At 50.0% G+C, this 142668-nt stretch overlaps 1 protein-coding gene and 1 pseudogene across 4 annotated transcripts; both read left to right on the forward strand.

The window, feature by feature from the left end:
- The first annotated feature begins 21806 nt into the window (after positions 1-21806).
- SYT6 (synaptotagmin 6) lies at positions 21807-81928 on the forward strand. 4 transcript variants are annotated; one of them, XM_046026798.1, is made up of 8 exons: positions 21807-22023; positions 32629-32977; positions 34441-34999; positions 64479-64599; positions 68797-68968; positions 70142-70292; positions 74109-74175; positions 75798-75885. In XM_046026798.1, the coding sequence occupies exons 1-7, from the start codon at positions 21861-21863 to the stop codon at positions 74124-74126; spliced, it is 1533 nt and encodes a 510-aa protein (XP_045882754.1). In that variant the 5' UTR covers positions 21807-21860; the 3' UTR covers positions 74127-74175; positions 75798-75885. The 4 variants fall into 4 exon arrangements, with proteins under 4 accessions (XP_045882754.1, XP_045882763.1, XP_045882732.1 ...); XM_046026807.1 differs by having other exon boundaries at positions 70142-70271; XM_046026776.1 differs by lacking the exon at positions 74109-74175 and having other exon boundaries at positions 75798-81928.
- A 21259-nt stretch (positions 81929-103187) lies between these two features.
- On the forward strand, positions 103188-103687 carry LOC123951550 (annotated as a pseudogene).
- Positions 103688-142668: the final 38981 nt, after the last annotated feature.

Raw genomic sequence — 142668 nt, forward strand, 5'->3', positions numbered from 1 at the left:
ACCCTTGGGACATTAGTATTAGTATTAGTTATTATGGGAGCACTTGCATGTAATTCACATGCACACATAGGGAGAGCAGCTCTGCTCACTGCAGATACCCAGGGACCCTGGCTGAGAGAGCTTCTACCGGCTTGAGCATTCTGGGGGTGCTCACACCAGCAATGAAACGTCCTTGTCTGAAAGAGGTACATTTTCTTTTGTTTACAATTCACTGGGCCAAACCAACCATACGGGCCCAGACACAAGGAGACCCAGAAGGGCCACCTGGCCAACAGGGCCAATGACTGCCACGACTCCTCAGTATTCTTTCTTCACCAGTTGCGTGTCTCCCGCCCATTTGGGGTCATGATCATGGCAAGATACAGACAGCTCTTGACCCTCTGTGTTAGAAGAAGCTGCCCACATGAGCCTGTCTAGGCTGGAAAAATCTTGCCTGGGCTTTGAAATGCATTTGAATGCGATGTCTAATATTTGGAGAAATGGCAAAGTTTATGAGCAGGTGATAAAGCCAAGTGATGAAGAAGTCACCTCGAAAACCTGTCTCACTCCTCCAAGTCAGCCGTATTCTGTGCTGGCAAATGACAACATCCCCTCCTAGTCTCCTGCCAAGAACTGAGGTAAGGAGATCTCTCTTCCTGACTGTGGTGGGCAAAAAGAATAGATAAGTTCGGGGCCCCCCCGTGTGGCTCAGCGGGTGGAGCCCCTGCCTTTGACTCAGGTCATGGTCTCAGGGTCTTGGGATCGAGCCCTGCATCGGGCTCTCTGCTTGGTGGGGAGCCTGCTTCCCCCCGGCCTGCCTTTCTGCCTACTTGTGATCTCTCTCTCTCTGTGTCAAATAAATAAATAAAATCTTTTTTTAAAAAGTATATGAAGTTGGATATTATTGCCTTGAAGAATAGATTTAATCAGTGAGGAGGATCACGCCAAGAAGGATCTGGAAGCAAGGCTCATTGAGAAAAAAATCCCAGTGCAGATCCTCTGTCGGAAGGGAATCCAGTTACAAGGGATGTTTTCCACCTGCAAAGGTTATATATCCATCCCGATTTTTAGAAAGCGTTCCAAGCAGTATCATAAGCCCCAGAGGAGAGATACTTTGGGGTGACTCCATAGGAATGTGTCAGAGCTGAGTCTTGCATGAAGCGAACTTTATTCACATCTAATATTGAGTAAATGGGTGGGAAGCCAAAGGCAATGCTGAACTAGGATGGAAGGATTCATCTGTAGTGGGCTCCCAGCCCGTGTCCTGTTTCCATTAGAGAAGCATCATCTCTCCACCGGCAACTGGATTCCTGTCCCAGTTTGACTTGCCCAGGAGCTGATGATGTTTGGAAAGAGCACTAGTTGTAGGAAGTCACCCTCTGTGTGCCCCAGGAAGGAGACAGCATGATCGGCAAGGAGAAGTCGTTCTCGGAGTGTTTCCTGTGAGGCTGGAGGGGGCAGCCCCGGGAGCAGACAAACGAGGGAGTCTGTGTTATCTTGAGAGTGTGGCCAGTTTGGCCTCTTGAATTTGTATCCAAGCGGAGATTTTTGTTTTAAGTGCCTCTGTTGATGTAATTTTTAAGATTTTATTTATTTATTTAAGAGAGAGGAATTGGGAGCACAGAGAGAAAGGGAGAAGCAGACTCCCCCTGAGCAGAGAGCATGATGTGGAACTCGATCCCAGGACCCCAAGATCATGACCTAAGTTGAAGGCAGACGCTTAACTGACTGAGCCACCCAGGCGTCCCTAAGCTGGGATTTTAAAGAATTATCTAAATATGAAAGTTTTAAAGGGCTTTGCAATTTCTTCTGAGAAGTCTTTCCGGAAACCCTCAGGCTAGGCCAGGTTGGGTGTCTGACCTCTGCGCACGCCCCAGGCCTGTATCTATCATAGTGCTGTCCTCACCCTAGAATAACTGTGCACATGTAATTGCTTGTTTGCTCTCTGCCTGCTGGACTGTGCTTCCGGGGAATGGAGACCGCATCTCGTTCAGTGCCATCCCCCTGGTGTGGGACACATTGGCTTATTTGATTGAAAGGATGTGTGGATGGGGTGACTCATTTAACTGAAAACACGTTGGAAATCCCATGGAGGACCTATCACAATACAGGCTTTGTTTACGGGAGGGCTCCGTAGCCTCAAGTCTACACTATGCATCCCGTGGGAGGGGATTCTGTTCATGCATGGGATTCAGGGTGGGGTGGGTACGTTCGATGAACTTGAATGCAATATTTTATGTGCGTGTTTATTTTTCTGGAGAGAGTGTCCACCGCAGCTTTTTATCAGCTTTCCAAAATGACTCATGACCTCAAAAAAAAAAAGCATAAGAAATTCATATGCTTGTGTAATGCCTGGCCTTGGCCCTGGTGCAGGAGGAGGGCTGGGAATGAGTTCTGGGTTTGCAGGGCAGCACCTGCCATCTGCTGGAGATATGGAGGGACAGACAGTCGCTTCTGGGCTCTTAGCCGTGGCAGGTCACGTGTCACCCTGCCCCATGTTCCCTACACTCAACGAGATAAACACTTGTGTGAATTTGAATCTTGGAGTTTCACCGTTTTGGATTTTAGAAAGCAATGAGCAATGGAAGGGACCTTGGAAAGTGGCAAACCCAAAGAGAAGCAATCAGAGATGTTAAAGCAAAGGAGAGAGGGAGGCTGCCTCATAACACGAGAGGAATTGCTGTGTGGGTTCTGGAAGTCAGAACTGGGATCAGCAGGTGAATGCTACAGGAAGTCCATTTCCGCTCTTCCAGAGAAAGAACTTTCTCCTGGTTAAAACTGATTAAAAATAGATTGGTCTTGTCTTCAAAGGTAGTGAGTTCCTTGTCACTAGAGAAATTCAAGCAAAGGCTGAATGAACAAATATCAGAATACAGTGCGGCAGTAATTCTAAGGTTCTTTTCAGTACTTCCTTCTCACCTAATCCCATGCAATTTGAAAGGCATTTCACTTTATTGTAATTTGGTTCCTCCAAGAAACTCTCTTTCCCCAACCTCACCCACAGTGTCTAAGCTTTTGTCTACAGGTTGAAGTCAAGGGCTTGTGCCGACAAGCTGACTCTAAATAAATGGAGGAGGTTGGGAGCAAAAGCTCTCCGAATAATGTACTGAAATATATTCTTCTAAAATGTGAAACAGATAAGCAAAATAGCTTTTGTTCTGATGTACTCTGTTTTCTTGAACATCCTAGAAGCAACCGCTCTTGAAGATTGAGCTGTCGGAGCCAAAGGCTCTGAAATTAATGGAATGCAATTTTCTGCCATTTGTGATAAATTTCTGGCCTTTTTATGCACATGAAAGTCTTCTGGAGGAGCAGAAGCAAAGCTACCAACCAAGAGGTTATTTCGACAAGCTTCCTTCAGCCATCCCTCTATTGTCTTTTCCTGATCACAGCTTTTTGTTTTGCGCTGAATAACAACAAAATAAAAAATGAGAACAAGTGAGAGAGAAGACCAATGATGCAATGTTCAGCCAACAATGCAAACAGAATAAAAATGTTCTTCGATTTTAGACAAAAGGAGAAGAATTTGGTTAAGGGCAAAAAAAAAAAAAAAATCATGCAACTTTAAAAAAGCAGCATTGGGAATACCATAACTTTCCTGAGCCACATAGAGGTTCATCTAGAATGTTATTTTCAGTTCTAATACATCCTTGGGCATTATGGACAAACAATTCCTGTTTCAATCCTTGTTTCTTCAGGGCTTTGATCCTCTAAGTTCCCCTTTCAGATTTGGAGCCCAGTCCCCTAAGTCTGGAGGAATCCTGACCTTTTCTGGTCTTGCTTTAAGCCTACTGTGCTTTTGAACCTGTCTTCGTGCTTCCTTTCCCTCTACTGTGACCTTGAGAACTAAAACACCCCACCCCCACCCCACAGCCAGACACGATCAATGACATGACCCTTTCCATTGCCGTCATGACACGTCTTGTGATGTCGTATGCTTATTTATTCACTTGCATATCATCTGCCTTCCTCAACTGAGATACAATCTCCTTCCCCATAGAGTTCCTTCGCTGCCTTAAAGCAGAGGCTGTCAGACTGTACCACCCAGCCTCCTTCCTCTTGTGCAATTATCTGGTGTTCTCCTAAACACTCCTGCATTCACCAACTCCTTCTCCTGCTTTACGGTTTCATGTTCTACCTGTCAGGATTCTTGATGACTTCAACAGCCTTATAAATATCTCTGGTCTTCCAGTTCCTTGACTTGCTCATTGCCCCCAGTCCCCCTCCCCCTCCTTAGCCACCCATGCCCATCCATTCATCTTTACTTATCATGTCATTCCGTACATAACCAGGGCCTCCAAACCATTGACCCGCTCACCCCTCACCAATCCTTCCCCTGCCTGTGCCTGCCCCCTCCTTACCCAGATCAGATTCCCACTACCTGCAGAATCATTGCCTTGCTTCATCATAATAAGCCATGTCGCCCCTGTCTTGTTCTTGGTATTTGCCTGGCAAAATTCCAACCCTGATTAAATCCAACTCTTTGCCTGCTCCTCACCTGCAATCATGGCTGGAAAAAATACACATCCGGATTGATTTGTCTCATTTTAAATTCATGACCACAAACCTCCAGTGAGCCCTCAGTGCTGCCGGGCAGGGCTCCCACATTCACCTAGTTAATTCCCTCTCCTACTCTCCAAGAGGACTATTTCCTACGTTCTCCTCAACACATGAAACCCACAGAGTCCACCTCCTGCTGTTTCAAGGAATGATGTGTCCATGCCACCTTCGAAGACCAAACCCTCCACAGCAGCCCTGGATCTCCTCCCCCTCCCCTACTCAAGTACATCGTTCCTGTTCTCCCGCATCGTCATTCTCTCATTCTCGGCTCTGCACATGATCGTCCTTATCGGCATAGACTGTTGTAAATCTCTCATCTTAAAAAGAAAGGGATCCCTTAGCCCTGTAATCTTCTCCAGCAGCTGCCTCACTTCTCTGTGCCCCTTTCTAGCAAAACTTGAAAACATGACCATACCCGTCATCTTCATACACTCACCTGCTGCTCTCTCGTGCACACTCTCCCATCATGCTTTTCCCCCAGCCCCACCCCCTCTTCCCATAGAGCCATAATCAAGGTGCCCAGTTGCCTTAGTCAGCTCAGTCTACTGTAACAGAATGCCATGGACTGGGTGGCTGAAACTACAAACATTAGTTTCTCATAGGTCTAGAAACTGGGGAGTCCAAGATTAAGGTGCTGGCCAGCTCACTTCCTGGTAAGATCTCTGTTCTTGGCCTGTGGCCAGCCACCCTCTGTATCCTTGCATGGCAGACAGAGCCCTCTTGCCTTCTCTTCTTATAAGGGCACTAATCCCACTGTGCAGGCCTCAGCCCCATGACCTCAACTTAACCTAATCACCTTTTGTGGGCCCTACCAAAAAAATACCATCACACTAGGGTTTAGCATATCAATATATGAATTTGGGGGAGACACCAACATTCCATCCATAACACCGGTGATCTCTATGTGCCCAATCCCACTGCTCACTCTCAGTTCTCATTTACTGGACCTCTTAGCTGCATTTGGCATGGCGGATCCTTCTGAAAACAATTTTTCTCCTTGGCTCCCAGAGTCCCACCCTCTCCTGTTCTCCCACTTCACTGGCTGCTCCTTCCCCGTTGTCTTTATGGAGGCTCCTCTGCGCAGCATCCTAGTGGGGCAGGTCGCCCACTGCGCTCAGTACTTGGACCTCTTCCCTCTACTCCACTCTCTCCTTCCATGACCTCACCCAGCCTCCCAGCTTTCAAGACTGTTTTCCAGATTTTGATCTCCAGCCCTAACCTCTCCGCTGTAATCCAGGCTTGAATATTAATGCGGATGTCACTTTTGTCCCCGCTTGGATGTCCAGTGGGTATGTCGCCCTTGACCCGTGCAAACTGATGCATGGTTTCTGTACCAGCCTCAGCCCCCACCTAAACCTCTCTTTCCCAGGAATCTCTAGCTCAGTCAGTGATTCCACAATCTATCCAGTGTTTCAGATCAAAAACGTGAGAGTCATCTTTGACTCCTCTCTCGCACACACCCTACATCTAACCAATCAGCAAATTCTTTTGATTCTATCTTTAAACTGTGTCCCAAATCCAACTAAGTCTCCCCACCTCCACCACCACCATCCTGGTCCACACCACCATTAGCTGTCTCTTGGATTACCACAGCAGTCTGCTAACCTTCTCTCTACTTCCGCCTTGCCCCCCTACACTGCATTTTCCACAGAGCCAGGGAGATCCTTTAAAATGCAAATCAGATCATGAACACCTGCCTTAAACCTCCCAGGGCTTTGCAACACTCTTAGAATAAAATCCCAAATCCTCACCGATGTCTACCAGACTTCACATCCCCTGTCCAACCTGCTTTCTGCCATGATGGCAATGTTCCGCACGTATGTCATCCAGTACGGCAGCCGTGAGCCACATGTGGCTATCGAGCACTTGACATGTGGCCAGTGCAACTGAGGGACTGAATGTTGAATTTTATTCCATTTTAGTTGGTTAAGACCAAGTCGCCATGTGTGGGTCGTGCCTGCCATATTGGATAGCACAACCTCCCCAGCGTTTCCGGCTTTGCCTGCTACCTTCTTCCCTTCTCTCACTTGGCTCCAGCCACACTGGCCTTCTTGAGGCTCCCTGGAACATTTTAAGCACATCCTCACCTCATGGCCTTTGTACTTGCTCTTCTCTCTGTGTGGAATTTACTTCCCCTGGGTGACCAAATGTCTTACATCCTCACTTGATTCTGGTCAAATATCATCTTCTGAGAGAAATTTTTCTGAGTACCTGATACCAATAAAGGCATCACCTATTACCCTCTGTCTTTTCCCTCACTTGATTTTCCTTCTTGGCACCTCTTCTCACCTGACATGATATTACAGAATTGTTTATTCACTTATCATCCGTCTCCTCCATTATGTTACAAGCTTCATAAGGTGGAGAGTTTGTTTTGCCCACTATTGTGTCTCCTGTGCTTAGCTGGTGGCTTGATCCTTTGTTGAATGAACTAGTGAATGAAACAGGCTCCTGCCAAGCGAAGAGTAAGTTACCTGTGCTGAGAATTGTAAGCCCACAGGAGAAACCGGAGGCAGGGACCCTACCCAGAAGTCCACAGGAGATGACTTAGCATTGGCAGCAGGTGTTTGACTAAGGTGGAAGGGCCTATGCGGGGTGCTGGGGCTTTCTGGGGTGGTATGGGGGGGTCTGCAGAGGTTGATGCAGAGAACAGAAGGGATGCAAGAGATTGTTGAAGAAGAGTGCACCAAGGCCATGCTGTGGCTGAAAGGATGTGGGCGGGGCTCCCAGGCCAGGGAACACCTTGAACAAGGATGTGGAGGCCACAGACCAACAGGAAGCCTTCCTCTCTCTTGAGGGAGCCCCAAACCCCGGAACCGATTCACAGCTTCTGCTGGCCCGTGCTGTCTAAGGCAAGCTTCTCCACCTCCCGCTGTGGGGTCTACTCTCACAGAGCTCTGACCTGTTCATTGTAACATTTTATGAGCTGTCTGTTATTTCTTCAGGGTTGCAGTCAGTTCTCTGTGTTTCCTCATCGCATTTAATTTAAAATCACTCAGGATGAGGAGCAGCGAGCCCCTTCAGGTCTTGAATTTAAGCTGTTTTCCCCAATTTGGCTTTACCTGTAATAAAGCAGATATTTGAACTCCCTCTGATCTCCGTGTCTGTCTCTGGCTTAACATCTGGAGTTGTGATGCCTTGGCTTTCTCATAAAGCCCAGCCATCTCCAAAATCAGTTGAAAATGTGGCCTCTTCTGGAAGCCTCGCCGCTTCCTAGCAGACTCAGAGGCTGCTCTGAGGCCTGCAAAAATTTGCACCCACGCTTGACAAGGGGCTTAAGATACTGTCTTCCAGCAAGCCCCAGTAGCCTGTAGCCTGTAGTCTGTAGCCTGCGTCGGCTCCGTGTGTGTTCCCTCAGCTCTGAGCTCAGAACAGAAGCCCCCTCACCTTCCCTTAAATCCAGGAATGGAAGAGATAGTCACAGCTCCTGAGACAAGGGTAGCACAAAGGCTCTTGCAAACAAAGCCCCAGGCCCAGTTTTGGAGTCTTCATGGGAGGCCGATCCCAGAGAATGGCAATAACACTACACCCAAGGCCTATCTCTGTCCCCAAGGCTCCATTCCCCCAAGAGCCTAAGCCTGAAATGACTTTCTGGTGTTTAGGCCTTGTCTTTAGAAAATGTAAGCTTTTCCCATGTCCCCCTCCCCACCTTATATTAATACTGCCCATGCCTGGCTGCTTGCTAGGCCACTGCATTGGGTCACTGACTTCGGATAGAGAAAGCCAGATGCTACTCTTAAAAACCAGCCAATCGGGATCCTAACTGAGATAGGCCAAATGTAAAGACATGCTTTTCAGACAACTGAGTCATTTGAACATGGACTGAATAGTGATAGAGGATTTTGTGAGTTTTACTGGGTGATAAATATTTGTATAGGTATTTGAAGTTTTTATCAGAAGGACATGTGGAAGAACTAACAAATAAAATGGAATTTGCCTCAGAATACTTTAGGAAAGTAAAAGGGAGAGATGAAAGAGGGTTGGGAGAATGTTAATAATTTTTGAAGCCAGGTGATGGGTACACGGCATTTCATTTTACTGTCTCTAATTTTGTATATGTTTGAAAATTTTGATTAAAAAAAAAAAAGCCGGGGCGCCTGGGTGGCTAAGTGCATTGAGCCTCTGCCTTCAGCTCAGGTCATGATCTCATGATCTCAGGGTCCTGGAATCAAGGCCCGCATGGGGCTCTCTGCTCAGCGGGGAGCCTGCTTCCTCCTCTCTCTCTCTGCCTGACTCTCTGCCTACTTGTGATCTCTCTGTCAAATAAATAAGTAAAATCTTAAAAAAAAAAAAAAGCCAACCTCTTGATTTCTCCTCTCTCAAAGCTGCAAGCTAACAGATTCCCCTTGGGGACCTTGACCGTCACCCCTTCATGGCATGCCCTACGCACTTTTTGTCTGAACATATTTCTTTCTACTTATCAGTTTAAGAACCCGCAGATCTGTTATGATGGCTTTGTTAATAATCCTTGGGTTTAAAACTTTTTAAATGAATTGGCAAGGATATCAAGCGGAAGAGAAGGATAAGGTGATTCTGCAAAGGTCAAAGGGATTAGGACAGCCCAAAGGGGTCCAGCCCCTGGTCCAGGGCATGACCTTCATCACACTGAGCGAACTTTCTTGCCTCAGAAATAACCACACAAAACAGGGTGGATAAAAGCAGAAGCTCCAGGCCCCGGGCTTTGCTGACTGTGAGCAGAATTTGCCCTCCCGGGGCCTAGCTCCAGAGCCAGACCACCCAGCAGTGGGAGTAATTAAGCTAGGAAAGGTCACCGATTCATAATTTATGTGTAAACGTCTCAATTTAACCAGCGGCCCCCTCCCCCACTAGTGCTCACCTCAGTGGAGAGGGAAAAGGGGCCATCGAAAGTGTTCCGGGCCAGCAAAGACACCTGCCTGCCTTACCTGAGGGCAGATTCCTCCTGCTGGAGTTGAGGACACTTACAGCTGTGGGGGCGTGACTGCTGTCCCATAGCGAAAGTGTTCACTTGGAGCCTGTGACAGGGTCCTTAGCAGGGCCATCCCCTTGTATCTGAGGCCACTCAATAATCTTTTACAGAGGCTAAATAATAACCATTGAGCCACCATTTATTTATTACTGTAAGCTAAGTCTTTTTCAGGCATTACCACATTTAAACTTCCTGACTCCTCTAACAGTTGGTCGAATGAGCCTCTTTTGTAGATGAAAAAAAATGGAAGCTGGGGAGGAGGGCGGGTGTTATATTCATTGAATTAGTCAGACTTCCAGGATTAAGATCCATCTCTGCCCTAACTCCCAAGCCCAAACCTTTAACTTCCCCTGGGTCTTGCCCATTGCCAGTTGTCTTGGGCTGAAACAGAGAGCTGTCCGACTCTGGGTGACAGTTTACTGGGGTCTGACTTCATGTTTTTATCACAGAGTTTGGTGTGGTTTGACCAGCTTATCTGAGAATGCGCAGAAACAAGGGGAAAAAAGGGAAGTTTTCTGTTCTGCCCTGAGTTCTTTAATCTCACTCAAGCTGCTCAACCACGTAGCACACCAACAACCCGGAAGGGCAAGTTTGACACATTCACAAGTGTAGGTGGCATCTGCCCCAGGGGTCTGGCCTGCTTTGGGTGGACCCTATCCCTCCTGGCCTCTGAAATTCTGGGTCTGCAGCTGGGACCTCAGTGCCTGGTAGCCTTTGGCTTTGGCTACTTGGCGGCCAATTCTGAGGTTAAGGTGAAGGTCAGGACCCCCTCGTTCCTGCCATTTAGTTGGGGACCTCTGGGAATCCAGCTCCAGGCCTGCCCCACTGGCCCCGCCTTCCCTGGCACCTGCCCCTTCTGGCTAGAGGCTGGCATACAGTGTCTCTACAACCAGAGGGTGACCTTGGGAATCTGACCCCCACCCAAACCATTCACATGATCTAGAATTTCTTCCTCAGTAGTTCCTGAACTTTTTCTCTTTTTATTTCTTTATTATTTTTATTTTAAAGATTTTATTTCTTTATTTGAGAGAGAGAGAGAACACGAGCAGGGCAAGAAGGAGAAGCAGGCTCCCTGCTGAACAAGAAGCCTGAAGCAGTGCTCGATCCCAGGACTCTGGGATCATGACCTGAGTTGAAGGCAGACGCTTAACCAACTGAGCCACCCAGGTGCCCCTTGAGGTTGTTTTTAAAAATTGGTGGTCTGGCATTGCACACTGAGGAGAACCAAAGAAGAGGTTTTTGTTTTCACTTGGGCAGGAGCAGTAAGGATGGACCAACTCGCCTGAAAGCAGAACATGGAGGTGGCAGCGGCGGCTCCCGGGGAAACTGAGGCAAAGAAATGAGGCCCCTGGTTCCAGGAAGAGGATTCCCAGGGGTATGGAGCCAATCAGGCAGCGCCCGCCCGAGCTTCTCTAGAGGCACCTAGTATCAGTGCCAGGGAGATCAGAGAAGGAACACTGGGGCTTCCATGGAGGGTTGTCCCATGGCCCCTGTCCAGATGATCCAGCCCTCTGGGAAGATGTCAGGCCTTTCCCTGGAAGACCTTCAAAGCAGATGATCTGACCACATGGCCATTCTTAGGAATTTCAGTCTGCAGACAGGCCCATCTCCCTTTCTGTGGCCCTCCAACTTTCCGTTTGCCTTTAGACACTTCGTGGTTAGTTGTTCCCTCCCTGCCAAGGGGAAATTGATCAAGTTAAAAACAGCGTCCTTCCCCTCCTCAACACCAAATTTTGAAACTCTCATCTCAGTTAATTCATTCAATTAGAATTGATTGAGCACCTACTATGTAATGGGCATGAGAGCAGGGGCTGAGAATACCAGAGTGAACAGAACAGATATGGTTCTTGCCCTCACACTGCCGACGGCCTAGCCCCTATCTGGTCTGGGAGACAGACTGTCTGAGAAGTAATTACCACGAGCCAGAGGGCAGTGAAAACAGCAGAATTAGAGGGCTCTAGGAGGGTCTGAGGGAAAGGTCCATGTCTGCATCCTGAGCCTTGTGGGGGAATGAGAGGGTAGACTTTGATGCAGACTTATGCAGGTGCTTTCTTGGACAGCAAATGGCCTTAGCAAGGTCGAGGGTAGCCAGAGGGGGCTGAGGAAAACATTGCCTGAGTTCCACTTACAGCCCTGAAGGCAGCACAAAGCCACGGAAGCCACCAGAATGACATCTTACTAGCTCAGATGACAATCAGAATGACTTTCAGAGAAAGCACAATTTCCCTTTGTTGTTGTGTGGTTTGGCTCTACCAAGTTAATCCAATGAATAATGAAAGCCCCCTCCCCATCCGCCACCCTCCCCACCAGCCCCCACTCCAGGTGAGCACAGCTGTGTGGAAGGTGATTGGTCTTCGGCAATTTTCATGCAGAAGAATCAAAGAATTGGCTATGAGGCAAGCCAGGTTACCCAATCCACCTCCTGCTAGGGCTGGAGGCACTCATTCCTCTGTGAGCCTTCTTCCAAGCTGTGGAGCTGTGGCCTCGTTGCCCCCCGCACGCTCCCCCATGTCTGCTCTATCTAGAAGTTTATCTGCATCCAGGCCCCTTCACTTCAGCAACCTCCTGCCCCTGATTCCTCTTCCTTAAGTCACAGGCTTCAGCAGCTTCCTCCTTCTTCCCTGTTCTCTTTTCCTCTTCTGCCCACCCTCTTTCCCTGGGCAGTGGGTGAGGCTGGGCTCCTCCCCCCCCCCCGCCCCCACAGTGGGCTCTGGGCATCTCCCCGCCAGGATTTCTTCAGTGGTTTCAAAACTTGCTCTCTGTCCTACAGAGATTGTTGAGAGTTCCTAACATCTCAATGGCCTCCCAGAGGGAGAGCATGTCAGAGAATCTGCCAGGTGCTTTTAGGAGTATGCCTGAAAAATCCCCCTGGGGGTTTGTGTCTGAATGTGGTCTATGCATGTGTCTAACTGCTTGAGTGTGTGCATGTGCACACAGTGTGTGCGTGCGCGCGCGCGCACGTGTGTGTGTGTGTGTGTGTGTGTAGGGGAAATAATTACCCAGAATGAAACAAAATATGTTTCCATCAAACTTAGCTGCAGTTCCTACCAGCGGTCTAAACAAACACAGTATCACCCTCCCACAGCCCCATTACCTGGCTTGGCACTGGGCGAGCGCCCCACAGCTGGGGCAAATCAAATCCCTCTATTCCCAGGGCATTAGACAGGGTCCCTGGGGGGCAGACCACTTTTACCTACCCCAGAGGACAAGCTGCCCCAAGGGCTACCGGGTGCCTCCCTTTTTAACCTTAGTGATGTTCTCCTCTGAGGCCAAGCTCTCCTTCTCGTTCATCCTCACGCTTTGGTTCTCTGACCCCTCCCCAGCCCCATGTGCAGCTTGCTAATCTGGGAGGCCTGGGGGTCCAAATCCAATCTCTGACAGAGCCACCCTAGGCCCTCTTCTCCCACAGCCAGCTGGGAGGCTGGGAGGGAGCGGTCAGGGAAGAAACGTGCGCACAGGGGCGAGACAGAGCAGAGAGAGGCAAAAAGGGAGGGAGGGAGTGGGAAGGAAACTCTGCATTCCCCATTAGCGGTGCTAATTGCACAGTAATGACTTTGTGTTATTATCAGAAATTTATCCTGGAAAACAGTCAGCTGCCCCAGCAGACACACACTTCCTCCACAGCGAAGACTTGACACTTGAGAAAAATGAGCAGTTTCTTCACATAAAGAAACTTTTCCCGACCCCAACTCTGGTGTGTTCACAGAGGCAAAGGAGCTGGTTCCTCCCAGCTTCCTGTAGTGACACCACGATCTCCTTGAGGGCAGAGACAGTATCTTCCTCTGCTTCCCTTCCGACTGGCTGGAATGACCAGGCTGGCCTGTAGGAATCCAGCGGAGACCAAGCGATGCAGTGGTGAATATTGGAGACATATGTGGGCTAAGTCTCCTCTCTCTCTCCTTGGCCCAGCCAAGAAAAATCTCCAGCCAAGAAAAATCTGCTCACTCTTCTTTTATATAAATTGCAGATTTTTGCCCCAAAGCCTTGCCACAGGCTGTTCCTGTGTTCTCCAATTCCTTCCAGTCTCACCTGACTAAAATCGCAAAACTCTCCTCCCCCAGGAAGCCTTCCCTGATTTGACCCATTTAACTCAGCTCCGATTCTTCCAGCACTCACATACTGACTTTGCACTGTTACATTCAGGCAATTCACCCTTCTTTGAAACCATGGATACTCGCTGATGTGCATGAGATGGCAAGTGCTGAGGACGTAAAGGTGGATAAGACACAGATCCCAGCTAGAAGAGCTCGCAGTCCAGTTATAGTCAACAATGTGGTGTTGCAAAACTCTACAACAAAGGTAAGCATTGTGCACAATGAGTTAATAAGAAAGGGGACATCTGAGACAGCTTTGAAGTCCCAGAAGGAACTGTTCTAAGTGCTTGTATAATCAACTCATTTAAACCTCTCGGGAACCTGGTGAGAGCAGTATTTCTATTCTCATCTCTGTGAACAAGAAGACTGAGGCACAGAGAGGTCTAGTAGCTTGCCCACCATCACACAGCTGCTACATGGCAGATCTAAGATTTGAACCCAGGCAACCTGGCTCCAAAGTCCACACTCTGAACCTCTGTGCTTGACTGCATCCTATAGGAACCAGCTGGGTGATGAGAAAAAGAGGAAAGATGCGCAGGGTGCAGAGACAAGCAATTGCAAATTTCCACAATCTAGAGAGGGCACTGGTGGAGAAGAAGAGGAATTGCAGGAATAAAGAGCAAAAGCATGGAAGTTTGGGTGGGATAAGAGGATGAGAGACAGGAATTATCACGCTGAGAGCACAGTACAGGCAACCTAAGGGATTCCAGGAGTGTGTGGAGAGAGGAGGCTAGATAGATAGACAGAGGCCAGGTCTGGAAGGGCCTTGAATGCCATGTGTGAAACAGTAAACCTCAATCTGAAAGCCCCTACAAGGGATTTTAAATGAGAGGGTGACATAATCACGTTACCCCGTTAGGAAACGGTCATGATCCAGAAAAGGAATGCTGAGTGCCTGAGCTAGGTCAGTGACAGGGATGGGAAGGACAGGGGTTCAAACATTTTATTTCAGTTTTTAAAAGATTTTATTTATTTATTGGCAAAGAGAGAGAGAGAGCAAAAGCAGGGAGAGCAGCAGGCAGAGAGAGGGAGAAGCAGGCTCCCTGCTAAGCAAGGATCCTGATGTCGGGCTTGATCCCAGGACTCTGGGATCATGGCCCAAGCTGAAGGCAGCCACTTAACTGGCTGAGGCACCCAAGTGTCCGCAAACATTTTAGAGATAAAATCAGGAGGATTTGGTGCCAGGCTAAATGCGGTGGATAATGGAGAGGGAAGAATCAAGGAGGGCTCTGAGATTTTTAGTTTAGTTTGTTTAGTTTTGTCCTCCTTTAAGGAGGTGGAGTAGATTTGTGAGGGAAAATATAAATTCTGTGTTGGCTGTAGGGGATTCGGGAGGTCTGGGGTAAGGGTATTCGAATGGGAATTTGGAAATGCACACGTAGAACCACAGAAGGACAGAATCAGGAGTGCTGAGGGTCTGGGCTCTGGACTGTCTGGATTCACATTTTGGCTCTGTCACAGGTTCCTGTAACCTGCAGATAATTACAGGCTCACTGTGAGGATTTAATGCTATTGTCCCCAAGAAGCAAGCAGGGGAGGTCCTGAAACAGAGTCTGTGCTTGGTAAAGGTGCAGCGGTACTGCTAGTAACATTAGTATTATTTAGGCTTTGAAGCCTCCGGAGTGGATGAGGTCACTCAGAGAGAATATGCAGAGACAGAAGAAAGAAAGGACAAGAGCTGAGCCTGGGAAGATGGAAAGGCAGGGAGGAGACAGAGGAAGAGTGAAAGCATCAGGAAGGGAAGGAAATCCAGAGAGAATCATGTCACAGGAGAGAATTTCACAGTCAGATGTGGGCCATGGCAGCAAAGAGGTCAAAGAACCAATTTCAAATGTGGCCTCTCTCCATTATGCGCCCTCCCTCAGGACAGGGTCTGTGTACTCAGGGTTCCGCTGGCCGCGTGTGACTGAAGGCAGGGGCGGAAGGGCCATCACACAGGGCCGCCTCTCCTGGGACTGGCGCGGCCCTGGGTCCGTCCAGGACCTCTGTAAATGCTCAGAGAGTGAATGAATGATGTGCAAGGACAGGCTCGGATTCTGGCTCTGCTGCTTGCCAGCTGTAACCCCAAGTCCATTCTTTTTAGCCTCTCTGCCACCTCACCACCAAAGTATGGATAAGATGAGAAGTATCTGTCCACTGCCCAGGGGTGTCGTCTGAAGCGAGATAATAAATGGGAGAGTGTTGTGTCAACTGTCACACTTCACAAATGTGTGGGAGTCTTAAAACCACTTCCTGTACCTCTAACAAACAGCAGAGATGTGGATAAGTCTTGGGGGCTGGGATGGAGAAGGGGTTTTGTTCTGCAGACGGGATAGGGGTTAACATTGGAGGAACCGATTTATTCTTTCTAGAGCCTTCAGTCCCTGAATTCCACAGAGGGTGGCAGGTCACCGACCCAAACATCTTCTGCTGATTCTTCTTGCTTGCATTCCAGTGAAATTATGGATTAAGACCTCCTCGCTTAGATAGAGGCCTTTTGGATTTGTCATTTTAATTAGTTTTGGCATTTTATCTGGTTTCTTTTCATTAGTGCAGCACTCAGAGCCTTGAGATGGCAAACTATCTCCAGGCTCCTTGGGGAGAATTCTGGTCTTTGGGGTTCTGGTCTTATTGGAATCTTGGCTTGGCCCTTTCCTGGAAGCTGGGCTCTGGACCATGGAATGCAACCCAGATGCTGCAGAGACTCCCTGAGCTGCCCGCTGAGGAGTCCTGTCTCTGTCAAGAGATAAGCATGTCCTGAGCCATGAAGCTGCCTGGCCCCAGCCCTGGGTTTTATCAATGACACTATGTGTTCCCTAGAGCAGTGACTGGGCCCAAGATGCAACTGGGGTGGCTAAGGTCAGAGGGCCAAGGGCTTTGCGAAGAGACACAGGAGTAAATCTTTCACTGCTCTGTAATTTATTTCCAAATATTTTTTATTATAAAGTCAACTTAAAGTATTATAAATGTTTTTGTAAAAGAAGAAAAATTATTCATACCCTCATTAGCCTTCCCGTACAAGGAAGGCGTACTAACCAGGTAATAGTAGGTCTAGATTCTATCCCTCTGCTGCCTCCTAGATTGGGTGGCCAGGACCAGTCACTTCATTTCCCCATTTGCCAAATGGACTTTTACCATCCACCCATTCTGTCTTTCAGGGTTGTAAGAAGATTAAATGAGATAAATTCCTGGGATGCCTGTGTGGCTCAGTTGGTTAGGCACCTGACTCTTGATTTTTGCCATGATCTCAGGGTTGTGAGATGGAGCCCACATTAGGCTTCGCACTGGCAGTGGTCTGCTTGAGATTATCTCTTTCCCTCTCCCTCTCCCCCTCCCACCACCCTAAAAGGAAAAGAGAGAGATAAATTCCCCTTAGCAATGTTCAGGGACTTGCCTAATGGAAGAATATGGATTGAGCTCTGGACAGTGTTCCTCATGGATGTCCCTCTAGGATCTGAGAGACAGAGAGGACAAGAACCATCATTTGTTTTAACACCTACTATGAATAAGTCACAATATATTAGATGCTTAACCTTACTCATATAACCTTGTACACTATAAAATAGGCCTTATATGTCCCATTTTACAGATGAGGAAGTTGAGGTTCAGATTGCTAAAGTATGGCACCTAAAGTGATAGAGCTGGTAAGTGATAGAGCCAGGATTTGAACACAGGTCTGTCTGACTCCCAAACGTGTGCTTTTTATTCTTCATGAGGTCAGTGTGAAGAGGAACACACTTGGCTTCCTTCCTAGCTCTTCTCCTCCAATCATTCTCATTTCTCAAGTAGTACAGAGAAAGCCCTCACATACCACAGGTACTTAGGTACAGCTCTAAAACTTTCAGGGATGATGTTGCCTTCTGACCTTGCACTCGTCTCTGTTTCCCCAGTCCCCGACCTGCTGGATGCAAAAAAGCCGGTCCAGTCTTCCCAAGTCTGATCTGGAGCACTGTGCCTGAGCAGCAAGCACAGCTCAGAGATAAGACCTCTGAAATGAGAAAGGAATAAGACAGAGGCAAATGTACCCTGGCTCAGGAAGTTTGAACTGTTAAAGACCTTTCTTAGATAAAAGCAAGACTGGACTCTCAGAAATACCTGGGCATTGATGCAGGGCTTTGCGATGTCCTTTGCATCTTTTCAAGCAAAGAGGAATTCCTGAAAACTCTTCTGATGGCTTGAATGGCGTGGTTTGCAGAAGTCACCCAGCTTTGGCCAGAGTTGCTATGTTGGCAAGGGGACGGGAGTTAGGGGGTGACTGCTGGAAATGCTGATAAAGCTGTTCTGGCAGAAACCTCACAGGGATTCCATAGCAGTGTTTGTTTTAAATAATGATGTAAAATATTCCCAGGCCCAATATAGAACATCAACTTAATTCTCCACCAGCAGTGGAACAGGTTCAACTGATATCTGCTTTCCTAGAATAAATTAAAAACCCAGCCCAAAGCATCCACAATGCCTCACTAAGCAGGAGATGGGGGAGGTGGGGACAGGAGATCCGGGGCCCTCGAGGTTGGGTCAGAGTCCTCTTGGCTCCAATCCACCTGACAAAGCCATGAGCACGCTTGTATCTTTTTCTCTCTGTCTCTCCATGTACGTCAGACAATCTGGCTGTGAACGTCAGACTGCTCCCTTTACATCTCTGCTGGGGGCTTGGAGGGGAGGAGGGAATGGGGAAAGGGCTCCCTATTTAGAAATTGCATTGAGATGGAAAGACAATATGACACATCGACTCATGTCAAAGGAGCTCATTCTTCTCGCCTACAGCATTAGCAATTTCCTACCGAGGTTTAATTTTTTTTTAGAAATTATTATTTTGTTTTAATTTATTTTATTTGTAGCATAACTCAACAGGCCATTGCTTCTCAGAGCAGAGTAGAGGACCTGTCCAAGGGCAGTCGGGCCACTGCCTGGAAGACTTGGGGTGGGGGCAGGGGATGTGCGCTTTGGCTGTTTCCGAGGAAAGGAGGGCAGAGAAGTGGGATGCTCTGGTTTCTGCTTAAAATCTCCTCTCCTTCTGCATCCCCCCCCCCCCCACCTTCAGTTCCCCTCCCTGCTTCTGAGCAGTCTGGCCTGGGGACTAGGGGCCCAGACTCAGGAAGCTCTAGCCATAGTTGAAGATAAGAGGAGAGCAATGGGGGAGGGGAAGCCCAAAGTGAGTCTGGACACCCTCTTCTCTAGAGCCACGAAAACTGTTCTTCTGCCCCTCTCTCCTTTCCCCACTCAGCCCCCTCCGTTCTCTTCATGTAAAATCCTAAAATGTTGTTGCTGGAAGGAGCCTTAAAGAGCTCCTCATCTGGCTTCATCATCTTACAAATAAGGACACTGACACCCAGATAAGGGAAGAGACTGCCCCATGGCTGATTTGATGCACCAGTCCTGGAACCCAGCCTCCTGGGGCCCAGCCTAGCGCCCTTGTTTGCCACTATGCAGTGCTGTTTCTGCTCCTCCTTCTCTCCACTCCACCCCTCAATTGAACTCAGATGGTCTTTCTCCGGAAGACAGCCTTCAGGGGCAACAATTCTAATGCTTTCTACCTTCTTCCCTCTTCAGGTCTGGGTGGGACCTTGGGAGTCTGAATTTGGTCTCTTCATATGGGAGTGGGCTTGTCAGGGCAAGGGGTTTTAGAGAGGAAGAGTTCCCACCTTTATATGTTTTTTTGGTTTGGTTGGTCGTTTTGTTTGTGGCTGGTTACGTGAGCACAAGTATCAGCAGGTATCAGCATTAACCTGGGGGGCAGGGAGAGAAGGCAAATAAGACAACTAAGGTGGGTTTTTTCCCTCAATATAAGGAAAAAATGTTTCTCTTTTATCTCTCTGAATGAGTGCCCCTTTATACGTGTATGGGTCCCTCTGTCCCTCTTTCCCTGTCCTCTGTATCTCTTCTCTATCTCCTACATTTGTCTCTATATGTCTCAACACTCTGCCTCTTTCTCTTGTCTCTGTGTCTCTGTTTAGCTCTGTCTCTTTCATTTGTCTCTTTCATACACATTCATTCACACACTTGAAATTCAATAGTTATTGACTGACCTGGGAGCCCCAGCCCCTTCCCGCAGCCCTGTCAGAGCAGAAACTCCTCCCTGTTCTGTTGAGAAATGCCAGGTCCAGAGCTGCTGGGGCACCAGAGAAGCCGCAGAACCGTTCGCCTACTGTGGAGGCTGAATCCGGGAACAATGAGAAATTATCTGTTAATTCTCAGCTCCTGCCACCTGCTCTGCTCCAAACAGGCTCCTTTGCCTTCAGTTTAGATGCAAATTCCCCCATTCATTGTAAAGCAAAATATTGATTTCCCTGCATCACAGGCCTGGGCCCTTGGAAGGTCCTGTGCTTTTTCATTCTCTGCAAAGGCAAAACAAGGCTCTTTGTTCTGCGAATTTCCCCAGGAACTCGGGAGGGGGAGGGAGAAATCGCCGCGGAGTGACAGAGTTGCCATAAACATAGGCAGAGAGCAGTTCTCCATTTGTATTTTACATAAACACAAACCTGCTCCCTCAGAAACTGCTAATGAGCATGTAACAAGGGGGCCCCCCCGGTGCTGAGTTCTGTATTGGGTGGGGGAGCAGGAGGTGACAGGGCTTCTGGGCTCCTCAGGTGGGTTCTTGAAGCACTGGGGGGGGGGGGGGCGGCGAATGGGGACTCCACAGCCTCCCCTGTTCTTGGAACAGCAACTGAGCACCTCCCTCAGGAAGGCGTCCTGGATTGCATAGTGTCCCCGGGACCACGCTTGCTCGGCCCTCCCGCCTGAGTTTCTAGACTTCTCCCATCGCAGGCTCCGGAGGTCAGGGTGGAAGCTGTGAACCCGCCACAACTGCCCATCCCCCCACCTTCCCTAACCCTCCGCCCACGCTACGACTGTACCAACTGGGCTTTCAGCACCGTGGACAGAGCCATGGAGCCCTTCCCGAGAGCAAAAACCTGGTTAAGCCTGGGTCCTCTGAGGCCTCAGCTTGACCCTCTGTACTCCGGGCACTAGCTGCCGGGGGCTCTCCAGTCCAAGGGCCAGCTAGCGCGGGTGGCGCAGATGGCGTATGTGGAGACCGCTAGGAGCTGGGGCTCCTAATCTCCTCCCTCTGGAACGTGAGTCACCGCCCCAGCCACTTCCAATTAGCGTGATAATTAGGAGGAAAGACCCTCCTCCTCCACCCGCCACCCGGGTACACACCAGCCCCGCGGCTTCCGGAGGCTCCTGCTAAAGTTTCCTTCCCAGCTCGGGGGAGGCAAAGGGACCTGAGCCTGGACCTTCGGGTGAGCCGAAAACGGGAAGGGGCCCCCACCGGCCGACAAGCCGAGGACGCGCGACTTCCGCGATAGGGCCCCCTGCAGGGCCGCGCCGGTGGCGGCCCATAGACCACCAGGGCTGAGTGAGGTGCCTCTGAGCCCCTCCGCCAACCTGTTCCTAGACCGCAAGCCCCAGTTTCTGGAGGGGAAGTCTGCCTTGAGTCTAGCCTCAACCCTCCCATTTAGTTTTCAGGCTTTCCGGCCCTGGCTATGCTTAATAGCAAGACGCATTATCTCTGGTGGCGCTGCACCGCTGTGGGGAGATGGGTCTGGCGGGAACGGAGCTCCCTCTTGAAATGCCCCCCATTCCTATTTGCGAGAAACTTTCCCCTCCCGTTGCCATGGAGAGAGACGGCCGCTGCCTCCCGTTGCCATAGCAACGTGCGGGTACCATGGACCGCAGGATTGCGGGGCTCAGAAAGTCTTTCTGCAGTTCATATAGCCCCGCAGTTTTAGGGTCTTCTGCCTCCGAAGCTGGGACTTGGGGCTAGTCTGACTAACTTCTCCCGTTAGGAACCTTGGCCGAGGTTCTCCTACTCCCAGCCGGGTCATTCTTGCTATTTCGTTGCCACTTGTGTGGAATGTGGCAATTTACCCAGTGTTTTCACGAACACTGTCTTTATATTCCCAGGCAGTCCGTGAAGCCCTCCTAATCATTATACCCCTTTTACAGAGTGGGCAATTGAGGCTCAGAGAGGCCACGCAGTGGATGTGAAGTCAGATGCCAGGCCCTTTCCCGGGGCTTGCACACGCCGTGGTGCTGGACAACCGGGCTCCCTGCCTCGAACCGCGCCGGGACTCAGACCTGTCCCTGGGTGTAGAGGGGGCGGCGGTGAGGCGCCAGACTTGCCAGCTGCCGCGGGATGCCACGTGAGGGGCGGAGACCCTGCGGGGAAGCGATTAAAAGCTGAACGGAGCCGCAGGGGGCCGCTGCGGGGAGGGTCTTCTTGGGGCCGCCTCGCCCCGCCCCAGTCCGGCGGCGGCACCGGTTCCGGCGGCTGCTTGAAGCGCCGGGGCGTCCCGGGCATGAGTGGGGTTTGGGGGACCGGGGGGCCTCGGTGCCAGGCGGCGCTCGCGCTCCTGGCCTCGCTGTGCCGGGCCCGGCCGCCCCCTCTCGGGCTGGACGTGGAGACTTGTCGGAGCTTCGAGCTACAGCCCCCAGAGAGGAGTCCGAGCGCGGCCGACTCAGGTAACGGGAAATCCGAGGACCCCTCTCTTCTTGGATTCTCCCCCTGGCGGTCCTGCCTCCCAGAGCCCCGGCCCCGGGAGCCGCAGAACCTAGCAGAGAACTCCAGCTCAGGATCCTGGAATCGAAACCAGCCCCAGCCAGTGCCCTGTTCCATCGCCCTCAGAGCAAGCGGAGAGATTTGAAAGGGGACCTGGGAGGCAGAGACTCCCCGAGCCCCCTCCCCTGTGACTCTTCGGGGATGTCGCGCAAAGCGGCGCTCCCGGGGTGCGGCGCCCCACGGCTCCCTAGCGTCTCTCCGCTCACCCAGCGGGCAATCTGCCAGGGAAGGGGTCTGTGGAGCGACTAGAAGACCAGGGACACCCCGGCGGACGAAGTAACTCCTTTCTTGGGAGTGTCGAGGTCCCAAGGTCCGTCTGTCGGTCTGCGCGTCCCTTTGTTCTCTCAGCGAACGCGGTCTGAGCCCCCTGGTGTCAGGGAGAAACTTGGGTCTGCGGGCGGCACGAGGTCTTGGTGTCCGTACCTCTCTCCGGCTGCGAGTGGCTGTCTGCGTCTCCGCCGGGGGGTGGGGGGCGGGGGGCGGCGCGGGGGAGGGTGTCTCAGCATCCTCCCCCCGCTCCCGCCCCTATAACTCGCTCCCTCGGTCCCTCTCTGACTCACTCGGACTCACGGCCGGTGCGCGACTGAGCCGGTGCCTCTCGCCGACTTTGCCAAGCCGGCGCCTCCTGCCGGAACCGCACGGACTGCGCGCCGGCAGCCCCGGCGGCCGCCGAGCCCAGGCGGGAGCCCGAGCCGAGGCGAGCTCGCCGGAGCCGGTGAGTCGGGAGCCCGAGCCCCGCAGGGCCCGGGCCCGGCGCGCAGCGTCGGCGTCTCTCGGGAGTCGCGACAGCGGCAATGGCGTGTCGCGCCCTCGCGGCAGGAGCCGCGGGAGGGTAGGCGGCCCGCCGGCCCGCGTATTTACTTGCCGCACCAGCGCCGTTCCGCCACTCTCGCCCGCTGCGGCCGGGCTTTTTTGTCGGAATGCAGACGTCTGGAGGGTCCTGGGCAGGAGGGAGCGTCGGATCGCCTTCCCTTCAGGGGGAGGGGCGGGGGGGCAGTGCGAAGCCTCGAGAGGGTGAGGAGTGGGGGTGGGAGATCCTGCAGGGATCAAGGCGCCGGGCTTCCTTTGGCTCAGCAGACTCAGCCCCTCCTCGTCCCCGGACCCTGACCCCGGTGACGCTGGGCCTCGGGGTAGGCGAGGGTCGCCCCTGTGGTTCCGCACCAACAGCGCGGGGAAGGGAGGAAGGGGCAGCGAGAGGCGGGAATTTCGTCTGAACGCGCGTCTCCAGGGACCAGAAGCCAGAGACTGGAGCGGCGGTTCCTGGAGCAGGTACAGGTGGGGTAAGCTCCCCAGAGACCGCAGGTTCCAGGGCTCTGTTTTCACTTGAGGTTAAAGGTCAGAACTGTTGGCAAGCTCCTGGGTTAGTAACCTGGCCGCTGGGCGGGGTGGGGGGTGGGGGGTAGAGGAATAAAAGGGAGATAGTGAGTGGGCCGAGGGGAGGATTGTGTGTGTGAGGGGATTGTGTGCAGCCTTGGAGAAGTGGAGCGCACCTCAGCCCTGCGAGGCTTGTAGGGGGCGCTACTCTCTCGCGTGCACTCTCCCTGGCCCTGGCAATGTTGGATCAATGGGTTGATTACTGCAGCAGAAGGACTGAGATTAGATCTAAAGAAGAACTTTCAGAGGAAGGTACAGTGATGGATGTTGGAGACGTTGATTCTCCCTCTCGAAGAATCTCTGAATAGAGGAGGCCCAGCAAGTGTTATTAGATTTTGGTTCTCAGGTGCCATCATCTGCTATCCCATCCCTCTTCCCGTATCTCCCAGACACACAATTTTCCCTAAGTTAGAGAGTCCTTCCTGGCTGCCTACCCAGCTCCCTTCCATTCTTTCCTCCAACAATTCATCGCTTGTGGGGGGCCTTAATGCCGGTCCTGACTTCTCAAACCCTAAAGGGGGTAATTCAGGGTGAGAACACACCTGTCGAGTTCCCCCTGGGATGGAGGCTGCTGCCCTCCTCCCCTGTCTGTCCAGAGCAGAAATGCTGCGTACTGGAAAGGGTGTGTGTGTGTGTGTGTGTGTGTGTAACTTTCAGATACAGGGAGGCCTTGGTGTTCTGACTCCAGAGGGACACCCTGCAGTCTGGAACGATAGGAACCTGGTGACCAGGCTGAGAGTGAGAGGTTGAGGAGCGAGAGCAAGCAGCCTCTGATGAATCAGCTTGCCTTCCCTGTAGGCTGCTTGAGCTTGACTTGTCAGCCCTGGGGGACTTGAACTTTGACTGCTGAGTCACAAGCCTCAGGAAGAACCCCTGCACCCTGGGGTCAAGCAAGAGGGCTGAAACGGAGGAGGAGGAGGCAGAAAGAGACCCTTGATCATAGCAAAAAAAAGTGGTTGAGAGTGGCTTTGCCATCTTGGGGTTTAAGTGAGCCCAAGTCTGGGGAGATATATAGTTTGGGACCTGCATCCCAGAGCCACTGTCAGATTCTCCAGTCAGAGAAATGCTGGATCTCTTCATTTGTATTTTCATGAAAAATGCAAGTGACTAGAGCATGCCCCGTTCTCTTTAGCTCTCTGTATGTTTCCCCCTGCCTTCCTCCTACTGAAAGTCTCTAGCACATGAGATTTGTAGTAACACCCTGAGATTCAACAACTGAGATTCAGACTCCACTATCATTTCCTGGGACCCTCCTCTATGTCATGGTCTGTGCTAGGAATTGCACAGGAAACCTTACTCAGATCTCCTTCACTTTCCTGACTTGAAACACCTTCAACAAACTGTCCCAGATAGAAGCAAGTTCTGTTTTACTTTAAACATTCTGAAGGTGAAGGGTCTACTAAACTCTTTAATATACAAACCCCCTCACCCCCCGCTCACCCCTGCAAGTGGACACTGGTAAGCGGTTCTCTTTCTTCTTCATGCTGTTTGCCTTGTGGAGATGAATGAATTTGCTCCTAGGCCAAAGTGAAGACTGTTGGGTGTGGGTAGGAGGGTTCTGGATTTGAGGTAGCAAGCAAAGGTTCAGAGGTGTTTAAAAAAAATTCTGGAACTGTTGGGGGACCCTGAGCTCCCCTGCCCCCACAAAGCTGAAGGCCAGGAATGGTATTCTTGGCCTTACCTGTGGTCATGAGATGTATGTACTGTGGGTCCACTTCTCTACTGACTCTGAAGATGTTCTGTGATTCATTCACCTGGTTTGAAGTTGGCCTTCCACAACACAGATGAGATTTTTTTCCTGCCTGTGATGGCAAGTTAAACGCATAGCATTTCATCAAAAGACAAATATCCTATTTCTATAACTAATCGTTACTCCCTCACTCCTTGCTGGCAGGAAGACATTCCGCAGATGTTGCCATCTTTGAGGAAAGGTGAAGTGTAGGATCCTTTAGAACGTACATCCCTTAGACGATGTTCTGACTTTATAGTGTGTCTTCAGCTTTAAGATTCTAGAACTAGGGTAAAGTATCTAGGAGCTATAGAGCACTTAGGTTTAAAGTTCTAGAAGTTTTCTTCTACTTCTGTCTGTGGGAACCTTACGAGTGGAATGGTAAATCCATCCCCTCCATGTTCCAATATGGAAGATGTGTTCTAACCGTTCTGTTCCTCTGTCCACAGAGTTGAGGGTATAACACAGGGCTGCAGAAAACTAGGACTAAGACTGGAGCATCTGCACCCAGCAAGGTTTCTTTGGGGACTGGGTAAGGCTGTCTGGCGTGGGAAAAAAGCAGGGTAAGGGAAGGTTTTGCCCAAGCTCCGTGGTACCCCTGCTGGTCCTGCTTAGGAAAAGAGGTCTCTGAGCACCAAAGGACTGAGTCACATTTAGGTATTTTCATCCAAGGGGATGTTGAAAGTGGAGGTGAATAGGATATCCAGCTGTGGATGCTCTAGGTACACAACACTGTCTCATCTCCCTTCTCTCTCTCTTGCTGATCTGTTTTTCTTGCTCCATGTTTGGGCCTGAACAGACCAAACAGACTGCTCCTCTCAGCGCTTGCATGTGTAAACAGGAAGGGGGGTGTAGAGGGAAAGAACATTTCTGGGTCTCTGTCTGCCCCTCCCCCCATCACCCCAGCCTTGATGTCCACAACTCAGAGGGGCCCCAAGCCCTGACTAATCAGGCAGAAAGTTACAGTTACCATCTGCCAAAATAGTAATACTAATAAATGCTAAATTAATTCCAATGCTCTGTTAGCTACAGCACTCCGCATTTGTCTCCGATTGATCTCTGAATCCCCTAATGATGGTGGAAGCCGGTGCCCAGTCATAAAGCCCAGTCATAAAGCTGGTGCGGCCATAATTAGCCCGGCATTGTCTCTCCTCATCACAGCTTTTCAGCGGCATTAATTCCTTCTCTGTTTGGACTCTGCTAATTATCCCCATCGGTAGTTCAGTTCAGCCTGGATCTCTGAAAGAAGGAATGGAAGCAAAGTCTCCCTGCAACCCCCCCCCCCCGAATTTTAATCACACCAGCTTCTAATAAATTTACAAGCCATGGCAGAGTTTATTATTAATGGACCACGTCTGTAAGGCTGGGAACAGAATAGCCTCTGTTCTCCCAACACAAGCACGTGCACGCACACGCACGCACACATGCACGCACTCTTGGATATTTCTCAGGGACATCTATCTCTGGACAAGGCCTTTCCAGGGGCCGCTGGTTATGGGCCCAGCACCTGGTGCGTAACCTGCAGTGTCTACACTTTTTAGGGAAGAATAAAGAGGTGTGGGATGAGGTTGGTCAGAATCCTAGTCTCCAGATTTCTACCCGCAGGCACAGAGGATCAGGCCAAATAGTAGGGGACATGTCCCGCACTCTCCTGATTATAACACAAAATGCCTCCCCAGCTTCCTCCAGCTTTCCCCGCAGCCCCCAGTCCCCTCAGGGGCTCTGCTCAGAAGCTCCGACTTTGGCATCAGAAGTCTCAGGTTTAAGTCCCAGCTCCTCCATGTAACGCAATGTATCCTTGAAGAAGTTACTTAGTTAACACCTTTAAGCTGAGTTAATTTATCTTTGAGAGGTGCGTACTAATTTCTTAGGGAGGCGGTAAAGATCGAAAGAGATAATGTAAGGCGCACAGTGCTGACCATGTAGAAAGAAATAAAAAATAATATTACTGGTATTAATATGAATGATTCTGCCCAGAGTCTTTACCCTTCCTAGACTTGGTGCTGTTTCCTCCAGGCTCTCAGGCCTCTGCATTTCTTGCCATGTGATCTCTGGGTCGTGCTTGTCTGTGTCTGGTTCTGCGTCTGAATGCAGGCTCCTGAGTCAGGTTGGTCCCTGCCCCACACAGGGCGGACGGTAACCCATTTCCCAGGGTCTACTAGAAGCCCTGAAGTCAGCTTTCTCCAGTTTTGGGGGAAGCAGAGAAAATGGTCCTTTTCTTTTCACTTCCTCTCCCCAGTTTATCTTTTCAGGTACAATCTGTTAGCAAAAATGCCTGTTACTGTTATAAAATGGATTTTCCTGACATGGAAACCGATTAGAAAAATGGGAACAATAGCAGGTGATAAGAGCTGCTGATGAATTCTAACATTCTGGGTGGGGAGAAGGGGAGGGGGCACCAGGCCTCGGTCTTTGGAGAAAGGAGAGATAAGAAAGCCCAGGGTTACTAACTAATAACCCAGCATTTTCCGGGAAAGGAAGGAGGCCACGAGCCATTACCCCTGGCAAACAGTCTCACTGAAGGTGACAAACAAATTCCTGCCCTCGTGGGCTTCAGGGTGCTCTTCACTTCCCTGAGAAGAGGGGCCTGAGGTCTTTTGGATGCCTTGCTCTGTGGTCTGGTGTCCCCCTTCTCCGTCTTAGAGGGCCCAGCTTTGGGTCCATTCTGTATTATTTGCCACCAGAAAAAGAAACACATGAAGAAAAATAGCAGCTGACCTTTGGGGAGCCCTTCTCATGGACCAGGAACAAAGCCCAAAGTCTTAGTTCATTTAATATTCATAATGACTCTATAAAGTAGAAATCTTTAGAATTCCCATGAAATCGAACAGGAAAACGAAAGTTGGAAGAACGTTAAGTAACTTGCTCAGGTTCACACAATTAGAAATGTGGATGGATGCGCTCTGTGGTCATTCTGGGGCTGTGCTCGCCTCAGCTACCTGCCCAGGGTCTGAGCACTCAGCCAAGTCTACGTCCCCTGCCAGGGCTAGAAGCCACATGCCCCTTCCCAATGCCAGGTCACGGGGGGTGTTTCCAAAGCCTGGCTGTGCAGCTCTTTGCACTCCCGGAGGCTGCTGGGTAATTGTCTAATATGATTTCCCAAACTGGGTGCCCATGGAATACTGGATTCTTCTGACACCTGAATAAAGATGTTTCACACCTAATATTGAGTAATGGACTGGACTTGCTTTTTCCAAATTTCCAAGAGAACGTTGCAAAACCATAGCATGTCCTCTCAATTGTTGATTTTTCTTCCGTGATTTTCTTTTTACTCCTTTGGCGCTCCCTCCTGCTCACCAGATGGCTGGTGACGGTCCCAACGAAACTGGACAAGTAGCAAGCAAATGAGTACTGACAGAAAAACTCGGAGATGTGAGATCTGTAATGTAGTACATATTATGTCTTGGCATGTAGCTATATACGAAATACTTGTATACTTTCTGCTAGTAAGGTAGTTCCTTGTTTGCAATGACAAAATTAAAGCTCTGTCTATTAGTGTTCATGGCTTGCAGGTGTTCTGCCAATGAAACTTTTCCAGACGTGGGGATATTCAAGACTAGACTGGGCAGAGCTAAGTGATTCTAATAGGAACAGAGAGTATTTATTTTATTTTTTACTACATTCCAGGCACTGTTCTGGCACTTTTGATCTCACTGAAACCTCACAATGACCCTAGAAGGTAGATACTCTTATTATACCCATATCACAGATGAGGAAACTGAAGCTTAAGAGGTTAAGTACTTGCTAAAGTCAAACAGTTTAAAGCCAGTGGAGATGAACATTGAAGAGCCCCAGTGTGACCCTAGGGCAGTGATTCTTACTCTCCAGGCTGAAGAGGAAATAAAGAAGGAAGAAGAAAGGGAGGAAAGGGAGGAAGAATATAGAGATTTGGTGGGGGAGGGAGGAGCTTTCTCCCTTACTGGAGGGTTGCCTCGCTTTCTCTTGTCGTGAAGCTAGTGCACGATAGCCATATGGAATATGAAGAGAACTGGATCAGGACTCAAAAGCTGAGTTGCCCATCAAAATTCTATCTGCCTCACAGTGTTGAGGTTTAAACAAGATGAGTGGGGAAAAGGCTTTGAAGGTGACTCGTGCACCTGTGATTTGCTAGAGGGCAACATGTCCTGGTGGGTTGGTCCCAGCAGGCCTGGGGTAGGAAGGCACACTTCGGAGCTGATCTGGCCCTTGGCAGAGCCCTTAGCCCATACAGGAACCTATCCTTCCCAACCTCAGGCTATGTGGGTTGGCTGAGTTCAAGGCCGCATGTAGGGATTTTACAAGGGCAAATCCTGTACAGTCACCTTTGCCCTGGCCTAATTCTGCTCTTTACCAGCTTGCTCACTGCCTTCCATCTCTGGCGGGGGAGAATCCATGCAGGAACAGGACCCCAATCTCCGTGTAATGCCTGTGGGCAAGGTGTCCTGGAAAGAGATTGTCCAGGCAGAAGAAGGGCCTCTTGGTCTTATATAACCAGTATTGAATGCTGGGTGCTGATTCCTAATAATCCATACCTCTGCCTGCTTAATCACAGCTCCCGGGGAACAACAGCAGGGGGGTGGTGTGGGGGGGCACGTGCACAAGCATTCACAATAGCAGCCACACCGAGGAAAACGGATTCCCTCCGCCCACCCCCTTCCCCCACCTCTCTTTTCATTTATGAATTCAGTTTTTTGTCAAGCTGAACATTCAAATGCACTCAATGCTCCGGATTCCCCCATTTCTCCCCCTTTCTCATTAAAATTCTAATTATTACCAGAGCAAGTAAGATGTATGATCAAAGGAAAGCAAAGTCTAGAAATACCTTTTTGTTTTAAGGTGACTCACATTGTAGATAATGCCTGCAGAACAGCTGTAAGTGAGAGCAGATGTGAGGGGCCTTGAGATGCCCGGATACTTAGAATAAGGACCCGTATATCTGTGGAAGCTGTCCTCAAGAGCCCCAGGGGCATTAGGGCCTACAGAAACAGTCTCCAAACCATTTAGATAATGAACTCGTAACAGCACAAATTATTCGATTTAATGCCTCTGATATACATTTGTTCCCATGTTACATACACAGGTGGGTCGTATCGCTGTTCCACGGCTTACCAACCATAGGACCCCGGGACAATCTCATCCTCTGTGCCTCACCTTCCTCATCTGTGAAATGGAAATAACAATCACGCCTCTTTCACTGGAGAGTATTAAACGAGCGAATGCATAAAAAGCACTCTACCTTGGACCTCATAATGTTCAAAACTTAACTAAGTCCAAAAATAAAATGCTCTCAATTACAATTCTCATTTATTGTTTTTAAGATAATAGATGAATAAGAAAGCAATCTGATATTTTTCTTCTTGTGCCCCCAGGATGCGGACACCACACCAGAGACCTTTAGTTTAGAAGTGAGCTTAGGGTCGGCTTTCCAGATCCCTGGCAGTCTCTGGGTCAGGTGCTAATCCCACCCAGCTCCTTTGGCCAGGGAGAGGCTCTGATGTCTCTGTGCAGGGGCCTGGGGTTGCGGTGGGTGGCTGTGATAGTTCATCCAGGCCAGTACCCTACAGTCAGGGAGTCAGAAGGCGGTGCTAGCTCCCCAGAGAGGGTAGCTGACATTCTCACTGCCTTCCCAGGTTCCTCTGGACGGGGGACTGCTTTCCCTGGTGACTGTGTGCTATGAGAGTACTCTGGATTCCCCCCGGGGGGAATTGGCATCTCGGTACTGCAAGCCTAGCTTAGCACCTGGTACCTGCAGGTTCTCAGTAAATGCGGTTAAGAGATAATTATAGCTCTTTTATGTGCCATTCATTCATTCATTCACTCATTCATTCTCATGGGCCAGTTTCTGTGCTAGGCCCTAAGTCAGACAAATATAAAAAACACAGGGTTACAATAGCCTACAGTTGAATCAGAAACAAACAGGGTTGAATAGTGGAAGGACCCCCAGCCTGGACGGTGGACATCCAGACCCTGGTCCAGGCTCCTAGTCTGACCTGTGACCCCAGGCAAGTCCCTTCTCTGGACCACTTCTCCCGTCTGCAAAAGCACAGCCTGACCTCAGTACTTGTAGGGTCATTTCTCACCTTAAATCCTAAGATTCCTGGGAGCACTAGGCCAGGATAATCCAGGCCCTGCAAACCCACAGGCCTCCAGGGGCCACGCAGGTCACAGGGAGACTGGTAAGAACACACCCCTCCAAAGGGAGCCCAGGAGCCCAGGTCCAGTGACCAAGGCATCTAGCCTCTTCCAGAGTTTCCAGAAATTTGTTGTGATGGTGATGATGGTGGTGGAATTTCTCAAATTTTCTATTGTCACCCTAGCCATGCAAGACTCCTCTGCGGGCTTGACCCTGTGCAAACCCTGGCATGTGTGCCACTGGTTTGGAGTCTTCTGACCTCTCAGAGGGAGAAGCAGCTTTGGGCTCTAAGGGTCATTCCAGAAGGGGGATGTGGGGAGTTCTTTGCTTAATGACTTAGTCATTAAGCAGACCTCTGCTTAATCATTTCTTCCAGAGGGAGGCATCCCCCATGGCTCTCCTGGGATCCCGGGATTCCTGCTCGGGGGCAGGGGTGGGCTGGGGGCAAGGCAGTGAGCGTCCACCTCTGCACCAACCACAACACTCAAAAGTATCAGCTTTACAGCAAAGCTCTCAACTGGCCATGGAAATGGGAAAAGCTGGCTACAAGAATCACTTGTATGTAGCTTGGAAATAAGCTGTGTGGCTCCAGTTCCAACTTCATCCAAGTATTTACTGAGCCTACTGTGTGCAGAGTTGAGAGTCCCAAAGAAGCCTGAGACCTAACACCTGACTTCCAGTCAGCTGGTGTTCCTTGAGCTCCACCTCTGGGCTCCACGGTGGGGTGGGGGTACCGTTAGAGATGGAGTTGGCAGAGCCTCTGGTGCCCAAGGCCACACAGCCTGTTGAGGAAGAGAGCTGTATACAAAAAATGACTCTGCTCTCAGTCTGGCCCTAGTAACAGCTCTAATAGAAATTCAAACAGCATCCGCCTGTGAACGCTTCACGAATTTGGACATTTGCTTAGGCTGCTATTTAAATTACTTTCCCTTCCCGGTGCACATGCCACATGCCACGACAGGCAGTAGGGGCGGCAAGGGAGGCAGTCCAGGTGCTCCCGGGGCTGGCACTGGGGGAGGAGGGAGGGGGGAGGGTCAGGGGAAGGGGGAGAAGAGGGTGCGGGTGGGGGGATCAGCGGAGGCCCGTGCCAGGCTGCAGACATCTCACAAAGTGGACGGCAGAGCACCACCCCGAAAACCACCTCTCCTCTGGCGGGCAGCTTTCTCATGAGTGTTCTTTTCTCTTCTCCCGTCTTTGTCCCTTCTGTGTGCTCCCCTCTGCCGACACCCTCTCTTGCTTCTGCCCACCTCTGTCTGTCTCCGTCCCTCCCTGCCTGGCTCACGCCGAGGGCAGGCACCTCTGTCAGCCTCCTCGCAGTGGTAGTGATTGTGTGTGGCGTGGCCCTGGTGGCAGTTTTTCTCTTTCTCTTTTGGAAGCTGTGCTGGACGCGCTGGAGGGGCAAGGAGGCCTCCAGTCCCACTTCTGCTAACCCTCCCCCGGAGGTCCTCCAGGGCCCCAGCTCCAGAGGCAACATGGCAGACAAGCTGAAGGACAGCAGCACCCTGGGCTTCCTGGAGGCGGCCGTGAAGATCAGCCACACGTCCCCAGATATCCCGGCCGAGGTGCAGATGTCAGTCAAGGAGCACATCATGCGTCATGCACGGCTGCAGCGACAGACCACGGAGCCAGCGTCATCTACCAGGTGAGGGCGGACCTCTCCCCTCCCTCGCCCCCCACGCCTCCACATTCTCTGACTCAAGACGTTAATGAGATTCCAGCCCGTGAGGAGCAGAGGCCAGAAATAATAACACATGTACTCTGATTGGAGACTGTAACAGGTGATGGACAATGCAGTGGGTAACCAACTGGGAGGGGGGCACCAGGAAAGGCTGCAGAAGAGGGGAACCTTGGAGGTGGGGCGCTGTGCTCCGGGGCATGCGCAGGGATGTGTATGGGTGGGAGGTGGGGGCTGAGGTTGGAGGTAAGGAGAGATTGCAGGCAGAGGGCAGAGAATATGCAAAGGCCCAGGGGCATAAAAGTTCATGGTGTGTCTAGGGATATTCCAGTAAAGCCTTGTTGATGGAATATAAGACAAGATGTTCCTAACATTTTGAGAATGAGGATGACTTTATAACCTTTGACACAGTTCCCTGCCGGACAGCAGCTGTATCCATGGCATTCTTTAACCGAGAAAACCAAAAACAACTCCCACCGCATAATAACAAACAACCTACTCTACATTCAGAAACAGAAGTGGTGCGTATTTATTCAAACCTAGGGCTCTGGCCGGCTCCTGGGTCCCTGTAACGTCTCCCCAGGCTCCCGGAGGACCAGCTAAAGGGAAGGAGACCAGGTCTTCAGCTGTGAGTTCAGGAACGAATGTGCTAGGGGTCACATTTTCAGAATTTATCGTATGACCTCGGGCAAGTTGCTCACCTTTCCTAGGCCTCACTTTTCCCAAGAATAAAATAGGGCTCATGACTCGTAAGGTTGCCATGAGGAGCCAAGGAAGGAATCCATCAGAGCTGGATTCTTTGACAATCCGGAGCCGACGCTATTTCACTTACTACACATCTGCCCTAAGTGCTTTTTATGTGTATCAATCTGGTTCCTCCTCACAGCAATCCTGTGCGATTGCTACTTTTACTAACCTCATTTTGTAGTGCAGGGAAGTTAAATAACTTGACCAAGGTCCCATAGCCAGACAGTGGCAGAGCCAATATTAACCTATGCAGTCTGACTCCCAAGCCCAATCACTGTTAACTGTGGTCCGTGGTAGAGCTGGTGAGGATGGCGGAGGGACAGCCACAGCCAGGGTAAGAAAGGATGGTCCTTCTCCTAAGGAATCTCATGGTTTCATGGGGGGAACCAGAGTCACATCTACTAGGAAGAAACCCAGAAAGTAAGAAAAAAAATGACAGCAAAGACTACCATTGAATTGAGCTTAATACGTACCAGGCCCCATTCCACCTCCCTTCCGTGGACTTGAAATGCTCACAACCACCTGCGCACAAAGTGTGTGCAGACAGAGGGTCGGCGAGCAGGAGGAAAAGAGCCTGCAAAGGGTAGGATGAACCAGGGCAGCCGGCAGGTGTCAGCCTGCACGCCCCTCCCCCAGAGCCCTGACCACCCTCTCCCTGCCCTCTCCTCCCAACCCCCTGCCAGGCACACGTCCTTCAAGCGCCACCTGCCACGGCAGATGCATGTCTCCAGCGTGGACTACGGCAACGAGCTGCCGCCGGCGGCAGAGCAGCCCACCAGCATTGGCCGAATCAAGCCTGAACTCTACAAGCAGAAGTCGGTGGACGGGGATGATGCCAAGTCTGAGGCCACCAAGAGCTGCGGGAAAATCAACTTCAGCCTGCGCTACGACTACGAGAGCGAGACCTTGATCGTGCGCATCCTGAAGGCCTTCGACCTCCCTGCCAAGGACTTCTGTGGCAGCTCTGACCCTTACGTCAAGATCTACCTCCTGCCTGATCGCAAGTGCAAGCTGCAGACCCGGGTGCACCGCAAGACCCTGAACCCCACGTTCGATGAGAACTTCCACTTCCCGGTGCCCTATGAGGAGCTGGCCGACCGCAAGCTACATCTCAGTGTCTTCGACTTCGATCGCTTCTCCCGCCATGACATGATCGGAGAGGTCATCCTGGACAACCTCTTTGAGGTCTCCGACCTGTCCCGGGAAACCTCCATCTGGAAGGACATCCAGTACGCCACAAGTGTGAGTACAGCCTTGCTTCCTGGGCTTCTGGACGGTTCCTAGGGTTGGGGTGAGTGGGCTGTGTCCCTATCATCCTCCATCCTAGAGACAAGTGGGCCTTTGCCCTTCAGAATGTGAAGGGGGACTCTGGGAACGACCAGTGGCTCTGCCCGCCCTGGGAAGGTCCTTGCACACTGCCCCAGATTGGGGTGTGGGTTGGCAACGAAGAGAATTTTTGTCCATTGCTTCTGATTACACGTTCTGGGTGGTTCCTCCACCTGCTCAGCCTCGGGTCTACCGCCTATAAAATAAAGCTATCTAGCTCTTTGATCATTGGAGAGGATTGGGCAGGTCTCTAGACTGAATCAGACAGCAGCATCTGCCAAGTGCACTGATGTGTACTAGAAGCCTGGAAAAGGCAACTGAGAACAGGGCATGTTAATCAGGATGAATGGGGTTATGTTGCAGCAACAAATAATCCTAGGATTTGGTAGCTTAGAGCAACGAAGATTTAGTTCTTGTTCACACTGTCCATGCTTTGCAGCTCAGCTGGGGATTCTACGTTCCCTGTGACCCAGGGGTCTGAGCAGATAGAGGTTCCGTTTGGACATGTGCCCCCATAGTTACCACGTCGGGAGAAAGGGGATGTGGGGAATCACGTACTATTTCTCAAAGCTTCCACAACGAAGGGATATATATGTTAACTTCTACCCGCGTTTCGTTAGCCACAGCAAGACACATGGCAACTCAGGAGGGCAGGGCAAAGAAATCCTACCATGTGCCCGTAAGGGGAACTGGAAGCACTCAACGACCAACACTAGTGACTACCACACAGCCATTCCCTGCCCAAGCCAGCCCAGAGGACACCTGGCTGATGCACACGCGGGACGGAGGTGCTGGGCCGCTTACGATCCACTGCAGTTCACCAGGGAAGGTTTCAAGGAGCTGAGGCTCAGGCTGGCTTTTCGGAGGGAGGACAGGTTTGGCACAGCGAATTAAGAGGGCATATCCGGAGCCCTTTAGTCCACTGTAGATCCCACAGGTGTGGGGGAGCCTCTCTCTACGCCCATCCAGGCAGTGAGAGCACAGCATGGGTGTTCCCATCAGACACCAATGGCCTTGTGTCTGGGGTCTTGAGTGCTAACTGGTTGAGCCCCCTCGGATACTTCTTGCACTGTTTCTCTGGGATGGGGCTCACCCCACTCAGTCTGCAGGCCCTCCTTCTGAACAGCCCATTCTCAAGGTCTCCGTGTTGGATCTGTGAGGATAGAGACCGGGAAAATCATCCCCCCTGCTCTGATGGGAAAGCTGTAAGAAACTTGATTTGTTCAAAGCTTGGTGGGCTCTGTTTTGCCCCAGGGGCAGCCCATTCTCCGAGCTGGGGTTGACTTTGACCAATTCAGTCCCAGTGCCTCCCCTGCCTTTGCTTCCGGGAAACCCCTAAGAACAGGACCAGCCGCAGGGCCAGGCGGACGGGGCGGGTGGACGGGGCAGGCTGGCGCAGCAGCTGTGCGCCGGCCCAAGCCCAAGAGCTCTGCTCTATAAATCCCTGTGAAGCTTACATCTGGTGCAGCTCTTCCCTTGTGGTCTCCTTGGGCAGCAGCTTCGTTATGGTGGCTGCACAGGTAGAGAAAAGCAGCTCGGTCCTCCCCACATGCAGGTCGAGCGCCAGGGCCTCCGAGACTGGGAAGGGGTGAGGCCGGGGGCTATTGAAGCAGAGCTTGCCTCAGACTCTGAGGATTCCCCTCCCTCTCCTGTGACCTTAGCTGCGGGCGTGATGGAAGACCCAGGCCTGGACTGGACAGTCTGTGCCTAAGCGCGCTTAGGAGGCCAGCTTCCTGGGTCCCAAAAGGCTGTGGCTGGCCCTGTCCTCGTCCCATCCCCTTTCCCCAGCCCGGCAGGTCATCCAAAAGGTGTTGGACACTTTGTCACCACTCTCATCCTCAGTGAGTTCTGTTCTAGTCCTCCTCCCTGTCCTCCGAGCAGAACGCTATGCCCCGCAGTGAGGAGTGAGCGGGACTGGGATAAAAGACAGCCTCTTTGATCCACAGAAAATTAGAATTGAATTCCAGAGACAAGAGACATCCATGCAGGAGCTGGTAATGCTAAGTAGTGAACAGTGTGTACTGTGTGAGGTTGCTTTCGGAGTTAGGACAGTGCTGGAATTTTCCCTGGATGGGGAGGGGCGGGATATATGGCATGACAGAGGGAGGGCTAGCATCCTAGCCTGGAGCACAGGGAGGCTGGGCCCGGGAGTTTCTGAAGCGGAAGAGCAGATGACTGCTCACACACTCTGTCCCGCTCGCAGTGTGCCTGAGCTGATGTCCCGCCAGCGGAGGCCCCTGGGGCCCTCCGGTCCGCAGCTCTTCCGGCGGGCTGGCTTATCCTCCTGGTGGAAGAGGAATCGGGCAGAGGAGGGGAAGGGGAAGTAAGAAAGTGGGGGCTTTTACCTGTTTTTTGGTGCTGACTCTGAAATTATAGTTCTTTGGGGCTCAGAGAGGCCCAAGTCATAACCCCTGAGAATGATAAGCAGCGGGTGCGTGTGAAATCCTGCGGTCAGCGTGGTGGGGGTGGTACGGATGAGCACAGGGGCTCCCATCTGTCCTCGGGCTAGATTCCACTTCTAGGGCTGCATTTGGGCCTCACTTAGCTCGGAACTCAGGCAGCTCCTCTGTCCTGCAGCCTGGTCCCCCAAGCGTCCCCAACATTCCTGCCCCCTGCCTGTGCTCGCAGGCTTCCCTCTGTCACGCAGGCCTTTCCCCACTGCCCTGCCTGACTCAAACTCATCCCCCTTTCAAAGTTCCCTGAGCCCTCCTGCTCTTAGAGGAATCGCTCCTCTGGATTTATTCCTGGGTCCCTCAGTTATACCCCGAATCATCTTCAGACTTGCAAAGTCCTCCCAATGGGTCAGGAATGCCTTTGGTCCCACATTGGACTTTCTCTTGTATTTTTCCTCTGGGCTGAGTGTGTCATTTTAAGCAAATGTAAAAACTCAGCACAATTTTGTAGAATGGCCCACAGCTTTGTTAATTCAATTAAAACTATATATAGGTACACGAAGGATGATTAAAGAAGAGGGGGGAATCGGGTGTGGTTATAACCTGGGAAGGCTTCCCGGAGGAGAAGGTCAAACAGTATTTTGAAAATGGGTAGAGTCAGGCTTGGCGGGGAGAGACGCAGCCTGTGCGTTCCTTCCGAGATATGGTTCAGGTGGACGGTTTGTGTCTGGAGTGGTAAGTAGATTCACCCCTTGGATCAGACAGTCTGGACAGAAGCGGAGGGTCAGTGATGCACAGGCTAAGGAGAAGGAGAGGAATTGTGAGAAACAGGGGCTTAGCAGGCTGCTTGGAGGTCACACAAGTCCATGAATGCTGTCCCCTTGGTCCTTCTGCTTGTCTTGGAGCATCACCCTCAGCCCCGGTGGGGGGCGGAAACTGGGTTTGTGCCTCATTTTGGCTCCAGCACCATGGCTCAAGTTGGTTTCAAGTAGCAAAGGCTGGAGCGTACCTGCTGAACGAATTAGGGGCTTCCAGGCTAGTGAAGGAGAGGTGAGCATCCGGGGAGTCTAGCTCTTGGTTAATTGCAAATTTTAAACCACAAGGGACATTGGCCTCATTCTCCGCCCCCCCACCCCGGTTGTTCTGGAGGGAGCAGTGGAGGTAGTATACACCACCCCCAAACCAGGCTGAGGGTGAGGAGCAGGCAACGTGGGCGTGCTAGAGACATTGGAAGCCTCTTCTGATCCACGGGGTCCAGGAGCTCCGAGTGGGAAGGGAATCATGCCAGTTCATTAAATCCATTCCAGCCCCCGGCCGGGGCTGCCCCTCATGCTCTTGCTGCCCCTAAGCCGCCTGGCTTGACTGAGAACTGCTGATAGTCTCCTGTGCATTCCCAGCGGCTTGCCGGTTTCCCTCCCCCTAGAACTTTGATTGGCTGAAAGCCCCCTGCTCTTCCCTCCCCCGTCTTCTGCCCCCAGTCTCATTATTTCTATATAAAGCTGTAGATTTATCATTATAATAGAGCCGCTGTCCCCGGGGTTTGCTAACGTCTCTGTAATCTTGTGGTTATTGCTACAGGGGCCTCAGACCCCACTGCACACAACTATTCCTGTTGCTGTTCCTGCTTCTTGGCGGCGGGGGGTGGGGGCGTGATGGCTGTAATTGGGGCCATAAATATATGTTGTGCTTGGTGGTGTTAATGGACTCGGCCGTCTTCCTGCCTTAGCAGGTCCCCGCCAGGTCGGAGTGAGCAAGATCTGGTGTGTGTGTGTGCGTGCATTGTTTTGGGTGCTGGTGGGCTTTGTGCACTTCCAGGGGGCCTGGATACAGAGTCTGCAGGAAGGAAGAGAGGCCTAATAGAGTGGTAATTCCAGCCTGGGAATGAGCAGGGCTGGACAGAAGGGCTCTGGCTTTGGTGCCCCCATGACTTGTGTTGTATTCTAGCTTCTCCTCTTTCTAGCTCTTAGACCTTGGCGACGTTATCTACACAGTGCCTCAGTTTCCCTATCAGCACAACAGGGATCATAATGGGTACCATAGCTCGTGGGAATAGTAAATGTAGAAAACTAAAGTAACACACATGAGATACCCAAGTGGGCACTGTCACAGAGCAGCCTCCCAGGCCCCGTTCTCACAGTGACGCTCCTTCTGGCCCAGCCTGTGGGGCTGCTGTGTGTGCCGCTCTCAGACCTGACCCTGCTTTGGTCCCAACCACCCGTTCTGGCACACTGTTGGGTGTTCTTATTAGTTTAGTTCTTGTCCTAGCCATGCCCTGTGCTCTCTGTGTGACCTTGGGAAAGTGGCTTGTCCTCTCTGAGCTGCGGTTTACTGAGTGTTAAACCAGCTTCAAAGTTCTAAGATTATAAGACTCCCGACTTCTTTTGGAGAGAAGTGCTTGGTTCCCTTGCATTCAGGGCAGAGCTACCCAGGCCTTGGGAGTGTGGTCCATAAGTTAGTAGGACACTTGGCAGAATTTCCAGACATGTCCTCCTCCTGCAAATGTCAGTAACAATCAGTCCTCTCTTTCAGCCCCTGGGAAATGTCCTCTAGGGGGTCCTGCCATGAGGAAGCCCCTGCTCCCCACCAACAAGCTGTCTTCCTCCTTTTCCCACGAGGCCCAGTCCTGTGGGAGGGAAGGGGGTGCTTAGCTCCTGCCTCACCTGCCTCCTTTTGAATCCCTGTTTACTGGGGTTATGGGGCTTATTACCTGAGCTTCAACCAGGAGCCTAGAGCACAACCAACCTGATCACTTTATCCTCACCACAAGCCTCATTATCATTCCCTTTATGTGAACAAAGAAATGAAGGATCAGGTTAAGTGATTCACCCAGTGTCACCCAGAGAGAAGGTGTTGGAGCCAAGACTCAAACCCAGGTCCTCAAGTCCTTGCATGGTGGGAGCATGGCGGGATAACATTGCTCCCTGGGGCAGAAGGCAGTTCCGAAATTGTGCAGCTAGTTCAAGGTATCCAGAAGAGTGTTCTTGTTTTCTCTTGTGACCTGGTGGGGTTCTCTCTTTCCTCTTGTTTCAGACGGCAGCTTTGGCCCTGATACTGGGATTCCTTTCCGATCTCCCCAGGATTCTTCCTGTGGACAGTAGGCTGACGTTCACTGCTCTTTCATTCAACAAACATTCAAGTGTCGAGGATGTGTGGTCAGTTATATCGCTGAGGTAGAAGCTTGTTGAATGTAGGAGCTTGAGCTGGCTCTGGGGAGCATGGCAGAGAAAGAGCCCTTCACCTCAGAGTGCCCAGGCTGACGGGTGCCTTAGAGTAGACCCGGAGGCCCTGCCCCCCTTGCACACACGGCACATGCTTGGGGGATGGGCCGCTGGTTCAGGATGCTTGCAGCAAAACCAGGCCTACAGCAAGCCAGGTGCAGAAGTGCTGGGGACAAATGGAGAAAAGAAATCAGGGTCAGAAAAGGAAAGTTACAGGCTAGACTTGGATGGCAGCAAAGGTAGAGAGTGCTAAAAGGCCGGGATGGCAGGTGTAGTGGAGTGTTTTCCTTTATTTTCTCCGGATTGGGGGAAGTATCTAGAAAGAACTGTCACGTCAGATTGGGTTTTTTTCTTTGTGCAAGACTGGCTGCGGTGTAATGAACTCTAGACCAGGCGGCTAGCATGGAGAATACAAGGGCTTAAACTCCAGTCCCATCCTTCGAGGCTCACAGTCTGACGGGGGAGGTAGGAAGGTAGCTCTGCTGTCCCGAGGGCTATGCAAGTCCTCACTAGCCCGGCACGTTGAGGAAGGCTGGGCTCCTGGAGTGAAATTGCCTGTCCTTGCCAGGAAAGAGTTCAGCTGAATCCTCTTCTCACGCCCACGTACTCATGTCAAATGAGATCCAAGGGTAGCCACAAAAGACCTCTTCAAATAGAGCCAAAGAATCAGCTAAATTGATCCGCTGTGACTCATTTAATCACTGTGGGATGAAGCCTCCCCAAGGCTCATTGACCAGCAGCTTGAGGCAACGCGCACCTAGGATCTCAGGCTCTCGGTTCCCTCCTGGCTGGAAGGCGAACGGCAGCAAGAGGGAAGCGTGAGGACTCTTCATCCCCTCAACACGTCTTCAGTGATTGGTCAGAGAACTTATTTAGGTCCAGAAACAGCTGAAGGGACTAATAGAGTCCTGGCTTTCCAGGAGCTTCTCGTTGAGTGAGGGTTTCAGAGCGAGGGAATGCGGTCAGCGGAATACAATGGTTGGAGGTGATTATGGAAGCCAGGAAGGCGGGTGAGTGGGTTGAGGGTACAGATGGTGGAAGGAGAAGTTGGGAGCAAGAATCGAGCTTTGTGGAGGACTCACCGTCACGGAAGAGGAGGCGAGGGGCCAGCAAAGGACAGCACGCAGGAGGAGACCCGAGAGAAAAAAGAACTGAGGAAGTGAGAGGAGGGGTTGTTTGAGAATGGCGCCTTCGATGGTGATCTCTTTGACCAGCTGTGAGGCCTCGAGCACAGTCCTGAGCTCTGGGGTGTGATGCTAAACCAAATCCTTGCTCCCAGGGCGCTCACACTCGGATTGAGGGACACAAATGAGTTGGTGAGGTAAATGGTACCGTCAGAGAGATACTGTGGAGAAAGCAAAGCAGGAGAGTGTGGTGGGGAGGGGTGGTTTGACGAGAGGATGGCGTAAAGAGAGGAGGTGCGGGAAACAGGCTGGTCAAGAGAGGCCTCCTTGAGAAGGGCCTTTTGAGTAGCCCCGAAGGATGACAAGGAGAGAGCCACACAGATATCTGGAAGAAGGGAGATCTGGGTGGGAGAAAGTCGAATGCAAGGAACGTGGCATGGGTTGGTTAGAGAACATCCAAGGGCCAGTATAGCAGATGCAGAAGTTGGTTGGGGAGGGGACAGAGCAAAAGTCGAGGTGAGAGGGGTAAAGGGGCAGGAAAGCTTAATGGGGTTCTACAGTCAGAAGCCCTTAAATATCACTGTAGCTGGAAGGTTGGGAGCAGACTATACAACCAGAGCAGAGACAGAATCAGTTGGGAGACCGTTGCCGGAAGAGACCACGGTGGTTTGGACAAGGATGGTGGGGGTGTAAGACCTGGCTTGATTCTGCATATATTTTGAAAGCCGAACTAGCGGAATTTGCTGACAGGTTGAGGGTAGGGTTGGGGGTATGGAGAAAGAGAAGAATCAGGGTTTTCAGCTTGAGCAGCTTGGGAGGGAATCGCTATTCACTGAATTGGGGAATCCTGGAGGAAGAATCCATCTGGGGAGGAAGACCAGGCACTCAGACTTGCTCACATTATATCGGAGATGACTTTGGGATATCCCAATGGAGTTGTTGGAGAGGGACTTGGATATAGAGTCTGGGGTCCCAGAGAGAGGCCTTGGCTAAAGAAATAAATAGAGGAGTCAGCATAGAAATGGTGTGAAAAGCCATGAGACTAGTTGAGACCCCCTGCTCGGAGACCCATGTTCAGCCTGAGCCTCAGGATGGGGACTGTCTTGTTCAGTCGTAGGGACTGGGAGGGAAAATCAGCCAAGAGGACTGACAGCTGAGAGCCAGTGAGGGAGGAGGAAACCTGGGGAAGCGCAGAGCCCTGGGAAGCAAAGTGAGCATTTCCAGAATGAGAGGCAAAGACCAACCGTATCAGGTGGACTCCGGAAGAGACAGACTGAGGTCTCCCCATTTTGCTCAGCATCATGTGACAAGAGCCCACCTGGAGAAGAGATCACGCGTGGAAGACTAGGACTTGGATTGAATCGTTTGGGGGAAATTTTACTGGGTGGCTGACCCTTGCAATGTGATTTAAAGGACTAAGAAGGCAGGTTTTGCAGCGAGCTAGTAGGCTGACTCCAGGGATGTGTCCTAACTCCAGCAAGGCTGGGCTGGGCTGCGCAGGGGGGCAGGTGAGTGGCTCCAGCCCAGTCAGAGCAACTCAGGCCAAGATAACATATTCCATCAGGAGTTTGCAACAAGGGCTCAGTATCTCTAGAATTCTGCCTTAAATTCCCAGGTGTCTGGACTCCTGCAGGCAGGATCACGCCAGGATAGAAGCAGAGAGGGAGAGGTTCCCAAAAGAGGCCCACAGGGCAGAGCAGGGTCACACAGTAGCCACAGGAGAAGTGAGGGATCAAGGCCAGGCTTGGGCTGCTTGCCCAAACCATGAAGACGGCTCCCCAAGCCTTTCTACCAGCGAGGCTCTGAATAATGTATGAAGCCTGCCAGCCCTGCCCGCTGTTCCGGCGGCCTGGCCCCAAGTGAGTGCTCCAGGCTGCTTGACTCTACGCTGGAGTCAGAAGCTGCCTGGGTTCAGAGGGGCAGCAAGGTTCCCTTGTTTGCACGCTGCTCAGTGGGACTGCCTCCCCGCCTGCTCCTGTTCATTTACCCCCATGCTCCCTCAGGTCTGGCCTCGTGGTGCTCTTTCTTCTCTGGAATGCCAAGCCCTGAGCTCTCCTCCTGTACCCTCAGGTGGTGGGCGGAAACGTCCAGACCACGCTCCTGCGAGGGCACAGGACAGCTGGGGGGGACCCTTCCTTTGGTCTCCTCCCTGCAGAAGGGAATAGAGGGAGGGCCTCGTTGCCACCCTGTGAGGAAGTCTTGGTCAGACGGGAACGCCAAAACCTGGAGCTGCTTTTCCCGCCCAGAACAAGAACTGCAGCCCTACCCTCAGAGCTCCTGTCTTATAATGACCGAGAGCCAACAGGAAGGATGGGCACCCAGGGGTCCCTCCAGGCTCAAAGCTCAGGTCCTTAGAATGCGGCTTACCCTGCCAGGCTCCAGGTTCTGAAGCCAATAGGGCCAAGGCTTGTCTAGAAAAACATTGCTGAAAATCCGCCAAGAACCCAGCAAGAGGAGGTGGCAGGGGGTGGGGCCCGAGCTCCACCCCAGAGGCAGCATGTTGGGGAGACGAGGCACACACTCCCAGAGTGACAGCAGGGCTCTGCGCAGCCCCACGAAGCCTCCATCCAGGTCCGAGCGTTCTTTCGGCGGAGGCAGTGGACGTGCACCTGCCCTTTCACTCCCTTCCCTTGGGCCCACTGGGACCAGGAGCCGTTCTCGGCTCCAGAGGGTTCAAGGTTTTCCATGTGGTGCTGGAAAACAAAGCTAACTGGTCCAGACAGGGCCCTGACCTGGCTGTGGGCAGAGTTGTTCAGTAACCGCTCGGCTGGCCTTGGGTGCTCCCCGCTTCATGAGAGGTCTTTCCCCGTGGCTGCAGAGGAAACTGCCCTAAGAGGCCACCAGCCAGAGGCTCACTCCAGGAGAGACAGTTCCAGTCTCACCCCTGATAAATTCCTAGCATCCAGACAGCACCCCTGCCTGCTCTGGCTGTCTTCTGGCAGAGCCTAGCTCCCCCCTGGCAACTGCACAGGAGCCCGTCCTGCCTCCCTCCCCTGCTTGCTGCTCGCTGCAGCCCCGAGCAGGCTGGGCCAGCCCCACCCCCCAATCCCGGCCCACGTGCCCTTCATTGGTATGCTGTGCCTCATGATCGTATAAATATCTGATCTTTGCCTTACACGAGAATGAATGGGAAATCGTTAGGCAGCAAGCTCATGCATCAACAAAAATCTGTTCCTCAAACAGTGGGGCGCTGCCTGGGCTTCCCCCACCTTGCTGTGTGGAGCATATGCACTTGTCTTGTCGCTTCTATCACCTGATAACCCACAGTGACATTTTCTTCCAGAGAGAGATTAGTTGGTCACAAGGTAAGCAACCGCCAAACCTTCCCTCTAGACACTGTCAAGGGCGTTCAGACTCCAGGATTCATTCAGGAGGAAGAGCTTGTAACTGGGTCTCCTAGATCAACATGAATTCAGAGACTGGGGTCAGTGGGTGTTACTCTGACCAGAATAGCAACCACTTTGGGAGAATTGGCACGGTCCCCGAGGGGTTTCTAATGTCCTGTGGACCACACAGTGTTAGGACTCCATGTTCTCATGGACGTGGGGAAGGTCAGAGCTGGAAAGGTTCTCAAAGATGGTCTGGCCCAGTGTCCTTCTGCTACAGGTGAGCAAGTCAGGACCAGAGAGGTCACACTCAACTGGGTGCTCGGGGGGTCCATGCAAATCTGGACCCCAAACTCCAGTCTCATGAGACCTAGTCCTGGGCTCTGCCCACTGCCTTGGATGTCTCTAGGTTTTTGGGGAGGAATTCTCTTGCCCTGGTTTTTGTTACTCACTCCCCATCTTTCTCCTTCCCTTCCAAAGCCGCTGCCCACTTGCCATCTTCACTCCATGCCCATGAGTCTCTCTATCCTGCAAGGAAGAGGCCCAAGGGAAGACCGGAAGCCCAAGGCAAGAAGTGTCAAGGGCCATAGAGCAAAGACCACATTCTCATTGCCAACAGATAACCTCTCTCTGGAAGAGACTTCCGGTCTCCACTGAGACTGGAAATAGGGCAAACCAACAAGCAAGGTCAGCGTGAAAACCAAGGAGGGAAGAGAGACCATTTCCCAAAGCGCCTCAGACCCTAAGCCAAGTAATCCTGACTTCAGAACCTCCTCACTGCACATAGATATTTATACTTTGGAACAAGACGGAGACAAGGCTAGCAGTAGGGTCTAGGTCAACCTTGTCCTGTTGCTAGCGTATTTTTAGGATGCTTTCATGTCAGCAACTATGTGGAAATAGTGGCCTCTCGAGCAGAGAGCCTCCCCTATGCCACTCTCACATCAAGCCCATGCCCCCCATCACCCCCATCCATTGTCCCTAACCACATTTTCCTCTCAGGTCTGAGTTGCCACGTACTCATTCTCCATGAATATCAATGTCTTCCTCTCCGGACGAAGTCTCTAGGGCTGAGGCAAAACTCAGGACAGAGCATTTTCTGTGGAGTCCACTTGGCATAGGGATGAGGAATTAGAGCAGGGAGAGTGCCCCGGGACAGGAGGAGGTTGAAGGTTCACCTTTCTCTGGCCACCACTGCTCTCAGACTTGATGGCCCAAGACACACTGGTGATGGCTTCCGTTCTCTCCCTCTGATGGGCTGGCCTTGGCACAGCCTGGCGTTCAGGGAGGCTCCAGCGTCCTCAACTATGACACTGGTTTCTCCCGGAACTAATTTATGTTGTTATCGGAAAGCGTGTGTTGGAGTCTGCGCAGGGCGGGCAGGGTCGAGGTGCAAGGGGAAGGGGCTGGAGACTGGGGCTCAGATGACTGTCTGGGCCCAGTCCTGTGGCAGATGGAAGCCAACATCAGCTGGGGCTTCTCTGCCTTCTCAAAGGGACGCAGCTTACTCTTCATCCTCACCACACCCCTGCAGGGTGGACACTGTTGTCATCCCCAGTTTCTAGATGAGGAGACTGGGACAGCATGCTCAACGTACAAGGCCAAGGAGATGGGGAGCCAGGAGTCAAACCGAGAGGCTTGGCACCGCTGTACATGCTGCGGGTCCTCCTCTCGGCTGCCTCTTAAAAGCTGGCTAGGGAGGGCTCTCCCCAAGGTCCTGCCTCTCCTGGGGATGGGCCAGCAGATGCTCTCCCTTAATTTTCTTCCTCTTCTGAAATGTCCTCTCTGCCTCTGGTGGCTCTTTCGTCAGGGACCAGTCATGGGACATGAGCCCAGCTCCACCCCACCCCGGGGACACAAAGTGGGTTGCTGTGCCTCAGTTGGAGGTTTGCTGTCATGGGGACTGGGTATTTCTCCTCTCACTGCCCAGTGGACCCCCGTGGGTGCCTGCCCTGAGGGGCTCTCCTGCCAAACCTCCCCGAGGGCACTGGCTCCCATCCTCCTCTGGGCTCTTCTCCGCCTTGCCTTCTTCTAAGCCTCAAAGCACAAACAAACAAACAGAAGGCCCTCTTTAAATTGCCCTGGGCAAGTCATTCTCTCCAGCTCCATCTCTGAACACCGAAAACCCCACAAGGTATTTGGTTGGGGTGGCATGACCGGCCATCACCAGGAGCAGTGGGATCCCGAGATCGGTTTCCGGCCTGTACCAGGCTCCACCCTCCAGAGAAGGCAACCGTGGCTTTAAGTAACATTTGTTTTCTCTCCTCACCTAAGAATTTCTCTGGCCATTGGCGTTCTGTGAGCCCACTAAAGGGCATGCGGGGCCATCCCTACAGACCTTGGGGGGCTAGGCGGAGCTACGACCGAGATGGGAGAGAGGAGGCCGCCCTCCATCTCCACCCTCCCAGTTCTGCCTGTGGGCTGAGAAGGAAACAGCTCTTCCCACAAGGATAAGGCCTGAAAGGGAGGACCTAGACTGACAGAGTCTTTGGGCAGGGCCTCAGCCGGGAAGAATATGGGCTGTTAGGAGACCACAGATGAATGCTGAGAAAAGCAAGGATGCTGCTCTCCAGAAACAGGCAGAAGCTGCCAGGGACAAACCGAGGGAGGGGCCTGTGAAGCTGTCCCAGCCCTTTGGGGCTAGAGCCCGACGGTCCACCTGTGTTGCCCGTGGTTATTTCCTTTTGTTAGCTCTCAGTGTTTAGAGAAGTTGCTTTGTGTATTGCCAAGCGACGTCAGGGATGCTGGGAGCCAGGAGTAGAGCATATTTGGGTCTGTACTTGGGTTGGAGCTTTAAAGGGAATGTGCGGACAGAACCTGATGGGAGCGGCTAGGACCAGAGAGAAAGCCCAGAAGGAAAGAAGGGGACGCTCAGGGGGCAAGAAGGGAGCTACTGTTTCAGCCCCTACTCACCTGGCAAGTCCTCTCCGGAGCCCGTCCCTCTGAATAAGGGAGCCCCGTCTTTGAGGGGCAGGATGGGGAGAGTTGTTCTCCCACCCCCTAGAAGAGCACTGGTGGAGGGCTCCTTGTCTAGGGACTTCTTGGTGGAGTCCACGCCTTCCTGGAGTCTTTGACTGACTCACATCTTTAGTGACACATTGGGACCATGTGCTAAGAACAGCCCAACTTCCAGGGACAAAAACAGCTCTGGTGGCGTGTCATGATGCAAACGTGAGAGGCACTGCCCTTCTCCATGAGCTGGGGATAGGCCGGCTTTGTGACTTGAGGCACCTGCTGGAAAATACTTCCCTTACATCCCAGAAACCGTCTCTATCCAAGTCAAACCCCCAAGGCCCCTGCTGGAGTGACACTCTGAGCAACCCTCCCCCACCACTTCAGCTGCAAGTAGCCGAAGGTAGGGACGCAGGAGGGAAGGCCCTAGAACAGCTAAGTTTGAGAGGCTCAGGGCAGCAAGGAAGAGGGCTGGGACAGGGAGAATCCTGGAGCCGGCCAGCTGCCCTCCCCAGGCATTTTGAAGGTGGCGGTTAGGGCTTGGAGGTGGATTTTCAGCAGGAGACTGAACTTCCTTCTTGGGTCTGGGCCTTTCTGGTAGTTCTAGGGTAAAAAAGAGGCCAGGGGGAAAGGCAGGCGGCAAGCGTCTTTATAATTCCAATTCCTGCTGACAGAGCATTTTTTTAAAAAAAAATATATTAGTAAATCCTATCCAAGACTGGGCAGCCACCCAGCTCTCTTTGGGAGTGAGTGTTCCCTAAGAGAAAATAATCCCCCAACCCTATTCCTATTTGGACACTGTTTACAGAGAAACTCTGGCTGAGCAGTTGTCCCTTCTTGCAGGAGATAAGAAGGGCCATGTGCAGCAGAGTCCTGCCACCTCCCGTGTGGCCAGCTGGAGTCAGCCTGGCTCCCTGGGCCAGACCCCAGCAGCCTGTCCTGTGTGTGTGTGTGTGTGCGCACACACACACACACACACACACACACCCTGGACACAAGCTTGCTTGATTAGCTTTTCATCCCTTCCCCTCCTCCCAGGGCTCTGGCTGTCCTGAGTGGGACACTCTTGGTGGCCCTAAGAAATCACATTTGGAAAAGGATAATCTGGGGGACACCTTGTGTCCTAAAAATTATGTAGCTTATTATATACCCGGACGGGTGGTTATCAAAGCCCATGGCAGCTTCTGCTCTAGGTTGTGTCTCCCATGAATTGATAAAGGAGGATAAAGATTATCTCTTGGTTTCACTGGTGAGGAAGCCTAGGATCAGGGAGGGCATCTGTAAGGGCCGCGCAGGCCCGTCAGGCAGAACCCACAGATGGGCCCACTGGGCAGACATGGTGCCCGCCCTCAGGGACTCGCAGATCAGTGGGGCCTGGGCATGAATCCTGCCTCTGCTGTGTGGCCTCGGATGGATCACATCCCCTCTCTGTTTCCTCACTGGTAAAACTGAGACATTACCTGTATTTCACAAGGTTGTGGTGAGGAGGTATTAAATATCAACGAGAAAGGGCCTTCCTGGGTTCTTGCCATAGATTATAGCCCCTGATGCTAACAGCAGTAATACCTGACATGTTTCCAAAGCATCATCTGAGTTTATTACCTCATTTAACCTCCTGAAACAGTAAGAAATCCCTATTTCGATTTTATGGATGAGGCAAGCTGAGGAAAGTTTTGGAGTCATGTGGCTTTGAGATGCTTGAACAGAGAACCCAAACAGATCACTGTCTTTAAAGGCTGGATGGCTGTAAGATATTTCCTCCTTCCTTGCCTCAAGGCAAATTATTACAATGTTGTTTCAGACATTTTGGAAAATACGGAAAGCCACACAAAAAAGAAATGCTCCTCACCATAAGCCCATTGTCCCAAGGTAACCACCATTACTGTTTTCACGGACTCCAGAGTCTTATTTCTTAGAAAGATCACATGGGTGCAGGGAGAGGCAGGAATGTGCTGGAGACTCAGGAAGTGTAGCTGCATTGGCTCGGTGAGGGATTTCTGGAAGTTTCTGGGATTAAGTGATTCTGGAAGAATTCTGGGGAAAAGGGCAGGATGTGTGTGTGGGAACAGAAGGAAGGAGATGGTTAGGCCTACAGGTCTGAGGCTCAGAGGTGGAGTAGTCCAGATGGGCTCACGGGTCTGCTGGGCCCTAGGCCTACTTCTCACCATAGACTGTGGCCCCTCCTTGTCTATTATTAATGAACCCCTTCATTTCCTGAGGTATGAGCAGTAGGAGTGGCTGTGCTGGTCTCCTCTTCCCTTTGACGAGGCTGACACAAGCCTGGAGGATTCTGGGGAACCTTACAATGTCACGGTGAACTGCTGGCCTTCCCCGGGGGACCCCAGTCAGCTCCTCAGTGGGCAGAGCAGCAGGGACAGCTCTAACCCCTTGGCGACATCCATCACAGCTGTGGGAGCCTTCCCACTACGTGGGACTGGGTCCCAGCCAGCAAGCCCCTCTTCACCAGTCCCCTGGGTCTAGACCATAAATGGTGCAGGTGCCCAGGGGCAGGGACCCATCTTGTTATTAATAACAATGTTACTGACAGGTCTAGCTTATTACCTTTATATGGCACTATGGAATTGGCCAAGCTTTTCACACGTTGTCGCATTTAATCCTCAACAAGTCTTTAATTCTGCAGATAGAGAAAATAAGCTAAGAGAGACAAAGAGAACCATCTGAAGTCTTGCACAGCAAGTACTAGAAACTGTCATTTATTTTTGTCTGTGACTTTGTGCTGCTCCAAAAAGGATTTAGCTGGCCCACGAGACCTATAACGCGATTAAAGCTAAGTTTAAAACGGCATGCAAATGTTAGGGAAGGGATCCACGCAAGACAGTCCCATGAAGTTCAGAGAGGCCACCATACAGCACGCGTGCCCTGCCGTCTGGCACACAGCTCCCTTTAAGCACTCTAGCAGCGAATGCAAAGAGTCCCGGAATTCTGTGTCCGTGAAGTAAATACAGACCGGGTGCTTGGGGAAAACAAAGCTAGTCCTGGTCTTAGCACAGGAGAGAATAATGAACATCACAGGGGCTGTCCAGGGCATGGTCATTGAATTCCAAAATCTTGTTAGCTCCCCCCGCCTCCCCGAGGCCTCAGTTTCTTCATCTGCAATGTGGCGGTAATTGTAAGACCTAGTTCCTAAATTTGTTGTGACAAATGAGAGTCTCTTGGAAAGGTTTATGAAAATGAGGAGCTGGGGTAGTGTACGAAAGCACTGTCATGCCTTCCTCAATCAGGACTCCAGAAGCATTAGGGGAAACCCAAACACTGGGTAATGAGTGTTATGAATTTGATCCCTGTGACAGCCTTGCACAAATTCAAGCTGGCTTGGCCTGGTGATTAACAGGGGGTGTGTGGGTTCGAGCCACATGACCCTCCTTTTCAGTTAAAATCTCTGGTTGCTAGTTGCTATCTCTGCGCTTGCTTCCCTATCTGTACAATGTGGGTAAGAATATTTCCTACTCATAAACATGCAGCGTTCTCACACAGGTGCCCAGTGAGTGTCAGCTGTGAGTATTTTCTCGAAGGTTTCTCCCTATAATCCTCCTTAACTGTGGTAGAGGTGGGCTGTCCCTGGAATCTGGGGGGGTTCTCGTCCCTCTGCCACCCTTCGGTCTCATTTGTTTGTATGTCCCCTGCAGCCGTTAACCCTTAGACCTTGACCTTCATCTAGTAGGTGCTCAATTTATACATGTGGGGTGAAATTGGAAAGTGAGAGGAAGAGGTTCCAAAGTGGTCAATATCAGGAAACCCCATCTAGCGTCACCTGGGCCACACAGCCCTTCAAAGCCTGGTTTCCCTGGTCGGTGAAATGAGAAGGGATCTCTATCATCTGAGGCCGCTTGAGCTCTTCCCCTGATTATCACAGAGAGGGGTTTACTCAGAAACTGCTAACTGCAGAAGGTTCAGGAACCCTGTAGAGACCCAGGTCCCACCCTCGTCTTTTGGAAGGCACTGGGCTAGAAAAGGGTTGTCGGGCGCTCTGCAGGTCTGTGAGCCATGTGGATGGCAGTGAACACAGGTTCTGTCATTTCCCACTGCCTGGCCTGGCCTGACCTGGCGGGATGGGGCCTGGGTCTGCCTGTGAACCCAGTGTTTCCATTCCCATGTGGGTCCTCCCCACCTGAGGAAGAGTGACCTCAGCTGACAGGACGGGAGATGCTCTGTCTGGTGTAGGAGGAGAGGCAGGTGGAGGCGGGAAGGGAGGCAGGGGTAAGAAGGAAGCACTGGCTGCTGTTTGGGAGGGCAGGAAGCTCTGGGCAGCGAGGGCCTGAGGCCTGGGGAAGGAGCCTGAGACACGGGGTCATCCACGGGGCAGCTGCCCTCCTTAGCGGCAGCCCCAGCAGCCATAGGAACCCGGGGATGCCCAGCCTAGAAGCCGAGGCCAGCCCTGCCAGGGGGTACAGCCTTGCCTCCGTGCCGGGCTGTGCTCTTCCCGGCTCATTCAGTGCCAAGAGGAAGTCCCTCTCGGCGAGGGAAGGAAAGACCTGGAAGAACTTCTGCTGGGGCTCAGGGACCCACTAGCTGTCGCTCTGTGCTGGGGGCAGGCAGGAGCCCGGGCTCCCTGGATCCCCACACCCTCAAAGCTGCCTCCTTGTCCGACCCTCATGTTGCTTTTGCCCCTCTCCACTTGGTGCCTGGAAGGGAGGGGAGAACCATTAGTTCACCTGTGCACCAGTGGGAGACATTAGCTGCTCCGGCAGGACACATGACCTATAATTTTTGGAGGAGTTACAATAATGGAGCTAATTTGGTGTTTCATCATTGTGCTCTCGGGTGAGCAGAGGGGGAAGAGAGAGAGGCCTGGGGTCTGGTTTCAAATAAGCCGTCAGTGCAGAGCGCTGCGGGCATCTTCTGGGGCCGGGGAGCCGGACCTCCCCTTCCCTTGGCCTCCTCCCCCACTACTGGCTTCTCCCTCCTGTGATGTGTTGTCAGAATGCTGCTCGAAGAGGGTGGAAGTCAGCTGCCAGAAGCAGCTCTGTGGCAGGACAAAGGAGGAGGGGGGTTGAAAGTTTGCAGAAATGCTCCAAGAGTCTGCCCTGCGGGGGGAAAGTGAACACATCATTCAGCCGTTAACCCGCTTGTATGACAAGACGGTGAGCCGCCTCTACAATGCTTTCATTTCACAGCCAAGGAAATCGCAGCTCAGGGAGGCACAGTGACTTGCCCGAGATCATTCTGCAGGTTAGTGGCGGGGTTGGGATTAGAACCCAAGCCTCCTGGCTCTAAGTTTATCCTAGTGCCGAGGACATGTGAGTGGAACGTGGAGCCTGAGAGGACACACAAGATGTCTTCCTTCACCCTGCTTGATGAAGGTGATGATGAGTGGGGAAGCCCAGGCTGGGAGAGAGGGACGAGGCCTCCTACAAACTGACATGGCTTCATGTGGGCCCCGAAGTCAGAAGCTGGCTTCTGAGAGCCAGGCTAGAAGGTTTCATGGCCGCCCTCCAACCAGGGACATGCCCAAGGTGGCTTTCCCGCCTTCTCTTGCTGACCCAGATGTCCTGGGGCACACATGACCCTTCAGCCTCCCAGGGGGGCTTTGGTTAGCCTGTCCCTAGACTGCGGGGCCACCATCTGCCCCAATGGGGCTGAAGAGTAAGAGGTTTATACCATGCCTGCCTCCTGCGTATGCATCTCAGTAGTTCTCCTGGCCACTGGCAAAGTTTACCTTGTGGTCTCCTTTCTGTCTCCAGATCCTGGGTTTACAGCAGCTTCCCGGGGGGAAACCCCTGAGAATGGCTGATACTCAGGGTCAGATGAAGTCAAAGAAGTTCAATGACTTTCACAGTCATGCAGTCGGGAAACAGAAGAGCCAGGACTTGAACCCCAGGTTGTGCCCCAAACCCTACGCATTCCCCACTGGGGTTGTTTATACTAATTCCCTTGAAGCAGACTAGTGATTCCCTCCCCCTCTGGTTGGATGACAAACCAAGACCCCAGTTTCCCACCAGACCCCCAGTCAAGAGTTCTTTGTTGAATATTCTGGGTCTACATGAGGACCACTAAAATGCCTGGAAACTGTAGAAGGCCAAGGACACTGAGTTTCTGGGCTTTGGAGAAGAGAAGACAGTGAAAACTGACACAGCCTTCCAGACCCTAAGGGCGTAATGTCTGGGTCATAATGTAGTCGTAGGCGGGGACTGGGAGGGAAGGGCATACCTGCCTTGGGAGTCAGTGTGTTGGACATCAAGGAGAATTTCCTGAGTTCAAAGATAGTGGAATGGCTGAGAAAAGTGTGAGATGTTTTTAAGAGGGGGCTTCATTGTTGAGTTTAGAAGTCCTGCTTAGAAGCTGGGACTGGAAGAGTTGACTGATCACTTGTGGTCTCTCACTATCTAGAAACATGTGATTGGAGTGGTCTTGCTCCAATCAGCAAAGATCCCACATCAAGGGCATGAATCTCCAGATATGGCACCTGCACTCCTCTTGGGAAACCCACAGGGATCACAAACCAGCCCCTCACCCAAAACCTAGGGGAGCAAGAAGATGAAAGTGAGGGAAAATAGCTCCCGTTCTGCAGGAGACAAACTTCTCCACCTAAGCGTTTCCCCCTGCCAGTCCCGGTGTCTGCACCCTAGCTCAGGGGGTAGGGACATGTAGAGAAAGCCTCGGGTCCTTGCATGGAGACAAGAACTTCTGCCTGCCGCCAGTCCAGCTTTCTCCAGGCAGGGTGGAGGGGAGTGAGTGGCGCGTGCACAGTTCCAGAGGATTCTGAGTGACATGGTGGAGAAGAGCAAAGTCTTCAGTGTCAGCAGACAGGAGTCCAAATCAAGACTTGGCCAATTACTCCGAGAGCTTAGCAAGTTACTTAACCTCTCTGAACCTCAAGATGGCAATGATCATGGGCTCTTCCGAGGAATGTGATATGAATGCGATGAAGAAAATATTCGTCAAGTATCCAAATGCTCTGTATCTGTTAGTCTCCTTCTCTCTTGACTTTGACTTTGGTCACCAAGATAAGTAGGTTAAAAGAAGTAGAAGAAAGTTCAAAATTCTGGCCAGAGCGTGCATGCTCTATTGGTTCTGCTAACTGGAAAAGGCAGTGGTTCTCACGTGGGGGGCGGAGAGGGACAATACTTTGCATTTCTGGCAAGTTCCAAGTGTTACCAATGCTGCTGGCCAGGGAAACACCCTTGGAAAACTACTGCAATAGGGCTATTTACAGACTAGTGTCAGACATCTTTAAAGCCCTACCCAGGTTTCTTAAACCCTCTAAATTTGGGGCAGGTGCCTTCTTGCTAAAACTTAGCTATCCAGGGGATGCATGGTGCATTGAGGAAAGGCAAAGTGTGAGAGTGAGCATGCTGCTCCAGGAAGACCTCGCATGGCTTTGATCCATCAGAACCCTTGTCTGCACCCAACAGAGGGGAAGGGGCCCTTCCATCCTCCTAACTTTTGCTTGGTGCCATTGATACCGAATGACTGGTTATGTTCCATCTCTCAGGGATTCTGCTAGGGTCTGATCTACGGTGGCTTCAGAATCCCCTCATTCTCCTTGTGCTGCAAACTGAGGATGTCCAAGAATGACCTGGGGAGCTTCTCAGTCATCCGCACCCCACTTTCACAGGTTCTGACTTGCCTTGGGCACAGCTCAAGAATCAAGCCTCCTCTTCCCCGGAGGGAGGTCTGGTGTACCTTATGAGGCTCAACCCTGAAGCCATCTCGTTACCCAGGGGGCATCCCCCCTGGACAGACCAGAGACTGAGGTTAACCAAGGTCCACTCCTGTCACCCACCCTCTTCACCACCTTCTTAACCGGGTGCATCCCACAAAGCTAAGATGTTCATTCATTCAACGGTTATTTGCTGAGCATGTGTTATGTACCAGGCACTGTGCTCAGTCCTGAGAATACAGTGGGGAGTGAAATATGGAGCCAGGACTAGGGTCAGGGAAACAAGGTGCCTAGGGGGGACAAGACTGAAGGAGGCCCTCACTCTTGGAGGCATGCATGAGCCTGACAGGGAGGGCCTCCTTCCCTTTTTGCTTCACCCTAATCCTGCTCCTGATGAAGCAAAACCCAATCCCTGTCCTTCGGGAACACACCGTCCAGAGCAGGGGTGAGGCTTGGGAGGAAGCGGCCTGAAGGGTGAGCAGACACCTGCCATGTGAAGAGCTGGGAAAGAATGGTCAGACAGAGAGAGCAGAATGTGCGGAGTCCCAGGAGTGGGGAGACCCCGGAACACTTCATTTGCTGAGGGAGGGCGAGGGTGAGGACTTGGACACTAATCAGGTAGGGCCCTCCCTGTGGGTCTTGATAAGTGTTTTGGATTCTATTCCAAGTGCAAGGGGAAGACACTGGAGGGTTTTAAACAGAGGAGTGATGATGTGTTCCATCTTATAAAAATTTTGCAAGAACGCTCTGGCTGCTGTATGGAAAGTGGGACGTGCAAACACGGGAAGAAGAGAGGTCCATTAGGAGGCTGTTGTAAGTGGGCAGGTGAGAGATGTGTTTGCCCTCTGTGTGGTACTGGAGATGGAGAGAAGTGGGCAGGCTTGAGACTGAATTTGGAGCTGGAATTGACAGGGCTTGGTGATGGACTACTTGCAAAGGAAAGAAGAAGGCAGGCATCGACGAGACTATCTCATTTCTGGCCCGAGCAACTGGGAGGATGCTGGGAGGAGCAACTGGGAGGAGGAGGGGAAAAGGGGTTTTCCCCGTTGGGCAAAACAAGGGGAGGATGTACATGGCAGATCAAAGTTCACCTTTGAACATCTGAGAGATCTGATATTTCTGTCAGACGTCCACACTGAGACGTCGTGTTAGATATATGAGTCTGGAGTCTAGAGGAGAGGTCTGAGAAGGGCCATAAATTTGGGAGTCCTGAGAATGCAAATGGGCATTAACATTATGGATGAGCAGGGAGAGAGAATAGGGGTTTAGAATTCCACTGTTTAGAGGCAGGAGTGGGAGGAGGATGGAGCAGGAGCTGGGATGGAGAAGCCAGAGAGGTGGGAGGAGACCCCAGGGCAGGAGAGTCAAGGGCAGGAGCGGCTGCCAAGAGCCTCTTCACACAGCAGCCACACCACGGTGAGACCGAGAGATTCTCGCGTGTTGGAGCAGGAGTGGGGTGAAGACCTGAACCCTCAGGTCAGCAAAGAAACAAGGAAGCTAAAGTCCCTGTCACCGGCCGTGCGAGCATGTGCCCGTGACCGAGACCAAAGCCCTGCCCACAGGCATCCCCAGGGCACCTGTTTGCAGAAATGCCCCTCAGCTACCCCAGGAGACCATGGCCCTGGGACCAGGGCATCTTCCCTCCCCCTGAGAGCCCCTGCTGCCACCACCCTGCTTGGGGCAGAGATGAGATCACTCGCTGCTGAGATGCCTACCCTCTCCGGGGGGCGGGGGGGGAGGGGACTGACAGCGGTTTGATAACCACACAGCAGGACAACTGGAGGCTAGAAAGGAAGACCCATTCTCATTGTTAACTTCATTAATGTGCCATTTATTCCTGTCAATAATGTGATGCCAGTGGAAGACCAGAGCAGAGTCCCTGACCTCCCATGGACAAGCCCCCATGGGGCAGACTTTCCAGCTTGACCAGACATTGCCTCCATCTCTTCTAGAACTTCCCCAAACTCTACTCTCCTCAAGTTCCTTCCACCCCCTCACAGCCCCTCTCCCTTTCCGCCCACCTTTTAAAAAGTCATTAGGAAGAGATCTGTACCTCCCAGTGTGATTCTGACTCACGGATATTTGCCCAAAAGCAATGGTGCATGTGAAACACTAAACCTCTTTTTGAGGGCAGGTTCATGGAAGAGAGGCTGAGAAAAAGTTTCCTAAATAAAACCATCTGTTTCCCTTAAGATGCTCAGATACGGCAACATTTGCCTCCCCCTCCCCTGCCATGTGCTTTAATCTCTCAGGTCCCAGGGACCCAGGCCAGCCTGAGCATCTCACTGACTTCCTCCTGCACGCCCTGCCCCCCAAAAGCTGGAGGGTCTTCCTCTTTCCCAAGGGCCATCCCGGGCTTTCAGGGTCCACACCACAGGCTGCAGCTGGAGTCCATTGAGTTCATATAAGGCATCTCTCTCCTGCCAGATCATTTATTCACATTGCTGCAAAGTCCTTGGGGCAGAAAGCACTTGAGAGAACAAGCAGGCAGAGATGGAACGCAGAACAAATGGAACCTGCCCTAGCCCCGCGCAGGGAACCTGAGCATCACAGCAGCCACGTCTGCCTGCCACCTTGGCCACCAGCAGCATTCTCCCCAAAGCTCTAGAAGCTTGGGCCTGAGGAAGGGCAGGGAGGGAGCCAACCCAGCCTCAGTCCCAGCACACACACCCCTCTCACAGCGGGAGTCCTGGAAGCTGCTGAGGAAGGAGCACGCCCACCCCCTGGGATCCAGGGGCGCTGGGCGGGCTGGGTGTCAGTCTCTGCTCTCCGCTCCTGCCGCCCCATCATCCAGCGGGTCACTAGAACCTGCTGATCGTTGTCTCAGAAACGTGCTGCCTTTGCTTCAAGGCATTTGTAACACTTGATCTTTCAACCCAGAGGCCTTGGGAACCCCAAGTCAGACCAGGGGGGGTGAGAGTAGGCAACCCAAGAGGAGGGAACGGAGCAGCTGGCCTGGAAAGACGAGTGTCATGCAGGGACATCAGATGTAGGGACAGATGATTTCAGGCAGTGGCAAGAGCAGGGCAGAAGCATGGATGTGCAGAAGTCCCCACCCTGCATCTCACTTAATACAGTATCTCTCACGTCCCCTCCCTCAGCCTAGAATGGCCTCGCTCCTTTTCCTCTGCTCATTTGCCTTGGGCTCACCTTGCCGAAGACCCTGTTGGAAGCCTACCCTGTAACCTCAGGGCACTTCATTACTCCGTCTTCCGCCCCTTCCCCCTACATCTCGCCCAAGCCTGTCTTAAAGCACGGATCACACCAACAGATTATTACTTCTATGCTTTCTCTTCCCTGTCCCTGCCCCAGGACTGTGAGATCTTATAATATTCGCAAAGATGGAACTAATAATTATAATAGCAGCTAACAGTCACTGAGAGCCTGCTCTGAGCCTGGCGCTGCGCCAAGCACTCCACACAGATGACGTCATTGAATCCTAACAACAACCTTAAGAGGTAGATGCTGTGTTACTAGCCCCATTTTACAGATTAAGAAACCAATACTGCTCATTATCATCACAGCTGGAGCTTGGATCGCCCCCCCCCCCCCGTCCCCCTTGCCCCCCCCACCCCCGCGAGCTGACTGAGCCCCAATCCATACTCTCAGCCTTTCTCTCATCAACCAGTACTTACTTACTGAGCTTTGACTGTGGATCAGGCCCTGGACTCGGTGTGACAGAGACCCCGTCTCTGCCCTCAAAGAGCCCACGATCTAAGGCAAACAAAGCATTTGTCACAGAATCCGCATGAGCGAAAGGAAAGTTAGGGTGGTGGCCTGGGCTATGGAAGAGGAGGTCTGGGGTACTTTGGGGGCAGAGGAAAGGGCCCAGCCCCAAGAGCCAGCGGGCCTCCACCTCCGACTCAGCTCTACCCTGATTCCAAGCCACAGGCCTTCACAGAGGGATTGCTCCCTGGATGTTTTTCTACCCACTGGAGGCAAGTGGCTTCCACCCCGTCTCTCTTGCAGGCCGCCCTGCCCTGGGGTAGCTTAGCCACACTTCCTACCCTGTGCTTCAGAGATCCTTTTTGATCTCCTGTGGCCTTCCTAAAAGTGTAGCAGATGCTTCTCTGCTGATGATGAGAGATTCTGACAAGCCACTTAATGATTAAGAGCCAAGTGTTCTCTAAGAGATGGGGAAGCATGGTTCTTGCTTCGCTTAGCCTGGATTCCCAAGACAGACCCAAAGCGTGGATGCCACTCATTGCCTCTTTGGGAAGAAGAGAAGGTGCCCAGCGCTGGAGAAGACTAAAACATTTGGGGGTAGTGGGGACCGAAGGAATGAGAGCGTTTGGATTTCAAGGTGAAGTTGCTAGATTCCTTGAGGCGGGCTATAGACAACAGTCAGGCATCCTTGGGTCGTCTCCACTGGTGATGTTGATGGTAGGATTTCCAGTGTGAATCCTTGGTTTTTATGGCTGGCAGGGAGGGACTAGAATGTTTAGGACGATCCTCTCATGTTACAGAGATGTGAAAGGATGAGCCCAAGTTCTCGTGGCTGATTGGTGGCTGAAGGATTCATGGCTGATTGGTGGCTCCTGACTTGTGGTTCACTGTTTTTTCCTGGGCAGCTCCCAGACAGGAATTCTCTTCTGTGCTTAGGGCTCCGTGAGTGCATCAAAGAGGAGGAGACTCTGTTGCAGACAGCCTACCGGGCAACCCCCAAGAGCAGCGGTGTGCCATGGAGGAGACTTTTGGAATCTTGGGGCCCTCTGCCCTCTCCAAACTCTAGCCAGGACTGAGAGCTAGTGCTCCTGGACCCCCCCACCCCCATCCGCCCCCTAGCCTGCAGGTTAACAGCTGAGAGGGACAAGTTGGTTTCTGCCAAGTTCTGGACAGCAGGGACCTCTCCATCACTGGGGAGCTCATTACCAATCAGGGGCCCTAGGGCGGCCTCCCCTGACAGCCAGTGAAGATGAAAGCAATAATGTGTGGGCTGTTCTGCAGCCCCTGGTCACCCTGGTTTTATTAAAGCCAAAGTCTCAGGCATCACTAATGAGCATAAAGGACTGGCAAGGAATATAGGATCTGGGGCTGAAACCTCCTAAGAGAGGGGGTGGGGCAGAGCAAGGATCTGGCAAGGCCACCCAAGGGTCCGAGCTGGGGCCCAGCTTCCCAGAGAGGGAGGTGACTGCCAGGAGATGCTGACTCTGTGTTTGCTTAGCCCCCCATCCTTCTATTTACTCAAAAGGGACCTCTTTATTTTCCTTTATCAAACAGGCCAGTCCTCTGCTGCCTGCGTGGGCAGGGGAACAACACCCCCTCTGTCCATTGAGCCAAGGGCAGCCAACTTGCAGTCAGGCCCCGTGAGGCCCAGTCACCCACAGCAGAAGGTCCTGGACCCAGATGCAGGCCCCTTGGCTCCTGTTGTCTCTCTGCCTACAAGTCATGGGGGCGGATCTTGCCTTGTTTTCTTTACTGTGCATGAAGAAAGGAGTTCACAGTCAGAAGCAGGGACCACAGTGGGGGTAGGGAGCCCCACACCATGCTGTAGACTCAGCACCCGTGTGCTGCCCAGCTGCCACAGTCCTGTCAAGAAAGGGCACCCCTGCAGAAAAGAGGAGGCCCTGCTGGGTTGGTGCTCCCCTGGAGGGAGCCATCCTTGAGAGCAGTGCAGAGAGCTGCACGAGATTCCCCCACACCCCAAGCCAGTCTCCCGAGTCCATAAACAAATCATCTCGGACTCCCCCAAATAAGACAGCCCTTGAAAGGGCCACTCTGCATTGTAGGGTGACAGTGGCAGGGAAACCAGCCCCTTCAGAGGGGCCACTGACATTGAGAAGCACTCCTTCCAGGGCTCTCCTGGCTAAGATAGGGCCTTTTGTTTCAGTCTGCGTTCATGGAGCTCCTCTCACACGTGGCCGCTTCTGAAGCAGGGGTAGGTGTAAAGCAAAGCTAGACCCAAAGGGGCCTCTGGTCACCAGAGGCTAGTGGGAGGGCACGGGGGCAGCAGAGGGAGGACTTGGTAACACTGTGGCTCAGGGGCAGAAGTGTGGCCAGGGTAGAGGGGAGAGGTGCTCTCCGTGGGCTGGACCCTGGGTGAGGACCCCTGCAAGCTGCATAGGATTGTCCATGCCAGGACAAGAGGAGAAACATGCTGGCAAAAGGGACCGAAGCTCCACCAGCCCTGTGGAGCAGAGGGTTGGCGTAGAGGAGTAGAGAGGAAGTGAGGTGAGGAAGTAAGATGGGACCCCATTGTTGAGGGGCCTCAGTGCAAGCTAAGAAGATACAAGCTTCTTGATTCCAGAAGCCGAACAGGGGGAGCCTCTGGGGGTGTTTGAGCAGCAGCCTGGATCCGTAAGAACCGGCACCAGAGCACTCACTAGTCACGCAAGTGGCTTAACTTGGGCAAGCTACTTAACTTCACCAAACAGTCCTTTTCTCCTGTTTGCGGTGGGGATACGAGCACCTACCTTGGGGGGCTGTGGTAGGGCTCACTGAGATGATTTGGCAAAAGACTTGGCATATGGCAGGCACATGCCTGAGTCTGAAAGGTTTCTCTAGCTTCGGGTAGGAATGAACCTACGAGGCTTATGAGGGAAATAAAGGGAGCTATGGGGGCCCCCTCATGCCTCAGTGCCTTGGTCAGAGGTAGAACTTCCAGCCAGGTGCTCTAGGGACCTGCTACATGAGGGGAAGGTTGCAATCCCACAACACCATGTCACAGGGCCATTTCCTTTGTCTCCCTCCTTGGACTAGGGGACTAGGGGGACAGGAGACACACCCAAGGGAGATGGGGACCCTGGCACCTTCTTCGAACTGTACACCCCCCAAGACCGTGTGCGTGCTGAGGGGGGACTCTATCTCCACAGAGCATGGAGCCAAGTTCCAGAGGAGCCAGGGTCACCTTGAGGTGCTCCTTGGGTGAGCCTGACGGTGCTCCAAGATAAAGTGAGTGGGAGGAGCGCTCTCCTAAGAGTCGGGAGTCCAGCTGCGTCTCCCACCAGCGGTGTGAGCCTGGGCAGAGCTTTGAGACCTGCGTTTGAACACTGAGCTCTTCAGCCTGTGAAGTGGAAGGAATAAGGACACTTCCTGCCTCACAGAGTTGCCGTGCGCAAGAGAGCTCGTGGCTGTGGGTCTCAGCTCACTGGCTTTGCACCGCTGTGGGGTTCTGTGTGCTGGAGGGGGTCCCACATCTATGGAGTGTACAGCTCTGCCCCCCCAGACCCCTTCCTGAGGGGCTGGGGGGGTTCCCCTTCTGCTGCTCTGGGATTCGACGGTGGGGGCAAATAAAAAGACCAAGACTGAATCTTGCGCTAGGGCGAGGATGGGCACCCATCCCACCTAGAGGAGAGCCCTGGGACCGCATGCTCTGGAAGGCGGTGAGAGAGGCTTGGATTCATCTCCAGCTGGGGCCAGGTATCAGGTGTTTCTAGGAGTCCTGAACAAGGGGGATTCTTTACGAGAAGGGACAGAAACCTTGGTGTCGCCCCTTGACTGTTCTCTTCCTCACACGTCACCTCCTCAGGGAGGCCTGCCCCGGCCAACCTGTCTAAAATTCGAACAACTATGGCCTCCCCTACGAGCATGACACATCCCCCTTCCCTGCCTTACATTTTTCTCCTCGATACTTTTCACCATCTAACTTTTCACCTTTTTTCTTGTCCTTTGCCTGAATCAAATGTAAGCTCCGCGGGGCAGTTGGCGGGGGTGGGGGGAGGGTTGTATATCTTGTTTTTTCCCGTATCTCTAGCACCCAGAACAGCACTTGCACACAGCAGGTGCTCAGTGAACATTTGTCGATTAGCTGAATGAATGAATGAGCGATGGTGAGCGGATGGCCCCATCCGAAATCAGAGCCCCTCCAAACCCTGCCCTCCTCCTTTGCCCAGGCTTGGGGGCCAGGGAGGGGCGCACCAGACCAGCCTCAGAGCCTGGGGGTAGTTTTGGCAACGACAGCATCCTCCTTCATCAAGTGGGGAGCAGGGAGAGGAAGCAGTCCAGCCAAGTGCTATTTAACTTGACAGACAGACATCCTTACCCTCTTTGAAGTTTACTGAGAAACTTCCTAGGATTGGGCGCCCCCGGGGGCAGAAGATGTGGGAGAGGCAATATTCCCCGCCGGGTCATATTCGAGGGATGATCACATCTGAGGGAAAAGGACAAGGTGGATCCGAGGCCTGGCAAAGGCCCGGGATGGGGAGTGTACATCTCCTTGGTAGGCAGCATGGCCTGAGCAAGTTCACGATCCTTAGTGCTTTGGTGCGGAGGCCTGGAGGTTAGAGTGCTGGGTGGGTCTCTGGAGAGGCGGGGAAGCTGTCGGGCAGAGGGACTGAGGGACAACTGGGCCTGGGGGCTGGTGGCAGACCTGCAGGGAGAGAGCCCCGGCTGGCTGGAGCGTGTCTTATGTGGGACACTGTCATGCCCACGGCCAGGCAGGGCCTGGGGTGTGGAGTCAAAGCTGAGAATGTTGAACTGGAGGGGAACAGGGCTGGGCCACTCCAGGGCTGCTGGTCTGGAGGCTGCAGCCAAGGGCCAGTGGAGGGCAGGGCAGGACCCAGCAGGATGGTGAGGACTGGGACCAGCATCCGAGCAGAGCTGAAAAGGAGCAATGCACGGGGCAGATTCTACTGAAGAAGCAATAATATCATTCTCATTGTCTTTTATTCCCAGTTACTCCCAGCATGGAGGCCAGACCCTCAGGTCCAAAAGACAAGGCACTCTGCCTCAAAGAGCCTTCTCCTAGGTCCCAGAGTGGCCCTCAGCAGCGGCCCTGGGAGCCGTGTGCCCCTCATGTGCCCTCTTGTCTGCTTTTTTGCAGGAAAGCGTGGATCTGGGAGAGATCATGTTCTCCCTGTGCTACCTGCCCACAGCAGGCCGGCTCACCCTCACAGTCATCAAATGTCGGAACCTCAAGGCGATGGACATCACAGGCTACTCAGGTACCTCTTCTCCCCAAGTAGCCTGCCAATTGACATTAGCTCCTCCTGTCACTTTCCCTCAAAGGAGAGAGAATAAGAAGTAAACACATAGGGGGAAACAAACAAAAAACAAAACAAACAAACAAAAAAACAAACCAAAACCAAAAACACCAAGGAAAATCTTTCTAGTTACATGAGGCCCCCAGGACTTTCAAGGGTTTTGTCAAGTTTGAGTGTGCACATGTTTGTAGGTCCGCACGGCCCCACGGTAGCCCCACAGATCTAGTCAAGGGGGCAAAGCCCCTGCAAAGCCAAGTGTATTTGTATCTGAGTTTTTTCTGCAGGACTCCCGACCCCAGCCCCTGCACCAGCATTGCTGCTAGGTACAGAATAAGTCCCGTTCTAGCAACTGAGAACATGCTTGGTTGGGGGCCACTGCAGAGACGGATCCTTTCCGTGATTCTGTAAGTCGTGATCCTTTCCATGATTCTGTAAGTTGTTGTCAGAGAAGGTATCGGAGTTTTGATACAACAGAGGCATTGTTCGAGTCCCAGGAGCCTCCTTCCTCCTGTTGGCTCACATTAGCCCAAGGAGAGAAGTGTTCCAAAGAGCAGACGTGCAGAACAGCCTGGGCTGTGCTCAGAGTTGCAAATGTAGGGAAAGGCTTGTTTCCCTAGACCCATCACCCAAGGGGCTCTTCTGATGAATCAGATTTCCAGTGCCAAACCACTCCAGAGGTGCCAATATTTCCTTTTATTCATTCATTATTTATTTTCCTCGAAAACCCCTTAGTATCAGCACAGTGACCATAAAGAGGGGATGGTCCAGCTGCAAACCTCCGGGCCCAAGTGTGACCTGGTGTAGCTGGAAGAAGATGAGGTATTAGACCTTGAAAAATTAGGTTTTGGGGAAAGGTAGTTGGAAAACGCTGAGGTAATGTGTGTTTGCTGCGCTTTGATTCCCTCGGAGCTTCTGCTCCCAGCCCCCCATCTCTGTGCAGCGCTCACGTCTTCCAGGCCGATAGCTCCCCAAGGTAGCGTCCACCCTAACGCCTCCTTCCGCTGGAGCTCCCACTGCACTTCAGGGAGGACGCTGGGAAGAGCTTAAAGAGCCTCTTCCAACGTGTGCAAAGTTCTCAGGCCCCACCAAGTCAGCGTCCTCCAAAAATACAGCCAATGTAGATTTCATTTCAATATCAAAATAAGTGCATGCTGGGGACAGAAATTCGCTGAGGACTGTCAAGCCTGCTGAGGGAAATAGGATTTTGCTGCCTAAGTCCCCACACTATCTTCTCTGGTGTAATTAAATTGATGTGCTAGAGAGAGAGCTTACGGCAAAGCCACTGAGGTAATCATAACAGCCGTTCCACATCAGAAGGTTGGGGGGAGAGATTTTTCTCACGCTAAATTCTAATCTCCCTCTTGCAATCGACCCTCTTTTCTACCTGGGTTTGGAATCTGCTGTTAAATCTCAGTTTGATTCTGAAAATTCAGGCATCCTCTTTTTGTCAAGGATTTCTGCCTGTTTGGTTCACAGATGTAAGCAAGTGTCTGGAACAGAGCTTTGGATACAGACCACTAGGCTTTGGATAAATATATTTTGAATGAATGAATGAATGAATGAATGAATGAATAGTGTGAGGAGCCTTGTCAGAGTGTGTGCCGGGGGCCTCTCAAACGAGATCTCTTGTTGTTGAGGATGAGTTTGAGGTTGCCATCGGTCCAGACTTGCTTGGATCTTGGGCTAAAGCAGGGAGTGAGTGGAGCTTACTGCCTGTTCTTGATTTCTATGACATTGACCACCAAACCTGAGGGTCTACCTAGTCTCCTTGATTTTACTAGTCCTGAGTCAATTCTCTAAGCCCATCCACTGCAATGATCACAAAATAATAATAAGGATCAGGACACCGCAAAAGGGTGGTGAGCAACAGCACCTATCTTTTCCACATCTGGTCTTTACTGATTTGAGTCTAGTGGTTTAAAATGTAAACTTTGGAGTCAGACAGATGTAGGTTCAAATCCGAGGCAAGTTCCTGAATCTCTCCAGCCTTCATCTCCCTATCTGTAAAAGGGGATGATGATGATAGATATTCTATAGCATCGGTGGGAAACTTAAAACACACAAGGTACATAAATCTCAGCACAGTGCCTGGCACATACTGAATGCTGGACTGTGATGGTTCCCATGACAATGGGGTGAAAGGTAGTACCAGGCTTTGTGCCCCCTCCCTCAGCTGCATGGAACATCATAGGCTCTTAGAGAGCAAACAACCTCCAAGTTCTTACAGAGCCAGCATTCTGCTGGAAGTCACACACTTTTTGGCCCCAGAGAATGCTAAGGAACAGTCATCTCTCTGCTTAGCCTCTTGGACAATCACGAGATTGACTGAGTTTTATAAATGGATATGCCTCGTAGGAGTGAGCAGAGGTGGGGAAGGAAGCTGAGACTCTCCCAGTTGGTGATAAGCCAGCTATCTGCCTAATGGCCTCTGGGACAGTTGGCTCTGTCATATTTTTTCCAAGCTAGGTGGCATGGGACACCGCTGGGCTGTGGGAATGCATGGAAATGGGCATGGCAAGGGCTGGGAGAGCACTCGGGCAGCCTCAAGCCTGAAGACGCTTTCCAAGGCAGTGTCCACCTTACGGAGTGTAGACATTGCCCTGTTAGTGATGGGTCTTGTAACAAGCTTTCTCCACCTGACTGCTCAGACCTCAACCCTGCCCTGGGCATATCCATAGAGAATAGAGCCCTCCGACATCAGAGAGCTGTCTCACAGAGGTTCTAGGAACCCCACCTTCCTTTTTACTGACAACACCCCCAAGAGCGGGGCCTTCCAAATGGGTCATTGGAAACAGCAGGTCGACTAAACACCTCTGTTTAATCACAGTCTTGCCAGCTCCCTCGTAAACCTCAGTGCCCCTGTGTCACGTTAGAAGTCCGCAGCTCCTTTGGGTGTCTGCGGCAATGCCTTAAAGGCTCTGTGTCTCCGCTCACATGTCGTAGTTCTCTCTGGCTTCCCCAGAGCTGGGTGCCTCAACTGCCCTGTGATCGATGTCCAGGGAGTGTGAAGGCCTGGCAGGTGCTCAGGGGCCAGGAGATAGAACCACGTGCCTGGGCCTCAAGGTTCCAGGCAGCAGCCGCTCGGCCCACACACCCCCTCTCCCCCCGATGGCTTCCCGGGAACCCTGGCTCCTAGGCAAGAAGGTGTCTCAGTATGTCAGCATCTCAGAAACTGTTATTACCTGTGAGTCGCTCTCCCATTTCTTGAGCTGTGACGCATAAATAACAATTATGATGGTGCCTGAGACACCTGTGCTATGAGCTACAATAGGTGTCCCTTCACTCGGATGAGTGGGAAATTTCAGGGTAGAAGGGTGACCAATGAAACATGTATTCAGAAAGCTAAAGAAGAGACAGGGAGGAGGGCATGTGGAGGCTCAGTAAAAAGCTATCTCCTCTGGCGATGGAGAGGATCCAAGGTCCCACTGGGCAGTGAAATGTCACCGGGCTGCCCCGAATCTCAGGAACCCGCCTTACTCCAGGCCCCAGCACAGCTCTGTCCTCCTCCTCTGCCCCGAAGTGGGCAGGAAACGGCTTCCGGGGAAGTAGAGAGCAGGGTCCTTCTTGATGCCAGCTGGAAATGAGCTTGCTGGGACAATGAGACCCATAATCCTCTTGTCAGGTGGGAGGACACAAACAGCATTGCGACTGTCGCCGTTCCTTTACTCTGACAGCGGCGACTCCTTGGGTGTCATCGACTTCTGTTTTTACCCCCTCCCCTTATCCTTTAGTTAATAATGCTGACGAACCCCTAGAGGAAAGGACTCCAAGCAGGTGAAGGGAAGGGTGCCTTTGTTCAGCTTCACCCCCCTTCGGAGCCAGCTGGCCATCACGGAGCTGGGAGGTGGGGCTGTGAACCGCATCCCCATGGGCAGGTGTCCTGTCTGATTTGAGGCCAGCCTCACCATTGGTGAAAGTCCATTAGGCATTCTCCCAGTAGTCCTGAGGTCGCTAAAGACTCTGTTTTATGAAGCACGAAGTGTCCTCAGAGACAGGTGTGCTACATAAATACAAGGTGGTTTAATTATCCTAACAACCCACTGGTACCATCCGATGAGCAACAGTAGGTCCATGGCTTCCATCCCTCTGCTGCAAATGATGTTCTAGGACATCTGGTTAACATGCTCCCTTCCCTTCCCATCACTCCCACTGGTGCAGATCCATATGTCAAAGTGTCCCTGCTTTGTGACGGGCGGAGACTGAAGAAGAAGAAAACGACCATAAAGAAAAACACTCTAAATCCTGTCTACAATGAAGCCATCATCTTTGATATCCCCCCAGAGAACATGGATCAAGTCAGCCTGCTCATCTCGGTTATGGATTATGATCGGTAGGTGAGGGTCCGGGAGGGCCATGGTTCCCTGCCTCTCACCCCCACGCCAGGGCAGTGCAGGGTTTCAGGAGCCCCCTGGCCTCGAGTCTGGCCCCACCCAAGAAGGGTGCAGAAGTTTGAGGAAGAGCCTGGATTCCCCTGAGCAGAAGCTCATGCTTTGCTTCCCAGTAGGCCCATTTCCACCCATCAGTTTCCATGAAGGCGCTCCCGCTGATTCCTTTTCCTCCATCTGGCACCAAGTCTGAGCACCTCTCCTCTCCATTTCTGATGCTACTACCATTCCCACCGACGAACAGCTGTGCAGTCTCCCAGCAGACAGCCTCCATCACTCCCTGACTCAAGTCAGCCAATGCACGGGAGGCTTGCCTTCCGTAAAGACCACTTTCTTCGGAACCATCTGTGGTTCCTGTTAATCCAGGCCCTTCCCCTGGTTCCTCAAGACCTTCCAGAATCTGGACCCAGCATCATCACCCAATTTCACTCCCCCTTCCTTGCATGGATTTCTTCTCTTCCACTTACCCAAATCCTTTCTTCCATCAAGGCTGGCTCAAAAATGTTTCCCAACCACCCCCCAACCCCCACCCCAAGCCTCCATGACTCCTCTCCAGTTCACTCCAGCTGAAGGAGGGGGAAAAAAAAAAAAGACACACACACAAAACAAACATGCAGTAAAGCCTCCATCTAGGATTTTTAGCACAAGTTCTAGGGCATACTAGGTACTCGCTGAACATATTTGCGTGAAGACTGATATTCTTGCTGAGTGAGTAAATCACATTCTAACTGCTGGGGGTATGGAGAAATGGTGCTTAGAGCAGGGTGATTTATTTCCAAATGCCGATGTCTCGAGTGAGGGTGTGATGTGCTAGCTGAGTCAAAGAAGAGAAAAGACTGAAATTCTCCTGTTCCCTAAAGTCAGGCCATCTGCCCACCATTTCCTGAGATCCCAGAGGCGTTTATAACCTTTTTCTCATCTGTCTGAGTCAATGTCCACCCAAGGAGGCTGGGCTAAACTTCGCTGCCGCTGGTAGTCCGAGAGAGGCCTTGCCAGGCATCTATTTTCAGAGCTCAGTGTTCTGAGTTAGCCCTGCCAGGCAGAATCGCAGACCCCCGGACCTCCCTTTCTGACAGCATGTCCGGTCACCAGCTCCAGGCCCTTTGTTTCTCCCCCAGAGTGGGCCACAATGAGATCATAGGAGTCTGCCGTGTGGGGATCAATGCTGAGGGCCTGGGCCGGGACCACTGGAACGAGATGCTGGCGTACCCGCGGAAGCCCATCGCACACTGGCACTCCTTGGTGGAGGTAAAGAAATCCTTCAAAGAGGTGGGTGAGGTCGTGCTCGGCCCTTGGCATGTTTGCTGCATGGCCAGGCTGGCTGGAGAGTGGCAGTCGGCGGCTGTGTGACCTCGCCTGCGTTGCTCCTTCCCCGGGTGCGCATAAGCGGCAGGAAGGAGGAGGAGAAGGATGGGGGGAGCTGCCTGACAGAAAGCCTCTGATGTTGAGTATATTGAAAGTGACACTGAGTCCTAAATGGAAAATTAAAACCGGGAGGAAGCCCTCCCAGCGGCTCCCCGGTGCCAGGCCCGGAATGCTTTCACAGAGCCCCCGGGCCAGCTCGGTCCTCTGGGAGAAAGCGCCACGAGGGTGAGCTCAGAACTTGGCAAGAAATTCTACCCTTGTTGAATCACTATGTTCCCCGAGGCTCTAGCCAGGCCCTCCTCAGGCAGTCTTCATGGCCTCCATGCGGATGGCCAGAGACAGGATCCTGCTGCCATGAAAGCTGGTTTTCCCACTGCTGGAGAGAGCATGGCCTCAAGGCGTCACGCTCTCTGACGGGATCCTAACAGGGATGGAACACGTGGAGCACTACCCAGGAGTCCTGAGGCTTGGGCTCCAAACTTGGCCTCTTCGGACTTGCTGTATAATCTCCAGCCAGTCATTTCTCTCAGTGGCAAGAAAATGTCCCTTCTCCTGATATTTATGGTCGGCTCCCCTCCACCAAACTCCACCGGTGTGAGATCCTGCAAATTACCATCCTCGTGGCTCCCAGGCCTGCTTCTTCTCAAAGGGTTGGGAGGTGGGGGTAGCAGGTGAGCCTGAAACCTCATTTTGAGGATCTCATACCCCAATCCATACCCTAAAAAGACAGGTGGTTGTTTGTTCATCCCAGGCTTCAAGCCTAGGAAGTCCAGAGGTTCAAATGGGAAAATCGACTAATAAACAAAATTAAAAAAGCTTGAACCCTTACACCACATGACCCCCCAACTTCAAAGCAGTCACCTTAAGAACAGAGGACTGTTGACCTTTGAACAACACAGTTCAAATGGTGCGGGTCCACATGTGTGTGGATTTTTTTTTTTTTTAATAAATACAGAACAACACTGTAAATGTGTTTTCTCTCCCTTACAACTTGCTTAATGACATTTTCTTTTCTCTCACTTTATTGTAAGAATACAGTATAGACTTCCTATAACATAGAAAATATGTGTTCATGGACTGCTGATGTTATCGGTAAGGCTTCTGGTCAACAGTAGGTGATGAGTAGTTAAGTTTTGGGGGAGTCAAAGTCATAGCAGATCCTTGACTGTGTGGAGGGTCAGTGCCCCTAATCCCAGTGTTGCTCAAGGGTTAACTGTAATCCCCTTCTTCCGGCTCTGGGACACAGGAAAGGTGCAAGCAGCAAAGCCAGAGGACCTGGCAGCTCTGCCTTCTCTTCTCGGTGTGGCCAGGCCTGTCTCTCCCTGCTTGCAGCAGTGTGAGTGGTCTTAGGAGAGACTGAGGGCTCTGAGGGAGAAAGTGTTCTGGGAGCCAGGCTAACTGATTTACCTACTGCGGTAGGCATGTCTTTGGGGTGAGCATGGAGAACTAACGCATCCACACAAAGCTCCTTCTCATCGGAGGGCTCCTGATTCTGTCTTGTGGTTGCCTTGATTCACAGTGGTGAAGCTTGAATGATGGAGACCGGTCCCTCGGCTCTCCAGCTCCCTTCCCCCAAGGGAGCCTCTGCCCCCTCTTAGGCAGAAGACTCTCTACAGGGTGGGTGAGGCACCCACAACCACCCTCTGACTCCGCAGGAGGCAGCTCCTGGAAGGAACCGAGGATGACCTGGGGTCCACACTCTGTGCCTCACTGAACGCAGGCCTGATTCAACCAATGAAGGGCGCCGTGCCCCCTCCCCCACCTTAAATCCCTTGGAGATATTTAAGAGTAGAATAAGCATACTAAAATGTTCAGGGTGGTTTAGGGGCAGGGACATGTAAGCTGATAGGCTGTAGGGCTTTAAGCAACTCATTGTCCCCCTCTCCATTTTCCTGGTTGGTGAATGAGGGGGTCGGCTCTCGTCATCTCTGCTTTTCTAGGAAACTCTGACACTAAGTGATGGGGGATAGAACCAGTGAGTACTCCCATGGCGCCAGCTCAGAAAGATAACCCTCCCCGTGTGACTGGGCCGCCCTGTCCACACAAACTGAAGCTACCGGCCCCAGCGCGGCTGGAGTTGGGGGTGGGTACAGGGAGGCCAGAAGGTGCCGGCCCTCGGTTCCAGAATCACTCTACAGTGAATACAACCTAATTAAGCCAAATAATTGATTCCGAGTCCCATTCCTTTGAAAACTGACTCACTAGTCTAGACTACAAAAGAAAGAAAGATAAAGTAGAATCAAGCCCTTGAAAATGAATATTTGATGAGACAGTAAAGGGAAAGTAACAGTATATGGAAAACGAAAAGAGAATAAATTGATTTATATCCTTTGGGTTTACTTTTTTCTTGACCTCGCACACGAAGCTCCGGAGCCCGCCCCTCCCCCTCTCATTATCCTACCATTTTGTGTTCAGCGGATCATTTCTCCGTATGAAGAAGCTGAAAATGACATTCATCTTGGCAACCCAGGATTTCACCTACACTTTTAGCACCCACAGTTTGAGTATCTTTATAAAACTGCATTTAAAACCCTACCAGGCAGATAGGAAGTAAACCCTCTCTGGGCTCAAGTGATGCTTTGCACTCAAACACCTCCCCCCCCAATCACCCTTAAAGCTCCCATCTTGCCTCCTCGGTTAAGTTCTGGACATTGAACAAGAGCCTTGCTCCTGGAACTTGCTTCTCCCATTCATATCCTACATACAGAAATCTCACTCTCCCACTCCCGGGAAGATCTATAAAGTACTCACATCTATAAAGTACTCTCTATTTAGATTGTACCATCCTTCGAGAAGTTTCGAGTGCTGTGATCATTTCTTTTTTATTAATGAGAACAGAGGGCACCCTACTTGCCCACTTGTTTGGGGTTTTAAAATAAGGTTGAGTGGAACAAATGAACTGAAAAGGCATTTTCCCCTGCTGGGATGTTTTTAGTGAGTAGAAATGGATTAGGCCCCAGCGAGCGTCCTTCCCTGGTGGCGGCGGCGGCAGTGGTGTCCTTCCCTCCAGGCACCACCGCCCAGTGCTGCGTATCACTGCTGTCACCGCACACAGAGCCAAGGCTGACCAGCAGCCTTCTCCAAGGTGTTCTATCATGAAAGGCCAAGTGGAGATCAGCTTCCAGAGATTTCAGATCTGTCTGACCCCATTGCAGAACAACAAAAGGTCTTAAGGAACACAGGCGTCCTGGAACAATCACCTTCCCAGGCGCCAGGGAAGGGAGGCCAGTCTTTTTGACTTCAGAGCCACCGTGATAAGCCTGCTGGAGTCATTCACCTTCCCGTTGTCCACGAACCCCATCTCCTTCCTCTGTTTGTCTTCCCAGAAACAGTCAGGGGCTGGCAGGGAAGCCAGCGTGCCTTCCACATGTGTCCTGGATGGACAGTTACGCTCCGCGTGACTTGGGCTATTATAAGGAAAAAAAGGTACCCTGTGTGGCCATTTCACTTTTTCTCCTGTGCACTGGCGTATCAATCAGATTGTTTAAGTTTAAGATTGTTTAAGTGGAATGCTTGACCGGGGAGAAGCCAGGAATCACTGTGTAACTTTCAGCGGCACTAAAGGCTGGCACAGAGAAAGTAGATCCCCCTAAGACAGAGGTGTGTTAAATGAGAGCATTGGTGACCATCTTGTGTTGCCTTCTGGTTAAGAGGCACTCGAGTCAGAAGTCACCATGGGCTCAACAACCAGGCACTTATTTATTTAAAATATTTCACCAGGGAAACCCTCGGTTGTGATTTCATTCACGTGGATGCTGCAAGCAGAGACTGTCACCTGGAGTTAGGAGTAAGTACCCGGTGTGGCCCCTAAGATGTTAGGTTTCCTCTTGCCCCGTGCATCTCCTTCTCCCCCAGCTGTGGCCGGATTGAAGCTGGCAGCAGGATGGAGTGGAGGGAGCACCGAGCTGGGAATTAGGAGACCTGGTTTCACATGCTGGCTCCGCCCCTAACTAGCAGCGTCTTGACTTCTCTGCGTCTTGGTATTGTTATATGTGAGAACTGGAGAGTTGAGTGGATGGCGCCCTGGGCCTGCCCCCAGGTCAGGCATGCTAAGATGGCTCAGGTCTAGGGCACGTAGTGGTGGTCCTCCTCCGTACCTGATGGCCCAGCGTGGGGTTAGTTGTGAAGATCTGCCGGATGGCCTGTACAGGGACACGAAGGGACTGAGCCTGGGGAAGGTGACAGAGGCTTTCTGTAGAAGCAGGAGCGTGGAGATGTCCCGCAGGTCGGGGTCTCTCCTCAGCACCCTGGATTTCCAGTAGGGAACACTGGCTGGCAAACATTCTTTTCCTTAGGTGGCTCAACTCTGTCTAGAGACAGCTGTGCTGTGGGGAGCACGGCATCCTTCCCCCTCCCGCCCCCATTTGTGCCCAGGTGCAGAGAGAAGCTTCTACTCAGCCCATCATTCCACCGTGGAGACCCCCAGAGCTCAGGGGCAGCAGAGGAGGCCATACTTCGTTTCAGAAAGACCACATCGACCACCTCCCTGGCTCCCTCTGGAGCCCTGTCCCACGGGCACCTGGGAGAGGTTGGGGTCTCCTCAGCTCCCAGGAAGGATGGAGGGAACAGTGAACACTGCCTCACTTTGAGGTTACATGGCCCCAAGATGGGTCAAGATATTCCTGGGGTCAGCTCTTTGCCCAGAAAACAGTGCCCCAGCACAACTGGCTTTCCAGTTAAGGAAGGGTCGAGGGGCTCAGGTACGGGTCCGTCCACTCTCAGCCCTCTTCTTCGCTCTGTTACGCCTCCTTATATCACCCACCTTGACAGGAAGGTCGGGCGGGGGGGGGGGGGGGGCTGACAGGGCAACTTGTGAGGCAGGAGAAGGCAGGGGATGGTCCTGAGGGGGGGAGGGGCTGTCCGCCCCATACCCCCAGCTCCTGACAAGGTGGGTGTGAATGCCCACAGGAAGCATTAAGCCTGAGAAAGAGAGCTGGATGCCAGAGCGATATCAGGTTTGTAGCTGCACTAACAGCTCCCAGACAAATTGCTAATAATTCATGGACGCGGGTTCTTGGCAGTAAGGGCACATTCTGTAGACGGCCTCTCTTGCTGCTAACATAATCCGATTTTCAGTGTGAAAAATGGCTGAAGCACTCAGAAATGCCCCAGTCATAGCATCTCATTAACACACACACACACACACACACACACACACACACACACAGTGGAGAAAGCGTTCATTACCTCTGCAGTAGGTCTTTAAGAGAAAAAAAAAAAAAATCAGGTATTCCAAACTGGAAGCTCTACAGCTCTTTTCCTTCTGTTTTTGCATGGCTGACAGCAAAATTCAAGGAAGCTTATGAAAAGCCGGGAAGGGTGAATTCAGTGCATGGGCCACAGAAGTTTCAAAAGTTGAAATGCCGGTCCCCTTGGCCATCGGTAACCAGCCTTCTCCCCTCTCCACAGTGGCAGGGCCGGGCTGCCAGCTTTGACAGCGAGAGCTCGTGCCCGTCTCCGAAACCACCTCCCACACCATGAGCTGTGCGACCGGGCGACACCAACGGGACTCAGCGACGCTCTTTTTGCACTCGTTCAACTGTCCAAACACAGTGTCGCGCAGGGGCAGCAGCAGCCGTAGCACGAGTCTTAACTGCTCCTGCGTGGGTCAAGGTCACAACCCTTGTCGTGTGGCCAGACCTGTCTTAGTCTTTCTTGTCTCCCAAGGTGATGTTTTCTGTGGTTTTTCACTTTTTATGGATCTGCTGAAGAGAAGGGGGGAAGAGTAGGAGAAAAAGAAGAGTAGAGAGCCCAGAAGCTGGTTCATATAAAACACAATGTAAAATAATCTTCTCTTCTGGGGAGGTGGTGTGATTTCCTTCAGTGTTGTGTCTCCACCAAGCTCCACAACCCTGAAGAAGAAGGGCGTGGGATGGAGCCATGGCTGCGTCTGTAGCAGCCTGCAGAAAGGTGCAAATCAGGCCAAGAGCTTTGACAAGGCTCTAGTTGTGACCCTTGGAAGCTCTCTGCGTCTGTGACACAGACCGCGATGCAGACTCCTGGTCCTACGGTGAAATCACAAGCGCTCCGAGGTGTCCACGCAACTCCGCTGGTCGTGCAGGGCTCCTTGTGTCCCCATCTGCCCCCGCTTCCTTGTTGAATTTCCTCATCATTTGAAAATGTCTTGACTCCTCCTGAGAACTTAGCCCCTCTCTTTAGGAATGATTCTGCTGAAACTAAACATGCCGAATGTTTTCTGGCACACCACAGTTAATGACCATATTTGTTTGAATGCAGGGTCTTTGTTCTCAAAAGTAACCTTCGTTGTAAAGAAGAGAAGGCACACGTGTTTCAGAATGACTTCTGTGTCGTGCGTAGCTTTATGAATTCCGTGAAGTATCAAGCAACTGTGTAAAAAATGCCTACACGGATCAAAGAAACACCTGCATAAAATGTTTGGGGAATGTGGTGTTTTAATCCAAGTCACAGCTGGAATCCATCTTTCTGTGAAGAGAATCTTTTCGATTGAAACAAAGCCAGCTTAAGCCTATTTCAGCCCCCTTGACTCTGGGACAGTATTCATCTTAAACTTTAGTTCTATAGATTACTAAGTACTTCAGTGTTTGTTTTAGTGGTAGTGAACGCTTCCCCCCCCCCCACCCCCTTTAGATCTCTACCTTAGGCCAAATTCAGTTTAGGAAAAAAAAAAGTTTCAACTATTCTGTATTGTAATAGTATGTTTCTGTTGAGTTCCTAGTGGTCTCCCCACCAACCACATATAACTCGCTTGATTTCCTCAATTGCAGTCCGAAGAGCCCTGGTAAATTTGTGGAGGTGAGTTTCTACTTTATCTGTGACTACACAATGCCAGCTTCCAGAGTTGTGTGTGTGACTTGCAAGAGGCAAGTCTGCTGAAGAACCCCTTCCTCCACCAGGAGAAGGTCAAGAAGGGAAAAGCTATTCACGTACCTTGTGTCTTAGTCTTTATGTCACGTGCTTTAGGAGCAGAAACTCAATAAAGTAACCCTCCCCTTAAGCCAAGTTATCAGGTTTCTCAGCTGATGGAACTGTAGGCAGTATCTTCTACCCAAAGTTCAGATTGGGCGTGAGGATGACCAGGATATTGTGGCCAGAGAAGTTTTCAGCTTAGAGAAGCAAAGGCAGATGCACCAAATTCCACTCTGTACTGAGCCTCAGGCTAGGAGTTAATGTGTCATTGGTATAGAGATAATTTTCTCCCCAAATATCTTGTGATTGAGAGGCCATCCTTGTCAGGCTGTACTGAGCTGGGTGTTCTTTTGAGAGTCACGACAAGACTCAGAGCAGGCCATAAACTTCGTTCTGTCTCTTGATTCTAGACTATAGACTGACCTCATCAAGATGGCCATCTCGATCACTGAGCAGAGGCTGTGGGTCCTGCAACAGGAAGGGGACAGTTGAGTTTCCTGGGTCATGAGCAGCCCAGAAATGAGTGTGAGTGGGTCTTTCCAGAAGTGATCTCAAAACGCATGTCCAGCTGCCATCTTCATACCCCTGGACACATGAGGATGACCACTTAACTCTTGGAGGAGGGAGGGTGATCAGTGGAATAGTTACTGCTCTCAGACATCCCTTCTATGTCCCAGCAGCTAACTCACACAAGTGAACCTCCCCGTGGTTTTGGGAAGTCATTTCCTGAGCAGATTATGGTCAGCGCCACACTACCTACCCAACTGCTGCCGCTCCCACTGCAGCAGTCTTGGTAAATTTCTACAGGCTGGGAAGCCCACCCCAGGGAGGATCTTGGCTCCAGGAGCCCCACCCCCCAGCGTCTTCTGGGGGGACTAGTCCTCAACCCAAAGCATGAATGAACCTGAAAGTCTGTCAACATCATTATCAAGCCCAATACTTCTTCCTCGCAGATGAGAGTAAAATGAATTACAAGTTTCAGAATAAAATGAAATACAACATCGATTCATTTGTTAACTTCTCTGCCACAAGAAGCCTTTTTCTTGGGTTGGTGTTTTGAGCTTTGCTGAAGTCATGATAACCAAGGCCTTTTGCATCTTGATGTTTTTAGACAAATGCCAAGTTCTCTTCTTTATTCAGCAGTTTTTCTGGGCTGAAAGATGCCCTCCCTTCCTTCGCATACTCAGGATATTAATTAATTGCAACATCATTTAAATAATTATGTTGTTAATTACCGCTTCATGTCTCCCGCCCCGTCACAGCCTAGAGTTTTTCTTCAATTAAATCTCTGTGTCTCGCCCGTTGCTCTTTGTCATCGTATGTTCCTGAGGCTCAGCCGTCCGCATACACAAAGGACACCGCACAGCTCTTGTCTTTAAGCGTTGTTTCCCATAGATAACCAGTTCCCTTCCATCGGAGCTACTGTGGAAGGCTTGTTTGTTTTTTGTGCTGCCCAGAAAATACCCGCATACCCCACGAAGCTAAAATTCACCTGTGTTCTGCCAGGCTTATGGCTTGCAGAGCATTCGGTGTGCGGGGCTGTGCTGTTTCCTAGCTGTTCAGCTCAGTGAGCGGCCCCTCCAGATGCCCAGGCTTCTCTAGGGAAGCGGGTTGCACGCCCATCGACGGAAAGTGCAACACTTCCGCCCACCAGGGGAGGAATCCCGCTAACTCTCATAAAACACCACTTGGCCAAGTGAGGAGAAAAATCCGGCTGCAGACTTGAACATTTAAAAAGAACATTCTGACTTAATAAAATGTCCTCTGTGCTCACCCCCAGCTTTTAATTAATTTAGGAAGCAGCCCATAGGGAGAAACGTGGAAGGTACTGTCCGCTCTTGCACATCTGTATCTAAATTACTGGCACTTGGCAGTGAGCTGCCTCCTCACTGCCTCGGAGAGAGCCCAAGTGCTGAGGGAAGCACTCTGCTTCCCAAACACACAGCCTCCCAGGGCTTCTGTGGGCAGAGGGCTACCCACCAGCAGGCGGGGCGCGGTGATGCGCCACTCCCATCTGGAGCAGATCCTGGGACAGGATAAATGGGTCTGGCTGGCCAGGCTGGGTCAGACAGCCAGAACTACCATCAGACTTCCGTGGCTGGGAACAACAAAGGTTTCTCATTCGTGTTCGTGCCCGTCGCAGGTCGGCAAGGGGACGGCTGCTCATCGGATGTTTTCAGGGGGACCCAGAATGACAGCAGCCGACTGTCATGTCAAACATGGCTAGTTGCCACACCCGAGGGAAACGAGCATTCTGAAGCTTCTCTGTTGGCTTCAACACTGTGGCCCAGAGGAGACACGTGTCCCTTTCCCTCCCCGTTCACGGCCCACAACTACTCATGGAGCCTCACAGAACACAGGGGTTCAAGCGCCCAAGGGGAAGAAGAACTGGAAATCACTGCCCAGCGCTTGGGATGACCACAGTGAAGTTAGCAGCCTCATGGAGGGTGACAGCTGCCGCCCGGCTGAGTCAGAGAAACAACGAGAAGCTACAGTCCATTAGTTGTTGAGTGAACTCAAGGACTAGATGGAGCCCCACGACTGGGCCAGCCTCAGACTCACATGTGGCCGGCAAAAGCTTTCGGCTGGTGAACTGGCAGCGTAAGTGATTATAGTCTGAGGTAGAAAGTGGTGAGCATGGGATGGGAGATGAAATAGAAGGCTCCAGAATTCTAAGAAAGTAGATCATGGCAGGGCAGAATGACCACTTCAAGAGGGATGGGGCGTCTGACCTAGAGCTTTTAAGGACAGCTCGGATTTGGGGTGAGAGAGTTGTGGGGAGGGGGCACATCCCAGCCTGAGGGGCCCATACACCATACCACCAGGCTTCAGACCGGGCCCCTGCCTCGTTCTTGCTAGGTGCCTCCACGAAATGGGCCCACCGCCCCTCCCTCCACTGCTCGCTTGACTTCTGCTCCCAGGTGGGCTAATCCCCCCGGAACTGCAAGCATTGCCTGACTTTGAGACTCTGTCTAGCTGTCACACCTCATCTGCTCACCCAGCCTCCCCTCCCTGGGAAGTTTTGCAGCCACAACCCACTTAGGACATTGTGATTTGTCCCGTGGCCCGCTCCTCTTTGCATTTAGCCCCATCTAGATGTCTGATGGCCTAGGAAGGGGAACAGGACTGGCCTCCCCCTATTCCCCATGGCTTTCCTCTGGCTGGTTCACAGCAGCACTCCCAGCATGGCCACAGCAAGCCCACCAGCGAGACTGGAGGCCAAGAGGCTGGCAGGCAGTTGCAGCCGTTCACCCAGGAGGGGGCGGAGGGCTGAGCTAGGCAGAGGTCCCACACAGGGAAACGAGGGCACCTGTACAGGACACATTGGACACAGGTGGACCACACAGCAGGGCTGACGGCTTAGCAGATCTGGAAGGCAAGAAGGAAGGAAGATTCAAGAGTTGAATGTTCTCACACTTGAGGCACCAGAAAAATGATGGAGCCTTCCATAGAAACTGGAGACTCAACAGATCAGCTCTGGGCTCAGCAATGAGTCGGGTTTGGGTCAACTGAATTTGAGATGCAGAAGGGATAAGCAGCAGACGGCCATAGTTCGAGAAGCAGCTTGGCAGAGAGGTTGGGTGTGAGATGTTAATTTCTAGAAAGCTTATGCACCAGAACGAGATGTGAAGCCAGGAGGCTGACACAGCCACATGGGTACAAGAGGACAAGGAGAGTCTCAAAGAGGGCTTCTTGGGGAACCATCAAGATTTAGAGGTCAAGGAAAAAGAAAGTGATGTGAATGATAATGGAGGTGTGCCCAAGCAAAGCTGATCAGTGAGGATGGGGATGAACAAAACAAATCAGTCAAGGGCCTCATAAAATGATCTTCACAAGTTCATCCGAAGTGCTTGGACATCGCTTGAGTCGCAAGTCTGCTTCCCCCCACGTTGGCAGGGACCCACGTCTTCCTTCCCCTTGCCTCTGCTCTTGCCTTTGGCATGTGTGTGGGGGGGGCAGAATATACGTATCTTCGGTTTACTATTTTAACTATTTTTGACTGTATAATGCAGTGGCTTTCAATATATTCACATTGTTGGGGAACCGTCACCACCAGCCCTCCACAGAACTTTTCTCATCTCTGAACCCATGAAACAGCAGATCCCCAGCCCCTGGCAACCCCATTATACTTTCTGTGTCCATGAATTTCACTATTCCAGATATCTCGTGTAAGTGGAATCATATCGTATCTGCCCTTTCGTGTCGGGATTATTTCACTTAGCAGAATATCCTCAAGGTAGACCCATGTTGTATATGTGTCATAATTTCCTTACTTTTTAAGGCTGAATAGTATTCCATTGTATGAATATACTACATACAATGTATGTAGTACATACATACATTGGTGGACCTTTGGGTCGCTTCCACCTTTTGGCTATCGTGAATAATTCCTCTGTGAACTTGGGTATACAAAGATCTCTTCCTGTCTCTCCTTCTCTGGGGTGTACACCCAGAAGTGGAGTTGCTGGATCAGATGGTCATTCTATTTTTAATATTTGGGGGAACTGCCATACTGTTTCTCATAATGGTGGCGCCATGTTACATTCCCGCAGGCAGTGCCCGAAAGTTCCAATTTCTCTCCACCCTCACCAACACTTGTTATTTTATATATATTTGATGGTAGGCGTCGGAATGGGTGTGAAATGGTATCTAATTGTGATTTTGATTTGTATTTTCCTAATGATCAGTGATGTCAGGTATCTTTTCATGTGCTTACTGGCCATTTGTATATCTCTTTTGGAAAAATGTCTATTCAAGTCCTTTGCTCATTTTTTAAAAAACTTTATTAAGATTTAAATTTTACTTCCAATGTAGTGAACATACAATATTATATTAGTTTCAGGAGTACAATATAGTGATTCAATGCTCATTTTTGTGTTTGTTTTGTTGTTGTTGAGTTTTTGGATTTCTCTATATATTTGAGATATAAATCCCATATCAGATTTAGGATTTACAAATACAGTGTTGCCTCCCATTCTGTGGGTTGCTGTTGATCATGTCCTCTGATGCACAAAAGTTTTAAAGTTTGAGGTAGTCTGATCTACCTGCTTTTGTTGTTGTTGTTGTTACTTATGCTTTTGGGGTTGTATCCAAAAAAAATCATTGCCAAATGGGTGCCATGATGCTTTGCCCCTATGTTTGCTTCTAGGAGTTTTATAGGTTTAGCTCTTACACTTAGATCTTTGATCCACTTCATTTTTTGGTATAGATTGTGAGGTAAGGGTCCAACTTCATTCTTTTGCACATGGATATCCAGTTTTTTCTACATCATTTGTTGCAAAGACTGTCTTTATCCCCACTGAATGATCTTGGCACCCTCACTGAGAATCATTTCACCATACCTATATGTGAGGGTTTATTTCTGGGCTTTCTATTCTGTTTCATCAGTTTATATGTGTGCCTTTATACTAGTATCACACTAAATTGATTACTTATAGCTTTTAGTAATTTTGAAATCAGGAAGTATGAATCCTCCGACTTTGTTCTTTTTCAGATTTGTTTTGGCCACTCAGGGTCCCTTAGATTCCATAAGAATTTTTTTTTCATATGAATTTTAGGATGAATCTATTTTGACAAAACCATGGGATTTTAAGAGGGACTATATTGAATCCGTAGATAGCTTCAGATAGACTCATAGGGCTTCAATTTTTGAGGACACTATAAAATATCCTATAGGAATCTCCTATAAGGTGCCATTTGCTGATATCCTGTCTGCAAACACATCCTCATCTCTGGGGCTTTTGCTGATAAACATATGTTGTGATACTTAGTGCAGGACCAAGCACAGTGATGGAGATTTAACCAGCTAACTAGACTTTTTACCCAATTCTTGCAAATTTCCTATGGAGTTCATCTCCCACAACTGAAAATGACTTGGACTAACTCCCAACATGCCAACCAAACACAATCCTACATCCCAGCTTCTCTCTCCTGCCCTACTTGGCCCCAGAACACTCAAGAACTTCAGGGAACTAACTCCCATGAATGCAGGTTCATCTCTTTTTCTGAATGAGCAGAGGGATTCACTCAACCAATCTGTCGAGCACCTAGTATATATCAGATAAGGCGCTAGGCTGAGGGCACACCAATTAATAACAACTAGCCAACACTACACGCTTCTATGCTGGGCACTGTTTTAAGTGCCTTACATCCATTACCTCACTTAATTTTCTCTTTAACTCTAAGAGGTCAAGAAACCTGCCCATGCTCATACAACTAAATCCAGATACCTAAATCCCATTGTCCACTTGCTTACACGTGAGTGATGCTTAATCATTCATCAATACGATGCTGAGCTGCCTTCTAAGAAAACACATCTCTTCGAGGAGCTCATGATTCAGAGGAGGAGACAGACACACAAAGAGGCAATTACTACAATGTGGTAAGCCTGGAGAAGGATTGCCTAAGCCACCCATCTATGCGTATAACCTTCCTAGTGCAACCCTAAGTGCACCCTCCAAGATCCCAGCCTCATTCCTTCCAGGAGAGAGCCCTGTAATGGCCTGTTTGTGAACCAGGACTCACACACATTCATTTGCTGTCCCCAGCCATCAGTTACTCCTTTAAGAATAGCTAAAGAATTGTGGAGTGCACTCATCACCCCCAACCCAAGTCAGTCACCCCATAAACGTGCCCTGTGTTGGACAATGCCAGGAAGAGCAAAGTCTTGCTGTAACTTAGTAGCTCTGCCAGAAAGCTCAGAAATGGCAGGAAGGCTCATCGCTCTACAATACGCAGCTCCAAACAAAGCCTATGCCACCAGACTCTATATAAAGGGAAATGAGCTGCCATGGGAGGGGGCAGACAGAAGAACTCAGAGGGTTCGGAGGAGCTCTGCAAACTCAGGAATGCCCACGGGCTAGCTCAGCTCTCCTGCCTTCTTGAATCTCTTCCCATTCAGTGCCAGAGGGTTGAGTCTCCTCCTGCAGGAGTCTCAGCGGAGGATGGCTCCCTGGCAGTAAATTGCTCCTGGGGGCAGAGTGGGGAGATGTGTGACTCTTTTCCCTGAGGTGACTCTTTTTTTCCGGCACAGACTGGGTAAATTTGGTGACACATCAGGGTTTATCCAGAGAGACACAGAGCGCCCATGTGGGCAGGCGCCTCAGGCGTCCCAAAATATGGAGCATTTCTTCTTTTCTCTCCAGCTTCACTTTGTGCGGCTTCGGTCTGTGTCGGAGCTGGGACAATGAGGAATTCAAACCCGTGGCTAGGCATTCTCGGTGTTTTTGGAAACATGAGGCCTGGAGATGACAGAGGACTTGCTAATCACAATTGAAAGGGCTGTGGTCCTTCATCTCCCCGGAGAAATTACTGACGAAGACACACTGCGGTGAAAGTGGATGGTGAAATCGAAGATCCAGACAAGCGTCACAAACGGTCCTCCTTCAATGACTGCTGGCTTTCTTTTCCAGATGGTCCAAATATGCCTGACTTCGTACGCAGAGAGGTTCTCCCTGTGCCTCCTGCTCTTAAACTGTCAGACGGCCCTGATGCTCCTGGCTTGCTCTCTCCCTGGCCAGGAAGCTGGGCCAGAACGGCATTTTCCATTCTGTTCCATCCTGGTGGCTACCTGACATGTAAATCTGTATCTTTGCCACATTTGCCACGTGAGGACAGATTCAACACTTCAATACCACTACATTTGGTAAACTCAAGAGCCAGAAGATCTGGGTTCGGTCCTGGCTCTTCGGCTTCCTCAGTCTACCCTGGGCAAGTCATGTAAACTCTCTGAGCCTCTTCCTGCCCCGCTGCGCTCCCCACCCCACCCCCACCGTCTATAAAACAGAGGTGGAGTGGGTGGGCTCAGCTCTGGTCTGCAGCCCAAGAGCACAGCTCAGAAGCCAGTGCTGCGTGGACCAGCGCCTCCCTCCTTAGAAACCTGTTCACCTTTGGCAGCAGAGTAGCTGGAGAACAAAGGGAATAAGACTGTTACTGCTTTGAAATCTGGGGAGGGTGGGGGGGAGCAGGGAGAGGGAATGTACAGAATAAATCAAGTGGTTGGGTAATTAATTTGGAATAACTTAAGCCCTGAACGCTGCAGAGAAAACAAAAGTAGTGACATTTAACGAACGTGTCCGCTGATATCTCACTCACTCCAGCCGTCTTTAGAAATGTCAGCTATCTCCCAATCCCGTTGCCTTGCCGCTGGAAGGTTTGCGCTAACAACCAATTCTGGTTTCTGCCCATTGGGTTAGCACGGGCATAGAATTTCAAAAGCAGGAGGTCCTGGCGGCGGAAGGAACAGGGGACAATGCCTGTCACCTGCGGAGAGCCCGACCCTGCAGCTGCTCCTTGGGACCCCCATGGTCCTGTCTCCTTGCCTTTCGCCCATCTTGTTGCCACTAACTATAAAAAACACACAACGCGGGGCGCCTGGGTGGCTCAGTGGGTTAAGCCGCTGCCTTCGGCTCAGGTCATGATCTCAGGGTCCTGGGATCGAGTCCCGCATCGGGCTCTCTGCTCGGCGAGCCTGCTTCCCTCTCTCTCTCTGCCTGCCTCTCTGTCTACTTGCGATCTCTCTGTCAAATTAAAAAAAAAAAAACACACACACAACGCATCCATGCTAAGAGAAAGACGTCCATGTTTTCATGGAGAGCCTCCATTTATGCCTCTTCAAACTTCTCCGAGCTTACAAGTTTTCAGGAGAAAACCTTAGCTGAACTCCAGGGAGAGAAAAAGCCAAGAGCCAGTGGCTCCAGAGAACTCCAGGCTCAAGGAATTTCCATTCTGAGCTGATTGGCCTTTGGTACAGTCCTCTATAAATACCAGATCTTGCTTCAGAGACAAACTGGGGAACAAACCAGCTGGATTTTCACTTTGGGGAAAAACATGAAGCCAAGCGGCATTGAGCAGTTTTCATCCCAAACTCCATCCCGAACCCCCAACGTGAGCTTCCCCACTTTCATCCACAGCTGAGCGGCCAATCTCGCCTACTTTATGGGCACCGAGAAGCAAGGTGAAGGAGCCGTTAAAAGCCAAATGGAAAACAAGCTGGTGGAGGTTTTAAGTGAGCTAGGCAGACTTCAAAGTTCTGCAAGCCCCACTCATCTAGCGGAGTTCAACTTCCGGCCTGTGGAGCTGAGAAGGGCCATGGTGTTCTAGGCCAAGGAGCAGGGTGGGGCAAGCCAGCTCGGGATAAAAGACAACAGCTCAGTCCTGGCCAAGCCGGGTTGTTCAGGGAGCACACAGAGCACACGGTAACATGTCAGAGGAAGCCACCCTTCCACTGTCTGGTTCAGAGCCAAGTTGTGCAGGCAGTCCATGCCAGCCCCCCAGGTGAAGCCAAACACACAGGAGTTCCACCACCTAAGTGTGCTCTCTCTTAGAGCAGAGCCAGACCACAGGGACGCCCTCCCCTGCTGCCTTCTCACCAGTTCACAGAGCCCAGGCTCCATGCGGCAAGCGTTCCGGTCCATCTTGCAGAGTGCCTGCTGTGTACTCGCCCTCCCTCCTGGAGCTTCTCTCCTGACTCTGGTGTCTGCCATGGAGCCAGTTTTGCTGCCACCCCAACTTTTAGGCATATAGCCTTAGAAGTGAGAAGGCCCTCAGGCCCAGTCCTCGGCCTCCTCCCCAACTTTCTACACCATTTCCGCCCCTCCATCCCCAAATCACTTCCAACCTCCGTGCTGCTGCTGGTCCATCCCCAGGTGCCATGACTCTCCCAGGGGCCATGTGCCCTAAGCAAGGCCCTTGGACGTCCTGCGGCAGCCCAGCGGGCCCCCTTGCCGTCTGTGAACTTCAGTAGCCCTCCCCCATGGGTTTAATCCTGGAACTCTCCTCTCCCTGCCTGAGGCACGACACCACATTTCTTTCTTTCTCTGTGTTGTCTCTCTGCCCCCTCCCCCATACCTTCATCACTGCCCTCCCGGGTTACCCCCGTGGCCTCTGCTGCTTGGGATTTCCACTTCTCACCCTCCTCTATGCTGATCCGGGATTGGAAACTCGGAGACAGCAGCAGCTAAGCAGATAGCGTAAATACGTGAAGCTGTATGTCAAGGGTAAGGTGGCAGGGTGTGGTACTGGAGGGGGCAAGCTCTATCTACGGATATTTAAGCTGAAAGTTTTAAAAAATGCATTAGCATATTAATCAGAGTCAGCCCCTGGACTACTACTTCTCAGCCCCTAAAAAGCCAGTCTCCACTTTCCTGGTAGTTTCATTACCTTGACACATCTTTCTTTCTTTCTTCCTTTCTTTCTCTTTTTTTAAGATTTTATTCATTTATTTGACAGACAGAGATCACAAGTAGGCAGAGAGGCAGGCAGAGAGAGAGGAGGAAGCAGGCTCCCTGCTGAGCAGAGAGCCCAATGGGAGGCTCAATCCCAGGACCCTGGGATCATGACCTGAGCTGAAGGCAGAGGCTTTAACCCACTGAGGCACCCAGGCGTTCCTCTTTTTTTTTTTTTTTTTTTTAAGATTTTCTGATTTTAGAGAGAGAGAGCAAGGAGAGGGACAGAGGGAGAGAGAGAGACAAGCAGACTGCCCACTGAGCCCAGAGCCGGACGTGGGGCTCCATCCCAAGACCCTGAGATCATGACCTGAATCCAGATAGAGAGTCGGACGCTTCAGCGACTGAGCCACCCAGGTACCCCAATTCCAACACCTTTAGTACACATTCCACCATTACTCCAAAATGTTACTCCCCTTTTGCCCACGGTGGGGGGAAAGGAATGATTATTGTTTGCATAAAATTTTAAGTATTATCAAGGGCTTTGCCTTACATGAAATGGTAATGACTTCATCTGGCATTCAGGGCCCCTCACGGGTCCCTGCTACCATTTCCATAGACAACCCCACCTCTCATCACGCTGTCCTTATGCAGACTCTGCCATCAGGATGCCCTCCCCTCCTCCTCTGGGAAACATAAACATAACATTCACTCTTCAAGACCTAATTCCAGCCTCTCCTCTTGGAAAAGCCTCCCCAGCCTGGCGCATGGGGGAGTGTCCCCACCACGTTCCCTAGCAGATCCTGGCACAGACTCCCTTATCACGTGTGTGGGTGTGCATTGCCTTGTCTCGTTTTTTTTTCACGCATGCATGTGTTCTTGTCCTCCACCTGTGACAAGGATCAAAGATTTCCTCTTATTTGGCGCCTTCCCGCTGCCCTACACACCCAGGTGCCCCATCACGAGAGCCTGTCAGAGGGGAAGCATCTCCCGCCAGGGAGGACACACTGGCCAAAACCAGAGTCAAGTACCCAGATTCAGAATAGCAAGTGTGTGGTTGAGAAAATAGTTTCGAGAAGCCCAAGGGTAATGGTCATGGTCATGATTTCCAGCAGTGGCTCTCAGCCTTCACTGTGCCTTTGAACCACCTGAAAAGCTTGTTAAAATTGTAAATGGCTACCACAGACATCCTGCGGCCCTAGACCTGGGTTGGGGCCTAGGAATGCATGTATCAACAAGCAGGCAGGTGATTCTGGTGCCAGGAACCCTGGCCCACGCTCTGAGGAGCAGCTGTTCCCAGAATTAGAGGTTTGGCTCTACCTGAAGTGGGACAGTTGTTCTTAATCGTGAAGACCTTGATCCAGACCCAGCTCACAGGCGATTGCGTTCTGAATTCCACACCGAAGGTAGCCACAGAGGGCTCTTCCTGGACAGTCTTGGGGTGGGATGACTCTCCCCCTGGGTATCCTTCTGGCCGCCCCAGCCCCATGGGCAGCACGCCGTCAGTGTGAACAGAAGTGGGGGTTAGCAGCAAAGGCATCCGGTGTGGAAGGTCTAACAGCCCCCCTCCACGTAATCAGCCCCATGATACTACAATTCAGCCCCGACCACAGCAGGGCAGGCCATCTGCTTTCATTCCCGCACACTTGTCCTGTGTCGCCGCAGACCAAAAGCAGAGGCAGCCAGGCTGACCATGACCAAGAGCATCTGCTCTAAGCCAGCTGATCGCAGCCTGGGCACAAAAGGGGCCAGGGGACGATGGCGGAGTGCGACCCTGGCCTCGCACCTCTTCCCCTCTCCCTAACCCAGTCTTTTCCTTCTTAGAGTCAACAAGCATTACCCAAGCCCCAAGGGACAGATACTAGAAAATTTTAGGGAAGCTTCTGCGATCCTGGACTGACCTGCGATCAGGGAACAGAAGGTAAGAGAGAAGGTGGGAGCCTGAGAGAGTGCTAGTCACACCCACTAGTCCTGTGCCCGGAGTCTGAGGATGGGAAGGCAATTGAGTCTCAGTTTTCCTGCCATGAGAAAAGGCCCTGAGATGCCTTGAAAGCGCTCAGCTTCCTGCTGGAGATCTCCAGGTGGATGACTATGGGGTGAGCCTTCTGCTCTCAACCGACGCTCCTCCCTCTGGCTCCCAGTCTTGGTGATGGCACCATTAACATTCTCACCCCCCAGGCCCAGGGCCTCTGAATCATTTTCTACTCCTCCCTCTCCTTGGCCCAGTCACTCACCAAGTCCTGTCCATTCCATCCACAGTCCGTCTCACACTTGTCCCGCCTTTCAGAAACTGCTCTTTCAGAGCCGCTCTGTCCTTTCACCTGTGGCCCTGACGACGAAGGAGCCAGGATGTCTCTACTGCATAACTTCTCTACCCCCTTTGGTTCCCAAAGTGACCCTTTCAGATTACCCAGGGATCCTCAGTATTTAAAAGAACTACTAGAAATGGTACATTTACTTCAATACAGCCTCTTGGAGATGATCTGTTAACACAACAGAAATCAAACTGTGAGACCTGTGGGAGTCCCATAATGAAAGGGGTCTTCAGGTCACAAGAGCCTGAGACCCAGTCTGTGTTTACACAATCCTAGTTAGCAAAGTCTCTGGGACAAAGGTCCAATGTCACTTCTCTTTGATCCCCCTTTCCAGTCCCCTCAGATTCCTTACTGTGGCGTTCAAGGCCAGTGCCGGGTGACCCTACACGTTCACCTCTTCTCTCCACACAGGCAGCATTTCCCAACCACCTATGCATTTCCACTTCTCCACGACTTGGCTCACGTTGTTCCCTCGTCCCAGAGCGTTCTTCCACCTTTTCCTTTGCCCCTCAAAACCTTTCTTGTCCTTCGCATTCCTGCTCAAGTGTCCTTCCTCCATCTTCCCTGAGTTCTGCACGACCCAGGTCAGTTCCTTCTTCTCTGTCCCTGTAAGTCCAATGTTTCCTTCTTCTTTCTGGAGGACATTTCATTCTTTTTGGGGGGGGTATTTCTTAATATTTAATTAATTAATTTATTTTTTTCAGCGTAACAGTATTCATTTTTTTTGCACAACACCCAGTGCTCCATGCAATACGTGCCCTCTCTATTACCCACCACCTGGTTCCCCCAACCTCCCACCCCCGCCCCTTCAAAACCCTCAGGTTGTTTTTCAGAGTCCATAGTCTCTTATGGTTCGCCTCCCCTTCCAATTTCCCTCAACTTCCTTCTCCTCTCCATCTCCCAATGAGGAGGACATTTCATTCTTATATACATCACAGTCGGGGTCTTCCCCAAAAGAGTAGAGGCCACTTGAGAGCCGATGTCCCTACCGTACTTTGCATAGTGCCTGGCATATAGAAGGTGCTTGGTAAACTGTTGGATAAATTGGGAACGTGAATGAATGGGTAGAGGACTTCTCCTATAAGCTAAAATCAACACCATCACAATGACCCAGAATTATCTTACACCATCCATGGAACGCAGGGTCATTTCCAGGAGCAATAGGCTAAAGAGAATCCATATTTGGAAGGTTCTGGAAGTACTTCCACTGACCAGAGTGGTCCGGAGTGGTCCCTGAGAACTATAGTGGCTACTGTTTTCCAATAACACTAACGTTAATAGTAGCAACTATCATCTGGTCAATATCTGGTCAATGGCCAAGTTCCACACCTGATTCTTCTCCTGCATTAGCTGACTGGTTCTGACATCAGTGCCATGAGGGAGGTACCCTAAGTATTGTTTCATAACACACAAGGAAACAAGAGAAGTCATGTCCCTTGCCCAAGGCCAAGGGGAAGAGCCAGGATTCAGGCCAAGGGGATTCTGTCCCCAGCAGCTCTGTCCTGCCTCTGCAGCCCACTGGCTATCCCTGAGCCATTGAGGCAACAACATGTTTATCTCTTGCCAGAGAGTCTGGTAGCTCCACAGGCAGATTGAGCCCAGGCCACAAAGGACAGACCACCGTGATTCCTTGAGCAAAGAGTGGGTTCCACCCCAGCACCCCAAACACTGCCAGAGAAACAGCTTCCTTCCCGTCCCAGCCACCTGGGCCCATGCCAGTGTATCCCCAGACAGAGCACTGCCTCTGCGCCCACTGGCCTCCCTCTCCCTGCAAGGTGGTACCTGGGAGCAGGTGCCTCTGACGATAATGCCTTCAATATTTTGGCCAGTCCCACTACGAAGGTTTGAAAACAAACTGGGCCAGCAGGAAAAGGTAATTAGGCAGTGCTTTCCTGATGAAGTGGGAGGATCAGCAGGTGTAAGGTCAGGGATCTGAGTCCTGGTGTGCATTTAATTAAGTATCGCTGTTCTGTTCACACATTGGATGGCAAAGCTTGAAAAATCCCAACCAACCTCTTCCCTCACCCTGGGTGGGGGAGAGGAAGAATGCCAAGGGTATCAAAACCAAAACCAAACAAAAACCAAAAACCGGAAAACACCAAAACAAAGCCAACCCATCAAACAGAGCAGCCAGGATCCCAAACCTGATACACACTCAGCTCAGCCCAGCCCTTGATTATGAAAGGAATAAGCCAAGGGAACAGAGAGCCCCATGGAGACAGGGCTCTAGATAGCCCAGTGGTGCACAAAAGGGGTGGAGAAAAGGGATGGAATGCTTAAAAAAGCAGTTAAGAATAGCTGCAAGTGATCCTATTTAAATTCTAACAAGGCCACTACTCAGAGATAACAAAGGCCACTGTGTTTAATTAAGGGTAGAAATGGTAAAAATATGAGACAGGAACTCTTGCTAGCTGTTAATGAGGTGGATGGGAAACCTCTAAAAATAAACCATGGCAAGTTGAAAGGGTAATTAGGGGTGCAAAAATAAACAGAGGGTGTCAATTAGAAGTTCTCTGCAAAGGCTTCTCCCAACACATCCCCAGTAGGTAGGGGACACCCAAGAAAGAGGCCGCCCAGGGTCAAGGTCTGCAGTAGGGGTGAGTACCTTCTTAACTTGCCTGTTCTCCTTCCTGGCCTTGGAAGGAAGGATGAGAATAAGCTCCCCACCGGCCTCGGCCACACCCCAACCAACCGGAGCTGGAAGGAGGCGGGCTGTGCTTCTTTATTGAGCAAGGAGTCCCCAGAGAGACCCGAACACATATTAGCGGATGAGAGACCTTAAGAGCTAAGTGATAAAAATCAATCTGGTTCCTGCCTCTGAGCTGAGAGCCAGGAATGAGGCCTACCTGCATGGATGCAGGGACACACGAAAGCCCGTCCTGTCGCGGCCAGCCCCCAGCATACAGGGGGCCGGTGACACTAACCCTGGAGGTAGGTGTGAGATGTTTCTGTAAGCCTCCGGCCTCCCGCCTCCATTCTGTCTTTCTCCCCTTCCTTATTATGACTTTGAACACCAACACATTTGGAAGTCAGTCTGGGGTCAAGTAAGTTTGAGAAAGCCTCTTCCGATGATAGGTCCCTCCGGGAGATGTACGTTAACATATTGAATGCTCTGAAAACAGCGTAAAGGAGTCTTTGTGTTGCTTTAACTCGGGATTTCCCCAGCCATCTGATTCTGATCCCGTAACCCTTTTTTCCACAAAATACTACTTACCATCTGGCAGCTTAAACATGGACCAGCCAGAAGACAGGGCCCATCACTGCTGTTGCTATCGGCTGTGTGACCCGAGCAATGGGACTGAGCCCTTTGACCACCTTTCCTTGTTTGTAAAAATTGGATCGTAATAATAGTGACCTCACAGGTTGTTTAGAAGGGTAAGTAAAGTAATACACACAAGCACTATGTGTCTTTTCAAGCCTGAAGGGTAAAGTATTTATAATGTCAGAATAGCAACATTTTCTGTTTCCCTTCATCCCTTCCTTGGGTGATTTCATCGTCTCCCACGGTCTTCATTCCAGGGAAATGTAGACAGGCCCAAAAACCACTTCCCGTCCCTATATCTCTCCTGAACTCTAGATGTCTGCTACAGTTTGGGATTTATTTTAAGAAAGTAGAAATCCAATGAACTCCAAGGACAGAACCCCTTGCCAGATCTGAGACGATCTACACTTAAGATTGGGGAAAACCCATTAAGAACAGAAGCGGTGACTCTGTCTCTCCCACTCCAAGGTCTGCTCTGTTCTCCTCTTGCACCCCACCACCTGCCTACTTATCTCCCTCCAAGCATGTAAGACCCAAGTCTAGAGCCTACTCCCAAAGGCGAGAGATCCCATGTCTCCTTGTTCAAGTGTTGGGAGAAAGAGTCTTCTGGGATGAGTCTATCCATTTGACTCAGACAGCAGAAGACACAGGATGGCCCCTTAGGTTAGAGGTCTATGGCAGGTCCAATAGCTATGGTTCTAGACATGGAGGGGATCATGTGGTATCTAGAGCTGTCCCTGGTGGCATCACTGGAAGGGACAAATAATAAAAGCCTATCAATTTTATTCTTCTGCTTGCCCTGCCCGGCACATGTAACTTTCTCCCTATTCAGACATTTGCAAAGATATTCTTATCTAACTGGATCCCATCTACAACTCTAAATCAACTTTACAGTCATTTACAATTATAAATCATGCACCTGCTCACGAGCGTGTGAAGTCACATTCTGCTCCCCATTCGGAGCCAGTGAGTGTCACGAGATGGCTGTGCGGTTGCCTGCCGGCCTCAGCATCCACAATATTCAGGGGCCATCCATCCCTCTTCTCATTCTGTGGGATCCTGTCCCAATGTGCCTGCCCACTTTCTAACAATTTAGGAATGAAATGGTAGATTTAACCTTTGCCATTCCCCCAACATCGACCATGAGGGAAAACCAAGATGACAGCGGTGGAGTGGAATTTACTTGGAAAAGCAGAGGAGAGAAAGAGAAAACTAGAGAAAAGGAAGAGATCTCTGGAGCAAAAACCACACAGTGGCTCCTGGTCTAAGTGTATGTCAAACCCTGTGGTGACAGGGAACCCCTGACTGTCAGAGTAAAACCGATGTCCTTGGAAGTGGTCCTATTCTTACCAGCCCAAATGAATCCTGAGAACCAGGCTCCCAAATCTTTTGTTGTTGAGAACCCAGGATTAGCTTCTTCCAGCTGACTGTCCTTCTCTCCATAGCTGACAGCACATGGCATAGGAAGGATGTAGGTGAAGGTGGTTTGTCTTTCCTAGTCTGTCTGTCCTTATCCATATTCCAACTCTCACTGTGAGACTTGCCTCTCAGTGGGAAGGCTCCCCTTATATCGTGGGGAAGATGGAGTGAGAAATGCTGAAAAGGGCCTGTGGGGGTGTCATGATCCCCAGCAACTTGTCCTCCCAAATAATGCCTTTCCAATGGTCTCAACACCCATCTTTGTCAATCAGAGCTTTAACTTTGTCACTAGAAATTCAAATTCAATGAGACAGAAAATTGGGACCAGACCACAGTTTGGCAAGGCCCATTGGTTTCTGGACTTGGCTCGAAGTAATCAGAGAGCTCCAGCTACAGGCAAAATGGGCTTTCTGCACCAGAATTACATAATCACCCTGTTTTTCTTATTTGCTCCTAGACAGGCATTCTGGACAGAAAACTCTCTCTTTGCTGCTGGCAATTATCTAAGGTTATAAGCAATAAATAATCTGCTTCATTATCCTTACATTCAGGCATCCAGCTTCCCAAAGCTTCACCTTTGGTATGCATATGGTCTGAGTCTCAAGGGACAGCAGATGACAACTTAATTAGTTATTTTGCCACCAGAAACCACAGACTGCAAACTTCCTAGCCTATAATGAAAACAGTTTTGTATTGTATCTCATCCCAACAATACCATAGCTTGTCTCATGTGTTAGGGCTCTATCACTTTGAACCCCATTCCTGGTACCAGTTTCTATTCTAATTGTGACTTTTCTGGTTACACACTTGAAAGAACTAAAGAAAAAAAGAATTAAATGTGAGTTTATTTAACACTGAAACCTTTAGTACCCTCCCAACACCTTCCGTGTGGCCCCAGTGGCTGCTATCACAGCCCCTGACTCTAAAACCTTCCAACACCAATGTCCATTAATGACTGGCAGTACTCGGTGGCTTGGCTGAAACTCTCTAGAGACAAAATCTGATTGGTGTAGCTTGCATATCTGGGCCAGACCACACACAAAAATTTACCGGTCAGCCAATGTACTACTGCCTTTGTGTCTGACCTCTCTTCCAAGTCTAGTTGGCATTGGCAGTCATGTGAGGACCACGTAGTCTGTAATTCTGTCCCTTCCTGGAGCAAGCATCATGGAACAAGTAGCAGACTATCCTAAGACTATGTATATCTCTACACGGAATCCACAACCCCTGGAAATGAATTGTTGCACCCATTAAAATGATCATCTTTATATATGGCAACTCTTCTTCTTCCATAATCCTGATCTCAATGAATGGCATCACCATCCAAGCTAGAAATGGGGGTGTTACCCTTCACTGTCCCTTCTATTCCCTCTTTATGTGAGTCAAACAACAAATGCCATGGATTTTACCCCCTGAAATCGCTTGAATCCATCCACTTCTCTTCAACTGTTAGCATTGTCTTAGATCATGCTGTCATTAACTTTTAAGTACCTAATCCCAGTAGCCTTCTCACGGATCTTCCCAGTCCTTCTTTCTCCCAAAATATTCCCCAGATGGTTTTCCGACAATTCTGATTATGTCACTCTTAGGACCTTTCCAAAATGTTCCAAACCCTCCGTAATCGTGACTCCAACTACCCCAATAGCCCTGCTGCTTGACCTCACTCGAAGAGCCAGCTCCCCCTTCCCGGAAGCCACTGTTGTCAGTCTCTCTTTTTGCTCAGCTTTGCAGGTGTCCAACACCTTTTCCGGGGGTTCTTCTCCAACCTTCCTTAGTCCAGGTTAGAGGTATTTTCCGTGCACTCTCATACGGGGCTTGGCGTTACCATAGATCTCATCACTCTGGATTCTAAACACCTATTTTCTTATCTGTATACAGCCAGTCCTTGGACATATACTCGATGAAGATTTGTTGAATCAAAAAGACACATTTATCTGCTGCTGTATGTATACCTCCCAGCTCCTATCGACAATTTTTGTTATTACGATTGCCAGCTTTTGTGCAGGGTCTTATATCTTGTAAAGGGTATTCACAAGTCATGTCTCATTGGATCATCCAAGCCACCTCACCCCCTGCCCACACACACCCCAGCCCTGGCACAACACCAAGAATGGAGGAAGGGAGGAATGTTACTCTTATTTGCCCGAGAAGGAAATATGACTCAAATGCATGAAATGACTCATCTGACGTCAACTTGCAAGGACTGGTTCTTACTGGGAAATCTGTAAGTGACAGCCAGGGGAGCAGGTGCCAATCTCTGGGAGCAGAGAAATCACGGGAATGGACAGATTCTAAAGAAAGTTGTGCTCTGAGTAGTGAGATGCGAGACTCTAACTCAGCAGACATAGAAGTTCATAAGAAAACAATGGGGGACCTATTCCAGGATCTTGCAACTGCCACTTGGTCACGAGGGAGAGGGCCACTTTGTGTTCTAAACATTAGAGTGGATATTATGGCCCGTAAGTGATGATTTACGGCGTTTTCTAATGGCAACACACATGGGTAGGCTGAGCAAGGATTAGATAAAACACCACCAGCTCAATAAGCAGCTAAAAATTAGTGGCCAAGGGAAAGTTAGGCACAGGGTGACTTGGTTTTCTAGAAAACAGCATGACAAGGAAGGCCAACCGAAGGGGGGCGATCAAGGATCCAGTAGGATGGTAGAAGACAGAATAGGGCAAGCAGCTCCTGCCTACAAGGTCTGTCCATCCCACTCAACACCACCCCAGCTGATTTCCAAGCACCATTCAGAGGCTCTGCTCATAGTGATCAGTAAGAATTCTTTGTATTCTCTGTGTGTGTATTTTAGTGCTAGGACATCAGACCACTTTAGTAACCAAATGCTTCACACACAGGGGAAAAAGACAGGCCAAGAAAGGGCTGGCTCCGTTAAACAAGACTCTATCCAGAAAACCCACGCCCTTGATAGATCCACAGTGACAGCTGCACATCTCCATTTGTCTTCCAGATTGTACCGCAAGGAAAAGAAAAGAATGACACCCGAAACAAATCACTACCAACAAACAGCTTTGCCCCTGGGCAGATCACAGGCCAGCAGGTCCCTTGCTGGGACCAGCACTTGTGGCTGAATTAAAGCTCTCTAAGTGCTGACATAGTGTTCTAGCAGCTAGATGGGGGTTTGCATAATTGATCCAACCAAGAGGAGGTTTGAGATCTGTGTTTCTGGACTCCACTGCTGAAATGCACTCTGGTATGGCCTAGTGTGGAAAACCCCATTTATTCCAGGAGAGGATAAACCAAGAGTTCTTCCTGAAGGTTGAGGACCACAACTCCAAACGGGTAGTGATTTCTTCCAGTTGCCCACCTCATACAAGTCCAGAATGTCTAGGTATTCTAAACGTTTGAGCCAGTCCTCCTGTTCCCCAGCCTCTTTGCGAGCTCCTCATGGTTGCGTTGCTGGCTTGGGTTCAGCCCAGCCCCAAATCCAAGAGTACAAATTTGACATGAGACAGAAGTAACTGGGAGAGCTTTAGTTCCCCACTTCCCCACCCTCGGTCTAGTGCGGAGATTGGAGAAAGCAAGCAGTGGTTTGGAATAAAGGGCTCTCTCATTGGCCCCTGAGTCATTTCTTGTTATTCTTGCCCAGGCTACCACCATTGCCCTCCCATGGGATCTGCAAGCTCTGTTTACTTTATCTCTAAAACCTCCGTCCTTATTTCCACCTACACCGGGTCACTTTGCTCTAATCCACTATCCCCTCTCTCCCTTCTTTGGGTGACTGCCTCCTGCTTGGTCTCTTCGCTTCCCCTCTTGCTGCTGCAACCCATTCTCCACACCACAGCTGAATTATTTACTTTGTAATGTTTAACATGCATTTTTTTAAAACATCCCTGAGTAGAGAGCAAAGTAAAATGGAGAGACTACTTTTAGGCAAACAGGCTTGAGCAATGGAATGTACCAAGGGCTGGATACAGACCAGCCCATCAGAGAACCCACCTCAGCATATCCATAGGCCCACACTGACCAATGGGCTGCTTACAACCAGGCAGAGTTACCAAAAAAGGGAGGACTCCATCTGTTGCCATACTTCCTTATCTTCTCCCTTTAAAAACGGTCCCCACACACTGCATCATTGCAGACCGCTCTCCTCCGCTGTCCTGCCCGCTGCTCCCTTGCCGTGGGTGGATTCCATACCCTTCTAGCTCCTTTGTTCTGCCTCAGGGGAATTCTTCCACTACCACCCCACCCCCATGCCACCCGCTTCTGCTGATCATCGCCCCACATTGGCGGGCTCCCATCGGGTCGAGAGACACCCCCACTTAGGCACCGCCTAACATGATGAAGGCTTGTTGATTTCTGTGCATGTGGGATGTGTCAAGACAAATCTTAGATATCATGGCCTATCACCCATAACCACCTGTGCATTATGCTTCTCAAACTAATATAGACTTTCTTTTAACCTTAGAGTCATGCTAGTATCACACTCACCAAAACTAAGAATAATTATTTAAAATCAACGGATACCAAGTTTCCTAGGTTGTCTCCAAGATCTCTTTCACAGCTAGTTTGAATAGGGATCCGGACTAGGTCTCTAACTGAACTAACATGAGTTGCCTCTTTCGTGAGACTAGACCAGGTGGATTTATCACAAAGAGGAGACTTTATTTGCAACAAATAAAGAGACCACAGGGAATAACTTCCGAAACCCTGACTCCCCGAGCAAGTGTAGTGGGTGCCTTTGTGTGTGTGTGTGTGTGTGTGTGTGTGTGTTTAAGCTTTTATTTATTCATTTGACAGAGAGAGACCCAGTGAGGGAGGGAACACAAGCAGGGGGAGTGGGAGAGGGAGAAGAAGGCTCCCCACTGAGCAGAGCCCAATGCGGGACTCAATCCCAGGACCCCGGGATCATGATGGGAGCCAAAGGCAGACGCCCAACGACTGAGCCACCCTGGTGCCCCGGGTTCCTTTGATTTGGGGTTAGGATGGATATTCAGAAAGGGGAGTGTCTCACAGCAAGTTAAAGCAGACAGAACACACGTCTATAGTGCATCCCGTGTCATGTCAGTGAAGCTCCTGCTCCTCCTTGGGCCAAGATTGTGACATTATAACGAGGCCGAGGTAACTGGGACAAGCCATCATCCGCGCCGCTGTGTATGGTTGAGCTCAAACTAGTCTAGGCTCTTCCTGTGGTTTGTCTCTAAAAGACAAGGTTAGGGACACCTGGGTGGCTCAGTTAAATATCCGCCACTTGGTCTCAGGGGTCATGAGTTCACGCCCCACCTTGGGAGCCTACTTTTAAAAAAAGAATTGGGGCGCCTGGGTGGCTCAGTGGGTTAAGCCGCTGCCTTCGGCTCAGGTCATGATCTCGGGGTCCTGGGATCGAGTCCCGCATCGGGCTCTCTGCTCAGCAGGGAGCCTGCTTCCCTTCCTCTCTCTCTGCCTGCCTCTCTGCCTACTTGTGATCGGTGTCTGTCAAATAAATAAATAAAATCTTTAAAAATAAATAAATAAATAAAGAAAGAAAGAATTAATAAATAAAAGATAAGATTAGCATTTCTGTGAAGAAGAAGAGGGGTCAGTGGGAGTCTTGCTGGTGAGTTTTAACCTCATTAACTATAGGGCGTGGTTTCAGATCTATACATTTGTTTCATTATGTTCTTTAAGGCTCTTTTAAAGATTCTTATTTATTTATTTGTCAGAGAGCGAGAGCACAAGCAAGCAGAGCGGCAGGCAGAGGCAGAGAGAGAAGCGGGCTCCCCGCTGAGCAAGGAGCCCAATGCGGGACTCAAATGCAGGACTATAGGATCATGACCTGAGCTGAAGGCAGATGCTTAACCAACTGAGCCACCCAGGTATCCCAAGGCTCTTCTATTTTATAATAGTTTCCCCTCATTTCTTTCCATGCCCTTGATTGATCTCTTTAAGTATAAATCATGTTCGTTGATTCCCTGCTCAAAACCCTACAATTGCTTCCCCGGGAGTTAGAATGAAATCCCAAGCCCTTGTCTCACCCGATGCCCCGCAGGATCCTGGCCCAGCCCACTTCTCCAATGGTCTCTGTCACTTGCTGATTCAGTCCTGCCCTAGGGCCTTCCTGAAACACACCAAATTGTTCCCACCCGGGATTCTGCATTTGCTGTTCCCACCGCCTGAAATGCTTTCTCCCCTCTCACCATGGACATAACCAGATCTTGACAAAACAGGTTCCTTGTCCTTCGGGTCACAGCTCAAATTGCCACCTTCTCAAAGCTAAGGGCCTTCCTGGATCACACATTCTAAATTAGCTCTTCTTCTCTTGGGCCACTCTCTGTCCCATCACCCCGACTTCATTTCCTTTATGCAGCTGATTACTATCTACAATTACCTTCTTGAGGCACCTGGGTGGCTCAGTGGGTTAAGCCTCTGCCTTCAATTACCTTCTCTTTGTTTGTTTACCTGTGTAACCCGAAATTAAAGTAGAAGTTCCCACCAAAACACCAAGAGACAATAGACATGAATTTCAAAGCTAGATTGCTGTCTACAAAATCTACAAGGAAATTGCCAAGAACATTTCCATGATTGTTGGTCCCCTCAGCCAGATCAAGCATCTAAAAAAGAGGTAAGAAAATTAAGGAGGAGGATGCCTGGGTGCCCCAGTCCATTAGGCATTTGCCTTCAGCTCAGATCATGATCCCTGGGTCCTAGGATCGAGCCTTGCATCAGGCTCCCTGCTCAGAGGGGAGTCTATGTCTCCCTCTAACCCTTCCCCATGCTTGTGATCTCTCTCTCTCTCTCTCTCTCTCTCTCTCATGCCCTCTCTCAAATAAATAAGATCTTTAAAAGAAGAAGAAGGAGGAGGAGGAGGTGGAGAAGGAGGAAAAGGAGAGGGAGGTGGAGAAGGAGAAAAAGGGAGGAAGAAAGAAAATGAAGAAGGAGGGATCTGTAGAGGATTTCTTTGGAAGGAGTTGTCCTAAGAGTTGTCCTAAGTTGTCCCTGTCCCAAGGGAAAGGGCAGTAAGATGGGGAGAGCCACCTCTCCCAAGTGTGGAAAGAGAGGGTTTTAAAGGACCACTCAGGGGCACCTGGGTGGCTCAGTCATTAAGCATCTGCCTTCAGCTCAGTCATGATCTCAGGGTCCCGGGATTGAGTCCCGCATCAGGGTCTCTGCTTAGCGGGAAGTCTGCCTTTCCCTCTCCAGCTCCCCCTGTTTGTGTTCCCTCTATCTCTCTCTGTCTGTATCAAATAAATAAATAAAAATCTTAAAAAAAAAAAAAAGGGACCACTCAGAGAGCTTACTATGTAATCTCTCAGCTTGGTGAGAGGGGAGGAGGGGTGTCAGATATTAGACTCGTACCTGACTCCCCTGAGAAACCTAAAGTGGTTAACCTAGGAAAACAGGATGGAGGGTGCTGTCTTGGGTTCAGTCCACATGTCCAGAACACGCTGGCATCAGCGATGCTTGAGTTTTTCCTATGGACCAATGTGAACCATGAGAAAAAAAATCACAAAAGGGTTTTCTGGGTTTCTGCACAATGGGGGCTTCTAGAAGGTGCGGGCATCCCAGCAACAAGAAGCTGAGAGTGAAGGCTATGTTCCTAGAGGCTAAGGGAGAGTAGAAAATAACCCCTCACAGTTAAGATAAAGCTACCTGGGTCAAAAGAACTCCTAGTCTCCAAAGAAGGAGTCACCTTTAACCGTCTGCCAAGCCCAGAGGACACAAAATCTCCCAGTCTAGAAAGAACTGCTCTGTCCCCTTACCACACATCCTCCTGCCCCTCGTGCACACAACTCCCCCCTGAAAAGAGCAGAACACCAGAGAACTTGAGAATGGGAAGAAGCTGCAATACAAGAAAGCAGGTGCCAGCTCCGCCCCTTTCCCTGAGTCCGGAAGCCATCAACCTTTGGGTGAAATCAGAGAACTTAATTATTACCTTGTGCCAGGAATTCCAGTTCTTAAACTGAGGCTGTTTTACAACTTAAAGAGGAAGAACTGTCTATGACCTAGGAGTGGACAGAACAATCGTGAGATCTGCCCACATTTCTGTTGCACGAAAATCTCACCACCGCTGAATTTACTTCGGACAGGCAGGGCAAGACAAAGTCAGTTATGCTTTGATCCTACAAGTCATACACTTAGCATGTCAGCTTGTTATCTTTCTCCTCTGTGTAAGCCACACAGGACCGTGGGCTGTGTCATCCTAGCATTGCATCCCCAGAATGAAGAAGAAGGTCTGGCACGTGGTCATCTCTCCGTAAATAAATAAAATCAATATCACTCAAGACTGAAGAGTGGACTCATCCTTGGGTTCCCCCAAGTTGTAGATTACCAAAATAGCTGAGCTTCTGCTCCGGGGCTCACTGGAATTTCCTAGTATAGCTGTCCTAGATAGGATAGGCTAATTGCCATGACAATGACCACAAAATATGATTGGATTAACACAATACAAATGTATTTCTTGCTTGTGACAAGTCGGATGACAATGTTCCTGGGCAGCTGTCTCCCAGGCAAGGGCTCGGGGATCCAGGCCCCCTAGCCTGCTATAATGCTGCCATCTTGAACCTGAAGCCTCCGGAGGCTGGGGAAGGGAAGGCAGTCGGGGGAAGCACAGTTAATAATCCCCTCAGCTGAGAAATAAGATACATCATTTCTGCTTAGGTTCTTTTGGCCAGAGCTGGTCCTTTGGGCCCAGCCAGAGACAAGTGGACTGAGCACTACAGTGTTTGGCTGGACAGCCACATCCTTGCCATACCTCTGCATCGTGGAAAGAGAGCTTGAACCAAGCCTGACCGTGCGGCCGGATGCCAGCGCCATGGAGGAGTACGCTCAGGAGCCTCGCCCCTGGCGAATGGTAGTCGATTGCCTTCCCTATGGGTCCATCGGTGGTGGAATCTTCCAGGCCATCAAGGCCTTCCGCAATGCCCCTGTCAAAATTTGCACCGACTGAGAGCTAGTGTCAATGCTGGGGGGATCCGAGCCCCCCACAGGAGGTAGCTTGGCAGTGTGTGGGGGGGAAGCTGTTCTCCACCATCAACTATGGCCTGGTGTGCCACAGGGCAAAGAAGATCCCTGGAACTCCATCGCGAGCCGAGAACTGACCAGGGCGGTGCTGACAGCCCACAGTAGCCCAACGGCCATGGTGGACTCAGCATGATGGGGGGCCTCCTCTCGGCCCTCCTAGAGGGTGTTGGTGTCCTCCTTACTTACTACACTGCCCAGCAGTTCCACAATGTATCCTTGTTCCTGGACGACCCCAGCCAGCTTCCCCTTAAGGAGGGTACCCCAGGGCTAGGCTATCACCTCTACCCTTAGAGGCTGTCATTCCCACTCGATCCCCAGATCACCTACAGTTCTACACAAACTGAATTTTCCTTGTGCCCACGCCCCATAAGCCTTTGCGCATCTTCTGCCTCAGCTGTCTCCCCACCCCCCACCCCCTCACACCCCACCCCGCCCCCACCAAGACGCACCTTCCCCAGGGGGCCTGCTCCTCCCCGCCTGTCTGCTCCCCAGCCCATTCTCTCGCCTCAGATCCCATTTGGAAGTTCTGTCCTATGTGGAGTGTGGGTCAAAAGGAGCTCTAATGACTGAGTTTACTGCCTCATGTCCCTGGTCCCCCCAATCTTCATGGATGAGGAATTGGAAGCCCTAAGCCTTCAAGTGACCCTCCCGAGCTCACACCACTGGTGGTGGCTGTCTAAAGAAGGTAGGTGCTGCTGTCACTCCTCTTCGGACACGGCTGGCCTCACCCTGTCTTTTCCTGCAGTCTCGGTCCTCTGTGAGCTAAGACCGTCTTCATGCTGAACCTGACAGCTGTCAACACAGCACGGCTGGCATCCTAGGGGTGACTTCCTTGTCTGTATATGCTGGGGACTTCTCCTTGGCCAGCTGCTGGAGGGATGGACCTCTGACCAGAAAGGATGGCCGCTGATGCATGAGACCTTTCTCTTTCTCCTCCAGATAGACAGCTCAGAGATGTCTGTCAGGTGGCTTTGCAGACAAGCCCCACACAATCAGGCCACCAGGAAGTGGCTGGCCTGCCCTGCAGGGCATCTTTGAGTGAGCTCTCTCCATCTCTCTCCCACTAGGCTGTCTGGCCCCCACTCTGGAGGAAAACTTCCCAGGGAAGACGGTCTCTGGCTTGTCGTTTAGGGGAAACCAGACTCAGAGACAGGGAAGGGGACCACTAGGAATGCCTGACTGCCCAGGGGGGTCCCCTGCAAGGCGCCGCTCCCCAGGTCTGGTCCTCAGCCTTGTTGATTCAGAGATTCAATTTTTTTTAGAACCCAAGGGGGTCCCCTCAAGGGGCAGCTTGTGTCACCATCTATTTGGTCACCACAGAAAATGTAACTGTCAGTCTGGCCAGAGACTCGAGAGCACCTAGCCAGGGCGTCTTCTTCCTGTAGGTGAGAAACGCAAGAGGCCATGTGGCCAGAAAGTCCTCCACGAGCCACGAATCCCCAAGCAGCTGGATCTCATCGTCTAGAGGCAGATCTCTGAACTGAGTAGCTTGAGGACCTCTCACGGCTTCAGAAGTGGCCCTTGTCAAGAAGATCTGAGCGTATGCCTGCTTGGCCAAGAACTCATTTCCCGAAACAGTGCTTAGATGGGTCCCATCCCTATTTGCCCCATTACATTACTATTGTTATGCTTCTATGTCCTTATTGCTGTCATTATGATTAGCAAGAAGGCAGTATTTTGAAAAATTATTAATGTGCTTTCCTCTTTTCTCCTTTCAGAGGAAAGCCAGCCTTCCCGTGGTTAGCCCTAAGCACCCATCTGCCAGGGGGAAGATTAAATTGTTACAAAAGGAGGCAAAAAGAAATAAAGAATTAATATTCTGCTATTGGTATTTAAAATGAGATTTTTCAGCAAGACATTTATCTTTAGATCCAGGCTCCTGTCTGAGAGAGTTATAATCACCAATTGGCTAAAATGACAGGCTCTCAGGTACAGTATTTGAGCTCAAACCCAGATTCTTCCATTTACCTGTTATGTGACCTTCAGCAAATCACTGAATTTCTTTTTTTTTTTAAGATTTTATTTATACATTTGACAGAGATCACAAGTAGGCAGAGAGGCAGGCAGAGAGAGAGGAGGAAGCAGGCTCCCCGCTGAGCAGAGAGCCCTGATGTGGGGCTTGATCCTAGGACCCTGGGATCATGACCTGAGCTGAAGACAGAAACCTCAACCCACCGAGCCACCCAGGTGCCCTAAATTACTGAATTTCTTTATGACTTACTCTCCTTATCTGTAAAATAGGAGTAATAATAGTTACCTCAGAGGACTGGAGCATTTAATCAGCTAGTACACAGAAAGCGTGAGTTCAGCTAGTTGAATTCCTTCTAGCTACCAAGCATTGTAACACTTAGAGGTAGTTAGAAAGTGTCTGGGACACAACAAGTACTCAGTAAGCATCATTCTCAAAATCCTTTTATCTTCCTCTTTAGCGTATCAAGAACAGGCTCTTAGAGTATCGATGAAGCCATGAAGTTCTCTCTGTGGTGACAGGGGATATGTCAGAGAGAAAGTGATAAAAGCCTTTCCTTTCAGTCCTGAGGGATTATGGGAGGAGGAGGTGGGAAAGAAAGGAGAAAACTCCCACCACCACCACCACCACCACACACACACACACACACACACCCCTTACACCACACACCATACACACACACCATTCAAACATACACACATACACCACGCATCACACACTCCACACATACCATGCAAACCGCACAACACACACACACACACACACACACACACACACACACACACACACACACAACCATTAGGACTGACCTGAAACATCCAGAGAATGAAAAGCACTAATGACAGAGGGACCTCATGCGTCAAAGCATAGCTAATGAGAACTGAGCTATGCCAGGCAGAATGAGGGTCTAGAGAAGATTAGGAGGGATCCCCAGGGTTGGGGAGCCAGTAAGGGCACATGACAGAAGCCTAGAAGGATTTCCACCCAGCCAGCAACTGTAATGTGGAGCTGAGTTTGCCAAGGAGTAACATAGAGCCCTGGCCAGCCTAAGGGACCAGATCACAAATCCTCCTAGTTGCCAGATTCTGCACTGGAGGCAGCGACCATAACTGGAGCCAGAGACAGCCCTGGAGAGTCCAGAAACCAAGGTCAACACCATATGATTCCAAGGAGGGCGGTAGAAGGAAGGGTGAGTGGGAAAAAGACTCCAGAAGCTGGGAGATTGAGCATTTTCACACAGAGAGATTTGAGTATTTCCTAGAGGTATTGTTTCCATTGTTGCCTTCGATGGAATCGAGATTTTTCTTCCAGCTACCTAGAGACTGGAGACAAAATAAAGAATCCAATTCCCTCTGGATGTCCAAGGCATCGTGTAAGCCTTCTGACCTTAATTCAGTTTTTATTGATGGTGTTATTTAGTGGGTGCTGTCCGCTGTGGAGTGCTCTTTTGTGCGAATTGCCCTCCACACCCCTGGGGCCGTGCCAACAAACCAAACTGTTTTCTAGTAAGAGGTCCTGTTCCCTCCTCCCTGCTCTCTAACCCCACGGAGGTGGGGGGTGGGGGTTGATTTCCAGGCTAGACACCTGGCTCAAGCTGGGCCAGTCTGAATCCCTTTTGGGATTTGGAGATTTGGGTCTGAAGAAGAGGTGCTATTAGTGGCTGGAAATTACAGCAGATTTCCAGAGCTGTGGCTCCCAAAAGACCATGGGAGCACCTGGGGAGCCTCAAAATGACCCAAAGTGCAAGCCCTTGTTCCTATTCTTTTTTTTTTTTAAGATTTTATTTATTCAATTGACAGAGAGAGAGAGCACAAGTAGGAGGAGCAGTAGGCAGAGGGAGAGGGTGAAGCAGGCTCCCCACTGAGCAAGGAGCCTGATGCGGGGCTCGATTCCAGGACCCCGGGATTATGACCTGAGCTGAAGGCAGACACTTGACTGACTGAGCCACCCAGGCGCCCCCCCCCACGCCCCGTTCATATTCTTATGCCTCATGCAAATGACTTTAGTATATACTGCCATACATTTTTATGTATAATGAGGGACTATTTTCTAATAATCTGCTGAATGGGTCACTATGGGTTACTAAAATTTAGGATTCATAAACTAAAGTGATTGTTAGAAGAGTGTTCTGAGAACGCTAATTCGGCATTGTGCTGGGGAAGCTGTCTGCCGGGCCAACTTGGCAATGAAGTGATGCTCTCACAGCACAGGCACCCAGATAGCTGAATTCCTGCAATTTGGGGTAATGACACTTTACCATCAGTGCTTTATTGGTGTTGTTTAGAATTGACTGTGGGATTTGATGACTCAATTACATTGATCATTAATTATAAATGACATTAATTATAAATTACTATAAACTTGGCTTCTTGATTATTGAGCTTATAATTATCAGTTTAGTTTATTGTGGTTGTTGTGGGGTAGTGATCTTTTGGACCTATCATTTTTCAATAGAAGACTTTAAAACTATGCATTATAATTCAAATGGCATCATCATGCCTCTATGTATGCATATGCAAATGCATGCATATTGTCCCTTGGATTTTTATGAGTACGGTGATAATTCAGCCTGCTCTGACTTCTGTCCTCTGGATATTGGGAATAATTGAAAGGTTTCAAGGTTTTCATTCCTCTTCAGTGAGTCACAGTGGAATATGTTGAGCTCCCTACTCTCGAAGGAGGACCCACAAATATCTGATGTTAAGCTTCTAGAGTTGCCCCTATTCCCAGGCACCTCGACTTGTCAACTCCTTTTTGGATTCCATGAATCCAGTAAGTTCTCATTTTGATTTAAACTAGCTTGAGTTGGGTTGGGTTACTTGTATCTAAAGAACCTTAACTAACAAAGTCATATTTTATTTACTTTTTTAAAGACTGTATCTATTTATTTGTCAGAGAGAGAGAATGCGCAGGTGGGAAGAGCATCAGGCAGAGGGAGAGGAAGGAACAGGCTCCCGACTGAGTGGAAAGCCCCACGCAGGACTCATTCCAGGACTCTGGGATCATGACCTGAGCTGAAATCAGATTCCCAACCGACTGAGCCACCCAGGCACCCCAAAGTCACATCTTAAATAGGGACAAAATATTAATGTATTCACAGTCTTTCCCCTCCCTCTGCATTCTAAGAAAATTCCCCCCACCTTTTTTTTTTTTTTTAAACTTAGGGTATGCTGAGCAGAGAGTCGGATGCAAGGCTTGATCCCAGGACCCTGAGACCATGACCTGAGCTGAAGGCAGAGGCTTTAACCCACTAAGCCACTCAGGCGCCCCTTCCTGACTTTTTTTTTTTTTTAAGATTTTTATTTATTTATTTGACAGAGAGAGATCACAAGTAGGCAGAGAGGCAGGCAGAGAGGCAGGCAGAGAGAGAATGAGAGGGAAGCAGGCTCCCCGTGGAGCAGAGAGCCTGATGCGGGACTCGATCCCGGGACCCTGAGATCATGACCTGAGCCGAAGGCAGCGGCTTAAGCCACTGAGCCACCCAGGCGCCCCCTTCCTGACTTCTTGATCTGATTGCCTAGCCTCTGAGCCAGCTCTCAACCTAGAGTTCTTCCCACAATCTCTGTGGCCTACATGCCTTTTTAGTTCAGTTGTTTCTTTCATGGTGGTAAGTCCAAATCAATTAGAATGCTTTCAAAAAGCATAAATTCTGGGTGGCTCAGTTGCCTAAGCAAAAGCCTTCGGCTCAGGTCATGATCTCAGTGTCCTGGGATCGAGTCCCACATGGGGTTCCTTGCTCCGCCTGCCACTACCCCTGCTTGTGCTCTCTCTCTCTCAAATAAATAAATAAAATCTTAAAAAAAAAAAAAAGCATACATTACTAGGCCCCCAACTCAAACCTACCAAATATGAATTTCCCTGGGAAAGGCCCAGTCATTTTGGGGAAAAAGCAAATCTTCTCACTGATACTGATAGGTACTCCTTCCTGATTTGAAAACAATGAAGTGTGGAATATTCTTTAAGGACATTTCAGTATCACTGGCCTCATAGATCCTATTTACTTGAAGTCCTAGAGTGCTAGGTACAAGTTGTTTATTTGACTAAATGGCCTGTTTGACTTAGTAAATATTAGTTTTCTACATTACTCAGTGGAGAAGGGGCCCTTGTGAAAGTGAAGTTTTTCAGAATTAATGTATCAACAAATACTTATATGTCATCATCAGGGATATAAGAGAGACAAAAATCAGTGTTTTAGTTGCAAACAACAGAATCCATGTTAACTAGGTTAAACAGAAAAGGAAATTATTAAAAAGTTCAGAGAATTCAAAGAATCTCTAGAAGAGCTGGAAAGTGGGCTCAGAGGCTACACAGTTAGCCTCCAACCCCCTGCAGGGTCTTCCTAAGAACACACCACAGTCCCAGCCTCCCTGATGATAGGGAGAACTGAATGCTACCGTTGCTGTCCTTGAGAAGCTGAGACCTCCTCCGCTGCTCTCATTGAAGGAGGAGGAGGAGGAAGAGGAGGGACCAAAGGGGAAGAGGAGGGGGAGGAGAAGATTCTGTTTTCTCTTGTCATTCACTTCTGAATTAAACCTCACCTGGATCCAGCTAGTTGGCAGATTCATGTATCTGTGCCTGAGCTTCAAGGGAGGCTCTAAGAGGCAATTGAATTTCTGGCTCTGTCTTGGAGAGGCAGGACTCAATTTCCCAAAGATGAAGAAGTTGTCCAAAAGTTGATAAGAGATTCCTCTTCCTCTTTCCACTGCTTCTTCCCTTGCCTTCCAGAACAACTCGGTACAATTAGACAGACCAAACAAATCTGATGTCTGCCTCGGGGAGGGGAGGTATCTGTGCTGTCACAGAGTGGGTAGGATGTGAGAGCCTGATTAAAGTGAGGTTGTCTACACCAGGAAGTGGGAGTATCCAGTGCAGAGTGTCAGAGCTTGAGGACAGCAACAGCAATAGAGAGTGGGTAGCACAGGTTAATGGAACCTGAGCAGAGTAAGGAAGGAGTGTCCACACAGGAGAGAATGTCAGACTCCAACAGAGTCAGGATGATACACACACAGGGTATAGCCCAGTGCAGCATGTCCTAAGCTGAGTAGGATGAAGGGGACATTTGAATCAAAAGGTGACCTGGGGCAGGGTGTCAGAGCCTGAGAGGAATGAGAAGGATATTCACATGGGGATGGGGACATCCCCGCATGAGTATCAGAGCTTGAGAGGAATGAGGAAGGTTTTGATCTAAGGGGTGGCCCAGTATGCAGTTTTGGAGCCCAGACAGGCTGAAGAAGTCATCCACATGGGGTAGTTGTACAAGCTCAGCACTGGGTATCAGAGCTCAAAAGGGGTGAGGAAGGGATCCTTCCACCAGGGATGGGAGATTGGTTACATGTAGGGAAATTGATCAAACAAGTAAATTAAGATTTAAGCCTAGTGGAGCTGGTTTTCTCATTACTGGACATGGGAGTTAGAAACTCGGAAAGGGAGAAAACTAGAACGAACACTGATTTGGGACTTGAAATGTGGGCGTGCGAGCATGTGCATGTGTTCTCTAGGGCTGTGTGCTGAGAGACCAGCGACACCTCCACTGTAATGAGCACACACAACACCCAGACTGTGGCTTCCAAATATCATTCTCATGTAAAGGAACTAGGATTCTTAGAGAAATGGCTGCTTCCAGGATGTCTTAGTTTGCCTGAATTGCCATAATTACCCTATTCAAGCTTCTCCAGTTGCTCCAGTAGAGTTCATTAGAGCAAAAAGATTCAGTTCAGGATCACATGTTGTGTTATTTGTCATGTCTATTTAGTCTCTTTTAATCTGGAAGTTTCCTCAATCTTTCCTTGATTTTCATGATCTTGACACTTGAAGATTACAGCCCAGTTATTTTGTTGAATATTCTCAACTTGGGTTTGACTATTGTTTCCTCATGATTGTATTTAGGTTATGAAACTTTGGTACAAATATCACAGAAGTGATGCTATGTTCTTCTCAGTGCATCTTATAAGTGGCACAGGATTTTTATTCACTCAACTACCAATGATGTTAACTTTGATCACTTGATTAAAGTGAGGTCTATCAGCCTTCTCCTCCTTAAAGCTACTCTTTCTCCCTTTGGAAATTAGTATTTTGGGAGAAGGTATTTAGAAACAATGTAATATCTCCTTCCTTATCAAACTTTCCATTTAGTTATTTATTTATTTATATCAGTGACTCATTGTTTCGATTTCTTCCAAAGGATTTTAATGTGATACTTTATTAATTCTTTTTTTTTTTTAAGATTTTATGTATTTATTTGACAGAGCGATCCCAAGTAGGCAGAGACGCAGGCAGAGAGACAGAGGGAAGCAGGCTCCTGGCTGAGCAGAGAGCCCAACACGGGGCTCGATCCCAGAACCCTGAGATCATGACCTGAGTCGAAGGCAGAGTCTTAACCCACTGAGTCACCCAGGCACCCCTACTTTATTATTTTCTTTTTTGTCTTTCAAGTAACATTTTATTGTCTTTAAGATATAAGTGTTTTTAATTTTATTATTATTTTTAATTCCAGTATAGTTAACATACAATGTTATTTTAGTTTTAGGTGCATATTATTTCTTTTCATGCTTATTTTTTTCCAGATTTGGTCATTATGATCCCCTTCAATCTGGTTTTTGTATATTTCTGATACTTCTCTTTCTTTGAGAACTTCCTCACTTTTCACCAAGCAAGATGTTCCAGGTTCATCTTGCAGTTTTTGGGCTCCGGTTATGTGCTATGGACAGAATTGTGTCCCTCTAAAATTTATATGATGAAGTCCTAACCTCAACATGGCTGTGTTTGGAGATAGGGCCTAGAAGGAGGTAATTAAGGCTAAGTGTGGTTATAAAAATGGGGTCTTGATCCAATAGGATCTGTATCCTTGTAGGAAGAGAGAGCGTTAGGTCTATGGTCCATTCCAAGTTAATTTCTTATATGGTGTGAGGTATGGATCTAAGTTCATTTTCTTTAGTATGAATTTGTAGTAATAGTTCTGGCCTGGAGTTTTCTTTGTAGAAAAAAAGGCAACTATCTATTTAGATATAAGAATATTCATTTCTTCTTGAAAGAACATGAATAGTTTGTGTCTTTCAAGGGATTTGTCCATTTCATCTAAGTTGTTGAATTTATTGACATAAAGTTGTTCATAATGTTTTCTTGTTTTCTTCCTGATGTCCATAATTTATGTTTTTTTATTTTTATTTTTTTCTAAAGATTTTATTTATTTATTTGACAGACAGAGATTACAACTAGGCAGAGAGGCAGGCAGAGAGAGAGAGAAGAAGCAGGCTCCCTGCTGAGCAGAGAGCCCAATGCAGGGCTCAATCCCAAGACCCTGAGCTTATGACCTAAGCCGAAGGTAGAGGCTTAACCCACTGAACCACCCAGGTGCCCCCATAATTTATGTTTTTAAAGAGATCATTCTGTCTTCTCTGTGGAGAATAAAATGGTAGGGATGTTGGGTTTGAGGGAGTAGAAACAAAGCATTCATTTATTCTCCAACTGGTTTCTAAATTATGTGAGAGACTCTAGAATCATCTATACAATAGGAAATCAAAATAGTTTCCATATTACTGATAAAAAGCTTGTTTGGAGAATGTGGTTTAGTTGTGACAACAATGAGTTTTCTAATACTTTATCCCTGAATTATACAGAGTCACCAACCTCTTACTCCTCTTCAGAAAAAAGATTCACAACAACTATGTTTTTGGTTTCGAAAGGGAAAAACACTTTACTGATATTATAAAAACCTAGTAAAAACAGAAAGGAAAAAAGGGAAATGTACACATAGATGAGGGAAATAGTAAGCAGTAAATAAGAATAAGACAGAGTTACATCAGATCAGGTACTTAAAACATCCAACCTCATCAGCTGGGGAAGCCCTGTGGAGACAGAGGGGTTGGAGTCCAGATTCAGAGGCCTGGGCCGAGCGTCCTCCCCTAAGTGACACTTCCCACTGACCACCCCCATAAGGGCCAGATTTATAGGGCAAATACAGGGTTTGAAGTTAAAGATTTGTTTGCCTCTGTGCCGTTGATGGGAGGCAGCATTTCTATGTTATCATGTTTTTACACGTTCAAGGAGCCTGGGCTATGTATGCCTGCCTCTCCTCTCAGATTCCATTCTGGAGGGCCAGCAGAGCCTGGAGATAAGAGCGGAAGGAAGGCAAGATTTATAGCTCTTGGCAGCCGGACCAGAAGGGCCAGTTCTGAATTGGAGGCCAGATAAATATCAACTAACCAGGCTCCCAAGGTCATTCATGCGGTAGGAGTCTCACAAACAACATTCCTTAGCCTGCCTGCATACGTGCAGGTCTGGGTGGTCGGTTATGCGGGACAAGTCCCAGAAACTTCCATCCATACAGTCCAGCTCCTCAGGACCACGTAGCAATCTGTGACAGCAGCTCCCCTGTGGGGGCCATTCCTATCAACCTCTGGATAGAGGAGCAGAGCACGGCACATGCTTCCATAGAGCCAAGCCCTGAGGTGACCCTCTGTGCTTTTCTGCCTCTTGGTGTCCCTGTTTTTCTGTAATTCCTTCCATGAGTGCAGGTAGGGCCTGCCTTGCTTCGAACCAGCAGAATACGGCAAGGATGACGGACTATCACTCTCTCGATTAGGCTGCATTACACGACAAAGATGACGGCATGTCATTCCACCGTTACAGAACTTTACAGAAGACTCTGCTGTAGCAGGCCGAATCAAGAGATTTTCCTTGCTGGCTCGAGGAAGGAAACAGCGATGTTGAGGAAACCCACGTGGCAACACTGTGGGCAGCTCCCATGACTGGAGGGTGGCCTAAGGCTGACAGCCAGCAAAAAGCCAGGCTCCCAGGCATACAACTTCAAGTACAGGAACGCTGCTAACAATGCAAATAAAATAAGCAGATTCTTCCCCGGTTGAGCCTCCAGGTGAAAATGCCCTGGCTGACACCTTGATGGCAACTCTGCCAGAATGACACAGACGTCCCAGCTAAGCCATGCCCGGAGCCTGGAGCCACAGAAACTCTGGGATGACATGTGTACGTTGTGTTAAGCTGCTGCGTTGGTGGTAGTTTGTTACACGGCATCAGAAAATTAACACAGCCTGCCTGGGGCAGGCAGACCATTCCGAAAGAAATCGAAGCCTCGTGTGCCATCCCATTCCCCAAACTCACCACTTGGATCACGGAGAGAGGCCAACCCTGTTCACCTAACAGGGAGGTGGCTCCGCAGGGAAATAGGAAATCAAACAGAGGGAAAACTCCCGCCTTCCCCTCACCCCTGTCTCAACAGGAAGGAGGGAGAACACTTAGGGGGCTACAACCCTGGCCCAGGCAAGAGGTGACGGTGGCCATCATGATGGGGAGAAGTGAACAGATCTGAAACCTGTTCAGAAAATACATAACTTGCCAGAGTCGCTAGTTGACTTGATACAGAGGGTGAGAGAGAGGGGATCTGGAACGCCTGCCAGGTTTCTGGCTTGAACATACCCCTGATCGAGCCCCTGTATGACCTCTTGACTTGGAGGTCTCAGAGGGGCAGCTTGGGGGAGGAGTGGAAACCAAGAGTTTACTCTGGACATGCTAAGTTTGAGCTCCTGGGAGACATCCAAGTAAAGCTGACAGTTAGGGGGTTGGATATGCCAATCCAGAACTGGAGTTCTGAAGAGAAGTTGGGGCTGGAGATGTAAATGTGTGAGTCACCAGCATACAGATGTTATTTAAAGCCACAGAAAGAGATAGAACCGCCTAGGGAGGGAACACAGAACCATGCCCTTCCAGTCTCTCCAAGCTGCCCTCAGAACAGGGTATTCTAGAATGCAAATCTGATCTTTTTGTTCTGCTTAAAATTATGCAATGGTAATCAAAGGGGTTTTTTTTTCCTTCTTCTTTTAAGATTCAGTTTAACTAAAATGTTGTTTAAACTGTAAAAGGAAAGTTATGTTAACACGTTGTACACTGACCTAGTTTCACAGAAGAAATTCTATAGCACTGATTAACAGCCAGGACAATATTTGGCAAGTTGAGGAGAAACAGAAAAAGCAAAGAAAATATAATGAAAGCAAGCGAATAATTAAATTACAGCAAATGTGTCTCTTTTAACATTATTTTCTCTGAGTACCTATGATAATTTGACAGACCCAGCTGAAGATTTTAATTGCTTAAAAGGCCATGTGCTAGCTGTTGTGACCTTGCAAACTGCTTTAACCTTTTTTTCTCCTTTTGCATTTTCTATAAGGTGGGAATAATGATGTTTGCACTACATTTCTGGAAAGGTTGATGAGAGGGCCAAACGAGATCATGGAAATAAAAACATTGTGAAGGTTCTAGGAGGAGGAGGTGATAAGCTCAAGTTCAAGGACTTCCATGTGTTGTACTTCTATCTTCTCTGCCCGGCAAGAGTGCCTAGAGTTCATTAGAGGTTTATTATTAGAAAGGAGAAACATGCTACAAGGGCTCTCCTCACTGCCTTCAGAGTAAATCGCCATTGGGTTCCCTGAAAGCAGAGTCTAAGATGGAGACTTGGGTGCAGGTGGTTTGTAGAACTATCCAGAAAGCAGGAGAAGGGGAGCAGGAAGAGAGAGACAAAGAGAACAAGCCCACGTGGGGTGGCTGTTGGGACACCACGGCTGAAGGCAACGGGACTCCATTCTACAAAGACCCCTTACTCCCAGAGTCACTCCCAGAGTTGTTCGCCTGTAAGACAAGAGGCTAGAACCTTTGTCCACAAGCTCTGGCCTCTCCCCGGTGTGAGGTTGTCTGGGAGTGTGATACCCATTCAGCCCTCCCCCAGCGGAGAGCTCCTGGGGTAGCCTTGGAGACCCTCAGAGACAGAAGGCGGAGTGTGTTGGAGGCGGGACCACTGTCTTCAAGCTGTGATCTCTGATCTTGTCCGGAACCATCCACCACTACAGCAACAGAAATCGGGGTGGACCAAGGCGCTGGGGCCCAAAGCACCAAAACGGTCTGCTATGAGTTCTGAAACCTTTTGCCTCATATCTGTTTACCCTTCCATAGCTCGGAGACCCTCCAAAGGGAACTTTCTCTGCGATCAGACTCTGCTGACGAGGAGGCCCTATGTGGCTCTTTTTGTACTTCACAGCCCTGTCCACTTCCCTGTGCCACGGCTGACTGGCCCACGGACAGACACAGACACCTGTCCTGTCCTAGTCAACTCAGACTGCTGTAACAAAATACCACAGACTAGGCAGCTTCAACGACCGAGATTTTTTTCTCATCGTTCTGGAGGCTAGGATGTCTCAGATCAAGGCTCCTGATGAGCCCCTCTTGATGACATGCAAATGGTCACCTTTTCACTATATCCTCACATGGTGGAGAGAGAGAGAGAGAGAGTGCAAGGGAGCTCTGGCCTCTTCTTAAAGGCCAGACACTAATCTCATCATGGGGTCCCCACTCTCATGATGTCACTGAAACCTAAGATCTCTCAACGGCCCTACCTCCAAATGCCATCAGACTTAGAAGAATTTTGAAGTGACACAAATATTCAGTCCACAACATAACCCAATAGCAGCTAGGGACCTAACTAAATAAGACCGACCGATCAGTTTCTCTCTCTGAGTTATTCGAACTGGAGAAAGCCAAGAGAATGGGACCATCCATGGTGGGTATGAAAACCATAAGGATGGGCCTGTACAAATAGGTCAGTTTTACCAGGGGTCAGGTTGATCTTTTGTTAATCATAAAAGAGGTGATTCTTGAGCCTAATCTTGAAGGGTGACTGTGTGTTAGCCACACAGATAAAATGATGAGAAAGTAAGGTGTAAGGAATGGACAGGTGAGTGTGGATGGGAATAAGCCAGTGGTGTGGCCGGACTGGCAGCACTGAATTTCCTTAACAGTCCAGTGCTACCCTGAATGCGTTGTACCTGGTGCCCTGGCCAGGTCAGGAGGCTGCCCCATCCTTGTCTCTTCTCACTCCTCCTCACTCCTTCAGGCAAAGGGCCTACAGAGTTCCAGACGCCCAGAAGCCTGCCCCTCTCTCTGGATAGTTCACAGTCTCTCACACCAGTCCTGCCTCAACTTCCCGGGCTACTCTGTTCATCCTTCAAAACCCAGTTCAGGCTTCAGAGCCTTTCCCAACTCCACTGTGGCCCTCTCATACCAAGGCACAGGCCTTTCCTCTGTCCTCCATATCCCCCATGCTCGTCTCTATTTGAGTTCCCATTATGGATATTCTTGTCTGCTGCCATGACCCTGAGAACTCTCTGAGGAGGAGAACAATGGATGAGCCGTATTTAACAAATACATGTTGAGTGCCGATGATGTGCCAGGCATGGCTCTAAACACTGGGGACATGAAAGTAAGCAAAGTAGACAGAGTCCTTGCTGGCCTGGAGCTTATACTCTAAAGGCTTGTCACGTGGATGGGTGGGTTGATGGTTGGGTGTGTGGGTGGGAAGTTGGGTGAATGGGTAGACAGAGAGATGGGTGGATGGATGGATGGATGGACGTGAGTGAATACACAGATGATGCTCTGAGGCGGGTAGGCCCACTGTAAAGGAACAAAAGGTCCTCTCTTCAGTTAAACTTGGAGAGACCCTCTTAATCCCAGGCTGATCCAACCTCATCCCCTTACTGCCTCCCACACCGGCCCATGACTGAATGGCTTACCACAGTGACAGTCACTCATTATCTCACCGTTTTTGCATGTCATGTCTTAGACAAGACACACCAGGCATGATTCACCTCCCTCTGAGGTCTCTGGGGTCTCACCTGGGTGACTGAAAGCTGGGACCTGACGTCATCTGCAGGTGTGACTGAGGCTGAGGGTGAAGAGCTGCTTCGGAGGCCGCCGGCCCACATGGCAGGGGCAAGTTGTTTCCCCGAACATGGGCTTCCCCTCAGGGCTGCAGGAGGGCCCTGGAGACACAGCAGTTCACCTCCCCCTGAGCGACTGAGCAACTGACTCCAAGAGGAGCAACGACGCCTTTGATGACCATGCCTGGGAAGTCGCACCCTGTCACTTTGGCCAAATTCTAGGCATTAGGATCAGGTTATGCAGTTTCACCCACATTTAAGGGGACAGAAAATAGACTCCACTTTTGAAGTGCATGGTGTAAAAGAATCTGTGGACGTATTTTCTTTCCTTTTTTTAATTTAAGATTTTATCTATTCATTTGAGAGAGAGAGAGAGCACAGCAAGGGGAGAGGGAGAAACAGATCCCCCCTCGTTGAGCTGGGACCCCAATGTCGGGCTGGATCCCAGGATCCTGACATCAGGACCTGAGCTCAAGACAGCGGCTTAACCATCTGAGCCACCCAGGCGTCCCTGAGGACGTATTTTCAAACAACCTCAATCACTCTTCCTCAGGACCCGAAACCAGTTTTGGTTTTTTTTGTTTTTTTTTTAAGATTTATTTATTTGACAGAGAGAGATCACAAGTAGACAGAGAGGCAGGCAGAGAGAGGGGAAGGAAGCAGGCTCCCTGCTGAGCAGAGAGCCCGATGCGGGGCTAGATCCCAGGACCCTGAGATCATGACCTGAGCCAAAGGCAGCGGCTTAACCACTGAGCCACCCAGGCGCCCCCCGAAACCAGTTTTCTTTTTTCCAGCAGTCACCATCTACCATCAAACTCCTTTCCACCGCTGACTTTCCCCCACCCTCTGGCCCTGCCCCAGTAGGATACAGTCTTCCCAGTTTGACCCCCACCAGCCTTCGCTAAATAAGTAATAATCTTTTGCATTTTAAGGGTTTTATAGCTAGTTCCCACAGAAAAGCAAAGCAAACAGAATTTTTAAATGGCAAATCTAGGGAAATTATAAAGTCCCCGAAACTGCCATGGCCTCAGCGCTATGGCTCTTGGACCCCTACCTCTCGCTTAGATGATCCTCCAGGGAAATCAGTTCCCATCCTGGAAATTCACCTGTACTTCCTCTCTGGTTGGATGGCAGACTATGCTACTTGGCATTAGGCCAAAAATATCTGTTTTGACACCTCTTCTCTATCTGATGGAATTTTTGGTCTCTTCCAGAACCTTCTTGCAAATCTCCTCACTCACTGTAGGCCTCTCTAGCACCTGGCACTTACAGGTTTTGCCCCCGTCCTTGGACACTGGGAAAAGTGTCTCCACACCCCACCAACAGATTCCTCCCCTCTTTTGGGGTATACCACACAGACCTGAGGGTCACAGCACAAATCATCTTCTGCTTGAAAAACTTCAATAGCCCCCAACAGACAGTTTCCAAACCACCCTCTGTATCGCAGCCAGAGCAACCTTGCTAAGTATGTATCTGATCCCCAGTGCCCTAAGAGAAAGACCACACTCCCTGGCAAAGCCATTCACAACACTGCTTTGGCTCACCTTCCCCAACATCAGCTTTCAACCAGGAAGATCTAGGTTGTCCATGTTCTGCCTTACCTTGTTGGGTCCGTAATCAAGGGAGCGAGACTGATATACAAAGTGAAGGTCAAGCAAAGCTTTATTTCGTGCCAAGCATCGAGAATCAAACCGATGGGCCGGGGCCATCTCTTACAGAGAGGCGACCTCTCTCTGCCTTACAGACTAGCTTTTAAGGGCAAAGGCCATGTCGTTGGGCCTGGCCATGCACAGGTGGCCAATGAGATTGTAACACAGAGAAAGCTGCACAGTCCTGCTAGGTCACACATAAGTGACCAATTGAATCAATTGAATTACAATTTACCCTAGATATTACCCTAGATAGTAGATATTTGAACTAGCGTACCCAAGGGGGGGGGGGCGCCCATCCTCCTTGGTAGCTAGGGAGACAGTAAGCGCCCCCACCGATTGGATACCTCCACCTGGCCTGACCCACCCCTGTATTTGGGCTTTGTTACCTGGGACTGGTTTCCGGGACTTGTTTTTAAGTAAGTTCCCCGGGGGCGAGGGCGGGGGGGATCAGTTTAAGTTTTACTGCATAAACAACAAAATCACTGTTTAAAAACAGGATGGAGCTGCTCTGGCTAAATAGGCCCTTACAACCTGCGGAAGGCATGCTATAGGTTCTACCTGGAAAGCCCACCTGTCCTGCTGCGACCCCCAACCCCAGGCCTACCTTACTCCTGTTCACTTTCAGGTGTCAGCCTGAAGCTTATCCTTGACCGTGCCCCACCCCAAGCTAGCACACTGGGCTTGCTTCCACTTTTCATACTCAGTTGAACTTGGCTTGTTCGTGTATCTGTACTATTAAAACCTTGGGGCCATAAACCAGGTCATGTTTTTTACCGGGCAACACGGCGCCTGGCTCACAGTACTTGCCCAGTGAACATTTCTGATGGAATGAATGAAGGAACAGAAGCCCTCCCCCGCTCTCATCTGGATGTCCGTCGCTCTGTTCTCTGGAAGCCCTGCCCTGGCTCCAGTCTGTTTCTGTCTCATGCAGCTGCTGGAAGAATGCTGACTTAGTCCAGCCACAGGTGTCAAGGTAGGCTCTGCTCTTTTGCTGCCCTGGGTCCCCAGCAGAGCTGAGTCTCAGTAGCCGCAAGTGATGTGGGAGGCTGCCACCACCATCACCAGCTAAGTAGAGCCCTGTAACCCATGTGACACATCTCCAAACCTCCAAGCCCTGCCATCCGCTCCTCCTCTCTGCCGGGGCAAACAGGGCCACAGACCAAGGTATCAAACTCTCTAAAAGGACTCTCTCTCCGTACTAGTGTATGGCCTGGCCAGTGTTCACCACGCTGTATAGCCATGTTTCTGATGGCGGTTGAAGCCATCGTCAAAGGTATCCAAAGCTGGGAAGACCCCGGTGTGCTGCGGGGACAACCATTTCATTTCTGACTCCTTGTGCCAGCACGGCTCAGGGTTTGAGAACAGGGTTCTCCACTCACACTGCCCAAGGTGGACCCTGGTGCCACCACGGGCTAGTGGAATGACCTCAGGCAAGTCACATGGGCTTTTTAATCCTTCACTTTCTCTATAAAACAGAGACAATACCTTCTCTTAGGATTGTTGGTGAAGCTTACATGAGACCATCAATGCACAAGAGCTTAGAATAGACCTGGTGCTCCAAAATGCTAGCTGCTTGCCCAAAAGGGGAGGCAAGGTGGAACATTCCTGGTGGAATATTCCTTGTTCTCTAACTCTCTTCCTGACCTACTTCTTCCTCCCACTACTTGCTCCCTTAGAGCCTCTCCTCTACAGGGCTCTCCTTCCAGTCCCATAGGACGACGCCAGACTCAGCCCATTCTCTTCTTGGCCGCCATTCCCCCAGCAACTCTCAGTGAGTTTCCTGTCCCTGGTGCTCTGCTGCTCCGCTGGGAACTACAGGGCCCAGTGGGTTAGGGAGGACTAGTGAGCTGAGAGGTGTTTCAACTCCAGCTTCCGTCCCTCAGCAAATGCGGCAGGCTGTTATCCCCTGAACGACCTAAAAGCAAACACCCCTTGCTACAGCAACAATTTTCTTCCAAAGCCCACAGCTTGAGCTACACAGGGAGTGCATGTTCTTCCCACCAACACAACTCTGACCCTACTCTCTGGGAGTAATTACCCTGGCCTTGTTATGTTAAAGGACCATTCATTCGCCCACTCCTGGCCTGTTTTGTTTATTTTTTCCAAAACATCCTCCATTAACTGAAAAGGCATCAGCTTGCATCAAAACACTAATGGCGCCCTCTCCTCGGTATAATTTCTCTGATCTCCCAATTTTTCTTTTAATAATAGTTGTGTTTCTTTCTGTTTACCCCAATGTCCACTTCCATTTGCCTGTGTCAAAGTGCCAGCCCTCTGTGGGAACTCCCACTCAGCTGCAGTTTCCAGCCTGAAGGGCACCTCTCGTCCCAGCTCGCTGCAGAGATGACTAACACGTCCCAAACCCAGAGATGAATCACTCAGGTTACCAGCTCCCGCCGACTTCCTCACAGACCCTGCGACCTTCTTGGGCACCCACTCTCTTCCAGAACCATGGTTCTCAACTTCCTCCCGGTCTGCTCCCCCCCCACCCCCACGCACCTGTCCTCACTTTCCCAGCGCCAGGGGTATCCCTGGATTATTTCCTTCAATGCTCCGGGGCATTGATGAGACAGTCCCACGGTAATGTTCAAACCCCAGTTCTGACTCTAATTCCAAATCCTCCCCCAGCTGAGCAACACTCCACATCCCACTGAGATCCTTGTTCTCAGTTTATTGTAGTCCAAGGCTACCCGCTCTAAAATTACTTAAACATACAGTAACACAAACATAATTCCTTTCGGGGGAAGAAAAAGCCCCCTCCTATCCCCCAAGTCTCCAAGAGACCAAGCAGAGTTCATTCTACCTCAATCCCAAGCCGCACACTCCCGGAGGCTGCCAATAACCAGACGCCCATAATGGGCGCTCCAGCTCATTCCACCCCACCCTCCGCCCCAATTTTCAAGGTCTGCTCAGCAACCCGAGCCATTAAACCTGGAAACTCATTTGTAAGGAAAACAATGAGAAGAGTAATAGTCTCTCAGGAGGGTGCCAATGGAAGGTCCCTCCTAGACCCCTGCTCTGTAAAGAATAGAACTGGGCACGGGGAGAGAAATGCCTATTAACATTCAAAACCCCCTAGTGGAATGGACGCTGAACCCACTGCAAAATGGAAATCCACCCCAGCCCTCAGGAGCCAGCACTCAGGTTTCCATTATTCATCCTGCACGTGGAGGGAGCCATTGTGAGCCTGCCCTGCGGCTCAGGGCCAGCCAGCAGAGAGGTCCCCCGGACACGTGTCTGGGTTGCTTTGGAGCAGTGCTATCCGGAAAAGGAAAAAAAGAGAAAGAAAGTGGGGGAGGTGGGAGGGAGAGCCCAGAAGGCTGAAGAGAGTGTCAGCGGGCAGGTGGGCAGAGGAGACAGGCCAGTCATCTCAGCACAGCCCCTGCTCAGACAGCCAACCTTGCCAGAGGTAAATGCCGATGTGGTGATCTGTTCTCCACAGACCGGGGCCAGAGACGCAGAGACCCGTAGAGATTCACCTCGAGTCATCCCCTGAGTCATAGGCAGCAGGCAGAAATAGATCTTACGACCCACTGCTCCTTGTCACAGACATCTTGTAGCATCTTTGACTCAGAACTCCTGAGTGGGGATGGATCCTGGGGCTCTTTGCAGCCAGGTTAAGGAAGGAAGGAAGGGAGGGAGGGAGGGAGGAAGGAAGGAAGGGAGGGAGGAAGAAATGCCAGAATCTTCCAGCAACATCCCTGGCCAAGGCTCGTGCTCTCTGCACATCCAAGTGTGTGTGTGTCTACCATCATCAGCAAGGCGCTGCTCATTTGTTTTCTGTGTTTCCTTTGCCTCCACTGACTTCTCACTTCCATGCACCACACATACCAAGTCCATCCTGGACTTCTGGATATCCCTGGAAGCCCACGCCCTCCAGAAAGTCTTCCTCATCAGGACCCAGTCTTGATCTTTCTCTTCCTTGTGTTCCCTTGGGGCTGTGACACAGTGGGTTGCCTGTCCAACAGCCAGGATCCCTCCTGTGCCTTCGCCACCAGAACTCTGCCTTAGTTCCAGTCTCCACCCTCCTCCTGTGCTCTAGGCAGGTGCTCCCTCCCCAGCTCATTTATGCTTTTGGACTCGTCATGTGAGGATATTACTGTTTTTAAAACATAGGTTTATTATTTTTCAGGCGTGGTGAGGCCAACAGATCAGGAGACAATTGCCATTGGAAAGGGAGTTTGTTTCTCATGGCTCTCAGAGAACCGAGCAGGCCGTGCCATGTGGGGAAGCACCAGGGTCTGTCTGGAGGGAGAGGAAATGGGGGAAAAGGTGGACAAGGGGCTCCACTGCAATTTTCTTTTCTTTTTTTTTTTTAAGATTTTTTATGTATTTATTTGACAGAGAGAGATCATAAGTAGGCAGAGAGGCAGGCAGAGAGAGTGAGAGGGAAGCAGGCTCCCTGCCGAGCAGAGAGCCCGATGTGGGACTCCATCCCAGGACCCTGAGATCATGACCTGAGCCGAAGGCAGCGACTTAAACCACTGAGCCACCCAGGCACCCCTCCACTGCAATTTTCTGATGGTGGAACAGGTGAGGTAGGATGAGCAGGCTTGGGACTGGCTAGTTAGAATAAATTCAGCCTGTTGACTGTCTGCCTTCAGCTCAGATCTTGATCCCAGGGTCCAGGGATCAAACTCTGGGTCAGGCTCCCTGCTCAGCGGGGAGCCTGTGTCTCCCTCTCCCTTGGCCACCACCCCAGCTCAAGCTCACTCTCTCTTGCTCCATCTTAAATAAATAAAATCTTAAAAAAAAAAAAAAGAACAATTTCAGTGGGCTCCAAGGCCTAGGGGAAGTCCCTAATTGCCTGGAACCTGGCTGTAGATGGCAAGGGCAGGGGGGTGGTCGGCCAGACCGTGAGAGTCTGATAAAGGAGGTGGTGGGGGCATGGGATCTGGACTGGTTGGTTCGCATGTGAACGGTAGGCTCACAGGCCAGGGTTTACTATCTTTATGAATTAGCTACCCTGGGGGTTGCAGGGTGGGGGGCGGGTGCTGGTATCTTCCCCAGGGTCAGCAAAGGTCTGAGAGCTCAAAGCATCGGAAATACAGAAAATAGAAGGGCATGATGAACACTAGTGCCCTTGGAGCTGCTGCAGCCATCTTGCGACCCCAGGAAAAAGTCTCCAGGATTCCTGAGAAGCCCCTTCAGGCGTCCTGAACTGGCAGAATGGCCAAGTGAAGCAATCCGTTATTGCCTCACTGTGACGTTCCCATTATACGAGACAAGCCCCAATTTTACTCAGCTGTTGATGTTACTTGCAGCCGAAAGCCCCCTCGCCAGGAGACATTTAAGCCTTTGCTTTACTCTGAAGGTAAAAATCCTAACGTTGGCTTTGTTCGTCACACTAGAACTGCTTTTTGAAGAATGAGTCGCTTGAAGTAACACTATCCCCTGGCTGCAGAAACTAGGGCTGAAGTCGTCATAACCCACCCCATCTGTTTAGAATTTTATACTTTACAACCTTCAGTTGCTGCCTAACCCTCTCGGAGTCAAACAGGAAGTGAAAAACCAGGGCCCTGAATCCAGCTGGAGAGGGACATAGGGTTTGATTCCAGGTGGGTGTGGTGCTGGGAGATGGAGAGGGCATTACGAGGGGGTGAAGGTAGTGAAGTTCAAGTGCACTTGGCTACAGGACTGAATGAGCACAGCTGAGGGGGACGTGAACTTGGAGGAGAGAAGCCAAGCTTCCTAGTCGGGGCAAGGCTGCTTGCAGACATGTGCCCTCCATCACAGCACATCACCTTCCAGGCCTCAGCTGGCTCTCTCACAAAGTGAAGGAGTTGGACCAAATTTTCCCATGATTCTAAGTATGACTAGATTGTCGCAACTCAACTTTCTGTCAAAATGCCAACCACAGGGGCGCCTGGGTGGCTCAGTGGGTTAATCCTCTGCCTTTGGCTCAGGTCATGATCTCAGGGTCCTGGCATCGAAACCTGCATTGGGCTCTCTGCTCAGCAGGGAGTTTGCTCCCCCCCCCCAACACCTGCCTCTCTGCCTACTTGTGATCTTTGTCTGTCAAATAAATAAATAAAATCTTTATTTTTAAAAAAATGCCAACCACATACAGTTCTTTATTAGAGACAAATACCTTTCCATGAATTGGAAGAACTGGTTGTAACTGGTTCCGTTTGGCAGGGCCCTTGACCAAGATGTGGAAATAACTTCTCAGTGATATTATTGGTACTACTGTCGTGGACTGTATCTTGTCCCTCTCCCCAGCCCCTATGCCTCAAAATGTGATCTTCGTTGGAAATAAGGTCCTTGAAGATGTAATTAGTTAAGGTGGGATCATGCTGGAGAAGGGTGAGCCCTTAAGTCCAATGACTGGTCTTCTTACCTTTTTTTTTTTTTTTAAAGATTTATGTATTTATCTATTTGAGAAAGAGAGTGAGGGGAGGGGCAGAGGAAGAGGGAAACAGAGAATCTCAAGCCGACTCTATACTCAGCACAGAGCCCAGTGTGGGTCTCCATCTCATGACCCTGAGATCATGACCTGAGCCTGAATTAAATCAAGAGTCAGACACTTAACCCACTGAGCCACCCAGGCGCCCCCCAGAGACGGACGTTCTTATAACAAGAGGAGACAGAGACACACGCAGAGGGAACACCATGTGAAGACACAGAGACACACAAGAAGAAGACAGTCATGTGACAACAAAGGCAGATGCAGCTACAAGCCAAGGAATGTCAAGGGTTGCCCGCGGACATCGGAAGCTGAAGGAGCCAAAGAGGGATTCTCCCCTGTGGGTTTCAAAAGGGAGCATAACCTTGCTGAGAGCTTGATTTCAGACTTCCTGGCCTCCAGAACCATGAGACAATAAATTTCTGTTGTTTGAAGCCATCCAGTTGGTGGGATCTTGTTACAGCAGCCCTGAGTTACTAATGGCTAGTATTTATTGAACGCTTACCATGTGCCGATAGCTGTACTAAGTCCTCTCCTGCAGTATTTTTTTTTTTTTTTTGTCATCTCAACTTTATAGAGTTGATGCTATTTTTATCTGTGTTTTGTAGGTGGAGAATAGAAGGTTTTAGGAGTTAAGCACGTGCCCAAAATCACCTGGTAAGTAGTGGAGTTGGAGCTTTGAGGTACAGGACCCTTTGTCATAGGGTGTGAAGTCTGGTGGGTGTTTTATATATTCAAGGACTCTTGTGACTATCCTGTTTCCTATACTACTTGAGCTGTCTTGCCTGTTCCATGTGTTTGTCCAACCAAGCTGTATCATGAAGCGTCTCAAATGTAATATGTCCAAAATGGTGCCTATCATTTTCCCACCAAACTTCTTCAATTTCCCACCACAACATCTCCTACCCACTTCTCCCAGCCTCAGCTGGTGGCTCTGTGCATTTGCTGAGGTCCAAATCCCAAGAGCTGTCCTCAATTCCTGCACCCATCCCCACCCCTGGAACCTCAGGCAAGTCCTGTCCCCTTAGGCTGCCTGTTAATTCTGCTCATGTCTCACTGTCTCCACTGCCACACTCCCTCCTGTCGTAGCCACCAACACCCCTCCTCTGAGCTTCCTGCTGTAGTAACTACTAGTAACTCCCCCTCAGGCTCTCCTGGAGCTCATTCTCCACAAGGGGTCCCGAGTGGCCTTCCACCTCTCAAAACAAAGCAGATCATATTACTCTCCTGCTTAACACCCTTCAAGGTTTTCTCATCACATCCAGCCTAACACCTGACCCTTTCTGGGGTCTGCGAGGCTCAGGTGAGCTGGCCTCTGCCCTCTGTCGCCTCCCCACCTGTCACTCTCTAACACTCTGTTTTCTGTTTGTGTGGCCCTCAAATATCCCTCAGCTTTACACTGTTTTCTTCACCTAAAACTTTCCCCACACCTGCCCCCAGCTTTAGTTGGCTGTCTCCTCTTCATTATCCAGGCCTCAGGGGCCACCATATTTAAAAGAGTCCCTTTCTCCAAACCCACTTCATCCCATTACTCTGTTTGATGTTCTTTTTCCTCTGAAAATTTGCACATAGATTTATCTGCTATTAAGTACTTCCTTGCTTGTTTTTTGTCTCTTTCCACTAGAATTAAACTCCGTGGCAGTGGGATCTCAACTACTCAAGTTCATGGCTTTGTTCCAATGCCAAGACAAGTGCTTCATAAATGCTGCCTAGATACATAAGTGACGAGTTAAGTCTTCAAAGTGGGATCTGTGCTTTTGGTGACCTTCTCGTTTCTTTTGCTGCCCCCAGTTCAGTGCTCTGGCCCAAGGAGATGTTCACCAAATGTGTGCTGGATGGATAACCAAAGAAACTTCTCTTCTAGAATTTCTGATCTCCTCAAATACAGTTTTCTGACTGGTCCCAGAATTTCTCAGAATTTAGAAATCTACCACAAGTGTACATAGATGGGACTCAGAGAATTTGTCCTTGATTTTTTTCTGTAGAGGAAGTATCTGTTCCATGAGACAAATTCATCCTCCACACACATGCAGGCTTGACCTGCTTCAAATCTGGGGCCCTTCTGTCCTAACCAAGCTCCCATATGCAAATATTTTCGGGATTTTTAATTACTTCCAACACAGAGAACACATTTGGATCCCCTTACCAGTCATTCTGCAACTCTTACCAAACCAAACAGCTTGGGAAAATGAGTTTTTGTGCAACAGGGGACAGAGAAGAAAACTAAGGACTTTTTTTTTTAATTAAGTCCATATTTGGTGCTCTTCTAAGAACCATTGCATCTACTTGTAAGAAACAAAAGTGGAGTTGTATTTTGTAGCAATTGATTTCTCCATTCCCCTTAATACTTTGTTTTTCCTGACCTGTTGACTTTTAAGCCCCTCCAAAAGCTGTTCTTAACTCCAGATCTGCTGGTGACATGCAGGGAGGGGGAGACAGTGGTTGCCCCGGTTCAGTGGCAAGAACTGTGGCAGTAGGTTCTTGGAGCCCCTTGAAAAGTCTGCAGGAAGCAGGGTGAGATGAGAGGAAACTCCTCTAGATGATGAGTCCTGGGAAGTTACTGATCAGAGGATATAGCTCGGATTCCCAATTGTCCTACTTTTCTGCTGTATGACCCTGGGAAGGTTATCTACCCTCTCTGAGACTCAGTATTCTCATTTCAAGACAGCGGATAGTGGTAACCTGTGTTGGAGATGTGAGTATACAACATTGCCCAGGACGGAAAATCTCCAATACAGCTGTCTGTATCTTATCCCTGCCCTGCTCTCACCGTATTCACCCATTCCCATTCTGACCTAATTACTCAGGCCAGGAAAGAGAGGAGGAAAGTGATTTAAAGAAAGTTAAGTAAGCTTGGCATTAGCCTCTAAGAAGGAAGCAGCAATGTCCATTTTATCATCTGTCAACCAAACTGTCCAAATTCCTCTTCTTCCAGTAAAAGGTATCAGGGAAGCCATCTGACTAAGCAACGTGTTTTGGTTAAGGTGTTTTGTTTGCAGATAACAGAAACCCATTTGAGCTAGCATAAATAAAAGAGGAAAATGGATTACATGGATATAAGAGTATCTCACAGAACCCAAGATCAAGCAGAAGGTATGGGTCTCAGGAGAGTCCAAACCAGAAATCAGAAAGCCCACAGAGACCAGATCAGCCATTTTCTGGTTTTCTATTACTTTAGTATCACACAGCCCATCATCCCTGCCTTTCTCTCTGTACCTCTATTCCACTCTTCTCTCTCTCTACCTGACAGTCATCATTTGACTCTCGAGTTTATATGTTATCAATTCAAGCCACACACAGGGTCTCACTATCCTGGAATGACAGCTCCAGGCTCTCAGGGGAAGGCGTCCGATTGGTTTAGCCTGAGTCAAGCACCAGTCCTCATCCCTCCCCATTTGACCAAGGGAACATATACCAACACATCCCAACGAGTAGACGGGGCGAGGCTGGGAAGATTCCCAAAGGGCTAATGAGGGACAGGAAGCCATCTCCCTATTATCACCCTGCATTGACAGAGTTGCTTTTCCATGTCATGACTGTTCATGTTCTAGTCCAGTAACTCCAACCACTGAGTTTTTTAAAATTACTATAATCTCACTCTTTATTTATTGCTTTTCTTATCTGAGAAGGTATCATTTGTTATTAGCACTTTCTAATGAATCCTAAAACCATTTTTTTCCGGGGTAGATTTCTCCTCTTTGCAAATGTCTGAACAGGGGGCTCTACACCCCTAGCACACAGTTACTTACTCTCAGACCCTGGGAACTAAGGTAGCGGTCCTGGGACCATGTTAGTTAAGGCTAAGGAATAATAATAGCAATAATAACAATGGGAAGAGGGTAGGCAAAGAAGAAGAAATAGATGTGGAAGAGGAGGAACGAACATATATTCCATTTTTATAACTGGCAGGCATTGGAGTACGCATCTTCGAGACTCAGCGGCCAAACCTTTCCTCAAGCAAGTTAGAGACCCTGGGAGCTAGAGCGTTATTACCCACCCACATTCAGGACTGCTGCTCACTCCTTTTTTTTTTTTTTTTTAAAGATTTTATTTATTTATTTGACACAGAGAGATCACAAGTAGGCAGAGAGGCAGGCAGAGAGAGAGAGGAGGAAGCAGGGTCCCCGCGGAGCAGAGAGCCTGATGCGGGGCTCGATCCCAGGACCCTGAGATCATGACCTGAGCCGAAGGCAGCGGCTTAATCCACTGAGCCACCCAGGCGCCCCTGCTGCTCACTCCTAAAAGCCCCTGCAAGTACTTGGTTTGATTGCACAAAATATTGCCGGCTATTTTCACTTACACAAATAGCTTTCATTTATACCTAATCACCATGTAGCCCAAAGATGATTGTGTGTTGATTAACTTTGCTTTAAGATTAATTTCAACATTAAACTTCCCATTATTTTCAGGCTTCCTGGTTTATTGTTTCTACGGAATTGATTGTCTACTTAAACTGAAAAATAATTAGAGGGAATGTCATATCCTGGGATACTAGGCTGTAATAGAGACGGCACATGTGTCCTTCCCCCAAGCAGCAGAGGATAACTAGATATTCCAAAGAACTGAGCTTAAGATATCTGGATATCTTTTTGAAAAGGAAAGAATATTAATGTCATGGACAGATCGAGTATGGTCTGGTTGCATTTTTAAGGTGCTAAACAGAGAGGTGGGCAGAAAAGATACTGCAGAAGAATGCTGGTACTAAAGTCAAAAGCCATGGCCAGCCTGTCCCCAGCAATCACTAGCTAAGATACCATAGGGAAGTGGGGGTGTGGGGTTGTGTAGGGGGAAACTAACCTTTGCTGAATGTTGCTATTATAAGTAATAGTACAGCCAGATACTTTAGTAAGAGTAATGACAATAATACAGAAACAACAGAAACAAGATAGCTAGCCTCTATCTGGCTCTTTCTACGTGCAACACAATATATTTAATCCTCAGAATAACCCTAAGGGATTGGTGCGGGTATCACCCTCATTTTTTCAGAAGAGGAAACCAAAGCTCGGAGATGCTGAGTAACTTGGCAAAGACCAGGTTGATCATTCATAGGTCTGTTGGGCATCAAAATCCAAGGTCTTTCCAGTTCTAGGCTATCTTCAAGGTTAAGTGATCCCCAGTCTCCAAACATCTCAGCTTTCTCATTTGTAAAACTGAATAACAAATTTTACTTAAAACATGAGGTCTTGTAGGAGGTCCGATAAGATCTGATACCTGAGAGCTCTTTGAAAAATGCTAGCAAGAGGGAGCCTGGGGGCTCAGTCAGTTAAGTGTCTGACTTCGCTCAGGTCATACATAATCTCAGGATCCTGGGATGGAGCCCTGCGTCGTCGGGCTCCTGGTTTAGCAGGGAGTCTGCTTCTCCCCCTGCCCTCCCCCTGCTCATGCTCTCTCTCTCTCAATTAATAAATAAAATCTTTTAAAAATTTAAAAATGCTAGCAAGTGTCAGTTTGTTAAAGACTTAGAAAGTTTACCTGTTTACATTGAAAAAAAAAAAGGTTAACTTTCGTTCCTTCCTTTTTTCCTCCCTCCCTCTCTTCCTTCTCACTTTTTCTGCCTGTCTCTCCTTCCATTCTTTTTGTCTGACTCTTGTTCTTTCTCTGCTTCCTTCCATTCTACGCCCTTACCCCCAACCCCTGTCTGTTTTGGGGAAGAACGAACCAGGGAGCCCAGGACAGCATGCATTTTAATCAGTCATCAGTGATTCACTAGGAGATGGCTCTGTTGCTCTGAAGACAGAAGGAGACCTGAAAGTTTCTTGCTTACACAGAGAAAGTTGCACAGCCAGTTGGGCTCAGGGCATAGTTGCTAAATGAAGGATGATACGTTGCTCCATTCTGGGTACTCACTGGATATGAGCAATTTCCTTTTAGAAGATCATTGTCATGTTGAGTCTCAGGCGCCCACCCAGAACTCTCCTGGAGAAAAACTGGATTATCTGCCCTTGACAGGCTGTAGTGGATAAGGCATAACATCTGTGATCAGACAATCTAGATCTGAGCCCCAACTGTCCTACATTTTTGCTGTGTGACCTTGGGAAAGTTATTTACCCTCTCTGAACCTTGATTTTCTCATCCCTAAAAAGCGGTAATAACATATGTTAAAGATGTATGAGATGAAGGAATAATACTTTGTAAATAGTGCTTAATTATAATTATGTATTATAATTATAGTTGTAATTATAATTATGTATTATTTCCTTAATGGGGAATGTGGAGGCCAAGAAAAACAAGGCTGTGCCCACCTCAAGTCTAGCCTTGACATAAGTATAGCCATCTTGGCCCCGGCAGCCATCTTAGGTCTCCGTGACTGGTAAATGACCCCTGGCTCCAGGAAGACTGAACAAAGGTTTTGAAAACAACACACCATACCAAAAACCAATTAGGAATAGGATAGCTTAACGAGGTAATAAGTCATGTCAGGAGTAGGATAGCTTGACATTGTAATAAATCATGTCAGAAAAGGATAGCTTAACACTGTAATACAGCACAAGAACATAGGGATGTGATGGTGGCCCAATCACCCACCGCCGAGTCCACCCCTACTCTACCTTTAAAAACTCTGACTGTAATCTGGTTCGGGGTCCAAGTCCCTACTCCGCTGTGTCGGGTATACTTGGACCCAAGCTTAAGCGTGTTACCTTGGGGTCCAAGTCCCTACTCTGCTGTGTCGGGTATACCTGGGCCCAAACTTAAGCTTGTCAAATAAACCCTCATGTGATTACATCAGTGTTGGGCTCCTTGGTGGTCTCTCGGACGTGAAAACTTGGGCATAACAGGGAGAGGCAGTGGCCTGAGTTCCTGGAAACCCTTCTTCGTGGGCAGGATCTAGAGAGGGCTCACCTGGCCTCTTCTAGGAGCTTTACTTTCAGTCCTTCATCATTTTCATTAATTAGAGAAACAAGCACAGATGTCACTTATCAGAACTTGCCGAACAGACACCAGCGCCTGAGACAGACAGTGAGGCTGGTGGGCGGAAGGGGTAAATTCCAGAGACTGGGCTTTGGAGATGGGGGCCATTGCCCTGCAGGCAAACAACAATTACCGGGAGAAGCAACGAAAGGAGGGAGAGGCGAGTGTCCATTATACACAAGCGGCGATCACACCACAATCCAGGCCCACATGAATTCTAACAGCCCCAGAGGGGTTGCCTTTGCAGAGTGTCCTCCTCCCTACTTCCTGCCCCAGCTGCCCGGGCACTTCTTTTAATCCGACTCCAAGGAAGCAGGAATGCTGAGACAGCCAGTGAGGCTTGCCCCAGGGACCCTCCTGCCGCTGACCATCAGGACAAGCTCAGATCTCTCACAGCCTTAGGTTCTGAAATGGCCACTTCCACCTGAGAAAGGAGTGCAGACCTCGAGCAAACACCGAACTTGGTACTAGAAGACAAGGAACTCCATTCAGGTCCTGCCACAAAAATGCTGTGGGACTCTGGCAGGTTGCTTAATCTCTCTGAGCCTCAACTTCCTGCTCAGTAAATGGAAGATATGAATACTTGTCCTGACGACCTCACCTTGCTGATACGAGGATCGAATTAAAAAACAAAATTGAAACAAAAATTTCATGGGAATGAAAATAATCTGTTTTAATGTTTTTGTTTTTTGTTTTTGAGAACAATGAAGCTGTTCAAAGCAATGGGCTAGCTGTACACCTAGCAACGCAGCTGGATCTTAAGAACAGGACCCTGAATAGAAAATGCAAGAAACACAACGAGCTGTATATACCACAATACTCTTCACCGAGATTAAAAATACACCTGCTCACAAAACAACCAAATGCGTTTTTCAACGATCCAACATTAAACACATTAGAATAGTAATAGCACCAAGGAATGGGGACAAAAGGAACAGGTGAAGGAATGGATGCCGAGGGTTCTGCAAGGACCAGTGGGGACCCTGCGCGACAGGAGCTGAGGGGCGGGCCAAACCAACCCTGTGCACTGGGAAATCAGGGGGAGGAAAGGCGTGTTATTATGAAGCATCAGCTTTGCGAAGAGTCTGGACAACACTCTCTCCCACAACACGGTCTTTCATCTATTTACTCTGTGTTAACATTTGGTAGGCACCCACAGCTGTCCAAAGAGTGCCGATACAGAGCTTTAAAAAAATAGGTCCTATGGAGTGACAGAGCCTGATCGAGGAGCAGGGGACACCGCCCCAGCCCCACCCCACCAGCCTGGGCCTGGAGGACAGAGGGAAGTGGTAGGAGAGTGAAGACTGGAGGAGGGGCACTTGAGCCCTTCTGGAAGGATGGGTCTGTGTTGATCTGGTGAAGATGGTGAGAGGAGACTGCAGGTGCAGGGAAGCAGAAAGTTTGGTGGCAGGCGTGCAGGGTTTAAGGAGTGACCGGCTCAGGTCGGGCTAGAGCAGGCGGCACAAGACGGGGCCCCAGAGGTGGCAGGCCCTGCTCCTCAGGGCCTCCGAGACCGCGCCGGGGAGTTCAGATTCTGCCTACAGGCACAGGAGCTGGTGTGGTTTCACCCAGGAGAACATGACAGCCCCGCGTGCATTTTCCATAACCACCCTGGATGCGGGCGCAGATTGGGCTCCTGGAGGGAAGCCTGGAGGTGGGGAACCCATTCAGGAGGCTGGAGAAACACCTGGGGGCCTGCACTAAGGCAGCCTCCCTGGCGATGGAAAGAAGAGAACAAGGTTGTGAGACAGTAAAAGGAAGGACTGAGGAGTAGGCTGACTGGCGTCTGACTGGCCGTGGGGTCGGAGGTGGGCTGAGAGAGAGTCAGGGATGACATCACAGCCTCTGGACGGGAAGCAAGGTAGCCTTCCTGCCATTTTGCAGAACAGGATATCCAGGGGGATGGCCAGATGGACAGGCTTGGGCAAGACCACAGAGTCCACGTGGGGAGGGCTGAGTTTAGGGTGTCACGGGCGGGTGCGCACACATGTATTCAGGGAGGGAGAGAGCCCTGGGTTGGAAACAGGTGCATCTGGGAGCACCGCAAGGCAAAGCCACCGGAGGAAAAAGAGAAGGCAGCCAAGAACAGACCATTCATTTCAGGGGTGGGAGGAATTAGAAGCTGTGGAGGACGGAGAAGAGATGAGGAGTAAGTGAGTCCTAGATATCAAGGAGCAGGGGGGTTTCGAGCAGGAGACAGCTGGGGTGGCAGGTAATGCAAATGGGCCAGATCACATCGAGACCAAAACAGGTACAACCACGGAAAGGCCACTGGTAACAACAGGGAGTGGATCCAGGCCACAGCAGACAGAGAAACGCACCGCATGTAGGCACGGCAGTTGCAGAAAAGTCAAGAAGTCTGGCTGGGAAGGTAAGGAAGGAGACAAAAGTGGGACTAGAGGGAACCAGGAAGGGAATTTTTAAGTATGAGAAGAACCTGCATATCTATAGGGGAAAAGGATGAGGGAGAGAGGAAGGGACTGCACATCTGGGAGAGAAGAGGACAGGGATGGAAGGGGACCATAGAGAAGGGAGGGAGGGCAGGGTTCACACGGATAGGAGAAGGGCTACCTGTTCCCCGAGATGCAGTGACTCTCCCAACTCTCATGAAATAATACTACATGCATAGCTCCCTGCTCCCTGTAAACTGAGACTGGCAACTGTTATTGAGATTACTATGAAGTCTGTCCTGTTTCATCCTTTCCTCAACTCCTTCCAATAAGGGCAAGAACTTAGAGGTGCCTGAGAAGCAAGAGGGAGGCCGGGGTCCAAAGCCAGGAGAAGTGGGGACCAGAAAAAGGACTCCATCCTATAATGGACATAGATGTCTGCATCTTGTAGCCTTTAACGTGATGCCTGTACTGACCACAGGCAAGATGGGAATCCTCCCTAAGTTATGGGGACACTGGCCTGCCTTCTTTATGGTTTAAACCTATCCTCACTTACCCTGCCTCCCAACTCTGGAACCACCTCTCAATTTTTTGCTTACCCCTGCTCTTTTGGCTTCGGTATTCTTTCCTTTCTGTCACTGATTCTTGGCTCCTTCTCCAGAGTTTTGTCTGGTATTCAGCACTTTGACACTCTAGCTTTTGTCTCTCGTGGATAGAGGGATTTGACATGGTTAATAGAGATACTTTGACTTTAACAAGATTTTTTTAAAGAGATCATAAATGAGAAGAAAATGCAAAATTAGAAGAAGGAGGGTAAATCCAAGAGTAAGGTGAAAATGCCAAAAATACATTCCATCACTATCAGTTTCTGTAGCCTTTGTTTTAAATGGTCACAGACTGAGTTCTGAGCTTCCTGGCAACTAACATAAAGAGGAAACATGAGGTATGCGATTTGCTGCGCTTTTAAATAAAAACAAATGTATTAAAAAACAAAGGAATTCAGAATAAAAGAGAGGCAAAGGGAACTTCCAACATGAAAATACAGGCAAATCCCAGGGTATTAGCCATGCAGCAGGCCTGGAGAGCACCAGAACATTCCAGGAGCTGTCTCCAAACGGCTGTCTCCATGGGAGGAAACCAACGGAATACCTGATGTGTTTGTGAGTATTAAAGAGTTTAGACAAGTAGGGGGAAGTTCAGCATGAAATAATGATAAATTCATAGAAATTAAGCATAATGACAGGGCAATAATTATATCCAGTATTTTTTTAAAAGTACAATAAAAGTAATAACTCTGCTATTAATAGGATTTATGTGCTCTTCATGTAATCATCAAATATCAATATAAATGTTGATCAAATTGATGCTATAATATATTAAGAGAAGAAAGTGACTTGTGAGAGACGACTTTTTTGGTTTTAAGCTGCTAAATTTTGAGGTAATTTGTAGTTCTCGCTATAAAAATGAAAAGGTGAGAAATCACTAGATAATGCCTAAAACAGAAAAATCAGGAAGCAGCTGTACAAGCTTGTTATTTAGAGATGTGAGAGTGAGTACCAAAAAAAAGGAGCTTACGAAAGTTGGGGCCAGAGGATCCTTTCCAAGAAGGCTCACTCGGGACCTCTCCACAGGAGTGTTTGTGCTTCCTTACAACATGGTAGCCAACGTTCCCCAGAGTAGGCCGTATAGGAAAGAACCCGGCAGAAGCCACCGTATCTTTTATGACCTAGCTGCAGAAGTCACACTCCATCCTTCCACATATATATTCTTGGCTACATAGTCAGCCCTATTCACTGTGGAAGGTGACCACATAAAGACACAACTCCCCGGGAGGCAAGGATCACTGGATGCTGCCACACAAGTATTCAAAAAGTAGAAACTTGCTGATAAGGCAAACTTCAACCTTCCCATGCTTCCAAGTACATCATTGTTAGGCCAGTTGCATAGCAGAGAAACCCTGTTCCAACAAGCTAGTCAACCAGAGACCAACATCATGTGTCTAGTCATCTAGCTCTCTAAAGATCTCTGAAGGTCTGATTTACCCAAGGATAAGACTAGGAAATCTAGAGGAACAGTGGGAATGCCTGTCTTTTGCGTCTATGAATGCTACTTTTTTGCCTGTGAGCATTTGGTAAATGTTGAGCTACAGGGAGCTCAATGTTATGCTAACTGACAAGTACGCGTAGTTCAGCTCTGCCTTCTTATCCAGCTGGGGGCAGGTCCACATTCTTTCTTTAATAGGCTGAGTTGGAGATGGGCTGTCATTCACGTGTGAAAGTTCAGGAGACTGGCTAGGACACAGGCATGGCTGAAGGAGAGCATCTGGCATGGGATACCTGTCCTAGCTGCAGAGAACCTTGGCATGTAGAGCATTCCCACTTGAGATCCACAACCCCTCCTCCTTGCCCAAGAGCAGAAAACTATCCATTCTGTCTTTTAAAGTTCTATCAACCCTCCAAAGTCCAGCTCAAAAGCTCCCTGTCCATCAAGCCTTCCTCACCCCTCTATACCTGCTCAAGGTTGCCTCAGTTGCCTCCAAACCAGTGTCCCAGCCTCCCAGCCCCTTTCCTGCTCCTCGGGTCTACCTTCCTGATCCATACCTCCTGACATGGAGGAAATTAACCAAAACTGAGGAGGAAAGGTGGGTACAGAGCATGGGAACAGGGTGTATGGAGGTGTAAGTGCTGACCCCACCAAACTCCACCATCTTATTCAGATGAAAGATTCACCTAATCCAAGTACCACCGGGTCGGCTTGTTTTGTTGTGTTTTGTTTTGTTTTTTAAGATTTTATTTATTTATTTGAGAGAGAGAGACAGATAGTGGCAGAGGGCACAAGCGGGCAGGAGGAGGAAAGGCAGGCTCTCCACTGAGCAGGGAACTCAATGCCAAGCTCGATCCCCAGACCCTGGGATCATGACTTGAGCCTAAGGCAGACGCTTAACCAACTGAACCACCCAGGCGCCCCCACTGGGTCAGCTTGTACCTTCCCAAGCCTCAGGTCCCTTCAGGAGAAGCTCTTGTCATTTCTGCCTCTACAAAGTTTGCCTTTAGAAAAGAATGATTCTGGGAGCACAAAGATGCCCACAAAGGATATCCACAGTTTTTGGTTGTTCAGGCATATTTTTTCCCCTGAAGAAAAGACTATAGTTTTCATCAGATCCTCAAGACCCAGAGAAGTCAAGAATCCTTGTCAGAGGACACAAATCAGGGCCTGCAGGCCAGATGTGGCCTTCTGAGGTTATTGGTTTGGATGGCACAGTATTTGGGGGGCTTTTGGCAACGTTTAAAGGTCAGAGGATTTTACAGAAAAATACTGATTTCTAGTTGCTGTTTTTTGGGGTTTTTTAAAAAATTATTTATTGGAAAATGAGGCAATCTTGAGCCCACACTCCCTGGTGGCAAGACAGCAAGACCAGGTCCGCAGCTGCCCTTCAGATGGGGCCAGATGGTCCCCAACGGACCAATTTCTTTTTGAGGAGTCTGCCTTCTTGAGCAATTTAGGTCCTTCTGTGTAAGATTTTCAAAAACATGTACTGTAGCTCCCCCAGCTGCTCACCCTCCCACTGGGAACAGTTTCTGTACCTGCGGAGGAACCAACCTGAGTCGACCACGCCCCTCCTGGCTCCGCCCCTGGCTCCGGCCCCTGGCTCCGGCCCCTGGCTCCGCCCCCATTCTTGATTGGCTGACGGGCTGCCGGAAACAGGGCAGGCACCGCCCCTCCAGCTCGGAGCCACTTGCTCTCGGCACCCGTGTTTGGGTCTGGGTCCACAAGCCCTTGGGGCGGGTCCCTTGCCAAAGGACCCCATTTGGTCCAGATGTGAGAGCTTCAGCAGGTAATAAAGGTTAAGACTTTGTTTTCCATCCGTCTACACATTGCCTGTTACTCTCTCTTTAGCCCAAGGATTTAGGAGTCACAGTGCCATTCACTTACCAGCTGTTTGACCGGAGGCAAGTCGGTTCACCTCTCTTCTGCCTCAGTTTCCTGTCTGTAGAAAGAGGATGATAGATTAGTGTCAGCCTCATCAAGATGTCATGAAGAAGAAATGTGATAAACCAGGTGTTGTTTTTTTTTTTTTTTTTTTAAAGATTTCTTTATTTATTTGACACACACAGAGAGAGACTGAGAGACAGAGCACAAGCAGGGGGAGCAGCAGGCAGGCAGGCAGAGGGAGAGGGAGAAGCATGCTCCCCGCGGAGCACGGAGCCCCATGTGGGACTCATGACCTGAGCTGAAGGCAGCCGTAACCGAGTGAGCCACCGAGGTGCCCCGATAAACCAGTTTTTAATGCTTACCTAGCCTAATATCCTGAACTTGGTAGGAACTCAGTAACTGTAACCTATTATAATTTCCGATCTCAGTATATTAAAAGCGAAACCAAACTGAGTTGGAAGAAACCTCCCAGTCTTTCATGTTATGTACCTCTTTATTCTCACAAGACCACCACGCTCAGAACACTCTGACAACAGATGGTGGGGGCAGGGGGGGGGGGCATTTCCCCACCCAGCAATTGTCTGCGATACCAGCTGGCTTGGCCTCCAGTTTAACTCAGTTCTGACACCTTCTACCTGGAGATGGCATCAGACCCCGCAGGTTAAGGGCTCAATCCCACAGGATGACCCTCACCTCACTTCAGATGCCAGGCTGTCACCTGTGCTTCTGACAAAGCAGCTACAAATCAGAAGCTTCCACGCCTGCCTCCTCTGGTTTAACTTGCTGGAGAGCTTACAGAACTCAGGGAAGCAGTTATGGTTTACAGGTGTAATATAAAAGGATATGATAAGGATACCGATTAACATCCAAATGGAGGAGTTGTAAGGTGAGGTCTGAGAAGATAGCACAGGAGCTTCTGTCCCCATGGACGTGGGGTGCTTCACCCTCTTGGTAACGTGAATGTGTTCACCAACCTGGACGCTCTCTGACAGAAAACCACACTACTGGCATTTTATGAAGGCTTCCTTACATAGACATGATCAATTATTAACTCCATTTCTTGCCCCTCTCCCCTTTCTGGAAAATGGGCGGTGGGGCTGAAAACTTCAACCTTCTACTCAACTTAGTCTTTCTGGGGAACAGCCCCCATCCAGGAGCCATCCGGGAGGCCACCCAGAGTTACCTCGTTAGAACAAAAGATGCCTCTAGTGCTCTTATCACTTAGGAATTTATAAGGGTTCAGAAGCCCTCTGTCAGGAAGTGGAGGAAAGACCAATATTTGGATTTTTCTATTTTCTTACACAAAACAAAACAAGGAAACCAAAAACAAATAGAGAAACACAGATTGTCTCTGGTTGGAGCTCTTCCCTTCCTCCCTTCTCTGGCCTCTGAAGTGGCTCCAGAAAGTCCCCAGGGGTCCACCCAAAGGAGTCAACCAGACAGAGTTTAAAACCACTGCCATAGCCTTCCATTAACCCAGTGTTGGAGCCAGACCCCTGAGAGTCATCCTTGATTCCTCTCTGTCCCCTCATCCATACTTAGCAATCCCAAGTCCTCTGAGCAATCTCCTAGATTTCCCTCCATCTCTCCCCTTTTCTCAACCCCACTGCTATTGCCCCTACCTTCATGATTTTTTTCGTTCATCCATAAATTCAATAATTCACTCATTTAAACAGTATTTATTGATACTTAGTATGTGCTAGGCTCTGAGAAGATACTTCAGGGGCAGTGGTGAGCAATACTGCTCTCAAGGAATTTCCCTGCCCTCAAAGAACTCCATTCTACTGAAGGAGACAGAAAATAGATAAGCAAAGGATACAGTGTAGTGGATGGAAAAAATTAATCATAGTGGAGGGTGGAGGGACTATTTTAAGTAAAATGACTCACAAGTCTTCATGGAAAAGAAAATTTTAAACAAAGGCTGAAGGAGATAAGTGAAGGAACCGTGTGAACGACTGGAGGAAGACCACTCCAGATAAAAGAAATAGAAGGTGCAAAGGTCCTGAGGTCAGTGCTAGGCATGTTCAAGGAGCAGCTAGCAGGTCATTGTGGCTGGACCAGTAAAGACAGTGGGAGAGGAGGTCTCAGAATAAGGGATCAGCCTGCAAGGGCCTGGTTGGTAGGTCACTGCGATGGTTTTGGTCTTTCCTCTGAGTGCAGTGGGTAGCCTTAACTGAGACTTCCCCCATTTTTCACCTGAGTTACTGCAATAGCCTCCTAGCTGGCCTCCCTGACTCCAGCCTTCACCCTGCCTGCCCCACCTATCAGTGCCGCCTAGGTCAGCTTTCTACAACACATCATTCCCATTTGTAACACCTTTACCAGGTCTCCTCTGTTGCCAGAAAATGTCATTTTCCTTGGTGAGGCTTTAAAAATTGGGTGATTTGAGCTTAGACTCACCTATCTAATCTCGCTGCAGTCATTATGTAAGGAGCACCCCTGCCTTCAGTAATATGGAACAGAGTCTCATTCCCTCTGTGGGCCACTGCCTCTGACCCTCTGTTCCAGCTGCTCTCTCTGCATGCCGGGTTTATCCCCTTTGCTATCCTCTCGTCTGACTGCTTCAGCGCTTCCCCAAGGACCTCGGAAGGGGAGGAGAACATCTGAGCTCCCAAGCAAGTACCACCTTGTGCTCGTCTCCACTCCTGCGCTTTTCCCCACTGCCTCCTCATTGCCCACTCATTCATCCTGCTGCCCTAGAGAGTGCTCTGAAAACTGGACGTGTCCTTTTCATCTCTGTACTTCTAGCAGTTGGCACAATACTTTGCACACAGTAGCAGCTCATTTAAATTTTAGCTTAAAAAGAAATGATTCTGTTTCCTATGTTCTTCAAACCTAACCTATTAAGCTAGAATTCCTCTTTCCTCTGCTCTTAAGCACCTCCTCGCGTTTGATTTTGCACGAGCAAAAAAAAATCACTGTGTGACCTTTATCAGTTACGTGTGTACATGATTTATAACCCCTCATGGGTTATGAACTGACCAGGGTCATTGGAATTTTTTGTAACTTCACTCCACCCTCGTCCCCACACTTCGAACGATACTCCTCATGGGGAGATTCTACTTAAATTAAGAAGGTGTGGGCTTTGTGATGGGACTTTTGCATCTTAGCTTCCTGGCTTGTGCGTTAGGGTTTTTTTCTCCTTTTTTGGACAATGGGGGTGGTGGAGACGGTGATGCCATGCCTGTGTCACAGTAGTGTTGAAGGACATGAATGAGCCGCTGCGTGAGGGGTTGTCATTGATGAAGGGCTTCACAAAGCTGTTCTCATTAAAAGCACGAGAGAGTATTTCTC

The sequence above is a fragment of the Meles meles genome, chromosome 1 (genome assembly GCF_922984935.1).
Source record: "Meles meles chromosome 1, mMelMel3.1 paternal haplotype, whole genome shotgun sequence".
Taxonomy (NCBI): domain Eukaryota; kingdom Metazoa; phylum Chordata; class Mammalia; order Carnivora; family Mustelidae; genus Meles; species Meles meles.

Excerpts from the sequence above, each read along its gene's own strand:
- SYT6 (XM_046026776.1), top strand. The coding sequence starts at position 21,861 with ATGAGTGGGGTTTGGGGGACCGGGGGGCCTCGGTGCCAGGCGGCGCTC. Across the intron at positions 35,000-64,478 it reads ACATCCAGTACGCCACAAGT|GAAAGCGTGGATCTGGGAGA; the intron begins GTGAGTACAGCC and ends GCTTTTTTGCAG. Across the intron at positions 64,600-68,796 it reads GGACATCACAGGCTACTCAG|ATCCATATGTCAAAGTGTCC; the intron begins GTACCTCTTCTC and ends CCACTGGTGCAG.